Source organism: Spermophilus citellus, assembly GCF_964194105.1.
Source record: "Spermophilus citellus genome assembly, chromosome: 10".
NCBI lineage: Eukaryota > Metazoa > Chordata > Mammalia > Rodentia > Sciuridae > Spermophilus > Spermophilus citellus.
The window spans coordinates 57,913,366-58,057,544 of NC_138197.1; the positions used below are offsets into that span (position 1 = coordinate 57,913,366).

Consider the following 144,179-nt stretch of genomic DNA (forward strand, 5'->3'; position numbering starts at 1 on the left):
ACAGTCAAAAAATGTTTAAGTAACAAATATAAAGATTTAACATACACATTTTAATTGGAAATAAGAATTTATTTTCTATTACATTTTTTTTTTCCTGGCCAAAATGATATGAAGGAGTCTTCTCTTACTTTTTTATGACAAACATTGTTAGACTTTTCCAAAGCAACAAAATATAACAGAATTATAGCCTTGAGGACTAATTCTCTGAATGTTTTAATCACAGCCCATTTAAAACAACATTTTGTGCAGATGCACTTTACTAGACATGATTAGCCTTCTAAGCACTGATTAGTCAGTGCTTCTCAAGTCGCTTCTGGATGGCCTTGACACCTTCTCAGTTCTCCTCAACCTCTTCACTTTTTTCCTCTAGAGTTTTCTTGGCTTAAGATAATGGCTTGAGGAAGATCACAGAAGACTTAGTGGTTTTGTGCTAGTTTTTAAATGTTGGACAAAGTTGGGCTGCTTGATAGTGACTCATTAGAGCTGTTTCAGTGCCCAAAGCTGGCCCAGCAGTCTAAGGGATCCCTGTGGTTCCTCTTAGAACTCAGGAGTGGAGTCCATTCTTCCACTAGTCCAATGCAGTGGCTGAAAAAGCACAGGAAATAGATGGTACCGAATGCCACTAGTTAGAAGAAATTTGCATTTAATAGTGGTGTTGTAGACAAAGTATTTCCTTTAGCACAAATCTCATTTACTTAGCACTTAGGGAGAACACTGGATTTTATAACCTTAGTTACCTATCTTTATGGAAAAAAACCCTAAAATTTGGTATACTCACTTCCTCTCAATTTCTTTCTTTTATAGTCAGTCATATGTGCTTTGTATTCTAAACTTCTTAAATTCATTTAAAATCAGGGTGGGGGGAAAAACCCAAGAGGATAAAAATAAGCTCAAAGTAAACAAACAATTTTGTCATTACACTTTCTTCTGGATAACTCTGCAAATATTTCTTGCATTTCTGATCTGTTTCAATACTGCAGAAAAATACACTTGTGGCTCAATGGTGAAGCAATGTGAAGATGAGTGATAAAAACTGGAAACCGAAAAGGAATACAAGTGTAAATCAAACTTTTAAAATTCTAGTAATACAACAGCTTCTTTCCTTATGTATTCTGTTAACTGCCACATGAATTCACATTTTGGTTCTAGAAGGCCACGCACCATAAGCCTGGATAACAAAGATGGCTTTTGTAGAGGGTAACGCAGAACTGGTTGCCATTATCTCCTGGTGGAGCACTTGCAAAAATCTCCTGGAAGCCTACCAAAATTATGTCCTGATTATTTGTTTTCTGCATTCTGGGACCATGGAAATAGAAAAGGATAGAAACATGGCATGCTTTTTGAGGTTTCTTGGGCTGGGTTGTAGAAAAATAGGTGTTTTCCTTTGGGGCTTTTTGCAGTTGAGTATGGTGAGGCTGAAATATCTGAGGTTAAGTTTTCATCCTCCTCAGTCTTTAAGGGAGTGGTAGGCTTTGGCAGTCCGGCTGTTGACGAAATCTGTCTTCTTAAACTGAGCCTTTGGAAAAAACAGACAGAAACATGAAAGGCAACACAATTCTCACATAAGAAAATGCAGTTTTCTAGTGGTTTAGTGCCAGGCAGGTCACGGTCACCTGGCTCTGTAACTGCGACATGCTGGCTGTCAGCGTTCTTACCTTCTTGTAGGCGTTGTGGAGCTCCGTGTGTGCCCACAGAGAATACAGCAGCACAGAGGCAGCCTTGCTGGCTTTGCTGGGGGCATAGCTGGAAAGAAAAGGACAGGGTAAGATGTGTGAGGGGTTTGGATGCTGCCTTCCCATATTCTGTGTTTTCAATCACTGCTTTGGCAGCCAGAGGAGGTGGCTGAGAATGGGAGATGGTGCACCACTCTTGCTCTCTATTTGTGGTGCTGGGATGGAACTCAGGGCCCCACACACTCTAGTCTAGTGCTGTGTCACTGAGCGCCTCCCAGCCCTTACCTTTAGTTGTTATTTTAATCTTTTTAAACCACTAGGGCTGTGCTAATAATAAGTATTTTATAGAGAAAATTCCTAATACTTATAAGGAATACATCCTTAGACATGTTACAAATCCTTGAATTTACTAATAGAATACAATTTACATTTGTATATTTATGATATGTATTTATTAAACATCAATGTAGGAATGTACGACTGGATATACATACATACCTCATAGACTCAGTGGCTGTTAATTAATAAAAGAAATTCTTGTGGCAGCACTTGTTAAAATGGTTTCAGAATCACTTTATGTCTTAGAATAAATGGAGAACTCGTGACTGTTTTAAATCCAAGTCACCACTGAAGTTGACACTGATATTTGTTTTTGATGTTCCCTTTTAAATGTAACCTCAATTTCCTATATCTGACCAAAGATCAGTGCCTTCTTGGATCTCTTTCTCTCCCAACACCTCATTAGTACATGGTTGAATTTTCTTTTTTTAAACAAAGAAACAAAGGTTGTGTTTTTTCTGTCCCTCTTCCACATCACAGGAGTTGTAAACATGCAAGCAAGAATCCTGTGGGGGAGAGGAGCACGCTGAGGTCAATCATCAGCTGAAATCCTTGCTCCTTCCTGCCAGCCCTGATTTTTAGTACGTGATAACTGAATATAAATAAATCCATGAAAGCTATGAGTCTTTAATACCCCAAACCATAAAAAGTTCTTAAATTGCAGGGTGGTTTTATTTATAAAGTTTGTTTATAAGTTGGTTGTTTGGCACTTGGGAACTCGTTTATCCAAAGGTGTAATGTTGTAGATGATAATGAGTTCCCAGGCTAGCTCATTAATGATAGGTCAGATATTTAACACTCAATTGGGAAAGAACAGCAGGAAAAACAGAATGCCTGTTAATTTTTTTTTTTTTTTTTGAGAGGTCATGTGAGGACCCACTCATAAGCAGACTTTCAGGGCAACACACAAGTGACAGTAGTACATCCCCCTAACTTGCTAAGCTATTCGAAGTGTCCAAAAGTGATGTTGTATTCCTAAGGGCAACAACTATTATATCTGAATACTCAATTAATTAAAATCATACTACCTTAGTATGTATTTACTACCTGAGGGAGGTTTGCTTAGAGTTTAAGTGTCAACTTGGAAGAGTTGTTTCTGTTTTGTAGTAATAATTCATTTTTTTTCCACAAAGGTAATTGCTACCTGTCAGGCTCTGGGAAGAGGTGAATGCTCTCTGTTTTTTGGGAAATGATATTCAAGCCAGGGCTCCAGGCTTGTTTTTGATCACCTGGCTCTGTGGTACTCTTTCCTCGTGAGCTTTGCCAGAGGCAGGCTGCAGAGCCTTGGGCAGGGTGACACTGGAGGGGATGACTGCTCATTCCTGGATATCCCAGACCCCCGTTCTCACCTCCACATGGCTGAACACACATTGGTCCACTACAGGTAAAGTCTGTTTACTAATTAAAATTAGGCAATAATGACATTTTTTTCCCCTAGTTATTTACAAAGATAACTTATAAGGCTGGGGATGTAGCTCAGTGGTAGGGTATTTCCCTAACATGTACCAGGTCCTGGGTTTAAACTCTAGCATTAAAAAAGAAAAAAAAAATCTTGTATTTGTAGGAAGATAACAAGTCAAACAATTCTGAGAGAATTGTATGAAGAGAAAAAGACAATAATTTTTATATTCCTTCCCATCCATCACTCTAAATTAACGAATAGTAATAATTCAGTTATACCCAGAATTAGGAATGGGAGATGATTTACAGGACTGGGACTTCTATTTGCAAAAAGGGAATCAGATGTGGAAGGGATGTTACGGGGAAAACTGGGAAAGCAAAAATTTCTTGGCAGCTGCCATCCACTGCTCTCACTGCTCAGTCTAAGCTGCCACAGGATCCAACCTTGCCTCTGCTTCTCTTAGATCACAGTGGTGGTGCTGGGAAACGAATTCATGAGGTCGATACAATGCTGGAATACACTTCCAAGAGAAGGTATAGAGTTTGGCCCTCTCTTGATGGTTGGAGGAGAATGGACAACCATGTGGGTTGGCTGATTCAGTTCTTCACTTGCCTCATCACTGGACAGTCTGGGCCAGTTTTGTGATTGTGTTTGTAGCCATTCTGCCCGTGGTACTCATCAAAGGCACATTCACAACTAGAATACTTACACTGGGGAGGTGGTAGGGAAAGGGGAGACCGATGGGCAGATACTGAAGGACTTACGCGTCGCCTGTGCTGATGGTCATGATTTTCTGCAGGCCCCCCGTGTTCAGAAGGTCTCGTGCATTCTGGTAACTGTTTTGGATTATGTTGTTGAGGGTGTAACAGGCGGAGGCTGTAGTTTCAATGAGAAGGTCATTACTTGGGACTGTGTCGGGAATTATAGACACCAAATCGGGTAAGGTTTCTTTGGCTACAAGATGACAGAAAAGACACTTGATTAGGAAGATTTTTCTTAATCCCAAGATCCTAATACATTTTGAGTAAAAGACATTAAAAAAAAAAAAGGAAACACAGTTCCTCAACAAACAAGAAGTAACTTTTCTAATAATCAAATTTAAACATTTGAAGATGTTCCATGCTCAGCTTATTGAAAATTTTTTCACAAAGTAATTTGTCAAAAGTGACAAGAATCTAAAAATTTTCATATTCTTCAATTCAGTAATTCCACTTCTGGGAATACACCTGAGAGACTCACTTTAAAAATAGAAAAAGTTTTCTGCAGTGATCTTTCTGATTGTATTATATATGAGTGAAAAATTATAAAAGCCTAAATAGCCAAATAACAGGAATATGATTAGCTAAAATATACATGTAAAGAACCCTATACATTCCAAAACACATCTGTTAAGCATGTATAACAGGAAAATGTTTGTATTAATATTCTATGTGAAATATCAGGACTTATGGGTATACATGATTCTATAAAAGAAAACATATGAGAACTACACTAAAATGTTAATAAAAACTGTTTTTACAATAGTATTAATGAGAATCTAAATTTTTTTTCAAAAATTATCTGTACTTCCCAGAGGTTTTTCTTTTCTTTTCTTTTTCTTTTTTCTTTTTTCTTTTTTTCTTTTCTTTTTTTTTTTTTTGTGGGGATGGTACTAGGGATTGAACTCAAAACACTGAGCCACATCCCCAGCCCTATTTTGTATTTTATATAGAGGCAGGGTCTCACTGAGTTGCTTAGCACCACACTTTTTCTGAGACTGGCTTTGAACTTGGGATCCTCCTGCCTTAACCTCCCAATCCACTGGGATTATAGGCATGTATCAACACAGCTCCTTAATACAGTGTTGTGTTGATTATGGATGTGTAACAAATATCTTATTGTTCTTGTGTTCATGTGGCACCTTGAACCATGCTTTTCTATTACTGGATTATAATTAGTTATGAGCCTGTCTGAATTTCAAGCGGGACTATGGGTTTCTTAACTACAACTACCTTTTTTTCTGTGTTTCTAGCATCAGTCATTATTCCTGAAACAGAGAGGTACTCAATAAAATGAATGATATGTTGTCATTAGATCATGACCAGACCTGATTGGCAGGTAAGACATGCTTTCTGCTTAAAGGCCTGAACACTACCATGTCTAATCATCATGGCATAGTGTTAAGATCCCAGAGCTCAGCCTCTGGAGCCAGACTTCTTTAGTTTGAGTCCTGCTCTGGTACTTAATGACTCTAAGCCTTAACAAGCTACTTATCTTCTTAGTGTTGCATTTCCCTAATTTGTACATTAGGTATCATAACAGTATCTATTTCACAGTTTTTTTTTCTTTTCTTTTTTTAGGGAATTAGTGAGCTACTGTGTATTAACTGTGCCCTGCCCACAGTAAGCTCTAAATAGATGCTTGTTATTATCAGAAGCTTTCCTCTTTTTTTTTTTTCAGTTTTCAGTGGACACAACATCTTTATTTTATTTATTTTTTATGTGGTGCTGAGGATCGAGCCTAGCACCCTACGCATGCCAAGCGAGCGCATTACCACTTGAGCCCTATCCCCAGCCCCAGCTTTCCTCCTTTCAATAAGTTAAACCACAGTATCAAAGACCTTGAGAACATGAACTTTCCTTTCACTGAATTTAGTTGAATAATATGGAGATAAGCCCAAGACCACTGCACAACAAACACCGGATCAATCTCTTTGAGGCTACAGCAATGGCAGCAGAGACCCAGGCTGTCTACTTGAGAACTTTGCCCACCTTCTCTTCCTTACTGTGCCATGAGTGTCCACCTCTGTAGATCAAAGTTAAGGTCAGAATTCAGGGTCATGGCTAAGGAGAAGTGGCAAATAAAGGAATTAGAATCTAACATTTTCTATCATGTTTATTTTTCTTAGAAAATTCATACCACAAAAAAGTATGGGAAGGGCTGGGGATGTGGCTCAAGCGGTAGCACGCTCGCCTGGCATGTGTGCGGCCTGGGTTCGATCCTCAGCACCACATACAAACAAAGATGTTGTGTCCACCGAGAACTAAAAAATAAATATTAAAAAATTCTCTCTCTCTAAAAAAAAAAGTACGGGAGGGTGTATATCTATATCCATACCTACATTTTTCTTTCTCTCTCTATCTCCACACACACACAGTAGATATCTATATATCTATATTCCAGAGTGGATTGTGGGCCTGGTAGATCTTTAATATTTGGATATCTGGAAACACCCACGTGATGACTAATGTGAACTGGAATTGTTGAGATGTCTACCACTTACCAGGGCTTACACACACATTACTTAATTTGATCCTTGGAAAAACACCATGAGGCAGTAATTACTCATCTCCCTTGGTGTGCAGCAGTTAAGTGACTAGCTAAGGTGACATGGGTTGGCAAAGTAGTAGCTTTGTGGCATGCAATCCATCTCTTCTCTCTGACATGTTGCCTATCTTCAAGTTTTTGAGAAAAAAATGTTTCACGTTTTTTTCTGTAAACGCAAGTAAAATGTGATAACTTCATTCCAGGTTGGCACATGGAAAGTTCCCTGGCATAGAAATCTCTCATGAGAAACTCAAAGGATGTATTCTAACAGATTTTCATTCATTCTTGGCTATTAAAACTCAGAATCAAAATAATATGTTACATAAAACCAATATGGAATTTTAAAACAGTATTTATCTTGCTGAGATCTATTCTCTCTTGTTCTTAGAGTGAGGCTTAGCAGTGTTACAACACCTTTCCAACAGTTAGAGGACCTAAAACTCACAGCATTTCTGTCCCAAAGGTACGTGCATAATGTGCACAACAGTTATTTTCCTTGGCAATGTTCTAGAGATGGAGTCAATGTTTTATATGGGCAAAGGAAAAAAAAAAGCTAAAGGATAATATACCTTTATAGAAGCTAGCACAAAATCCCACAAAAGACAATAGGAAGAGCACTTTCATAATTTTGAGAATGCCCATGGCAAGGCTTCTTTTAGATTCAGTGGAAATTTCCAGGCTCTCCTTATATTTATAATGGGCTTGAAACTATTGTACAAAACCTCCTGTCAAGTGTGCTGCTGGCTGTCTTTAAAAATGATGTGTCTAAACCACACAGCAAACTTCAATATCCCTGGTTTATTCGTGTGTGCAGATTCCAAAACTTAACCATTAAGAGAAACAAATAAAAATTTGCTTATAATTTTAGTGGACTTTTGTGAAAAACTGAATTTAGGTTGTTAGAAATGATCAACTTATGGAGCATTAGAAAGCATGCATAATTTTAGTATTGTCTTCCTTTTATCTCATTTTACATATTTTTACCGGATTTAACAAGCATTTATCCAATATTTCCTGGTATAAGCAAATGAATGAAAAATTATGTTATGATAACTTACCATCGTAATCATCATCATCAGAAATGCAGTCTTTCAAACAACAACAAGAAAAGGCAACTAGGTTTCATTGTATCTATTCTAAAGACTTCTATGCCAAATCTGCCACATTCAGGTTCCTTTTGTCTTTTTCTTGTGATTACCTGTCTATTCTTTCCTTTTCCAGTCCAACACACTGCCAACCTTCTAAAGTAAACAACCACCGTGTATGTTTTCTTGATGTTCTAGAACAGTGGCGCGTAATTTAAAAAGACTTCACTGAGAAGCATGGCTGAAGGATGAAAAATGTCAAACATCTTGCTTATCTAGTGAAATATTAGTACGGTTTAAAATTTCTCCTCTGTAAGTAATTAAAGCAAACTAAAAGTCTGTGTATTAAGAGCAATCTAATTTGAGACCAGTAAGAAAGTCTGCCCTTGATGTTATATGGCACAAAAGCCAGACCTACTTACCACCTTCTGCCCTTTACTCACATTTCTAGTTCATCACTGCAAAAAGAATGTGATAGCAACAATGACTTACTGCACTTATATTTTCAACATGTACCTATGACACGAGGCACTTTACCAACTCACCAATTTCATTCTGCAGAGAAAGATTCCGAGACAGATTCCTCAGGAGGGAGACTGCAGTCTTTTTCACGCTTGGATCACCAATGTGCAGCATCTTTCGGGTGTGCTGGAGGCCATTTTCCTTCTGGACAACTGTCTGGGCTACTGATGTTGGCATCTGTTTTGTGAGATGTCCTATAAATGCTATTGCATTTGATTTCATAGTAATATTAAAAGTTTTTTTTGGTAGATTACTAGAAGATGTTTTAAAAACTAGAACTGTGGGGCTAAGAGCATAGCTCAGTGGTTATTTGCCCAGCAAATATGAGACCCTGGGTTTGCTCTTCTGCATGCAGAAAGTAAAAATAAGCAAATAAATAAGTAAACAAAAATATACATATATTGGAAAGTAAATAAATGAACTCCACTTAAGAGAGAAAGAGAGAGAGAGAGGCAGAGAGAGAGTGAGAGAGAGAGAGAGAGAGAGAGAGAGAGAGGGAGAGGGAGGGAGAGAGAGGGAGAGGGAGGGAGAGAGAGGGAGGGAGGGAGGGAGGGAGGGAGGGAGGGAGGGAGAGGGAGGAAGAGAAAGAGGGGGAGGGGGAGAGAGAGAGGGAGTGGAAGGGGGAGGGAGTGGAAGGGGGAGGGAGGGAGGGAGAGAGAGAGAGAGAGAGAGAGAGAGAGAGAGAGAGAGAGAGTGTGTGTGTGTGTGTGTGTGTGTGTGTGTGTGTGTGTGTGTGAGACAGCTGGGCATGGTGGCGCACACCTGTAATCCCAGTGGCTTGGGAGACTGAAGCAAAAGGACTGCAAATTCAAAGCCAGCCTCAGCAACTTATTGAGGCCCTAAACAACTCAGTGATATCCTGTCTCAAAACAAAATATTAAAAAGGATTGGGGATATACACTTTGGCACCAAAACAAAACCAAATAAAACAAAAAACTAGAACAGTGATAAAACCAGTCCGAAGATACTTTTAAAAAATTCTTATTAGGTTTTCAATCTAATTACCAGATAAAAACAGTTCATTCGATATTTTTAAATGAATGTTGGACTTGGTTGGCGATCATATTTTTCCCCATTTATATTTATAAATGCAATGGGTCTGTCCTTTCCTTTTCTTGTATTGCCCTTGTGGATTTGGTAGAATTCATCCACATAGCTGTTCATCAGCCACTCACTTTTGTGGTGACATGGAATCTGTGTTCTTCTAGATAGTCAACTGAGCAGAGAATACATTTTAAAGGGAGACGTCTTTGACTATCACTTCAACTTATTTACTGGTGAATGGCTTATTTATCTTTTCTGTTTCTTCTGGGCAGTTTACATATCTCAAAAGCTTATTCATTTCCAAATAAAATCCAGTTTATTCTGAAAGGGATGTTTGGCTTTTAAAGAAAGGAATGTATTGCTTATTAGGTTAATCTGTAATTCTTGGCTTTGAATCAACATGTACAAGTTGCTGGTTGAGATCCAGGTCCACTGGAGGCAACTCGGATTTGGAATTGGGTTGGCAATCACCTTTAAGAGGTTCTAAATATTGAATAGGCTCTTCCTATCATCAACAAACCTCTAATTCAGGCCTTGGTTTGTGTTTGTGACTTCATATTAGATTTCAAATCTATTTGAAGTTACTTTGGGGCTTCCACACCAAAAATTCGCATAACATTTTTCAGCATGCTGTTTGTCTCATCTAAACACTGTGTGCCCCCTGCCCTCAGCTGTATTCCTCTTTTTCTTATATTTCCCTACTCCATCTTATACAGGGGGTTCTTAATATAGAGTCCAGGATAAGCTACAGGGAGAGGATGGGATATCCCTAAAACTATTCTTGTGTTTATATTTGACATTCTCAGGGAAATAGTGCATAACTTTCTTTAGATTCTCAGAGTGTATACAACTCAAGCATATTTAATTACCACTGTTTCAAAATGTTTGTTCTACTGTTGGATGAATCACAATTTGTCTTTCACTAACTTGCAGAACTTTCTCTTAGACTATTTGATGTTCTCTGGGAGGAATCCACCTCCCCCCGCCATAGCCATCCAGGGAGGAAGCTATTCAGTCTGTACAACTTCTCTGTATCAGGTTGAGAGACAGGTTGGGCATTCCTCTCTCTTCCTAATGGCCTGTCTAGATGGCTGTTTCTTCCTTCATAGGCAGAAGCCCTGCTCTTCTCAGTTACTCCATCCAACCCGGACACTGTGAGGAATTCTCTCTGGAGGCTCTGGAGCCTGGTGCACAGCCCTTTCCACCTCTTATCCATGCACAGTTCCCAGACTTCCCCAAAGTCACTGACTTTCATCTTCTGTATTTATCAGCTGCTTGCTCTGGTGGTCACACAGATCCTGTGCTCACCCAGAGATACACTGCCTCTGGAAACAGAAACCTGGCAATGCTATGCTCTGAACACACCTTCCCATCCTCGCTCTCCCTCCCTCACTCCTAACATGTTTCTCTTCAGCCTCATCAAGAACCTGAGCCAAGGGCATCACTCAGTAGTAGGGCGCCTGCCTAGCACATGTGAGCCCCAGGGTTTGATCTCCAGCATGCCCCTCAAAACCCTCCAGTCCTTTTATCCCAACTTTCATTTCTCACACCTTAAATCATCAATCCTCCCCTGTCTTATCTTTCTTATTTACACTGGGTACATGGACCATCACATCAAATGTTACCTTTCCAATAACCTCAACAGGCTTCTCATTCTAGCTTCCATTTCACCCTTTTGCCAAAACTGCAATTTGGGGTTCCTTTAGCTTTTTGTCATTTCTGATTTTATATTACCAAACATTGCTAGAGCAAATAGTGCATTTTCACACTGGTACTTCTGCAAATGTATGGTCTCCAGTCTCCATTGGGAACTCAAATGTTGCTGGTCAACCTGCTGTTTTCTTAAACACCAGTGGGGATTTCAAAGTCTTATATTAGAGTGATCCTTCTACAGCTTAATCTGATTATAGTCCACCTCAGGCTTAACCTTTCCATGACCCTCCACTGCCTTCAGAAGTTTGTGCAGGTCTCTCGGTATGGCCCACACAGCCCATCGCCTGGCACCTTCCTCACCACTACTCCTAGTCCTCCAGGTTACAACTCTTCTAAGCTGTGTCTCCTCCTAGTAGACCACATACATCTTGAAAGCAGGGAGCCTCAGTTTCTCTCTGTGCATAAGTATGCTTTCCTGAAAGTCAAAGAGATCAAAGTTTGGTTGCATTCTTAACTACAATGCTGATAAGACAAATACTGGTTTATTGTTTCACAATTTTATTCAAAACAGAGAGCAGGCTTCTGTGTAACTCTACTAATATTAAAAGTGAATATGGGTTTTGAAGTAAAGACTGAATAACATTTTTGTTCCTTATAAGAATGTTTTTTTTTCCTACGGGGATAGGTAATTGAAGATTAGCCATACAATGAGCTATTCTGGAGAAGTTTAATCATTCGATGATCAGTGCAAAGAATATAAGCTTAAGGCAAAGAATATAAGCTCAGTTCAAATATTTTTTTATAGATTCCATAAATATGTAACATGGCATAAAAATACATGGAAAGGGGAATAAATTTTTACCATTTTATGCATTTTTTACTTTGCTAATATAAAGTAAGTGCATGTGGAAAGAAAATCAACTCTTTATTTTGTAGTTGAATTTGCAGAATAGAAAGCACAGATGTCCTTTTAATTTCCTTTCCTTTTTTTTGCAGTACTGGTGATTGAACCCAGGGCCTCATGCACACTAGCCAGTGATCTACCACTGAGCTACATCCCCAGCCCTACAGATGTCCTTTCTAATTCCTTGCTGCAGTAGACATATGTTGTTTTTGACTCCCCAGCATTTATTCCTCCTTCATTTGGTGATAACATTCTGGTTTTCCATTAGAGAACCACTTCTTTACCATTTTCATTCATATTGTACAAGTGGCCGTGATCCAGTTCTACCCAAATTCAAGACCTGGCACATTACCCAGACCTGGCCAACCAACCTCATAACCTCATGCCTACAGGTCCTGGATAAAGAGACTCAAATCAAGTCAGTTTTTTTTTTTTTTTTTTTTTTTTTGTGGTGCTGGTGATTGAACCCAGAGCCCTGTGGATGTGAGGCAAACACTCTACCAACTGAGCTATATCCCTTGCCCTCTCTCAGTTCTTAATAGAGTAACTGGGAAAATAGTTTCTTCTTATGGGACACCAGGCTGGTAAAATGTAAGCCTGAAATAATTCCTAGTTATCTTTGTTACCACATGGGTATGGCATTTGAGAACAAAACCAATAGAGGGAAATAGAACCCAGAGATGGAAAAAGCCATAATCGTCACTGGAGTACCAAAGTCTAGTCAAGACAGAAGAAGACCTGTCCTGAACTTTTTCACTTCCAAGAGCCAACAAATTCCATTTTTTTCCCCCTGAAGTCTGTTTAAGGCAGGATTCTGCGACCTATAACCGAAAAAGCACTGAGCAACACAAATATATTTATTAAGTCTTGCACTTACAGTCTGACCTCCTGTTACAGAAGCTGAGCGGGGCTGAAGGTCCTGGAGGGCTGAAACACTCTCTGGCAGTTCCTGAGAACTGTCTTGACTGAAGTGAGCAAACTTTGCTCTTACCTCATTTTTCATCTCTGAACCTAATGTAGGTATGTCAACAATGTCATTATCTTAAAAAAATAGGAAAATGGACATGGTACTCACCGGGCCACTCCCTGCCGTGAGATTCTGGAGAGCTCCTAAGGATGCTTCCTGTGTGTAATTTCGGATGCTCTTGGCAATCAAGGACAAATACATCCTTATCACAATGGAATGCCACAGCCACTCCACACCCTTGGGGTTGCTCTTTTCCTCTGGCATTGGCACATCCTGGTATTGCTAACCACACACACAAGGGAATCCAGAATTAATGCACTTCAAGAGATGTCTGCATTCTACACACAAGCCAACAGACCAGAAATACTGTGTAGAAATACTAACAATTTGCATAATAAGAAGACCCTAAAATAGAAATTTAAAAAGCAAATATGTATGATTTCTAATTACTTAACTCTTAGCTCACAGTAACTATTTCTTCCTACACCACCCCACACTCCCCAATCTCATATTTCACAGTGAGGGGACAATTAAGAGAATAGGCACAGGTCCTTCTAGAATGGTTTTCAGGCTGCTTTTAAGCTAAGAGCTAAACTGGTCAAAATCACTCTAAAGATAAGAAAAACATCCAGGATTGTGTCAGGGTTCTAAATGTACCAGTTGTTCTCCAAGTTCACAAATGTCAAAGAGGAGCAGGGCAGATCCCATTTTTTCAGTTTTCGTGTCAAAATGGAAATACATATGTATTTTTTTTCCTATGAGGTTTGATTTTAGTGTGTCAAGTTTTTTTTTTTTTTTTTTTTCAAAATTCCCAAAGCCAAATATCAGGGCTGCTTTTAATGTTTAATCAACATATGTACTTCTATTTGTATTGCACTAAGGTTACTTCCTAACCTACAAGGTGTACAGCAGTATGATTTAGAGGCTCACAGTGCACTTCTGAAGTCAGATTGTTGGGAATTCAATTTTATTCCCTCCACTTATTTGCTGAATTAATCTGGGAAAATTAATGAACTTTTCTGTTTCCTCCCTGGAAAACAAAGATACTAATAATACACACCTCATAGGATTGATATGAGGATTAAAAGACCTTAAAATAAAATAGTGCTTGACATATATTAATTGCTCAGAAACACACACACACACACACACACACACACACACACACACATACACACACATACATTCTCATTTTGGTCTCCCTGCTTCTCTCTGCCCAGGACCTCCCAATATACCTCTTTTACTTTCCTGCTTCGACTGCCAAAACACCCAATACTTTTGTTGTTGTCAGTCTGGATATTCCGGTTTTGAATATAGATACTCTGGGAATACTTCTCTGGGAGCTCTGCCTCCAGCTGGTAGGAGAGGTTATGAAGAATGCACACACAATTCTCTGTTGCCTGAGAAAAAAAGGATATGAATATTGTTCACATGCATATAGATATCCTTTGGGTGCAATTTCCCAGGGCTTCAGCTCTTACAAGGCTTATTTGATGCAACTGGGTATGCTTGGATGGGACAGGGCCAGGGGAGGGACATCTGGGTAAAGGGAATGACTGATTATGGCTGGAAAGGCTAAGGTTAGATCATAAATGATCATGAGTACAACAATGAAAATATGGAAGCTGGATTTCTTAAAACAATGGGAAAGCTTCCTAGTTTACTTTTTCTTTGTTCTCTAGAGGTGCTGGGGACACAGACCATGTCCTCCTGCAAGCGAGGTAGATGCTCTACCACTGAACTACTTCCCTAGCCCTCTAGTTTACTTGTTGGAGTGTATCTAGAACAATTTTATATTTTAAGTACATAACTTAGTAGCCACGCTGAGTTGGATAAAAGGAAGTGATATTATTTATAGGGACCAATTAAGAGACTATTGCAACAACCAGTAAGAAAGATGCATACTCGACAGCAATGTTAGCACAGAGAAGAGTGGATGAATTAAAAGACTTCAGAGGTAGAATGTGATATGTTGCCCAGTGGGTACGGGATGTGAAACAAGGGAGGCTGTCCAAGATTATTGAGATTACTGTCTTTTTGGAGGGTGAAAAGTGATAATTATTAAGGATTATACAGAGAAGGATCAAATCAGGGGCAAAGGGAAGAGATGAATTTAAGTTTAATGCTGAACATTTAGTATTTGGACACCTATGAAACATCCACATTTAGGTGTTAAACAGATAATTGGAAATTTGGGCCTGAAAAATAAATAATAAGACTAGATAGGTTTTAATATTTCTAAGCATGTATGGAAAAATCTAAGACTTAGCAAACAAGTCAGTGAATAAATCTAAACTCGTGCAGCTATTCTAAGAATATTCTGAAGCATCTTGGTAAGTCATAACAGGTAATTCAACACATGAGCTACATTACCTTGTCATCCGGCTGGTAATCTGCAATGGTTCCTCTGACATAATGGACCAGAGAGTCAATGAGTCCATCACACCTTCTCATCACTTTCCTCCCATCAGGGCCAGCTGAGCTCATGTTTCTATTAAGACAAATAAACAAGAAACCCTACGTCTTAGGCCATGCATCCCACAGGCATTTACTTTGAAGCTTTACTTGATGCTTCTTCCAGTGTTTTGAAATGCCAAGTTTGTATAAATTTGACAGTTGTCCTGAGACCAATAAATTATCAACTGCCTAATGGCTGTCATAACTGAACACAATTTCTCAATATATCCAGACAACACAGAATAACATCAATGTATTTTCTATCTACTTCACTTCAAGTACCAAGGTCAAAGCAATATTTACTTAATCTTCACCCCATTTTGAGAGGGTAGAAATGAGGCAAGTGTTTTGCAATTAAAAGAACAAATGGCAGATTGGGAGACTATCTTTATCACATGTACCTCTGATAAAGCATTAACTCTAGGATATATAAAGAACTCAAAAAACTTAACACCAATAAATAAATTAATAAATAAATAATAATTAAAAAAACACCCCTAAATAACCCAATCAATAAATGGGCTAAGGGACTTAACAGACATTTCACAGAAGAATAAATACAATTGATCAATAAATATATGGAAAAAGTGTCCAATATCTCGAGCAATTAGAGAAATTCAAATCAAAACTACTCTAAGATTTTATCTCACTCCTGTCAGAATGGCAATCTTCAAGAATACAGGCAACAATAAATGTTGGTGAGGATGTGGGGGAAAAGGAACACTTATACATTGCTAGTGGGACTGCAAATTTGTGAAAGCACTATGGAAAGCACTATGGAGATTCCTCAGAAATCTGGGAATGGACCCACCATTTGACCCAACTATCCCACTCCTTGATTTATATCCAAAGGACTTAAAATCAGCATACTATAGTCATGCAGTCACATCAATGTTTATAGCAGCTCAATTCACAATAGCTAGACCATGGAATCAACCTAGGTATCCCTCAATAGATGAATGGATAAAGAAAATTGAAATATATACTCAATGGAATATTACTCAGCTTTAAAGAAGAGTGAAACTATGGCATTTACCAGTAAATGGTTGCAATTGGAGAATATCATGCTAAGTGAAATAAGCCAATACCACAAAACCAAAGGCCAAATGTTTTCTCTAATATGAGAATGCTAATTCACAATAAGGTGGGGGGACACTAGGGAAAAATAGCGTTACCTTAGATTAGGTAGAGGGAAGTGATGGGAGGGGAGTGGAGGGGATATGGGGATAGGAAAGATAGTAGAATGAGACAGACATTATTACTGTAAGTATATATGTGACTGCATAACCAATATGATTCTGTAACATGTACACTCAGAAAAGTGGGAAACTATATCCATCTATGTATGAAATATCAAAGTGCATAAATACATTCTACTGTTATATATAACTAATTAAAACAAATTTATAAAAAAATAGAACAATATGGCGCATTAGAGATAGCAATACACAGGCTGCTTGAGTTCCAGTGTGTTCCACATCTCAATTTTAAAGCAACTGTATCAGTAGGTATGAGGATAAACAAATTTTGATAAATATTAAACAAACTGCTTTAAAATGTGATGATCACATAACTAAAAATGTAGAGAGATGTCAGAGAAAACAGTTTCCAATGTGTAGGACCCGAGTCAAAAGCATGACCTATAAATATCTTCACACTTAGCCTATTTCTAATTTTGCTAAGCATGACACCCTTCTATAAACAGTAACCAAGTCTACAAGTTGAGGTTGCTTCCTTATAGAGAAATGAAGCTTATCGAAAACAGCAAAGTAATGCATTTGGGGATTACATTACAGATGCAGACAGTGTGATTTCAAAAAGCCTTTCTGCCCTCAAATACTGCTTTTAAAGAAATAAATATGCCCAGCATTATATAAGAACTAAAGGAAATGGGGATGTAAGTTGAATTCTGTGAAACTAACAATTCTTGATGGCTGTTTTTAACCCACAAAAATGGCAATCTCATGACTCAATAGTTGAGGAGATAAGTCTAGAACACTGAAAACTTAGAATATACTAATCATTTAAAGTTGTTAAATTGATATAAGGAAAAAAATTTTTTTGGTACTGAGGATTGAACTCAGGGGCACTCAACCACTGAGCTATAGCCCTGACCCTAGTGTGTTATACTTCATTTAGAGACAAAGTTTCACTGAGTTGCTTAGTGCCTAGCCATTGCTAAGGCTGGCTTTGAACTCGAGATCCTCCTGCCTCAGCCTTCCAAGCCTCTGGAATTATAGGTGTACACCACCATACCTGGTGATATAACAAAATTTTTAATTTTAACAAAATCCTTTCTGTGATTTTGGTTCTCATGTGATTTTTCTAATTAAAGATTCACTTCCTTATTTATTTATTTTGTGTTGTACTAAGGACCAAAGCCAGGCACTTGCACATGCTCAGCAAAGTGAAATAAGCCAATCTCACAAAACCAAAATGCTCTGCCACTGAGCTACATCCCCAAACCCCTTAAATTCTGCTGTATTTGAAGAAGTCTGACACCTTGTCAATGAAACAAAACAAAACAAAACACAGAAAATGAGTTTGTTGACTGGAAATAAAATGAAATTTTATGGTAGCTTTTTGTTAAGAAATGATCATTTAAACCAATATGCTTTAAGTGCTCTCTTGGAGTCCTTTAAGAATGATGGAAACTTAAGAAACTTGACAGAAATTGAAAAAGCACATTTTCTGCCTCCCAGTTTTACACATAAAAGAAAATGTACTCCAAAGAGTTTAAGTTACTTTTCCTGGTGACAGCAAATTAGTGGTAAAATTGGGATAGGAGGGCTATTCTTCATTCTGTGCTCAGGGTGGTCCCAGAAGAGCAAACCTCATCTAATTTTCATTCAGCTCTGTCATTTGTTCAGAAAATACTGTATGCCCCCAACCATGAGAAAATGTTATTATATGCTCTCTTTGACCTTTTAACCTTTGGCTTAGGGAAATGGCAGTAGTTTGAAATTGCTTTGACAAATCAAAAAGTCTGTCTTGTTCATCAGCTAAGCCCAATACGTACCTTGCAGATGGGCGACTTAGCTTTGTTTAACTTTAGGGTGTTTATTTTGGGTCAGAATGGTAATTCAATTTGGCAGTACTAGCAGTTCACACGTACTAACTGTTGTCTTGTAGCTTGGTATTATCCAGACTCTACTTCTTGAAATGGGACTTATCAGGGCTTTCTGGCAGTTGATAACTTTGCTGACAGAAAGTTCACGGAACCCCGTTGCTTCAGTGTTCGCTGCTGCATATTAAAAATAGTTCCCACCTTACTCAACTACCAAATATGAAAGATAACTGCAGATTATTTCATACCTCTTAACCCATTAATAGAAGTCATTAGACAGAAAGTAATTTGTTATTGTACCAGTCTGAGAAAAACCAATAACTGTAGAAAATGATATCTCTTTCTAAAAGTATTTTTCAAGAACTAATCCTTAAACCTATGGGAATCAGAGAATTAATATGGCTAAATCTATGGGAATCAGAGAATTAATATGGCTAGTCAGAATTGATCCTTTAAAAATGTGTCCCCTGAGTCCTGAAAAATATTTATTACTGTTTCTTATATGTAATCCAATGGAGGCTAAATATAAAAAAGATCTCAGACTTATAAATGAAATATACCATATATCATCTTATTGAAAAAGAAAAGAGAATGAGTCTCTAAACATAGCAGTTACTTGATAATGATTACCAGTTACTAATATAACATATGGAAAATGATTAATTTAGTGTCCGTGGTTTAAATTTGGCTAAATTATGGGCTCATTTTTCCTGGTATACTATAGCTTAAGTTTGAGAAATATGTGGGTACCTTTAAGGAAGCATAAGCTATGTATTGTGGCTACTCAATTTTTAAAAACAGGTCTTTGTCTTGGGGGCTGCAAGGTTGGGGCCAGGGCCTTAAGGAGAGGGGGGAAGTGATAAAGGAGATGAACCCTTCACAGAAAGGCAGGGTTTTTGGATTTCTTTATCTCACCAGGCTCAGAGGGGGCATCAGCTTAACCTGTAGCCAGTGTGTGATACCAGAGAGAATTTTTCTGGTAATGTGATTTGTATGGGGGGTAGGGGAGACAAAATTTGAACCTTTGTATGTCTCCAAGAGGTCACAGACTTCAGGTATCTTATCTATAGCAACTCTGTGACTCTTGACCCTCTCTAAGACCACTTATCTCACACATTCCTGAGTGTCACAATGAAAAACAGAAAAGAAAACAACACATCAGGGACCTTGCTATTATTCAAAGGAAGAATGGTATGTGTCTGTTAAGGTTAATGAAACCTTAAGTTCATATGGTAAATTAAAGAACAGGCCATGTCAAATGGTAATACTAGCTGCTATTCACTGTGCATGTTAGATATTATAGTAGGCAACTTACGATAATCTATAATTTTCCAAAATCTTCAAAATTAGGGTACCCAAGGATTTCATTCAGAACTCAGACCTGTGACTAGCATTTAAAATCAGAACTGACTGCTTCTAACAGGATTTCAACTGGCCTTTCCAAAATAGGTGTCTGTGTGTGGCTGTGTACAGGTACATTATCAAATATGCCTCATTTTCCAGCTTTGGAAAGAAGTTTGTTATAACACAGAATATCCAAGCTCGTTGTCTAATGTGTAGTCAAGTGACCTGGGAAAATGATGAGCCAACAGGAAATGTTTATAGTACAAGATTACAGCTCTACGGTTAGCTACCAGGACATGAGAATGGCAGAAAATAAAAGGTCGATGTGCACTTTTTCAAGACACTTCACCAAGAAAATATAATTTGAAGAGGCAGAAATTTCTCTTTTAGTAGGGCTACTTCTATTTGACAGTGATTTCTTACTGATCCACAATGTATTTGTATATTATATACAAGACCTGGTGGCTATGGTACCAGTTCAGCCTACTGAGATAGTGGCCACCTCAGTGGTTTCAAAAAATTGTAGATGCAGATTTGTGTTCACCAATCACAGGCTTCCTAATACCACGTTATAAATGGTCCATTAAGTGCTTGACAGGCAGACTCGGAGTCCCTTCCAAGACCAGAGTTGGCATTTGATAAGACACTGGCTGATAAGGAAGCAACTTTCTCCCTCTTGTCATTTGAGATTTAGGTCTAGGCTTTTGTTTGTCTCTCAACTGATATGTCAAACAGTTGGGCCTTGTCTGTTACAAACCAAGAGAAATCAGGAGAGGCAGCTTGTGGTTGCATTCAACAAAAGGGGAGCCTCATTTGAACTGGCAGAGGAACTAAAACCCTATGCCAAGAGAAGAGCTTGTCTGTTATTCCGAAGTCAACATTAGTTCCTGAAGGCATCAGCAAACATCAGCCAAAGTCAACTATTAAGTCTGTAAACAGAAGCAGCATGTGGAGGTAGAACAAGGCCATACAACCTCCACAATGTGGTCCTTTCAAATCAATATTAATCATATAAAGATATGTCAGCATCTTCTACACATCAAAAATTAGGAGGGGGTGGGAAAAAAATCCTTGAGCTTTGCTTTCCTGCATTTCTGAATCTTCCAAAAGCATTCTGTAATCAATTCAGCCAGAAATCATGTGGTGGTGGGCAACATTCGTTTCCTCTTGATTAGCTGGAAGAGATTGTTTAGGGGTAGAATGCCAAATTCCATTTTAAATTGATTATAAACAGCAAATTGCAATTAAAAAAATATACAGAGGTGCCACTGCAACTTGAATAAGCATTCTTGATAGCTATAGGAGATGTCTGCAGTGTCAGAGTGGGATTAATGAGATGCTCAAGACCTACAGTAGAATAATATGATGTTCAGATATTTTGCATCTCCAAGATAGGCACTGACTTTAAACCATAGGACAGTGACAAAGCCATTAGTCATTTTGTATCAATCCACTCATTTTTCAAATAACATATTAAAAAATTTAGGGCCTGGGGTGAAGCTTAGTGGTAGAGTGTATACTTAATATGCTCACAGCCCTAAATTCAATCACCAGCAAAACCCTTATTTATTTATTTTTTAAGAACTTCAGTCTGTGATGATAGTTTTAGGCTTTTCTTTTTTAAAGACTTCTGGTGTCATAATGTATAGTTTATAGAATATCAGCTACAATTTAAGGTATACACAGGAATTTTTCTTTATACATTAGGATGTTTTTTAAAATCTCTGACAAAGACACTCTTGGGAATTTCCTTTTCTGTCCAAGACTCATCTCATCAACTAATCAATGCAGAAAAATAGCAAAAATAATTCTTTTGATATAATAAGTAAACATTATTGTTTCCTTCACTTCTTCCTCCCTGTTATCCCTATTCATGTGTTTTCTTTAACAATTATCTCAGAATTAGGCTCCAAGTAGGCAATCAGTATTTGTGGACTTATAAGAACATTTCTCTAGCAAAGAGAAATGTGTGCAATTTCTGGAAAGACAGTTTTATTTTTAAAAACTATCTTCTTTGTTCTTTTTAGTTATATATGACAGTGAAATGTATTTTGACCTATTATACATACATGGAGTCTAACTTCCCCTTCTTGTGATTATACATGAGTGGACTTGAAGGACAGTTTATAATGTGGATTGATCCTGCAAGGATGTGAGAACAACAGAAAACTTAGTCTCAAGAGAAGGGACCTTTGCAAGGGGCTTGGTTGGATGCAGATGCACTGCTCAATTCCAAGGAAACATGTATTTTTTTTTTTTTCCTATACTGGGGATAGAATCCAGGGCCTCATGCTTGCTTGCTAAGTGCTCTTCCAGTAAGCCACATCTCTAGCCCTCTTCCCCCCCCCCCCTTTTTTTTTTCTCCTGAGACACAGCTTCCCTAAGTTGCCTAGGCTGGCTTTTATCTTGTGATCCTTCTGCCTCAACCTCTTGAGCAGCTAGAATTACAGGTGTGCACCACCACACCCCAGCTGAGACACATACTCTTAACTGGATTCGGGGAAACTTGATGGGTGACCAAGTGATCACCGCCATATTGGTTTTTTATTTTGGTACCAGGGATTGAACTCAGGGACACTCACCACTGAGCTACACTCCCAGTCCTTTTTTGTATTTTTAATTTAGAGACAGGGTCTTGCTAAGTTGCTTAGGGCTGGCTTTGAGGCTGGCTTTGAACTCACAATCCTCTAGCCTCAGCTTTCAGAACCATTGGGATTACAGTCATGTGACACCATACCAAGCTATATTGGCCTTGACTAATTGATTTGTTTGCTTTAAAATAACCACCTAACCCCCTTGAAGTTTAGTTTATAAAATAACCATTTTGAAAAAATCAAGACCTTATTTACCCATGAAAATACAGCTTATACCTTTTAAATTTATGTTAAGAGAAGTTATAAAGTAATTTAATCCATTAAACCACATATTTGCTTGAATATCTGAAATAACCAAAATAAGACATGGTTATGACTGATAATGTAACATAATTAGAAATATTGCCAATTCCACTAGTAATAGACTTCATATTGCTGGTGTTTACATATCAGGGCTGAAGAGTTTGGATAATTAGTAACTGAGATTAGGATTCATAATCAATTGTCTTTCTATTTCTAGATAAGTCACTCTCTGGGTTGAACTCTCTGGACACTTCCACTGGGTTTCCATTATTTCCTGCTGCTTCATCTGCCATTCTTCTAGTTTCATAGTAAGTTATTTTCCAGAAGTAATTATATTTAGACTATGATTTTAAAAAAATATTTTTTGGCTTGCTTTTAAATCTATATTCCTATGGAAAACCAAAAGAGTTATCTGTATATCAAGGAAATTAGACCTCCATTTATTTTATAACCACGTTTATTAATGTTTTATTATACATATTGTATTCTCTTAGAATTGGGAGGGGAACTCCCACTTAAGTGAGGTAACAAACTTGCCGTTCTTTACAATATGTGATCCTGCAATCTGTACATGTGGAAAAATGAGAATTCATACCCCATGTGAATCAAATGTATGATATGTCAAGATCATTGTATTGTCTTGAGCAACTAATAAAAAATATTTAATTTGAACTGACAATGTTATGGTTAGTCCCTAATTCCTGAGAATTTGAGTATCATTATGTTTTTTTGTGGACTTACAACAAATGCTCACGTCAATTTTTAAATTACAGTATGTCTGAAAAAATAGTAACATTAATGTTAGTAAGAAAAACCGTCCAGATGTATATATTAACTCAGGTGTGAATACACTGAAGCTCCGTTGCCCTGCAGTTTGATACCATTTAAATACTTTTCAGATATTTTATTTTAAGTATATGTAATTATAACTTATCCAGAACTGCAGTGATGTTATAGACTCCCACTTAATTAAATATCTTTTTAATTATCTGGGATTATGTACAGGGATAGACCTGTTATGGATATTTAGAAAAAAGGATGGATGAGCAGAGTTAACTGGAATGAAAATGCATAATTAAGAAATATAGCTGCAATAAGGCTCCAAAGTTCGTTATCCAGATATGAATAAAAATTAAATTTCAGTACATTTTGTGTATGTATATGTTTCAGAAGACAGGTATAACTAAATCTATTAAAAATTTACAAAGGCCGGGCATAGTGGTGCATGCCTGTAATCGCAGTGGTACAGGAGGCTGAGACAGCAGGATATCAAGTTCAAAGCCAGCCTCAGCAAAAATCAAGGCACTAAGCAACTCAGTGAGACCCTGTCTCTAAACAAAAATACAAAATAGGGCTGGGGATATGGCTCAGTGGTCAAGTGCCCCTGAGTTCAATCCCTGGTATCCACAGAGACTTTTTTTTCCAGAAAGTAACTGATTTAGATATTCCACATAAAACTGCCTTTAACTCATGGCTAATTTGCTTTCTCTACTATTTCCTACTCCAGCTAGATTTATAGTAAAAAAGACAATGGAATTTTTTTTAAGACAGTCATAAATTTTAGTCAATTTATGTTATAATAATAAAAGGATATTGTACATTCATCAGAACACATTCACACACCGTGACATATGAGGGAAAGTGAAGTCCAAGTCATTTGGAGAAGCCATTAATTACCAATTGCTTTTCCTCTTCATACACAGGCATAAAATATATTTGAGGAAAAAGAATATGTTTTATTATATGCTATGGTAGTATGTTATCATTTTTTCCTATCATCTTAAACAAAATGACAAATTCTGGGGTGACTTTCATAATGCAGAACCAGATCGTGTTGATAAGATTAAGGCAACAATTTTATAAGCCTTTCTTATAAGTAAATGATTAATAAACTATACTAAGGTAAAATGAATTTTCAAGGCTTTATCAATCGATATTTTAATATGGTTATTTAAAAATAATAGAGAGGGATTAGTTAGCTGATAGAATATTGAGCTAAGGACTGAGAGGGACATTCAAAAACCTACTCATCCTTTCACAGATCCTTAAGTGTGACTTTCTCTAGAAAAAATTGTCAGTCCTCCAAGTAAAGTTAGTCAAGCAATCCCAGGTCCTCATATCAGACTATTTGTACTTCTTTTATACTTCTTGTCATTATTTCCTCAGGTACCTGTCTCCTCCACTAAACTCTGATTCTTCCTGGGCAAAGACAGATCCCACTCCCTTTTGAAATCAGGAAGCTAAACATGCTTGGGATATAGCAATCATTTAATAATTACTCAAAGAATAATGATAGGGTTGGAGAAAAGCAAGAATAAAGGCCAACCAGTGGTAAAGGGCCAAGAAGGATGCACTAGTTGCCACCCTCAGATTTCTGACGACTGGTTTTATAATTGTGGAAGCATCTCTGGTACTTAATTTCTTCAAATGAAGAATGAGAGTATTAACAGAGGCTGTCTAGACATGTTTGTGTTTGGCCTGAAATATTTTCCAAAACTTTGACTCTCCCTGCTCTTGGGGAAATCATTCTCTCCCCTCTAGCCCAAAAGAGCTGCCATTGTTCCTCACAGTCTTATATGCCTGCCCACTTAAGTGCCTGCCTGAAGACACTTTAATTTCTTACCTCTAAATTTCTTCTGTCTCTTGTCCTTTAAGGGAGGAAAGAAGAATGAGAGAGGAGAAGGAAAGAGGAAAAAAAGAAAAGAGATGAAAGAAACCATAATTATTATATAGAGGAATGGAGAAGTAATGATAAATCTCTGTTAGAAATTTCAGACTTATCCCTAATAATAATCATTGGTTTTAATTATGCTATCTTCACAGGTTTTATAATCAATGAGGTGGAAGATACAGATTTAATAGCCAAGTCACATCAACTCCCAAGGAACTGGTAGTATGAATTCATACTAAATAGAAAAAAAGGGGCTTATGATTGTGTGTGTGTGTGTACATATGTATGTATAGAGGAACCATGGCTTTTTTTTAATTAATGTACAATTTTATGGTTGTCACATAAATCTTGGAATTTGAGATATTTGGAAGAGTATCCCCCTAATTAAAATAAATTATCAAATATTTTAACTAAGTTACATTGATTACTCCAAGTAAATTTAGATTATTTTGGAAAAAAAGGGATATTTTTGTAGGTTTTCTCCAATCACAACAAGCAACACACTGAAATTTCATAGTATCTTGCAAGAAACCAAAGGAGTTGTATGGAAAAATATGCCTATACTGGTTATTCACATTTTGAAGTTAGAATAATCAATTAATGGAAATTCAATGCCAGTGATGTACATTTAACAATCAGCATTCTGGGAGCATGGGCTGGAGATTGCTGACTTGTAGTCTTTGCCAATTTCTTAGTGAAAACATTCCCATCGTGGCTGGTTTCAACCTACCGACATGATGTCACTGAACATGGAATTATGAAGAGATGCCAACAATCATTCACTCACTAGCTACAGCACACACTGGAGTGTACCAATTTTTCTCCTCTTCTAAGTTGAATTTTACTACTTATTATGCCAGTATAATATTATTTAAGACAAAGATTGAAACCTATATGAGCCTATGGCTACCATTAATACAAAATCTGTATCACCTTTCAGTGAGTGATTTCAGTCAGAAAAAGTATGTGATTCCAAAGGACTTGAAGAAAACATAAGGCCTGTGGAAATGCTACTGCAGGTAGACACTAATCCTGTGGATAAATGATCTGATGCCTGACAAATACATTGTACCTGACACTTGGTGCTGGTCTTTTCAAAGAAGCAGCTGTGCGTGTTCTAGATGAATGCTGTCTCACTGCAGCAGCTCCCAGCTGGCAGTACTGGAGTCACTGCTGCTGCAAGTTCATTATGAAAGCAAACATCTTACCTGCAGAGCAGATTCACTCAGTTCCACTGCTTTATGCAGACCAGAAATGATATCGATGGCAAGTCAGTGTGACTTCTCCAAAGTAGATTGAAGGGATTTACAGTAATCTGAGTCAAACACAATGCCAAAAACACTACTCATGTTGCTAATTAGGCTCATGGTTGGCTCTGAACCCACTGGGAGAGAGAATATTCAAATAAATTTGTAGCGATTAATGTATTTGCTAAATCTGTGTTATTTTTATGCAACTAAGACTCTTATTAACTGTCAATATCTGTCTTAAAATCTTTTTTGAGTAAACTGGGGACATAAAGAAAGAATTACTCAATAGATAACCTCCATTGTCATGGAAATTGACACTATTTAATGAGAGGTTCCTTAAAAGTCTTTTCTTATATTCTAACATCTTGAATATCCTAGCGGCCTTTATATCCTTTGTGACACCTATCCTGAAGTCATTTACATTGCTGTCTCCTCTCTTGGAAAAGATGTCCCACTTCCAGGTACCACATCTTTTGTATTTTCTCTGATTGTATGAAATGCAATGCAGAGATCCACTTGCACAGAAACTCTAAAACAAAAATACTGAGATGCAGATATAATACCATACTGAGAACCGAGTCTGACTGTAAACTGGTCGATGAGACCTTGTGATGTGAGAATGAAAAGAACAAAGATTCCTTTTTACTTATGTCAGCAGTCTGTGGACCTTTGACAAAGATTAATGTATCTAAATTAAGAACCCTGGCTTTGAAGACAGGCTTCCTGGATTTGAATCCAATCTATTACTAGTAGCTATATGACTTTGGGGGGAATAAAATCACTTAACCTCTCTGAGCCTCAATTTCCTTATCTATTAAATAGGGAAAACCTATTCTGTAATTATTGCTGCTGAGAATAAACTGAGAAAAATCTAGAAAGCATTTAGAACAATTTCTCAAATATACTACACAATAAATGTTATAATGGTTGTAAATTAAATATGCAGATGAAATAAGGTCAAGTATTAAAATAAGCATATATAATATGGCATTCAGTTTCCCAAATTTTTGCTACATTCTGATTTTGGAAGTCATCAAACCAACATTCAGCTTGCTTTACAAAACTTTAAAATGGTGTCATTCTAACTGGAGTGTATTCAGCTATTACATATTTTGGAAAATCTGTGCAAGTCTGGGCATCACTTCATCTACACTACATACATCTTCTGCTTCTTGTTCTCAAGGGGAACAATTACATCTCTAACATCTTTGCCTTTTAGATATTCACATTCTCAATACACCTTTCTTGTTAATACTATATTTTTTCTTCTTCTCATATAACTTATTCTATCTGTCCTCCATAGTAGATAATTTTGCTTACAGAAGAAAAAAAATTAAGTTCTTAACATGACCCCCAAGGCCCCCACAATGTTTCCTGCCTCTGTTTCACCTACTGTTGATAACTTTCCACCAAATTCCATACTTTTGCCAGACTTGATTACTCACCCAATTTACCACATATTTTCATTTGCTCAATTTATTACATTCAAATATTTGATGCTTACTTATTACATGCTAGATGCCATGCTAGGTGTTAGAGATTAAAGGTTTTTTTAAATGCTTAGGTTTCACTTTTAAGAAACTCACAATCTAGCTAGGCATGGTGGTGCACAGAAGGATCACAAGTTCAAGGCCAGCCTCAGCAACTTAGCAAGGCCCTAAGTAACTTAGTGAGACCCTGTCTCAAAATTAAAAAAAAATAAGAAGAAAAACAAAGGACTGGGGATGTGCTCAGTGGTTAAACAGCCTTGGGTTTAATCCCCAGTACAAAAAAAAAGAGAGAGACAAATTCAAAATGTAGCATAAAAGGTATATAAGCAACTCATCATAAAATAGTAATGTGATAAAATCTATAACAGTGGTGACTTGCTTATGAATTCATGTTTGAATCCTCAGAATAACCAATGGCTTTTGCTGGGGAAGCTGGAAAATGTTTCACAGAAAAGGGAAAAAACTTTATCTTTGGAATTAAATGATTAGGAGATGAAGTATTCCACAGGCAGACAATAGAAAATGTTTATCAGGCAAATAAGATTAAATAAAGCTTTGACTTCATGAAAGTACATACAACAGTTAAGGAAGAATAAGTACTTTGTGGGATATGAAGTGTGTCTGTGAGAAAAAGAGTAGTAAAGAAGGTTGGAGATAAACTGAAAATTGTTGCACATGCTGTAAGGGACGAAGGTGACTTCCATTTCTACTTCGTTTGTCCAGCCAGTGCATCCATCCCTCTTCTGGAAGCAGACCTTGCTATAAAGCAGACATCTGACCCAGACTTGCCCAATTCAGACAATGGTGGCTTGAATGATATGCACCTCTCTGAAACAGGGCTAGGGTTAAAACTTTGGTGTGATTGGCACAGTAGCTTGAAACAAGAAGTGAATTTTTTCTGCTTCATGGTTAAGCAAGGACTCCCTATGATTAGGGTATCTGCTTAGTGGAGAAGACTTGTTTGACTTTGTAGAGAATAAGACCAATATGCAGAGGAAGAGCAAGCACAGGTAAGTTACAGCTTAAATAAGAGTAAGTCCCAGGATGCCAAATTTCCATCTTGCTCTGTGGGGCCACAGTTCCTGGTCCTCTTCCTTTTCTTCTACAACTGACCTTCCATACTTCAGTCACATGAGTCAATGAACCCCTTCTTGGTTTCAGGAAGTTTGAGTTTGGTTTCTGCCATTTTCAATGGGAAGGGTCTGCAGGTTAAGAACTATTTTATATGGTAAGGCAATGGCAGTCACACAGAAATTTTAAGACATGAAATGGTTTGGAGCAGGTGAGTGATTGATCAAACATGCACTAGAAAAGGCCATTCTAGTGGGCAGTACAGATGATGGACTTGAGGAGGCCCATTTAGGCACCTTTATATGACTTTTGAGAATTTGGTTCTCTGTTATTAAAGGATCTCTGACTATGGAAATAGTCCAATAAGGTCAGCTCAGTTGGCACCTCTTCTCTGGTGCCTTTCTGATTTGCTCGGCTGGCAGAGTGGTCCTTTATTCTGTGTTCCTGCAGGGTTCACTTGTACCTCTGATACTCTGGGTCTCGGACTTCAGCATCCATCAGAATCATCTGGAAGGCTTTTTAAAACTAGCTTGCTTGGCTCCACCCTGGAAATTTTTGAGTCAGAAGGTCTAAGGCGGGACCTGAGAATTCTAGCACATTCTAGTAACCATGCTTTGAGAACTGGGCCTCTAAACATTTTATTTCAGCTAGATTCCAATTCATTTGCTCATATATATCTTTTGCTAAATTAAAAGTTCCTTAAGGATGTCTTATTCATCTTTGTACAAATTCCTTCAGTTACCATTCATAGTCTCTCTCTCAAAAAAATAAAGTATGTAACTAGAAAAGAATTGAAAGGTAGAATATATTTCTTTGGGGCTGTCTAATTTTGACTACATCATCTGTCTGAGAGGGGCTGTGGGGGGTAGCATTACCTTAGGCATCCGGTGACGTTGTAGAATATATCAAAATCCAGCAAACCATTTGCTTTTGGGTAGTCTCCTTCAGGCCACCCCGAGAAGGGGATGATGATATTCTCAGTCAAGGTGAGTAAGGCTTCTGTTATCATGAGATTCTTGAGTTTGTCATTTGAGGACAAATTCCACAACAAACCTAGAAAAAGCACAGAGTTACCATGGGAACGTGTAGTGCAGGGTCACAACAACTGCTGGAAAGTCCAGGTAATACTTTTGCCTCCAGGACAAAAAGGTGGGGGAGGTGGAGGGGGGCTCAAGAGCCCCATTCTTAACTGGAAGAACCTGTTCGTTAGATGGCAACAGAAGCTGATTAAGAACAATTACATATATATAACTTATGATATAAAATGCGCAGGTTTAAATTAATTAGGAAGTGTGAATAAGAGCCAGAAATGCTGCAACCTTGATTCCTGTTTCTCTTAAAAGACCCTACAAAGCTAACCTCATTGGGATAATAAACTCTGCACTCATCAACAGGGCGGCTTGAAATGGTCCAATTGTAACTAAGCATTCGACATTTCAAGAGTTCTATTTTTTCTCCCTTAGACACAGGGGGAGACTGTCTTTCCTGCCTCCTGCTCTGCACTGCCTGTAACTTTCAACTGACATTTGCCTCCCATTCATTCAGAGCAGGAAGAGCCTGTAGAAAGTCTATCTCTAGGCCTGCCAACAGTAGGCTGATCAACATCACCAATTAATGTCCACTGAGACCTACCCAATGAAAGACAGAATTTATGCTGGATATCTTATGTATTTCTCATTTTATAGTTTGATACTGAAGGAAAGAAAAGAATACTGTATCTTCTCTATCTGCCAATTTACATGGTCTAAGACTGGTCTAGGACTAGAACCACATTTTTACTCATACAACCTTCCCTTTCTTCTTAACCATCCCCTGCCCCCCATTAAAGAGAAAATTATATAAGCCAAGCAGAAAGATATTAATAGTCTATCCATACTTTCCAGTGCAATTGTAAGACAGATATTGAATTTGGTACTGAGAGAGTAGAGAGTAGCATATAAATTTAGAATTTGTTTTTCTTAAAAATTAGATGCCCAAATACTTTGGATTCAGTATAAGAACTATGTAGCCTTTGCTTGCTATTCCAGTGACTCCCAGCAGCTATAAACTTGCCTGGTCATTTTTCCTACCTCAAAAGTTCATCCCAACTCACTGTCATTCAAGAAAGGGGAAAGAGTGAGGGGACAGAAAGAGAAGGGATGATTCTTCCTTTTTACCATTTCCTCTCCCTGTTCCCACTGCATAATTCCTACTCCTTTTTTTTTGGAAGGGGGGTATCAGGAATTGAACTCAGGATGTGGCCACTGAGCCACATCCCTGGCCCTATTTTGTATTTTATTTAGAAACAGGGTCTCACTGAGTTGCTTAGCACCTTGTTGTTGCTGAGGCTAGCTTTGAACTTGAGATCCTCCTGCCTTGGCCTCCTGAGCTGCTGGGATTACAGTTGTGTGCCACCATGCCCAGTTAATTCTTATGTCTTAAATTTACTGTATTGTCTGTCCTAAGGAAGGGAGAGCAGTTATAGAGGGCAATCTACTTTATTAACTGAGCAAACATGGTGGTCTTGGCTGAATTAAGTGGCGATATCATATTCTAGTTTAATGAAATAGTCTGCATGGTTAAAGACTGGTAATTATTCACCCATACTTCTATTTGGCCCAATCAATTAGAATACTTTGGGCCTAATACAGTCATTTGGGCTTGAACAGTTGGCTTTGGCTATGCAAAAGAAATTTTTGAAACAGCAACCAAATTTCCACTGGAGCCTACACTAGCTTTCATTAGATGCAAATACAGTGGGTCTGCTGTCTGGTGAGGACTGATTTCTGTCTTACAGGGAGTCTTTTCCTGATCAAACTGGAGTTAGTCAGGGGCAGTCCCTCAGCCACAGGTTTTGCAACACAATGACTTCATTCCTCCCACTTCATCTTAAGGGGCCCTGGAAGGGGGACAGATAAAATAAAACTCAGAAGGTGGCTGAAGACAATTTAAAGGCGAGTCTGAAACTGAGTTTTGGTTACTAAGCTACAAAAGAAAGTTTGAAAGAAAAAAGAAAAGCTTCCTGAGTTCTAAATAAGCAAACAAATTAATAGTCTCTGCCTGCCAGAGGCTTAAAAATGTGAAGCATAATGACATTTCCTCTTTTTATAAAAGACCACACAGGGCACTCAAAGGAAAAGCACACCTTACAATAAAACCAACAAGGATTAATGTTAACAAAGGGAATGGAATTTTCCTTTAACAGTCAATATTCTTTATAGCTTGGCATGCTACATTATTTCTACAGAAGTATATGGTTTGAGAAGTTTGGGTATAATTTCTGAATTTTTAGTATAGGGTATTGTATAGAAATGTCATGGCCATCAAATTTCTGGATGGCATGAAGCTGGGAGAGAGCCAAAATGCTCAATAGAGATTTGAGGTTATATACTTAAATGCTCATACCCTCACACATATACATACAAAATCAGTAAGTAATCAGCAGTGAACTGGGACAATATGTACAATGTGAGGCAAAGGGTCAACACTTTGAACATATAAATTATTAAAAAGAGAGATACCAGTAGAAAAATAGGGAAAACACTTAACACATAACCAAATGATATTAAGGCAAATACAAACAGGAATGCATGTTGTCTAGTAACTGAAGAAAGGCAAATTTAAACAGCTAGCCATCATTTTGTCTAACTATGGGAGGGTGAAACCAGAAGCAGATTCCAGCTCCTTTTGAAGAAATCATAAAGACCTATTTGTAAGATCACTGAACTGGATAAAAGTGAGCTCATCCCTTACCAAAATATTGACAAGAATTTATAGTGAAATTAGTGTTAAGAGTAGCAGCTTCCAAATGAATACAGTGATAAATCAGAATCACACTCAAATCAGAATCATACTTGGGCTATACCCCAAATTTACTAAGTCAGAATCTCAGGATGGAGCCTAGGAATTTGTATTTAAAAAAATTCTAACTTTTGGCCTTAGAAAACCAGATGACTAGATGATTCTGAATATATGTCCATTTCAATGATCAGATTCACTAATGTAATGTTTAGTATTTAGGTTTCCATTTGTGTCACTTTTAACTTCTGGTCAGCTTATTCATAAGTTTCCATCACAGTTCTTGGTTGCAGCAGGTAAGCCTGAAATTTTAAGCTCTCATTCTAACCCAAAGAAAGGGATATGGATTTTGATAAGACACACTATTAGAATAATTATGAAAGAGACAATGACTCCATTATCCAGAAGTTTACTGCCAACTGTGAGATTTGAAAAAAATAGGTATTGAGTAAAGGGATTTTACAGATATTAAAACCCATTATTTTGTTAATATTGTCCTCTAGGACAGAAAATATAATTTTTAAAATAAATTCCTGAATCTGGATTAACTTTTGGGTAGCAAAACTTACATATTTTATATTAAATGAATCCCTATCTTCATTGAAGGAGGAGGAGGAGATAATAGTGACAGGACAATAGGAGAGAAAATTGGCTCTTTTTAACCTTGGTTTTCAAAGTGAGTACAAAGCAGGAGGATTTTTTTTTAAAAAAAAATTTTCCCTTAGATGTATTTACTGCTCCTTCCATCTAAATTTTGTTAATATTGCCTGGAATATCATATTATTGCTAAGGCTATTTATTCCAAGTCATACACAAAACCAGAATACTTTGTTGTGCATTTTGAGTGCAGACTAAAACAATATACAATATTTAATGATAAATAATGAATATTTCATAGTAAAACATTTTTGATGTTTTATTGAAATGCAGCAATAGAATCTTTCTAAAAATATGCAGAGGTAAATTTGAATTTTCAAAGTTTACTGACAATCATCCCCTGACTCTTCCTTGTAAGCATGCATAGGAGGGGCAAGAACCTCTGCTTTGTTCTTACCATAACCTGTTTTAACCCAAGGTGCAGGCCTGCTCACTCCAGCAATGTGCACTTACTACTCAGTGACCTTTAAGACAAACTTCTAAGACCAGAATGTGCTGTTCTCATTTCAGTTACAGAAAGAGTACCACAACTGCCTCGTAAGACCAAAAGAACTATCTTATGGGGCAAGGGGGGCTGGTTATCTTTGACCCTGAAGTATTTTCATTAGAAGAAATGAAAGTTTCTCTCCTAAACTGGTGCCAAAAGGTTGAGTTTATGTTCTTTCCTAGTGAATAAAGTTCTGATGCTGAATTTTCATGCATACATAGAAATAGATGGTTTATTTTTTAAAAAACATTTTGGCTAGAAAAATCAGGGTTTTATCTTAAAACTCACCTACTCTCTTGTTTGTGCGTCATCTGGATATTCCAAGACCACAAGACTCTGTTACACTCCGTCAGACATCCATAGTTAAAAGAGCTATAGTTGGTACCACAATTAAATATACAGGCATGACGTAAGTGGCAGCCCAGTATTAAAGGATGTAGTAATAGTTCAGAGAAGCCCCTTCCTTTAAAACGTGAGGGGGTTAGAATAGAAGGATGGCGCCTGACATGCTTCACAGAAGTGTGGATCTGTGTCAGGATAAGAGGTTCTCCAGGGAGTCAAGGTGTGGAGAAGGACTCTAGCCCACGCAACAGCAGAGACAAAGATACCAAGACAGAAAACACACTGGACAGACCAGCAGGCCTTTTATTATTTCAGAACCGTGGCTAGAAGGGTCATCAGGCCTACATAAAAAAATCTTTGTATAGTATGTCCTGGAGTTCAGATTTTTTCTTACTGGTACTAAGAAGAGTAATGGGACAGTGTTTTTATTTCAGAAAGAAATCCTTACAAGCAGAGAGAGGAGGATAGATTGGCAAGGAGCAATTCTGAATCACAGAGAAGAGAAAAGGCAAAAGCAAGAAGAGTGAGGAAGAGTCAGAGAGGAGCTGGACAGAACTCTCTGAGTCAAGAGTCTCAAACACAAGCTATTTCCCAAAGACATAAAAAGTGAGTCAGTATGTGTCTCAAAAGGAGTACATGGCATAATAGAGCAACACACGCAGATGAAACCAGGTTCAAACCTGGGCTTTGCTCTTTACTGGTTGTGTAACCTTGTACAACTTATTTCCTGCCTCTGAGGCTCACATTGATCATGTGTATATCATCAATTATACTCCCACCCGTTATGGAGTTGGCAGGAGAACCAGATGAAAGACAGCCCTAGCTGAGCCATTAACTCATAATAGGAACCCAACAAAAGGTCTATGAAGTAGGCCAACAGAAAAGATTCACATGTATGGTTACTTGCTTTATGTTTCTAAACAAAGATTCAAATGTGTCTCAATTAAGTCAACTATTTCTGAAGCCCAGAAAGCACTTATTTAGCTCTTCGATTTGTAAAGCTAAAAGGAATTATTTAGAAGGATTTGCATTAAATGTCCAAGTATCAATTCGGTTCAATTATAATGAACACCCTCCAGTAGGGACTTTTGGCTTGTACTGCAGACCCTGGGTATTGTACAATCAATTTCCATTTTTCAGCTCTATAGATTATTTGATGTTCTGGATGGTTTCTATGGCATCTATATCACAGAATGTTCTCTGACTTTAGTTTCCTTTAACTTGTACAAGAGAGGAAGAAGGGTGGCTTATGGGTTTACTTCTTTGAAACATACATACACACATACTCTCTTTTTCTCTCTTACCCCAGCTTTCCAATTTCTATGTACCCTAACTTCAACCAGTCTATAGTCCAGGTTTATTCTACATATCAAGCAGCTATTTTTTCCTTTTTGCTTTCCAGTGATGTTCATTTTGCTAGAAATAACTTTCATTCTTCCTCAGAACATCCATCTAAAGCCTGTCCCCTCTTCTAAGACCCACAATGAGACATACCTGCTTTATGGAATCTTTTCTGGCTCTAAAGTAGGAAACTCTGTTTGATTCTCTCTTGTGGTTCATTACTACACTTAATGGAGAAAATATTGGGTTCTAAATGTAAAGTTTATACTTCTATTTTTATGCCAACCATCACATAATTTTTCATGCTTTAGCAGATGAAAAAAAAAACCAACAACCTTCCTGGATTGTGCTTCTCAGTGCCCAAAGGCTGCTGGAAATGTTGCCCAAGTGAATTAGCTCACTCTTAATTTCTACATATATTTTAATATAAATCATGTATATGAAAAGAAATCTCTCATGGGACATACTGGCAGAAGGTAGCATAGAACAACTTCACATAGCTTTATACAATTAAAATATATCATCAGAATAAAGAAAAATATATTTTAACTAAGACATAATGACAAAAATTTTTTGTAGAAAAAATTAAGAGTTGTCTAATAAGGTATGAAAGACAGAAAGGCAAAAATGTATTCAATATACAACAATATTTATGTAGCTCCTCCTTTTAAAGCATCTATCAGAGCACTGTCAACTGTTAATACATTTTTGAAAACCAATTTTTTGTTTGATGTAGTAAAAGCCATTAACTTCTTTGAGCCTTAGTTTCCTTGACAATAAAACTAAGATTTAATCCTAATAATACCTCAAAACCTAAGGTTTCTTTGATAATTAAATTGCAAAGTGCTTGTGCACCTCTTTGAGACACTGATGATACTTAAACTCCTCAAGAAAATACTACTGATGATTGCACTCGGCAACACGTCCTGTGCTCTTTGGAATGTGTGCAGGGAGCCTTAGCAGACAGCTGAGGGTGACAGCAGGGAGGGTGGTTTATGTGGGAACCACAGACCCTTTCCTCCTCTTTCATTTACCCAATTCATTTAAATGAAACTAGCCTGGTCTTTATGCTTCAAGGATGTACTACTAAAGGTCTTGCTCTAGTTCTATCTGGATAGTTCATCTTCTCTATCCATTGGGTAGAAAGCAGACACATTCAAATCAGCATTCAAACAGAAATATGAAGTAGAGAACTAAAAACTGCATTCAGCCACTCTTTCTTCTCCTTTTGGGGATGGAGGTATTACTGAAGAGGGATTCAGGTGATGGAAAGTTAGGATTAACAGTTTCTTGTTTTTTTTTTCCTTTTTGGTACCAGGGATTGAACTCAGGGGCACTTGACCACTGAGCCACATCTCCAGCCCTATTTTGTATTTTATTTATAGACAGGGTCTCATTGAGTTACTTAGTGCTTCATCATTGCTGAGGCTGGCTTTGAATTTGTGATTCTCTTGCCTCAGCCTCCCAAGCCACTCAGATTACAGGTGTGTGTCAATGCGCCCATCTCAGTTTCTTGTATTTTGACTAATTTGATTAAATTGATACCCTCTACATTGGAAAACTATTTGTCCTTTTCACCTTCCTTGTACAGGTCCAGCAAGCTGGCTGACTGGCAAATAATAAAAAATAATTGTGTGGGGTTCTTGTTAGTTTCCTGAAGAATGTTTTGGAAACATGGACAACTTTGAAACCCCACACATTCTCAAACTACAAATCTGGCTGTTAGTGAATTTATGCAGAATTTTCATGTAGTGACTCTTGTCAAGAAGTTGTTTTCAAGACTTTTGTCAAAGGTGCAAAGGGTTTCTAATGAAAAATATTAAGCAAAGGCTTCAGAATATTTTCCTCTTTAGAAAAAAAGAGTTCAGATATGGTTTGAGTCTGGGCACTAAGCCAGCAGGTAACAATGTTCCTTTAAAGGCATCTCTTGGATAACAATGAGCTCATCAATCAACTGTTCCAGGAAACTTAAGAATAACACATGACATAACATATCTGGCTGGGCTGACTGCTATGCTATGTAATGTTCAGTAAGCACTACCTGTTATTTGCTTTTTAGTCTCCAAGTCTCTGGTTTGCTTCAGCACCTGGAGCAGCCGAGGTACCCCATTGAGTTCAGCAACCTCCAATTTGTTGTCATTGTCCTCAAATACCAAGTTTCTCAAGGCCCCGCACACGGCTCGCTGTACATCTTCATTCTGGACTTTGAGTAGCTGTAGAAGCTTGGGGATGCCACGAAGCTGATTAACCTGGGGAAGAAGTGGGTGCATATTCCTAACATTAATTTTGATGTGGTAGTAATGGATTTCATGCCTTATGAACAGATGAAGTTCACTATGTTAACTGCAATACTTATCAGTCAATAACTGTACATAGTGCAACTTGGGACTCACACTATATAATACACCCCTGCTGCAAAGCAGTATCTGTCATCAGGAGCTTGAAGGGGGAAGGTTAAATGATAGAGGGTGGACAGAGTTATTTAAGTAGGTAACAGAAGTTAAGTGATAAAAGCCTGGGCCATAATAAAAAAAAGAAGACAACTAGGGATCAGGGGAATAAGAGAAACTTTAGAGAAGAACACCAAATTACATGAGTACTTTTTACAGGACAAAACTTTACCATCAATAATGAAATGAATCACCTTCATCAATAGTAGAAGTAAAAATTCATTTATCATGGCAATATTAATAGTAATGCAACCTAACTCCAAATCCAAGTTATTTTTATGATCAATTATTTTGAGTATTTAAAATAGGTTTACATAAGTTTTGCAAGAATTTTAGTGTAAGTAAATAATTTTATGCTTTTTTTTCCAAAATTTTTTTAGTTGTAGATGGACACAATATCTTTATTTTATTTTATTTATTTATGTTTTTGTGTGGTGCTGAGGATTGAACCCAGTGCCTCATGCAGGCAAGGCAAGTGCTCAACCACTGAGCTATAACCCCAGCCCCTAATTTTATGCTTTTTGATGTACTATTTAAAAAATATTTCTTTTAGTCCAGCACAGTAGTGCATGCCTGTAATCCTAGTGACTTGGGAGGCTGAGTCAAAGTCAAGTTTGAGGTCAGACTTAGAAACTTAGTGAGACCCTAAACAATCTATTGACCATCTCTCAAAATAAAAAATAAAAAGGGTTGAGGATATAGCTGAGCAGAAAAAGTGTCCCTAAGTTCAATTCCCAGTGCAACGAAAAAAAAAATATATATATGTTATATATGTTACATATATATTATATTATATATATGCACACACACATATATTACATATATACATATACATATATACATATACTTACATACATACACACACATATCCAAATACATAGGAAAGAACACATTGTCTATTGGAGAAAATGCCACAACTAGCAATGAAAAAGAAAAAAACACATGGTTTAGATTCAGAAGCTACTATGGCTGCTTAGAAAAGGTCAAATAATATCAATTTGAGTAAATCAGTTTGGTGTTTTAGGCTGCAAATATCATCAAATGAAAAGGGAAATGTGGATTGGTACAAAGAAATGTTAAGTTGTAGTCTGATGGCTTTCCCTCTTAAAGGCTTCCATTTGCATCCAATTTGAAAACTTTTAAGTTGGTAAGAGACTTGGGTACAGATCTCAGTCATTATGACCATCTTAATGCAAAAATTTCAGGTAGCAAGTTTATGAATAGGGATGAATTTTTCTTTCAAATGAGGTTAGTTAGGTATGAAAGGTATCCTAACTGCCAGCAGTCTGCCCTGTGTGTGTGTATATGTGTGTGTGTGTGTGTGTAGGGGTGTGGGAGTGGCACACCTGGTTTAAAGGCACATTTGCATGTATTCTATATCAAATTCCAGCCACCCTCTCTTATTAATAGTAGAGATAGTATTTATGACACAATCTACCAATCTTACATTTTCCTTTGTTAGCACTGGGAAAAGACTACAAGGAAGGGATGAATGAAAGTCCAGGTTGTAAAACAATCTAAATAATAATAATAATAAAAGTAATAAGTACAATAACAATAAAGCAAAAATAACAACTCTTCCTCTTCTTGTATCTTTCAATAAGAGGTGTCACCATAGTCTTAAAAAGTTCTATAGACATTAACTAATTAAGAGCTTATAAGACCTTTAAGAGGGCCAGGCATGGTGGCACACACCTGTAATCCCAGTGGCTAAGGCAGGAGGATCACAGGTTTGAAGCCAGACTCAGCAATTTAGCAAGGCCCTAAGCAACTTAGTGAGACCCTGTCTCTAAATAAAAACACAAAAAAGGGCTGGTGATGTGGCTCAGGAGTTGGGCGCTCCTGGGTTCAATCCCTAGTACCAAAAACAAAACAAAATAAAATAAAACAAACCTTAAAAGGAAAGTGCTCTTTTTAAAATAGGACACATAAAAACATAACTGTTGTATATGTCACTAGGATATCATGGGATGTATCAATACAGAGCAAAGTACTTTTTGATACCCTTAAGGCTTCACTGGTATTAATGAGCAGTAACACTTTCACTTATTGGCTTTCTTATACTTGAACAATAAGAGACAGATGGGAAGTCAGCCAGAGCAATTCTGTTTGGCTATAACTAAAGCCATTCTAATATATTCATACATCAATGCCAATAATAAAGATTTCTTAGGTACCCATTCGAACTGGTGCAAAAGATCCACATCTACTTGTTTGCTTCCTCTATTTCCATTATTATACTTCCTTAAGAGCAAAAAAAAAAGAGCACAATTTATTTAAGACAACTTATAGTTCTCACGTTTCTCTAATGTTCTAAATTTTTATTTTATAGTTAAGTTTCAAGGTAGCAAAATTCATACTTCATGAACTTCACAAATGGCTAGCTAAGCCAAATCTTCACAGCAGCAGCAGATACATCAGAAGCAAAAAGAAAATGCTGTTTATCCTGAGGTACTTTGGCAGCTTTAGAAATATTTTATTAACTTAATTTATAATTTATAAGTTGCCTTCTTCAAAATATGATGTGAAATGGCTCACTGGCCATATTGCATTTCAAGCTGTTATGATAGGATTAGTGAGAAGTGGAATGAGGAAGCCTCTCTGGCTCTCACCGGTCACCTATATCCCCTTGGCTTTCAGCACTTGCTCCAGTCCGGAAAGAGGGTACTGCAGACATGACAGTGTGCAGATAAAGGCTGAAATCCGGCTACTGTTCTACCTACTGTAGAATTTGACTCCCTAGTGTCTGGAACTTAACCCAGGTTTAAAAATAGGCTTTGGTTTCTTTTATCCACTTTATCAAACAAATGGATATAAATCTGATGAAATGCAAGAAGTGAGAACTCTTCCCTTGGGCATTTAACTAGAGGATGGTAGATGATGAATCATGTATAGATTAGGATCAAAATCAAATGTGCTGCTTTTGTCCCTTAAAACTCAGGGAGGCAGTTGAGACCAGAAATGTTTGATGAGTTTCCTTGTCATATTGAATCCTCAGGGGACTTTTTCTTCTTTTGAGGAGAGAAAAAAAGAAATCACTAGCATAAAGTCTCAGAACTTCAAAAAAGCTTTCATTTGAAATGGTTTCTAAATTTATGAACGGGCAGAATCATATTAGAATTTTATCTTTCTCTTTGGCTTTCTGTTAACATTCTTCCCTGCTAACTATAAAATAAGTAAAGGAGCCAGGAGTGGTGGTGCACACCTGTAATCCTAGCTACTTTGGAGGCTGAAGCAGGAAGATCATAAAGCAAGGCCAGTCTGGGAAACTTAGTGAGAACTTATCTCAAAATAAAAAATAAACAGGGGTGAGGCTCAGTAATAGATAGAGCATCCCTAGATCCAATCTATGGTTAACCCTCACCCCCCACCTCCGGCACATACACTCAAATAAGTAAATGATGGGGATTTCAGGTGAAAAAAGAGCAGCATGGGAAACACCTGACTTTGGAGAAAAAGGCTGCGGTACCGCACAGTCTTTGCTCTCACGTCCTTCCCTGTCTGGAATGTTCTGCCCAATTTTCTATTCTGGCGAAGCCCTGCTCATCCTGCATGATCCAGCTCAAATGTCACCTTCTTTGTGAAATGTCACTCCCTTCTTCTTTCCTTCCCATTAGAATTAATCACTCCCTATAAATCGGTCTAACCTTTCAGGAAGGTAATTGGCAACATGTGTCAAAACTTTAAAAATATTTGCTTCTGGTAACCTTCATTAGGAAATAGTGTGAAATGCAGACACATACTAATATATAAAAATAGTAACTGCAGTATTTATAATAATGAAAAATAAGGAACCATAGAAAGCCAACAGTGGAGGAGAAGCAGTTGGTGACTGTCACATATCCACATGTTGAGATATTCATGGGAGAGGCAGAGCAGTGTTTGAACTGACAGACATTTTATTAGTCATACATTTTCCCCATCAGTCAAATGGAATTGTGTAAGGTTAATCATCATGTGCTAGGCACACAGTAGTTACTTCACACTTAGTAGTTACTACTATTACCATTAAAATGCCACCATTAAGCTAATGTTTAAAAAATATTATTAGTGTTACGAGAAAATGCTTATGATACACTTTTCAAAGGTATAAATATAAAATATATCTGCATTTCCACTCATAAACACAGGCATAGAGAAAAACAGGATTAGGGGATTTGGGAGAAGTGATCAAAGGCATAAATCATGAATGGAATCTGCTATTTTTTTAAGGGTATATCTGTGCATACTTAAAAAATTTTAAAATCCCGACAAAACAAGCTACATATCCAACTTGGTTGCAGATATGTAAGTTTACGTGTTTAATATCAGAGGAAAAACCCTAAAATAACAATGGTAGGATTAAGGGTATTTTTTTTTCTTTTTTAATTCTCAAATTTCTTATAATGAACTTAAATTAGTTTTGTAAGATTTTGCAAAACATTTATAGTGGTCACTACTTCAGTGATAAGATTTGAAATAAACATGGAAAAGGACCATTTAAAAAAGGGTTTTGCAGATTAAATTAAAGGATTTATCTTTAATCCAGCAGGCAAGATCGGCATTCATTGGAAAGATCTCCCTAAAAGGAGACTGGATTGGGAGTAGGTAAGAATGGAAGTAGGGATATTAGTTAGGAGGCCACTGGATTAACAGATGATGGTGACAGGGATCAGAATAGTAGAGCTGAGTAGGGAGTAAAAGGTGGGTATTGGATTAAAGATATTTTTACAAATAGTATTAGAGAACTTGAACAAAAGGGAAAAAAACAAAAGGGAAGAAAAAAAAAACCAACAACCTTTTTTTTTGAAAGTCTGTTCAAGTTTTGGTATCAAACTATCTAAGTAAACTACTGTTCATTATCAGAAAAAATACATCCCTAATCTGAAAATCTAAAATGATGCCACAAGTGGAAAATTCTACACCATAAAGCTCTGTTTCATGCACAAATTAAAAATATTGTATAAAATTATCTTCAAGCTTCATTTATAAGTTGTATTTTAAAAATAAATGAATTTTGTGCTTAGATTTTGATCCTGCCCCCAAGGAATCACATTATGTATGTGCAAAAATTCCGAGATCTGAAAAAAATCCCAAGTCCAAAACAATTCTGGTCCCAAGCATTTTGGATGAGAGATACTCAACTTGTAAGAGGCTCTGAATTATTTTAGGTAAGCAATATAGCACCATCTAATTGTGGTCTTATAACAACTCTCTGTAGTGAAACTATAATTTCCCACTTTATAAGGAGGAAAGTTGGAGCTTGGGTAGGTAGAATATCTCGCCCAAGGTCACCCATGTAATAAGAGTACTGGGATTCAAATCTAGCTCTGATTGATTCCTGAAAGTCTATGCTCAACCACTAGTGTCTAGAATCCCAATCCACTGGAAGCTAATATCAATCCATTGATAGCTGAATGAACTGCTGGGAGGTGGAACCTACGTGGAGCAAGTTAAGTAAGTCATTGGGGACAGACCTGGGAAGGGTCCATTCCTGGCCCCATCGCCTGCTATGAACTGAGAAGCTGTCCTCCTCCACATCCTTCCACCATGATGTTCTGTCTCACCTCAAGTCCAGAACAGTGGAGCTGGCTGACCATGATTTGAGACCTCTGAAACCTTGAGCTATAAATGTTTCCTCCTTTAAGGTATTCTTGTTCAGTATTTTGGTCACAACAATGAAAAGCTGACTAACACAAGTATCAACAGAAAAAGAGATGCAGAGAAAGAGAATTCCTGAAATCAGCAAAGGGTTCCCCTCCAGCATTCAGTAGAGTATTAATTATGCATGTGTGTAAAGAAAACTGGTTGAGGCCAGGGAAATAATCACATCAAATGATTTAAAGGAATAGCTACCATGTTCATACAGGACCAGGAACAGTGATTTTTCTTACCAGCCAGCCATGAGAGCCTCAAAATTCATGATATAATAGGAAGAGTTCTCAAAGTGTCTTGCTTTAGAGGTAGGATCAATTATCTACAGAGGAATGCTGATTTGGTCCCCCCTAAATCTTAAGAGCAAAATTTGAAAAATCCAAACTATTTCCAAGTAACTTGACTGCATCCCAGAAAAAAGTTCAAGATTATGTATTTATGAAAATATAAAATTAACCAGTACCCAACAAGATAAAATTCATGATGCCAGTCTAAAAATTGCCAGTGCTGATCATAGTGGTGCAGACTGTAATTCCAACTATTCAGGAGGCTGAAGCAGAAGGATCACAAGTTCAAAGGCAGCCTCAGCAACTTGGTGATATCATGTCTCAAAATAAAAAGCATAAAAAAAGGGGCTGGGAATGTGGCTCAGTAGTTAAGTGCCCCTGAACACAGAATTAGCAGACAAGAACATTAAAGTAGCAATTTTAACTTCTTCTATATGTCCAGAAAACTTGAGCAAAGGTGGGACATAAAAAGGATAAGTAGGGCCATAAAAGGTGTAAAAAATATTTAAGGAGATTTCGTTTCTCAGATAAAAAGTACAATTTATGAAATAAAAATACTCTGAATACTAATGGTATATTAAACACTGTAGAAGAAAAGGTTGGTAAATTTAAAGAATAATTTTTGAACTTATTCAAAAGGAAGCAAAGAAAAAATAAAAGACTAAAGAAGAAAAAGAATAGGCTGTTGATGTATGAGCTATGGGACAACTCTAAGCAGTTAACATATATGTAATTTATGTAATTATAGTTCCCAAAGGAGGAACAGAAGCAGATAAACAAATGTGAAAAGCTAATGGCTGAAAAGGTTCCAAAATTGATGAAAAGTAGAAATCCACAAATCTAAGAGCTCAGTGAACTCCCCCTACACAAGAAATATAAGGAAAACTACACCAAGGCACATTATAACCAATATGTTTAACAACAGTGTTAAGAGAAAATCTTAAAAGCAACAAGGGATGGGGGGGGTGGAGGGGTGTGGGAAGACATACTCTAGAGAGGAACAAAGATAAGGATGACAAGTGATTTCTGTCTGAAACAATGCAAGTGAGATGACAGTTAAAACAAATATCTTTTAAGCACTGACATTTAAAAGGGAAAGTAACAAATGGCATCTACACAAAGAACTAGAACAACTTACAGGAAATGGAAAAATCCCTGAAAAGACACAACAAAGCTCACTGAAGAAGAAATAGCCCAAATTACCCCATGTCAATTAAATAAACTGAATTTGTAGTTAAGAAACTATTGGAAAATTGAAAAAGATTGAATATTTTCTAATTCATTCAATTAGACAAAAAAAAAAAGGAAAATGACATCTTATCTTTTAAATACACATGTAAAAACTCTTAAAATTTTATCAAGTCTAACTAAAAATATAAAAAAATGACAGTATGCCATAGCCAAGTGTGATTTATCTCAGGAATGGAATACATTTTAAAATCAATCAAGGTAATTTATCATAATAGCAAAAGTAAAATGAAAAAAAACCCAGAAATATTTCAATAGATACATAAAATGCAAAATCCAATAATCATTATTGGTACCAAAAAAAGAAAAGAAAGAAAAACTTCATTAAGACAGAAATAGATAGGAAGTTCTTCAACTTTATGTGGTCACCCATGAAAAAACAACAGGTAGTCGTATACTTTATAAAGAAAGACTGATCAGGAACAGGATGAATACCTACTCTCAGACTTCCTTTCAAGATTGTAGGGGAGGTTTTAGCAAGCAAAAAAAACTGAACACAATGGTGCACACCTGTAATGCCAGCTATTTGAGAGGATGAGGCAGGAGGATTACAAGTTTAAGGCTAACCTGGACAATTTATTGAGACCCTATCTCACAATAAAATAAAAAGGGCTAGTAGAGCACTTCCTTGCCTAGCATATATGAGATCCTGGCTTCAGTTTCTAGTACTGAAACAAAGAAAACAAAAGGAAGAAGAAAAAAAAAAGAAAGAAATACAAAGCATCCAAATTGAAATGAAACTATACTTGTAAATGGCATTATCTTCTATGTAGAAAATCTGATGGAATCTTAAAAAATGCTACCAGAGCTAATAACTGAATGTAGAAATATCTTAAGCTACAAGATCAACATATACAAATATCAATTTTATATACTAGCAATGAACAATCAAAAATTTTAGTAAAAATATAATTTATGAAAGCATCTGGAAGTATGGTAAACTTAAGGATAAATCTTAAAAAAATATGAAAGACCTCTAGAGTAAAAACTATATAACATTGCTGAGAGAAATTTGGGAAGACTTCAATAAATGGTGAGATATATTGTGTTCTATATGAAAACTCAACATTGTTAAGATGTCAACTCTTCCCAGATCTGTCTCTGGATTCAATGCATTCTCAAAATCCCAGTAGGTTTTTTTTGTTTTTGTTTTTTTAAAGAAATTGACAAACTGATTAGAAAATTCAAATATAACTGCAAAGACTTAGAATAGCCAACACAACTCTGAAAGAGAGCAAAGTTGGAAAACTAATATTACTTAATTTTAAGACTTACTATAAAATTATAGTAATCAAGACCATGTAGTTCACAGTAAATCAGGAGGCTGAGGCAAAAGGAGCACAAGTTTGAGACTAGCCTGGACAACTTAACAAGGCCCTGACTTAAAATTAAATAAAAAGTGCTGGGGATATAGTTCAGTGATAGAGCACCCTGGGATTCAAAATTCAATATGGGGGATGTGTGAATAGTATGGCATTTGAATAAATATGAACAAATAGATCAGTGGAAGAGAACACACACCAAAAATACATTCACCTATGTGATCAATTTCTCCTCAAGAAAAGTAGAAAGACAATTTATTAGTGAGAGGAAAGCCTTTTTAATAAACAACACCTGAAAAATTGAATGTGCCAAAAAAGAAACTTCAGTTTAAATCTCATAATACACACAAAAACTAACTCCCAAAAACTATAGACCAATATCAAAACAAAATTATGTAAGCTCATGAAAAGATGTTCAATTTCACTAATGATTAGGGAAATGCATATTAAAACCACAGTGAAATACCATTATAAATTTAAATAAAATCATAAAAATTCATTTAAAATAATAAAATAATTGGGCAGTTTCTTAAAAAGTCAAACATACACTACTGTATCATCCAGGGATCCTACTCCTGGGTATTCAATGAAGAGAAATGAAAGCATATGTCTATATCAAGATCTATACATATGTTCAAAGCAGTTTTTTTTAATAGCCAAGACTTTTGATACACACCACATGAATGAATTTAAAACACTTGAGCTAAGTAAAATAATGCAGAAAAAGAGCATGCATGCTGTATAATTCCACTTACACCAAATTCTAGAAAATTCACTCTATAGTATGGGGGGTTGTCTTGAGAGAGGTGGAAATTGATTGGAGAGGGATGGAACATGCAGGTTACATACAAATATAAGAAAATATTGGAGGTAATGGATATGTTCATGATCTTGATTATGACAATCACTTCACAATGCAAAAACATGTCAAAATGTTGTTAAACTGCATCTCAATAAAGCTGTTAAAAACGAAACCAAAAAAGCTGGTACATTTAGACAACAGAAATCAATGTAGCAGTTTTAAAGAATGAGATAAGGCTAACATATATTGAAGACTTCTAAGATACAGTGTAATTTTGTTTTCAATCAAAAAAGGTATGACCCTCCTCCTCCAAAACAAATATATAATGACCTATTGATTCCAACTCTGGAGATCAGTCCTATGATAACATTTCTGGAAATGTTAAAGAATAAATGTACAAACTATTCATCAATTATTATAGTATGTTAATGAGACAACTTAATGAAAAAGTTGCAAAATACTACTTGTATTAATATGTTTTTTAAGTCTAGAAAACAATATCATAAAATGAATACATTCTTTCTCTGAAAAATCTGAAAGTACATACATTGGTCAATAACAATTGCCTCTGGGGTCAGTTCTAAATGGGGAGGTTGGGCACGCAGACCAAGGGAAGGGCTTGTGTAGGGGGACTTCCTTTCTAAGATTCTGAATTGCAAGAAGGATTGTGTGTAATAAGTCTATATTTCCTTTTAAATTAAAAAAAAAACCTCAGTGACAATTTTTAAAAATGTAAATAATGACCCATATTTGATATTCAGGGTCATCATAACAGATGTGGTGGTGGGCTGGTTTTGCAAAGAACTTGCGAAGATACGCACCCTTTTCCGTGCTTCAGCTTTCTGGAAGCACTCATGCTGTATGAAAGTAGCTGCAGCAGAAATCCTGGCTGGCGGCGTGTGGTCTGCATCAAGCATACTTACTGCTCGTTCCAGGGTCATCTCCACGTCTGCATTCCTAGACAAACAGTCACAGATTCAGCCAGGCTCTAAATGGCTCCCTCCTGCCTACCAATCTGATCCTCCAGAGAGCATTCAGGGAATATTGTGAAACACCTAAACTATCTGAGCCTTGACTTTCCTTCATACAAAGAAAAATCAGCACCTGAGATTGGATGCAAATGGCAGAAGTCTTACGCTCCACTAAGACTGGCCTCTAAAGATGTTGTTGAAGAGATTCATAACATGTACCAAAGAAATGGCACTTTTAAGTATATATAGTATGAAAATTATACCTGAAAAGTGACTTTAATGACCCAGTTAAGACTGTTTAGATGGAATCTAAAAGAAATTTGTTCAAAGAAATAAAAATTATTTCTATTCTGGTAATGGCACACCTACGGGTAGAAACATCTCCTTTCTCAAACTGCTCAGAATCTGTTATTTCACCCCAAAATAAATTAGAAATAGAAGCATTTCTAAAATGCATATAATAGTATGGAAACAGTGGAAGCCTGAAAAATGGAGTTCTGGCTGGGTATGATGGTACATGCCTGTAATCCCAGTAACTCGGGAGGCCAAGGCAGGAGGATCACAAGTTGGGGGTCAGACTGGGCAACTTAGCAAGACCCTGTCTCTAAATAAAAGGTAAAAAAGGTTGGCAATGCAGCACAGTTGTAGAGCATCCTGGGTTCAATCCCCAGTACAGCCAAAACACCCCCCCCCAAAACCAAAAACCAAAATAAACCAAAACCAAAACTCAAACCAAACCAAAACAAACACACTGGGTTTTATTTTGTTAAAATAAGTCGTGCTGGTGTGACAGAATACATCAAGAAAGGTAATCATTAAATGCAATGATAGATACCTTTTTTTCTTAAAAAAAATATTCATTCTGTTACCATTTGCCACTGAAATGACATTCAGTTTGTGCCTGTCCCAGTGGCTTACTTTTGTCCTTTACTAGTTGCCAATAATGATGAAGCCTAAAGTAGTTTGACACAGAGAAACTCACTGAGAGAGGACACCTAAAATTGCTACTTATAAAATCATAACTCCCAAAAGCCTCATAGCATTATGTTTTTTCTCCCTTTTTATTTCTGCCTGGAGGGTGACTAGCTTAGTCTATTATCAGCTTGGATGTTAGGTAATGAGGACACCAAAGAAACCTGGAGAGGGTGCTTTCCACTCTCTGCTGACAAGCAAACACCCTGAGTAAATTCTCTTTGCCATTAGGCTAACCCACTAATACCTACCCACATGCACAGAAGTGAGTGGGTACAGTGTTGTGAATGGTGTATTTTTGTGGGGTGGGTATGGTGTGCTTGAGGGGGAAAGAAGTAATGGGCTTCATGACTGAAAAGTAAACCTGCTGCTCCTGACACACATGTTCGAACACAGAAGTGTTACCTCATGAGCAGAAGGGTATTAAAAGTGGAACATTTCTGGCATCTATACTGAGAATTATATAATGATGTCATATTTGAGAATGTTGTGCCTCAGGAGTTAATTTTAATTGGTAAAAAGAATGCAGGCTATTATGCAAAACTAGAAGTTAAATCATTTTTATTTAAAATAAACACACGTTTTAAAAGAAATGGAAATACTTTGTGGACTTGAATGGCTTTTCAGAGAAATCATAACTCTAAAAGTCTCAATCTCAATGGTAACCGCAAGTATTTATCATCCAGGATTCCAGGTGTTTACCTAATGAAAGATCCTTCATACCGTGAGAATAGCCTTCTGTTTAATACAGCCTTTTTTTTTTTTTTTTTTTAAGATTCAGCCATTAATCAATCTTATAAAGCCATAAAGGATCCAAGGAAAGTTTGATTCTCCCATCTTCAACCCCCACAAATAATTCCATTACTCTAATCCTTTATATTCCTGAACATAATTCATGAAGAAGCTCCACATTCATTCCCAGTTGACCCCATGCCAGTTCACTTTGTCACTAAAAACAATTCCTAACTAAATGAAGGCTTACTCAGTAAGGTTTTTCTACAGCTACTGGTGTGTCAATTTTCTGTGTTATTATTGTCCATAAAGTCCAACTCTGTGAAAGGCACACATTCTGAGCCCAGTCTGGCTCCATTTCCTGCATCTCTTCCCTCTTTCTTACTCCTCCTTTGATCTCCTACCCCACCCTCAATCACACCAGACTTTTCATCTTTCTCTAAACAATGCAACCTTCTTCACAAGGTGCCTTCTTTAATTTTTCTAGGAAGCGCATGCTTCTATTTCATTGTTATCCATTACTCAAGACTGGAATGAGATATCATCACTTTGGTAAAATCTTTTCTGTGCCTCTACCCGCTGGAGCTGTTCCTTTCTTCTCCTGCAGCATTCCTCCACTACATTTCTTTCTCTCTTCCTCCTTTCTTCTTTCCTTCCTTTTCTACTTTCCTTTCTTTATTCCTTCCCATTCACTAAAGAATACTTCTTGAAGCCAGCAGAAATGTGGCTTAGAAGATGAGGTTGGGGTGGCAGGTGGGGATCAGGAACAGCAGTTATTCTCTGGCCCCATGTCCCCTGAACTACCAGACTGTAGATGAGTCTTTTCAACAGCTTTAGTTCAAATGTTAACACGATATCAGAATAAAGGGGCGGAGGTGTAGGTTAGAAGTAGGATACTTGTCTAGCACTGGGGTCAATCCTCAGCACCACAAAAACAAAAACAAAACAAAACAACAAAAGAAAATTTAAGATGAGGTCAGTATAAGTAAAAACATGTAAAAAGGTATGTGAAATACCACTGGCTCAAATGTGAGATGTCACAGGGGGGAAAAAAAGAGTAATTTTTTTTTGTGTGTGTGAGTACCATCTCCCAGTAACCAGGACTTCTGCTAATAACAAAGCCCTGTCCTAGACTGGATCTTCTGACATCAGAAGATGGCTATATTTTCTGAAGGTCGAGCAAATATCAGCTAAGGAATGGACAGCTAGTGCTGGGTGTGGTGGTGCATTACTTGTAATCCCAGTGGCTCAGGAGGCTGAAGCAGCAGGATTGCAAGTTTGAGGCAAGCCTTAACAATTAGCAAGGCTCTTAGCAACTTAGTGAGACCCTGTATCAAAATAAAAAAGAAAATGAGTTGGGGATGTGGTTCAGTGGTAAAGTGCCCCTGAGTTTAATCCCCAGTAACAAACAACAAAAAGAATGGATAGCTCACTGAAGTGTTGTTGCTTGATACTTTGTAAAATGTGAATTCTCCTACCTCCAAAAGAGTGATGAAGGTGCTGCTTTGGAAAGATAATTCTGGAGGAGACATGTGGACATGTGTTTATAGAAACAAAGAGACCCTTTTAAGGGCCCTGCAAGAGTCTTAGCTGGGATGATGAAGCCTTAAACTGGGTTATTAAAATGGAAATGTAAACAATGATGCAGTTGGAAGAGACCTGAAAAATCAAAGAACTAAAGCAACTAGTGATTCAGAGGATGCAGAGGAGAGTCCATGTGACCTGTTTTCTGCTTTAACTTGCTCTAGGTCACAAACTTGCTGGTGATCCTACTGGAGCTCCCTGCTCTCTCCTAGTCTCCTCAACAGAGCGCACTGCTCTGTTGTACTCTGAAGCCCTGCAGGCACCAGCATGTACCTCACGGCCTTGCACTTATGACATGCCCTACTTTCTTTTCCCTAGACCTTCATATAAACCACTCAATTTTTATATTTATGATGCTGAGGGAAATGCTGGGCAAACTGGAAGAACCTAACAGTTGTTATGAATCCAAGAGGTTCAGAAATCATATGCTTAGAAAAATTCATCTGGAACTTTCTACTTGGTGATTCTTTTAAACCTTTCTCATTGGTCTGATTTAGAACAAGTGATGACTATCTCAGTTTTACTCAGGTCTCAGTTTTCAGCCATATTAGTAACTGATCGGCCATTCTTTTGGAATGACGAATCCATGGTTTGCTACCTTATGTCATTAGGTAGGTTTATGATTGAATCTAGCTACTTCATAGGAATGTTCCACATGTATGAAAGAATGCTCCTTTACATATAAGAATTTGGGTAAGAATAAAAAAGAATTTTTTTTTTAATGGAACTGAATAGTTTGAAAGGTGAGACAGTGCAGGCAAGGACAGCCCAGAGTGCCTCAGGGTGCAGCCTGGGGAACTGATAGGAGAGGGAGCACACCAGAAGCACAAGAAAGGCAGGCCAGACTCTGCCTCAATCATCATTTTTCTTCATAATAGAAAATATCTCTGGCTCCCTCTCATCTCCATAGAAAGCAAAAATTTCCCTTCAGAAATCAGAGAAAAGGGTTAGTATCTATGGTTTGGTCTCTAGAACTTGGAGACTCTCAGGAAAACATTCCTTACTCTTTAAATTTGGGGGCAGGGGAGGGGTGCTGGGGCTTTTAACTCATGGCTTTACGCAAGATAGGCAAGTGCTCTACCACTGAGCCACATACCAGCCCACCCTTTTTTATTTATTTATTTTTTTTGTACCAGGGATGAACCCATGGGTGATTAACCATTGAGTCATATCCCCAGCCCTTGTATATATTTTATTAGAGACAGGGTCTCACTGAGTTGCTTGGGACTTGCTAAATTGCTAAGGCTCAATTTGAACTCATGATCCTCCTGCCTCAGCATTCCAAGTCACTAGGATTACAGGTGTGTACCACTGTGCCCAGCTCCCCACCCTTTATTTTAAATTTCTTGACCTCTAGTGTTCCTTCTATTCTTTGAAATATCATTAAATATTATAATGAATTACCCTGGACATTAAAACAAGAATTTGAGCAACAAAAGTGCTAGATGTCAAAAAGTAAAGAGTTTGTATTTTTTCCTTCCCTTTTTAATTTCTGTATAGAACCATCATGGAATGGCCTCTGTTTTAGGGGTGCTGAGAACATAAAGATGAATGAGCCATTGGTAAGAAGCTCAAAGTCTAGAGAGATAACAGATGAGTAAATGAATAACCACAAGAGTTACTCTGATAGAGACATCCACACAATGTTGCTATCTGGGGCACATAAGCTAGATTGGGAAGGGAATGGCCAGGAAAATGGTGATGTTGCAGTTAAATCCAGAATTATGAGCAGCCATACAAAAACAAAGCTGCATGTGAAGGGCTGAAGTGGGGAAGAAAGTGGGGGAGGGTGATGTGGGGGGAGGGGAGGAGGAAGAAGGGAGAGAGAGAGAGAGAGATCAAATGAGAGTGAATGCACAAATATCTTACATTAAGGAAAATAGCAGGAGGTTGCAAGTGGTTTAAGCATGGGTGTGTTTGAGGACGGTAGTCATGAAGAGTGGAAGAGAGTACAAAGAAGAGACTGGAGTGAGAAGCAGAGATGAAAACACCTTGGGTTTTGCATGCCATGCTAAAAAGCTTGACTACTCAGTGGAATTATGCAAAGGTGGTAAACCAGGGAAAGAAACAATCAGGTGTGAGAAGATCATTTTGACTGTCCTAGACAACCGTTCTGTGCAAGACCAGTGGCAGAGAGACCTGTGCAATGGAGATGGAGAAAATGATGAAAATGTAAGACCAATTAAAGAGGTTAAAATATGGCTTGGTGATAGATGACTATGGAGAAAGATGATAAGAATGACCTCCAGGTTTGTAGCTGAAAGAGCTCAGTAGGAAGAAATGCCTAGGAACAGAAGGCCTAGAGGAGCTAGCGAATTTAGTTTAGGATATGCTGAATTGGGGATGTCCAGGAATTTGTTAAATCTACATAAAGATCTACAGGGTAAAAGATTGAAGATAAAAACTTTTGGAATCGGGAGGATACCAGTGAGATACCAGGGCCTCCCGGGAAAAGCACCAAGACCCAGAGAGAAGGGTTACCGAAGATGACTTCTTTGGGCCTGAAAAAAAGAAGCACTTTTAGAAGATTAAGAAGGCTACAGAAGTGTGTCGCGGTGATATAAAAGACTGAATGCGTGTCTGTTTAGGATGTAGCTAAAAAGCAGTCACCGCAACGTTTGTCAGGAGAATGTTCCCGTGAGGTGGTGGGGACAGAAGCCATATTGCAGAGGGTTGATGAGTCTGAGAAGTGGCGGGCTGGTTTAGAAGGTCTGAGGGCACAGAGTTTGAGAAGTAGGATGATAGCTTTGCTATTGTTACAATGATTTTGCTAAAAATGGTGCTTATCACAAATCCTAGGCTGTAGTAGACATTTAATAAATTCTAAATTACCATTTAAAAGTCCTTATCAGTATTTTCCTCGATAAATAATTATCTGATGTATTTTTCCTTCTCTAGAAATTTGTTCATATTGACAAAGATCTGCTTCCTACCAGAAATGTTAGAAGTTTCATACAAACATTTGATTTATGAAAAGTGTTTCTTGCTTCAACACCTAACACCTCTTTTGAAAGTAATTTATCACCATAGCTTGCCTAATCAATAGGTACACTACACATTTTCATTTAAGAAATGACTACCAATAAGCAATTTTAAAATCAAACAATCAGATAATATTTTGCCTTAATGATTCCAAATCATTATTTTAGGAGTTACTGATTTCATCATTGATCCATTTACAAACATTCTTTTAGTAACTTCCTCAGTTTACCCAATTTGTACTTGAGCATTAAATTTAAATAAGGGTTAAGATCCAAATTAGTCAAACCATAACATAAATAGGAAAGGTAAAGGAATGACTTTGAAAATTCAATATTTTGATTATTTAGTTTTGCAAAAAAAAAACAAAAACAAAAAAACAAACCTCCAAATCCATAGTACTGAAATCAAAAGTAAAGGTATCAAGTACCAAAGGAAAGAAAGAGACATCTAGAAATCAACTGCCTCTCCTTAGCTCTCAGAGTCCTTTTACATTAATAATCATGCAAATAGCACTTGAGGCACACACTCAGCACCAGAAGTAAGCATTTGTGCCTTTTCTTTCCTTTATTTCCAGGACTGATTGGAAAAAAATGCATATAACATTATCCATTTTTTGGTCTATGCTGGAGTTTGCTCTTGATAAGAGCAGATTTTCACATAGCCAAGGAGCAGTGATCCCTTTAGCCAGCATCTAATCTGGAACAGATGGGCTAAATATCACATTTTTGCACAAAGCTGTCATGTGAGCAGGTAGCTTGGCCCCTGTTCCTGAGGTAAACAGGCTGATCTGTCAATTAGGCAGCTGCCCGAAAAGTCATTATTTTAATCACTTATCTCTGTACGCCTTTCTCTCCAGCCCTAGAAGTGCCAGCTCACACTGTCAGGGCTGTGGGAACAGAATGTGCTGGCACCGACTGAGTGGTAGATTCAGAAGACTCACCCAAGCTGGGAGTCGACGACAGTGCTTCTCTCCATGAGCACATTCCCACTTCCTGCTGCTGCCACCTGGCCCACGGTCATGTGCGTCCTTCTCCCACCAGAGTCCACAGTGACACTGGGCCCGGCTTCCCTCAGCGTGCGGGTGCTGTGGAAGGAGCTCTGGTGCCAGGAAGACCTGGCAGCTCTGTTCTGAGTGACGGGCTGCAGGGGCACCAGAGGCCTCATCTGCCCTGAATTCAGGTAGTTTTCCTTCTCCAAGAGGTTGCCCATACTGTGACTGGTCCCCGGCCTGGGGTAGGTGAGCACCGAAGGGTTGACAGGGACACTGTCAAAGACGGTGTCACTAACAGACCCATACTGGTGTTGTCTGTGGTAAGTGTCATAGTGGCGCTGTCTGCTCACAGCATGGTTGAACCCCACGATTTCCGAGCGGGCATATCTGGGTGGCATGAGGAGGGTGGAGCGCCTGCTGTCTTGGTGGCGCAGTGTGTGCCCAGGCTGGGTTCTGTGGCTGTAATGGTAATCGCTGTGAGCGTAATGAAACCTCTCAGGGCTGCTGTCTGGAGAGATCTCCAATCTCCTCAGAGGCTGCCTCAAGGATCTTTCTTCCACTGACTTCTGGGAGCTGTACTGTGCTGTTCCTCGCCCCCAACGACCCCCGTAAGTGGCGGTTGTGCCAGCCTGCATGAGAGAAAAATAAAACTTCAATGAAGCATAAATCTGTTTTTGTCTTTGCTGAAGACTAATTACTGTGGATTATTCCACAAAATGTCCGTTTTTCAGAATGGAGAAGTTGGCCCCTCTCTGGGTGAAGTCTTTTTTTAAAAAAAATAAGACTTGGTTGACTTGAGTCATATTTACTTGCGTTAGGATTTAATACTGTTTAAAATCCCGAGGTTCCCAGGGTGTCCCCTTAAGTCAATTTTCTCAAAATTGGTATTCAGGAAATAATACTTTGGAGAGGTAAACCTCAAAAGCAACAGTCTAAAAATGTTTGAAAATGTTTTCCCAGCAATTTGACAACTATCAACATTCTTTGATGCCCTACCTTTAATACATCATAGGTTTGAGTGACAGGGGAACGGCCTCCGACAAAATCATTTTCAACCAGGTGAAGGTTGTAGACATACTCAGGAACACTGCTGGTTCGGTGAAGATTTCCTGCAATCAAGCAAATATTAAAATATAGAATATCAATACTTACAGGCTGTATATTACATTTTAAAATTTAAGTCATTAAGGCCAATTACAAATATAAAATTTATATTAATATTTTAAATGCTGGTTTAACACCACCCGTGAAAGCGGCAGACGATCAAAGGTTATCAAAACATTCTATTTCAAAATGAAAGTCAAATTTAAAAAAAGAAAAAAAAGAGGGCTGGGGATGTAGCCTAGGGGTAGATCGCTTGCCTAGCATGCCTGGGGCCTTGGCTTCAATCCTGGTACCATATAAGGCAAACATTTAAAAGACAGGAAGAGGAGGAAGAGGAGATCATAGAAATCCAAAACTGGTCGTTACAATGCTGAAGAATTTGAGAATCACACATTGGTTCAGATGGTCTGTTCTTCAACATCTGATTTCTCAAGTTAGGGGAGAATTCTGTTAGCACTGCAGGAAGTCAGAAACTTTTTATAGTAAGTAGGTGTAGGCAATAAATATAATGGTGACTCAACACTACTAGATAAGACAGCTTGTATAAACAACAAGGTAGGTCTGTGTAGTCAAAGAAAACAGGATCAACTGAAGGCCAGGCTGGGGTGAAGGTGCTTGGCAATGTGAGAGTTAGGCAGTAGAGGAAAGCAACCTCTCTCCTGAGCGACTGCTTTTGTGGAATCACCTGGCTTCCCCCTTTGTTTGGTGGTCTAAGAGCCAGCCAACTCTCCTGCAATCACTGAGTGGGAGGAAACCCTTTGTGCTCAGCTCTGGAACCCACAGGGATTCTCAATTGATGCATGTCTCATACCTCTGAAAATAGTTCTCTTTGAGAGGGGGGTAGAAGACAGACAGTATTGTGTCCCTCTTCTACCGCTTTATCCTTCTCTCAGCCTTTTTTTTTTGTAATATCTTATGACTTGCTAAAAAACCAAAACTAACCAAATAGTCAAAGCTCTATAAAACCTAGATAATTTCTGGTTCTCTAAGTTTTTTAAAAAAATATTTTTTTAGGTGTAGATAGACACAATACCTTTATTTTATTTATTTATAAGGGGTGCTGAGGATCTAACGAACCCAGGGCCTCACTCACTGTTAGGTAAGTGCTCTACTGCTGAGCCACAATCCTAGCCTTTGGTTTTCTAATTTTAACCATTTTCCCCCCTGTTATGTAGTATTCTTTTAGAAATCTAAGGGGATAAAAAAAAATACTTAACTCTTCAATGATTTCAGAGACTCATGAAAGATGCTGAGAAGAAAAAAAAACACACAGTCCCTTTCCAACCCAATTGTTCCAACAAATTGTTAAAAAGTTAAAATTTCAAGGACAATATATTCAAAGTTATTCGGGGGGGGGGGGGGGAATGAAGATTGTTGTTGCCATAGAGCTTAAAAAATCTGAATCCATCCCAAATTTATTCTTGTGTCCTTATTTCCTGAAGCCAAACAATCTGGCCAGTAAACAATTTTCATGCCTCATGGGGTCCTGGTGGAGGCAGCTTCTGGCTTGTAACTGTCACCCTAAAGATGAGAGAGGTTGAGGTAAGCCAGGCATCTCATTTATAAGGGCCTGATTTCTCCACATGGCCTGACAAAAGATCAGGTGGCCTCTTAGTTTGTAAGCTATATGACCTGGACCTCAAATAAGGGAAAGGAATCTCTATAACTCAGGAGAGGCCTGCCTCCTGCCTAGGCTAACTAGCCCTCACTTACCTTCCCCCACCAGGCAGTGGGCCAGGGAAAGGAGGTTAGAAGGACTATTACAGGGAACACAGAGGTTCTAACCTGAAGAGGGTGCAGGACCCACAAGGAAAAGGGAGGGTGGGTCCTGGAGATGCTCAAACTCACCCTACCTCCAAGAAAACAGCCAATTTACTACAAGAGGCTGTGAGCAGGCAGCAAATTATTAGTAAGACAATCCTTAAGAAACAAAATTTACTGTCTTTTATAAAAGGTAATTAAGAAGCTGGGGGTGTAGCTCAGTGGTAGAGCACATGTGAAGGGCCCTGGGTTCAATCCCAACCAATACAATACAGTAATTAAGGATTATCCATGTTCAAAATTTTGACTGTATAACAGAATATATGAAAGGACAATTTAGAATGGAAAGATACTAATTGTCATACATGGATGGTAGCTAGAATCATTAATTGCTGTTCCACTATAATAAAATAGCAGATGATCAAAGCGTGCAATTTTAGCAATCCAAGAATATTTCTGCAAACAGGGCCTCCCTAGCCTGTCAGTACCTGCAGTATTACCCTTACCCTACTTTCAAAAGTAGGCAGCTATTCAGGAACAGCTAATGAGGGCTACTGAAAAGATCTGTGTGTAAGACAGGGTTTCCCAGTACTGTCCAATCTGATCTTCAACTCTGGGACTCAAGCGATCCTCTAGTCTCAGCCTCCCAAAAAGCTGTTTCATCTATGAGTTTTTTTTTTTTTTTATTGGTAGTTCACAACATTACAAAGCTCTTGACATATCATACTTCATACATTAGATTGAAGTGGGTTATGAACCCCCAATTTTACCCCAAATGCAGATTGCAGAATCACGTCAGTTACACATCCACAATTTTACATAATGCTCTATTAGTAATTGTTGTATTCTGCTACCTTTCCTATCCCCTACTATCCCCCCATCTATGAGTTTTAAAATCAGTTTGTTCAAGCAAAATGTTTAACTCATGTTAGACATTCACATTGTTGCTGCAGTTTTTTAGGCTTTCTAAAGCAACTTATGCAAATTTCTGCCTTTCAATATTACTTTTAAGGAGCTAAAATTACTTCATGTTTCTTTACAATATGCTGTGGATGCAGAGCCAACTATTACCATCTCCATTTGTAAACAGGGAAACTTAAAGGACTTGCGAATCAGTTATTGCAAATTGGTTCAAAGTCAGGGTTCCTCTTTTCCACTCTGCTGCTTGGCTGCAAGGTGCCCATTCTGAAACTGTCATTTGCCAAAACCCTGGGGGGATTATTATCAGAGTTTTGATATGAGAACTAAATCCAATCCTTCCCTCTTTCCTCCATCTGAACAGTTACAAATATTATGTAAACATTCATTCTTTATTTGCTGTAGTGCTTATAAGGAAGCTTCTCCTTCCATTGTCAGGTGAATAAACTGAGATCAGTTTAATGGTTCCCAAAATAACAAGGTAGTCAGTAACAGAGGAAAAATAATAAGATTGGATTTTTAAACCATGGACTTTCCTGTGGAATACACATACAAGAAAAGATGTGATTTCTGATATTCCACATTCATATTTGTACCATAGATGGTTTCTTTGTTAAAAGGCTAATCTCAAATGACAAATAATGCAGATTAATTTGCTTAGTCATGTATTTGAGATCAGTATGGTAGATAAAGGTGAATCAGCAAGTGTTCTAAGATTTTAAAGAAATTTTAGTGGGTAGAATTTTTTTTTCAAAAAGATTAATCAGGATAAAATCTAATCTCTGTAAGGGAAATCATTATTTTCTGTTCAGTTGGAGAATAAAATAAATGACTGTTGAACATATAATTCAGCCATGTCCTCCTCTAAAAATAGAAACAAGAAAGCAAACTAAAACATTTGATACCTGGAGGTGCATCCTATTTTAAATAAATCTAACATAAAAATTCAGATTTTCTTAAACACTTAAGATTAAAGTACAATTCTAATTCAAAGGATTTGTTTTCTTCAAACCAGGAGGCAAGTATTTTCTGTTAAGTCAATTCTGTAGTCCTGGTCTGGAGCCTCTGTTCTACTTTCTGTGTGTAGGACAAATGACTTGCATGCCACAGTTTCCCATCATTTTAGGAACAAACAGGATTACTGAGAGAGGTTTCCTGAGAAAGCACACATTTAAATGCTTCTGAAATGTGTACTATCTGGGTTTGGACATGCTACTCCAAAATATAACACCTTGGTGTATGAGAAAAGAGCAGATCTCGGCCTCCTCTGCCCTTCCTCTTCTAAAGCAGACTGATACACACACACACACACACACACACACACACACACACACATAAATCAAGCTGTTCTTCTCCCAAAGTAGGTCATAAACTCTCATTCCAGAGGGGTCCCAGAGGTCCTCTCACAACCAGATTAAAGAAATGTTCCATAGGAAAGAAACCAAACAGACTTTGCTAAGCCCCCTACCTCAGTTTATTGCTATTAGATCATATACCACTTTGTGCAATTGTATTTCTGCACAAATTATTCATTAAAAAAAACACACTTGGCTCTGTCTTTGGGTCTTCAATTCTGAAATCTCCCATGTCACTTAATTTTAAAGTATAGATGTATACTTTTCTCTTGTTAATCTGTTCTTTTGTTATATGAGTCTCAGTCATAAAATTAACAATAGATGAGGAAAGCAATCTTTTCTCTCTTACAAAGGCAATATGCAAAAATGAGATAAAGATTTTAGGATTTGGGTCACAAAAGTTTTTCCCACTTTTTCATGAATTAATCTGTTCTAGAAAAAGGGATAAACTAGCATGTATGCTTTAATGTACAATGTGTTGTAGTTCAGAGTTTTATTCTGCTAATTTCACCAGTAGTGCTGAATTTGACTTTTTCTGCTTGTTTCTGATTGACCCAGCTAATGAGGATCACGACAACAATATTGTGAGTTTTCCAGCCATTTGTTCCACTTGGACACTGCATAATGTGCTTTCAATATTTTCTAACAAAGTTGATGATATGTTAGGAAACATTTCAAATTAATAATGACTCAGGCACAGCATCTGAACTTTTTCTACTAAGAACACCATGGACATGTTATAGAGCCCACTTAAGGGGAGATGGAGGTAGGTACAAAGCAACTTTACCTCTCCCTTGCTAAAGGACAAGCAATTCAGGTCAAAGAAATTGTGAGAGTAAAGCTGGGGTAAAGTGGGGTTAGTTGAGAAGGTGGAAGAATTCCAGATTGCAGAGTTATAGGACTCACAAGATAACATAATTTTCTCTTTGCATGTCTGCATGTTCATCTGAATGATATGATTCCTAAGCCACGAGGGGGAAAAGTATCTTTGTTTCTGGTCAAATATGCAAGAAATACCCAAAATAATGAGATGTGTTTAGGATTAAAAAAAAAACTAGATTTATTTCTATAATAAATTTTGTGAGCAAGCTTTATTACATAGTTGATTAAATTTATTACATTTGTGAAATCAAATGGACAAGCTTCTACTATGGTTCCATTACCTGTACCTAATAATATTTTTTAAAAATGATCTATGGATTTTCTATGGTAATTAGGTAATTGAGAACTCCTAAAGAGACAAAATCTTTATATGGCCTGCTTCTATTAGAGAGAGGAGAGAAGCATTCACATTCAAAAGAGCATCTTTTCTTTCAACCTTCGAACATTAACAGTGGTTAAAAAATGATTTGGGTCACACTGAGCTCTATAGGCAGAATTTCTGTAGGTGAGAGTACAGAAGAGGTTCAGATGAAAACAGATATGATTAAATGTATGCACAGAAATCAGCTGTTGTTCATTACTGGTAGTGACTGATTTTTTTTCTTTTGTGGTGCTAGAGATCAAACACAGGACACTGAGCATACTAGGCAAGCCATCTACCACTGACTTATACCCCCAGTACACTAATATTGACTTAAATGCTACATTTAATTGTGATAACAATCACAGCCAGTTGTCTTCACAGTGTGAATCACAATGGTCCTCTTGGTGGAAGAAAAGCATGAAAGTCTAAAAGCTACCATCTTATATTTGGTCTAACTAAGCATCCTCTGGGTAGCAAAGGTTCTCATTCTCCAAATATCTCAGAAAAATTTAATTTCTTTTATTAAACTTGGGGCATATTATTACAGGTGAGAGACAGAGCATCTTGAAACTCATTTATATAGCTAGTCATATTTAAATGGCTCCTTAAAGTCATCTACTACCAAATGTAGGAGTTTAGGCCTGGGGTGTAGCAGAGCAGTATACATAGCATGCTTGAGGCCCTGGGTTCAATAACTAGCATCACCCTACCTAAAAAAGTAGGAGAAATTTAAAATAAAACAGGAAGTATGTTAACATTTATCAAGAACCACTAGTCAGTACTCCTGAGTTGGTGCCTGGATTTTTCTATTGGTATGTACTGACATGTATACCATCAAATTGATTTCCCTGTACTTATATATTTAAAAACAATACTTTTCTTCTGTCTTTAATCTTCAAGAAATTTCTCAACTAATCCCACTCCTACCATATATTTGTAGAAATCGCAATTCTAGAACTTGTATATAATCTAGCTCAGGCTGGAAAATTAGCAGGATTTGTCATAAAACTATGGTGGAAAACTGATTTAAAGCAGATCAAAATCAAATAACCTTTCATATTACTGAAAATTTAACAGAAGTTTGTGCAGTGCTGTTCTTTGTGACCAGTTAATGCAGCTCATGTAATAAGCCACAAGAAATAACTCAAGAGTATCAGTGTGTGCTGCAAAGTACTGGCTTTGAGTTCTTATTAAGCTGAATGTGCCAGGCACAGACCAATTCTCCCAGGAGAATGGGCTTCATCAACTGTGCCAATGTGTGATGAGTCAGTGGCTGCTGCCACTCACACAATATACCAGCCATCAGAAGCCCTTAGTTTTCAGAAGCCTCCTAAGTGGTTTGAGAACCATTCTCTGATGTACCAGTTTATGGAATTTTGGGGGCAATCATCAAATTACTGCTCTAGATAAACACAAATATTTATATTAGAAGGTCTTTTTGTATTACAGATGTCTGTCATATTTTGGTTGATGTATTTGGATATGTGATTATACAGAATTTGTGATTATAAAGTAGTAACTTAAGAGACTGGGGACATAACTCAGTGATACAGAACTTGCCTAGTGCTCTCTGCAAGGCCCTGGGTTCAATCCCCAGCACTAACATCATCAATCAATCTAGTAACTTAGCATACTTGTAAAGTATCAAATAGATACAACCTGTACGTGTCTAAATCTATTAATTCCTGTAACTTGTTTACTTCCTTTGTCACTCCTGCCGATTCATTTGCTGAGACCCTACAATGATTACTTACAAGATTTTAGAACTATGATGACAACCATCATATTATATTCATCATGGTTGAACTCATGATCAAAAAGATGAATTTATAGAATTCACTCATTAATTTTTTTTTAATTTAAAATACATACTACAGGGCTGAGGCTGGGGCTCAGTGTTAAAACGCTCGTTTAGCACATGTGAGGCCCTAGATTCGATCCCCAGCACCACATAAAAATAAAATAAACTACACTACAACTAAAAAATATATATTAAAAAAATACATATTACACAGGCACAGAGACTCGTGCCCAAGGTGCCAACTACTTGGGAAGTTGAGGAAGGAGGAACACTTAAGTATAGGTCTCAAAAAAACAAAAAACCTCATTACAAGTTTTCTTTGTAAGGAATTTCAAGTCATTATATTCCCATAGCTCTCACTTGCCTTGGTGAACCTCTTCTTTTCCTACTGATTCATAACCGCTGGTCTTTCTTTAAATCCATGTAATGTGCCAAATATATTTTCACAAAACCTTTGTATTTTTCAAGTTTCTCCCATGCTGAAACACCTTCTGTGACTCACAATTATAATTTTTAACTGACATTTGAAATCCAAATTTGAGAGGGGTGGGGTAAGGCTGCCTATAGGGAGTCACAGCTGAACTGAGTTTTGAGGGTCATGTAAGAGTTAACCAGACAGACAGGACAAGGGGTTGGGGAAGGGTAGGCAAGACCAAGATAACTGCATGTGTGTGTTTGGTGAGGAGTGGAGTCATGGTGATAGGGATGAAGTTTGAGAAGTTGCAGGCATCGCATTGTGAAGAGCTTGGAATGCCATGCTGAACATGGATTTTACTCCTATAGATAACAGCAAGGAACCAAAGACATTTAAATCAGGAAATGATACAATGAGATTTTATAAAGTTCACTCTAGTAGCTATGTGGAGAATCAAGTGAGGTCAGATTAAAGCAGGAGGTGGTTAAATCAAGTAGATTTTTACCTCCTCAGTATAAAAAAATCCTATCTTGTAGTACCACTTCCAGAACAGTTGTGCAGTGGCACCTGACAAGTTAATTGTGGATAAGTCATACTGCTTGTACATTCAAAATATCCTAAGTTCACTTATTTTGCATGTACTCTTTGGGGCTGACATCTATTCTGTAGATCACCACAGTAGAGCCCAAATGTGAGGATGGTAGTGCTTTTGTCTTGGGGTGAAGAGAAAGTGATCAAGTATTTTCTACTGCTCCTCCATCCTTCGAGAATATGTAGAGGAAGAAAAGTAGCTTCTTTCAAAATGTTGGCAGACTCCTTCTTCCTGAGTTATTAGGAAAGCTTAGGATGGCTGGGCATGGTGGCACACACCAATAATTCCAGAGATTCAGTAGGCTGAGGAAGGATGATCGTAAATTCAAAGCCAACCTCAGCAATTTAGCAAGGCCTTAAGCAACTTAGTGAGACCCTGTCTCAAAATAAAAACTAAAAAGGACTAGTACTGTTGCTCAGTGGTTAAGCACCCCTGGGTTCAATCCCCAGTACAAAAAAAAAAAAAAAAAAAAAAAAAGAAGAAAGGAAAGGCTTATGATGTTTATTTTAGCAAAGTTGATCCTATATTTGGATAATATACATTTAGTATATTTACTATCATTCTTTTGTCTGTATGACTTGTGTATTATGGCCAGTAATATTTTAGTGATCTACACCAAATTCTTATTATCTGTCAAGAAAGGTGCTAGGATATTTTCTAGCATGTGTAAAGCCCTGGATTTAATCCCCAGCACTCCCCCCCCCACCAAAAAGTAATCAAGATTCAATAACTGATGTGATCCTCCACATTCCTACCCCATGGCCACTGTTAGTGAGATTTAGGATTCAGAAATAATCTACTAACCTTTTAGTGTGTGATTTTTTTTCCCCTGAAAATTCTGGAAATAATGGAATTGCAGAACTTTAATTATTATTACTTTGGTCAACTAATATTGGTAGGATTAAGCTTATTATTTCAAGAATATAAATATGTGTATATTTTAAATGGTAATGGTGGGTTGTTTTCAAATGTTCAAGATTCTTTTTTTTCCAAAGATGCATTTTTATCTAGGTTTACATATTGAGCTCTCAAGCTGGTCTGTAGGTGGCTTAAGAGCATTGTATTGTTTTTATATTCAAAATTCAATCAACATTAATGGCATTATATAGAAGATAAACAATAGGTTTTTAACATTTTGAGTCTAAGAGAATCTTATATTCTATTTATTATTCTTAATCGAGTGAATCAGGGGAGTGAAGTGGTTCATTCTAACATAAAGATTAAAGTTTTCTTCTCATTTATGGTCTATTTCCACATGTACCATTACCTTTTACTGTTACTTTACAATATGTATACATATACAAAATAGCTGGAATCCAACATTCATCTCAGAATTGTATAATTCTTACCTGCCCTCCCTGCCCCCTAGTACTGGGGATGGAGCCCAGGGGTGTTCTACCACTGAGCTACATTCCCAGCCTGCCCTCCACAGGCTTTTATTATTATTATTATTATTATTTAATTTTTTTTTTATTTTGAGACAGGGTCTCACTAAATTTTCCAGACTGGATTTGAACTTGTGAACCTCCTGCTTCACTCTCTCACCTAGCTGGCATTATGGATGTGTGCCACCACACCCAGCTTAATTTTAAGTTCTTGAATATCATTGAGATGGAACCAAATGATCTTATAGGCTACGATAATCAAGTATAATTTCTAAACTCCAGAGTTTTTAGCAATATATTTGTTATTGCATTTTCTAACTATCATAGCTAGGTTGCCAATAATCTTGGTTCTCTCAGAGAAGAAAACAAATCAAAACTTTTAATAGTTTCCATTGCTAATTGCTCAGATCAGAAATTTGGTTTTGGTGTTAAATAAATGTAAGTACATATAGCCTTATGTTAATGCATGAGAAAAAATTTTAAAGCTGATATCATAAATGACAGTTTAGGAGAATGGGCCAATGTACACAATGAATGCCTAGAATATCTAATTCAAGCGAGCGGCCCTCTGTTCCCATGATGGTGGAATCACTAGCACAGGGCATAGATGCCATTAGTGGCATGTTTTAAAGGTGTAAGTGAACAGTCCTCTTCTTAACTTCCTGCATCTTATCCATGGCACACCGAACAATGTATTTTTATATTCAGTTTTGTTTCTCTGGATCTTTGTGGTTTATTAGTTTCATTGATTCTGAAGCATCCTTACTAGACCCTCATTCAACCATAAAATTTAAACCATAAAAGATACATTCTCATCATTTCTAGTAGCATGAAGCTTATTTTATTTTTAGCACCATTTTATTTACATTCTACTTCAGTGTAATATGTACATTGAGAATTTTTTAAAAATAAAACAACCAAAAAAGCCACTTTTTTTTTTTTTTGCCCTTTTAACTTACTGCACCCAATCTTCTAGACATGGAACAGTGCCCATGGGATATATTAGGCAGATGTGGAGGTACATTAAATCCAGAGGTGCTACCGACACAGCACTCTCAGAGCAGTTCGGCATGGCCCTGTCACCCCACCATATCTTGTTTTCCTTTCCTGATCCCTTCTAGGTTCTGAATGATTAGTCATCTCACTCCCAGAATTGCTTCATTCCTTGAATTCCTTTTTGGCAAAGAATTCATATAGAATTTGAACAATGTGTAACTTTTTGTTTGTTTCCAGCAGCACCTATTAACTACTTTTTTTTTTTTGTTACCCTGAATAAATTTCCATTCCTTTCTCCAGAAGTCACTCTGATCTTAGATAGTCAAAGCAGGAAATCATGTAAGTAAATAATATGCTCTCAGTTTTTATGGTGGAGTCCCAAAGAAGTTGTAAATTTCATTAGGATATTGTCCATTGTATGCTATAAGCATTACATATAATAATTTAAAACACTACTATATTCCTACTGACGCACCCGAGGTTAGGGAAAGAACTATATAATAAATAGGTGTAATAAACAGGATATGGACAGTTTTAATTTTCCCCTTTGCTAAAACTTGCAATTTTTAAACATTTTTATTGTGACTTTTTATAAAAGAATTTTTAAAATTCACTCCAATACACATGCATTTTACAACAAGGCTATGCACCTCTGAACCTTCCCTACACCCAAGAGGGTCAACTTAAAAATGTTCAGCACAGTTTAAAACACCAAAAATAATTGAGTAATTTACAGTGAAAACCACCCAGTATACTGAGGCATTAGAAAGAAGTGAAAGGTTAAAGACCCTTGCAAGATATTTACCAACCAATCAGCTTTGTTTCCAGCACATTATTTGCTGTCTCAACCTCATAGGTATGTCAACAATTCAGAAGTCTCCAGGGCTGAGGAGTGCATTTAACACCAGGTTTTTCTTCCCAGAATTTCTCCTGTTGATACAGGATTCTTTCCAGACCAGCACTATTTCAACAATTGCCTGTCTGTTTCAACTTGAGATAGGACAGTAATACGGAAATAATAACAACAATACTCACAAGCCATCATGAGTCCCCAAGACCTTGTCAAAGAACTTTAATTAAACAACATATGAACTACCCTTGGTAATTGTTCCATGGCATGTTAATGTTAAATTCCTTTGAAGCTAATTTCCTTTTTGAGTCTCAGAAAGCTGAGGCTTTAAAGTAAGTAGGTGTTGTTTGCTGTCTTATCTCTTTGGCTGAGTTACACTTCTGTGGAGGCTGTGGAGTGTATTTCAGCTTGCTGGGAAGCTGCTGTTGTAATCAAAATATTTCAAACGCTTTGTTCCTTAGTTGGAAGAGCCGCTCAAGTAGTTGCCCCAAGCATTTGAGCAGAAGCACCAAGATAGCACCCTTTGTTCTACCAGATCAACTCTGTGAACTATGAAATGTTCATGTTGTTTCCTCCTAGAATGTTCTTTCTCCAACCACATCCCTATGTCCAATCCTACTACATTTTTGAGATTTAAAATCCTAATTCCTCCTTGAAGCTTTTCAAGATTCCCTTCAGCTGGGAGTAACATACTTCTAGACTCCATAAGGTCTTAGCCGTTCTTTTGGTTCCCTACTTTTCATTTGTTAATACATTTTTCTAGTGGGAGACTCCCTACTTTCAGCTTTAAACTTCATTCTTTAAAGAAGGCAGAGTATGTACGTTTAATTGAGCACTTGCAGGGTCCTCTATATAAACATACTCATTTGATGGTTGCTGAGCTCACCAATGGCTGGTCTACCATGTGGTAAGAGAGCATAGGTCATTTGAGAGGTTGGGACTAAACTTCCAAAAAAATGTTGATGGACATATACTTCACATGTGAAAAGGATCTTCATATCTATCACATCTGTTTTAAAGGTATAATGAAATGCAAACACATGAAATTCTAAAACCCAGTGAAGCAAATAGTAGATACTCCATAAATCTCCCTTTCCTTCAGTTCAAGGCTCCATCTGTCTAATAGTTGATATCTGCCTGCTCTTCCTGACTGGTGACTTTCATAGGATAAGAAAGAATATCTAATATGCATCGTATGTGTCCCCTAAGCAGAGGAAGCTGATTTAGCTGTAGTTTAGCACTGGACCTGTGAATGTTCAGACTGCAGGGAGCGTCCTGAATGATTCTGCTGGTCAGACTGGCTTCATTCATTCTAGAGTCTTTAGCTAGACTCCTCCCCCCCTTAATGTATCTGTTCTGTATTGTCTAAATCTTCTCACCCTCTCAGAACTTCCTCAATTTATTTAAAGGAAAATGGGAAGGGACCACAGACAGGCGGGTCTAGTAAATCCCTCTTTGCATTAATAATAAGAAAACTTTATGACATAACTGATGAGTGGTTTAGAAACTTAGGTTTAGGAATTCAAATACCAGTTCAACCACTTATTATCTATGGGGATATGAGTACTATTTAACTGCTTAGAATTTCCTTATCTATAAATGGGAATTAAAATACCTAGCTCACAATTAAAATATATTACAATGAATGCAAAACACACAGTTCCAGTCTTGGGATAGAGTAGGCACTAAGTTACATAGCTTACAATCATTAAACATCTCCTTACTTTTTAAAGTATGTAAATATAAACTGCCTGTCTCTTTAAGATTTCTTCATTGCAAGTTGAAAACAGTACAGCCTCCAGACTCTGCTGCTGTTTTATATGTATGGACTGGTGTTTTAAATTTTTTTTAACCCCCTAATGGGTTCTACATTTGCCATTGCCTAAGTTATTTCCTACAGAGACAGTTGAACATTGTAGGAACAAATTGATATCCCAACTTCATCGTCCACTCTCTGTAATAAGCCAACAACAACAACAACAACAACAACAATACAGTTAAACAACTAAAACAAGTGTTATCGTGCCATTCTGATCATCCTACTTTAGCTGGTGAGAAAAGGATACACCATATTCTCTAATTTTCACAACTGGTTTGCCATCTTTCCCTTCCAACTATCCTGTCACTGATTGTGTGTGTGTGTGTGTGTGTGTGTGTGTGTGTGAGAGAGAGAGAGAGAGAGAGAGAGAGAGAGAGAGAGAGAGAGAACCCCTTTCACCTCAGGGTTTAATTTTTTGGAGAAACCAGCCTTGACATCCACATGTACTTTGGTGGTGGTGGTGGTGGGTGGGGACACACAGCCCGCGCTCCAGAGCGGGCTAGCTAGGCGGGCGGGGTTGTTGCCAGCAGGGCCAAAGTCCCCAACCTCCTCCTCCACCGCAGGGTGGTGTGGTTATAGCCCAAAGCCTCCTACCCAATTTGTTCATTTCCTAGATCAACCAGTCGCCGTGTACATTGGGTGGAGCGCCCCGAAGTACCTGGGCGAGGCAGCACTTTCCCAACTTACAGGTTGTAAGAGCGGCAGTGCCTTCAGGTTTTCTTTTTAAAGTTACTTATGTAGTTCTGGGACTCTAGAGCTAAGGGCGCTTTCTCCCAGAAAAATATTTGTGCACACCAAAATTCTGCATAGAATTTCAAAGTGTATATGGATCCTCTGAGTTTCCAGATTAAGTGCCCTCTAACAGAGAGGTGAAATCCAGAGGAATAAGCAAAAAAAAGGGCTGAAATATTCGGCTGAATTCTTTAACATAGATATATGCGTTTTAACATGCATAGATACATTTATGGCAAAACTGAATAAGAGGTGATGGGGAAAACAGCATTTTCCCCAAGTAAGCTGGTCAGAGTGGAGGTGCAGCGGGTCATACAAAGGGACGACGAGCAACAGGTAGGCAAAACACCACAGGGTTTCGCACCCCCAGAAAGCAGCGAGTCGGGCGACTAGGTTGAGGAAGACGAAGGAGAGTGGGTGAGGGACAGGGTGGGGGCAGATAGGGCGGCGGGGCTCTACTCACCGTTGACCGCAAAGCTCCGGCCCTTCCGGGCCAGGGTCTGCTGCACCTGCTCCTGGATCCGCAGGCTCTTGGCCGCCTGGCCACTGCGGCCGCTGCTGCCCGCCAGCTTCAGCTTGGCCTCCGAGGGCAGAGCCAGGCTGGAGCTGTCCAGTTGTCCCAGGATCTGCTGGCCCAGGACGGTTCTGATGTAGCCGCACTCAGCCGGGGAGCCGGGGGCTGCCATGGCGCTGGAGTAGGCGACCCAGCCGCTGGCTTGCCGCGGGACCTGCGGTGGAAGCCGCAGCCGAGCTGGGGGCGCGGGCGCAAGCCCCGCCTCACCGCCGGGCTCCGCCCCCGGACCCGCCCCCCCGCGCCGGTGAGAGGCCGGGTGGTGGGGAGCTGGGCCTCTGGGGCCGCGCGCTCGGCCTGCCCGGGGGAAGGGGGCGCGGCTCTGGACGGGCACGCGCACTCAGGCCCGGGAGCGGGGGCGGGGCCGGAGCGGGGCGCGCGCGCGGACACCTGGCGCGCCTGACCCGCCCGCGGGGAGATCGGGAGATGCGCGCGGGCGCGGTCTGTGCGGGGTCGCGCACATTGTGGAAGTCACCTGGGTACTGCCTGCCAGCGCTGCACCGGCTCTGCTGCCTGGCTCGGACTCCGCCCAGCCCTCGGGAAAGATATGATTTCCGTTTGATTGCGGGAAGGGCCGCCCTCCAGACAGGTGCGCCCTGGAGAATCACTTCTGTTCTTGAACTGAGTTTTGCTTCTGGGATTCCCGAGCGAGCAGTTGATCTTGTTCGTCAGGCTCTGACGGACTGTTGGAAATATTTCGTGTTTTACGTGGATCTGAGAGTGAGAAAGGGGTAATAGGTGAAGCGGAAAGGGCAATATAAAGAAAATGTGCCAAGAAGATGACGTGTGGGGAATAAAAGACTTTTTAAGAGTTCTCCCTTAGTACAACTTCAGGACTGTGTACTTTGCACAGATGCAGTCCCAGAAACATATGTTCTTCCTCATTGAGAGCTTCTGTTTCCCTTGCAGATACACAAATTGTACCCAGTACACTCTTGCTCACCCACTTCTCTCTTATGAACACACCCACAGAGAGAGAAACTCCAATAAGAAGCATTAGGGAAGGGCTAACTTTTAATAGGTAGTACTTTTTAATAGTCCAGTTAATGTTGATTAAGTTGTCTTTATGACAGGCTTTTTGTAGGGGTACTGATGGAAGGGGCCTCCGACTTTCACTTGCATCTTCTACAAGTTGTATTTATCATGCTATTAATTATGTTTCACACACAGTTGACTCCTAAGAACTTGAGAGCTAACCTCAACAGGAAGGGTCTTTGACTTTGAAATTTACAACCTAAGCCACTGGTCCTGATTTTCCTCTTTGGACATGAAAAGCAGAAAGAAAAACATCTATCCTTGGTATTAAGTAAGATAATCTTCCCTTTGATTGCTTGGATTTGCATGTTCACTTTCCCTCAAATCTCTCAATTTCTGTAAAACCCCACTTAAGGGGCTGGGGTTGTGGCTCAGTGGTGGAGCACTTGCCTAACATATGTGGGGCCCTGGGTTCGATCCTCAGCACCACATAAAAATAAATAAATAAATAAAATAAAGGTATTGTGTCCATCTACAACTAACAAAATATAAAAAACAACAACAAACAACAAAAAACCCCACTTAATTCAGGCTTGGAGTAACTGGAGAACACAGCTTCCCTCCTCTCCGTTTTCCTATCCATACCTTTCTACACTTGTAGGAGTATATGGCTTTGCATTTTACAAGAGCATGGGAGGAGGGGAGCAGAGGAAATCAAGGGACTAAACGCTTGAACTGAGTGGTAGTAGTTTTATCACCCCTTCCTAACAGGCCACAGGGCCAAAGGTCCTGTGAAATATAATGCTTAAGTGGGAGACTTGTGGATGGTTATCTTGGAGTAATTTCTCCTATCCCAGCAGGACCAGTCTTTAAGTAAATTACACCTTGTGTAAAGCTCAATTATGCAACTAGATGTAAACATCCAACTCTTATGCTGAGATTTAATTGAAAACAGGGATGAACTGAAGGTCGAGTGATAATAGAGACTTCAAAAAACAAGCTCCATTTTGGGTCCTTTCTTTGCCTTTTCCCTCTTTCCCTTCTCATGGCTTCTTCTGGCAGTCCCACATCTGCTGCTTTGAAAGATGTTTCAATACCTGTGCCTGCAGGGTCATCTGAGGCATGTCTTTTGGTTTTTGCCTGTGTTTTGTGACCTATGAAGGTCAGCTCTGCCTCCATATAGATCCCGCATCAGAGGAATAAAGACAGATTTTTCTTATTTATTTTAGTGAGCCTCATTTCACTTTTTAATTTTTTTAAAAGTTGTAGATGAACACAATACCTTTGTTTTATTTATTTATTTTTATGTGGTACTGAGGATTGAACCCAGTGCCTCACATGTGCGAGATAAAGTGCCCCACAACTGAGCTACAACCCCAGACCCTCATTTCACTTTTTTCCTTTCAGTTTTTTCAAAGTATGACATAATTGATTATCCTGTTAGGGAGATTCCAATAACTGAGCACATATGAATCTTGTTAGTAGATAGTTGTGTGATTTGATGGAAGAAAGGTGATAAAAAACAGCTTGTGGGGTGATGATGTAGTTCAGTGGGAGAGTGTTGCCTAGCATGCACAAGGCCCTGGGTTTAAGCCCCAGTCCTGAAAAACCAAAACAAAAGAAAACACCAACAAATGAAAAAACAGCTTTTGAGGCTAAGGCTGGAGGATCAAAGTTTGCAAACATCCTGAGCAACTTAGTGAGACCCTGTCTCAAAATAAAATTAAAAGGGCCAGTGATTAACTTCAGTGGTAGAGAACTTGCACATGTGAGGCCCTGGTGTGTGAGGCTCTGGGTTCAATCAGTACTGCAAAAAATAAAACAAAACAAAAACTTGTGAGTAAAAAAGATCTAGGTTCAAATGTTAGCTTGTCTTTTGTAAGTAGCATAGCCATAAACAAGTTTCTTTATATTTTTACATCTCAATTTTCTTATCGGTAAAATGGGAACAATAAAAGTATCTACATGTAGTGCTGTGGTGAGGATTAAACAATAGGTAGGGTATAAGGAATGTTCTGCCTTACTCAGAGATCCACTTCTAAACTCCCTCACTTCCTTCAGGTGTCTGGTGATACGTCACTACATCACCTAAATGATACCCTTTCACATGCACATACCTAGTCACTCACTATCTCACTTCTCTGCTTCATTTTCTACATGGCCCTTATATTCACCACACATAATTCATGGTTTCCTTACTTGTAAATTGTTTTGCTATTCAAATATGAGCACCCTGAAAGCAGGGATTTTGTCTTGTTCACTCCTGCTCTCCAGGGCTTAGGATAAGTAATCAATAGGTATATCGAATAAATGAATGAATGAAACATGTACTAAGGCATTTGATAACTTATATGGCATATAATGAATGCTCAATGACTGTTAGTAATTAGCATCTAGGCTTTCAAACTCTTTAGGTAACTTGATATCCTTTAAAAAGTCACATGGGTTGCCCAGGGTCTTTCAAGCCTGCAGTCAAAGTATAATCTGAGCAGCATTTTCATTCATAGACTTGACTGGGAACAATCAATCTGCTAGTTCATTCAGTGTATTAGTGCAAATTTGCAATGCTGGTTTCTCTTACTTTTTATTCTGGTTACCTTTTGAAATTTTTAATAAATGGAATAACCACCTGTTTTTTAAAAATAGTCACTTGGATATCATTATGGATTCTAGGTAACCCACTCATTTGCTGTGTAATATTCCTTATAAGTAGAAAACAAACTGAACCAAGGTAAATTTTTGAGCTCAATGGTTCAGCAGAACACTCCCTTTGAATATAAGAAACAGACACATGTCTGGAAATGATCCTTTGGGAAGTGAGAATTCTATTGCAATAGCAATAGTTTAATTACAGGATGAAGAAGTATTTGGTCTTTGGCATTGTGCCCCCAAACATAGTCTAGATATGCTTCCATTCCAAAAGAATGCAGGCCCTGTCCTGTCCTTGTTTCTTGGGAAAAGTGCCTGCTTGATTTCCTAAATTGTGAGCAAACTCTTTGTAACAATTACAGGTAGCTTCTGGCCAACAAATTGAAACATGGAAACAAAATGCTAGGAGTCCTTGTGTGATGTTTGCCTGTTCTGCATTTGCCAGCTTTTGGCATTTAGGTTCAATTTTGAAAATTTGTTTTCTACTTTTGTCTTTCATTTACTAACAGAATCTGATTGAAAAAAAAAAAAGAGCAAAACCACAAGAGAGTTGAAGTGGAATGTAAATAACAGATAACCACATTAGGAGGCTGCAATTCCTTTTGTTGTGAACCTACAATAAAGATTTGAAGATTCTGGAGTTTTAGCCTTTCATTTTTATCTGATTTGCACATTCTAGTCTTAAAGCACTAACCTTTAATTGTCTTCAGATCTACAGTTACTAGAAGACTAAGTATAGCATATGGTAAGAGCAAATCATATTTTAATGGAAAATATGAAAGAATAGTAATGGCGCCAACAGGCTTTGATTCATTTAAAAAAACAAAAATGCTTACATATTTCATAAATGGCAACTTGCATGAAATATTTCCTGCTACTATTTTCCAGGGTATTAATATCTATTGCTTTTAAAAACCATTGCCTAACTTAGTGTAAGGGATCTGGCAGGGAAAAATTAATTTAAACCTTAGAATTTGTTTCCTCTTTTAGCAAATGGATATGTTGCCAAGGCAATTGGTAGCAGTTTCATCATTAGCCACATAATGGAAATGGAGCAGGTCTAGAAAAGGAAGCAATGAACATGTAGGTGCTGAAAACCACTCTCTGATGGGTACTTTCAACGGCAGCGAGGGCAAGGTATTTATCTCTAATTAAAATATTTGTGATTTGGGGTATATTGCAAGTGTGTAGGTCTGAACTCTCCTTTTTATTATTAGGGCATAATAATCTACATAGTATTTGGATTCATTTTGACAAAATTACACATACTAGAAACCTCCTACTTCTTAGCAGACCTCAAACATGATGTGGGAGGTGGAAACCAAGTAGGCGACCTGGCAAGAAGCTGGCCATGAGCAATTTGCTCATGGTCACAGAGGCCTCCATCAGTTCCTTTAATCCTGACTCACAGGCATGTAAAAGGAAGGTACATCAGCTTCAACAATTATCTTTTGGATGGATGACCACAGCTGCTGTGTTGATGGTTGCCAGATCCTTCACCTGATGAACAGAGAAGCTGAAGGGAGGGGATTACATGGCCAACTCCTGGCACACATTCTTGGCTTCATTAGAGATAATGGCCCATACTTTGTCTCTGCCATACAACCTAGCACTGAGACAACTAACAGGTGCTCAAAAAATAGTAAATTAAGTGTAACATCTCATTGATTGATATTTAGGTCATTAGTGTGCCCAAGTGGACCCAAGTGTAACCAATCAAAAGGAATGGTCCTGAAGGAGGTTGCCAAGGTCTGAAACGAAATGCCAAAGTAACTCTAGTGCCTAGGGAAGCACGATATTTAGCGATGTCTAAGCTCATGAAGGTATCAGAGAAACTCAATAGGATTTTTCAAAACAAATTTTTGAGAATACAGCACCCCAGTGTCATGCATTCTTTAAAAATGTTGCACTAGTTAGGTGTGGAGGCACACGCCTGTAATTTTGAGTGACCTGGGAAACTGAGGCAATAGGATTGAACATTTGAGGCCAGGCTCAGAAATTTAACAAGACCTAAAAAAGTAAGTGGTAAAGCAACTCTGGGTTCCATCACTAGTAGCAAAACAAACAAACAAACAAACAAATCCCACTCTATGTATTTTTGAATCACTTGGAAATTGAATATAAAATATTGATTGATATAGGTCTGTATTCATTCATAAGTAAACTATTTGCGTTTTAAATTTGTCTCTTCTTATACATACTATTATTTACTTGAAATAAGTTGAAGTATTATATTTTATGTAGAAAATGAATACCAAAGCCAAAAGCTGGTTGTGGTGTTGCCTGCCTGAAATCCCTGCTACTCAGGAGGCTGCCCAGAGGGGTCAGAAGTTTGAGGCTAGCCTGCACAATTTAATGAGACCCTGCCTCAAAATAACAATTTAAAAAAGGACAGGGCATGTAACTCAGTGGTAAAGTCTACCTGGGTTTAATCCCTCGTCTCTCTCTCTCTCTCTCTCTCTCTCTTTCTCTCTCTCTCTCTCTCTCACACACACACACACACACACTTAACAATTATTATTAGTTTATCTGGCTTGAATTTTAAAAGCTCCACCCCACTTTTTCCTTTCACAAATTAAAAACATCATAGAAGGTTGAGGATGTGGCTCTATGGTAGAACAATTTTCTGTTATATGTGAGGGCCTGGGTTCAATACCCAGCACTGCTAAAAAAAAAAAAAAAAAAAAAAAAAAGAAAGAAAGAATTAAAACAGAATGATTACAGTAATTACCATTAGGGAGGTAATGATAGAGAGAAAGAGACTTTACCTCTTGAGGGAGAAGTTACATAGATGTATCACACGGGGTATAAAGGGATGGGTGGACATATTGTGGCCATGGTTGTAACAATCTGACAATTCGAGGGCTCAATAAATGGTTGTTCTAATTATTATTTAGAATTGGCACCTCGGAGGTTGACAGGATTATTATTACCTTTTGGCTGGAGCAAATAAGCCAAAGGAAGGTGATTTTGATTGACTTATGAATAATGCATTCCTGGCCCTGACTGTAGCTCTCTGTCTGTTGAATCAGTGGAGCTTAAGCTCTGTCCAGAGAAACCCTACATATCTTCAGAAATGAAAACCTGCTTTGCCAAGTAGGAAGCAGTACCTACTAGTCTAGTTCAAAAGTAGGTGGAGTTCCACTCTGTTCCCCAACTCTGTGATGTCACTGGTGCTTGGCTGGGCATTTTTAAAAAATATTTATTTATTTTTTTTAGTTTTTGGCGGACACAACATCTTCGTTGGTATGTGGTGCTGAGGATCGAACCTGGGCCGCACACTTGCCAGACGAGCGCGCTACCACTTGAGCCACATCCCCAGCCCTTGGTTGGGCATTATCTTAGATATTATTCATAGGAACTCATAAATAATTAAAAGTATTAATAAAATGCACAATTGAACCTTAAAGGGAATTAATAGTATGATTTTTTTGTGGAATTCCAACTTATAATAAGAAAAAAAATACATGGCATCTTTACAATAGTAAGAAGGAACCTGCACTGTTTACTTGAATATAATAATCACAAAAAGAATCACAGCAGTTTATTAGTCCAATTCCATTATTTTACATTGTCATACCATTATGTCTTTCCCTTTCGTCAGTTCTGCCAAAAATCCGTCCGAGGTGAGGTGGCCTGTGCCTTAATTCTTCCCTCTTCCTGGAATATACTTTCCCCCATTTCTGTAGGACTGACTTCTTCCTGTCATTCAGATGTATTTCAATATTTCTTCCAAAGAAAGAATTTCTCTGGCCAACCAGTCTGATGTACCCACCTGTGATTCCCTGTGAAGTACTTAGTGCAACCTGACAGCTTTCTTGTTTACAGAGGCACACATGTTTAGGTATGTTATCTCTCCTGTTGGGATATAAGATTCATGCAAGCAGAAACTGCCTGTTCATCAATTCATTTGCAGTGCTCAAAATCAAAAGTAAGTTTGTAAGTTTTATTAAATGATAAGCAACAGAAATAGATTGTAATTCTAGTTCTGTTTTTAAAAATAGAGTTCAGAAAATCTTTCTGTAATTTTCTGAAAGATGGTTTCTAATGAGAGACCAAATTTTGAGACATTTAAAATTTTCATTATTATTATTATTATTATTATTATTATTATTATTATTATTATTATTATTTTAACTTAATGCTGTGAGTAACAATGTGTTAAGTGAAGGTTAAGCAATGGCCTGCTTTCACAATTTCTTTTGATCCTGGAACCTGAAACCTGAGCTTTACTGCTGAGTTCTGGCAAAGCTCCCAGAAGCATCTCCTTTTAGTTAGGTCTTCTCTGGCATCCTCGGAAGGGCAAAGGCCTTTTGGGGAGCTTAGGGTTTTTGTGGTTTCAGGGGTAGGTCTAGACAGAGCATGTTCTCCTGAATCCCTGAGGTCACTTGTTTTATCCTCACAGCCACACTTACATGCAGCCACTGGAATTCCTCAACATTGTCACTGGGTTGAACTAAACTAGTTCAAATTTAGAATCTATTTTAAATTTATGATCTTCCTAAGCTAAAAGTGTTATATCTTAGATCGCAGGAAACTTTTTGAAGAAATGCTGGCCATAGAACCAAAGTCAAACAGGAATCCTAGGGTTGCTTTTTGATACAGAGGAGGATGCAAGAAAGAAAGGCTCTTCTGAGGCTGTGGCTATGGCAACAGCTTGTTTGATTTGTGTGTGTGTGTGTGTATTGCTGGGATCAAACCCAGGGCCTTGTGCATGCTGGGCAGGCCATTCTAGCACAGTGCTGTACCTCTGCTAATATTTTAACTTTGTGTATTTCAGAATTAAAACAAAAACAACAACAACTAAACTTTTGGGCCATGAATAACAAGGCACTTATTAACTTAATAAACCAAATTTCAATAATGGTATCAGGAAAGTATTTAAATGAGGAAATGGTCCCATTCAGTCTCTGTTGTTTAATGGATCAAGACAATATTAATTATTCAAGCATTCCAGGATCTTTCTCATCAGCCTCATTTGACCAAGCTACTTTATCTCACAAACTTCTCCATAAACACTGCAAAGCAGCCAGGCCAAAATTCTCATCAGACTCTATAAATTGTTAGCGCACATCTCCTGTTATTTTCAGTGGTTATCTAGTTTATTTCTACCCAGGTTTTAAGGTCCAATTCATGCTTGCCATCTTTGGAAAGACTGGCTTTATTTGTACTTATGAGTTCCTCTTTGTTCTAACCCCTAGACTCTGAGGATTAAATATTGTGTTTTTACCTCTTGAGAATCAAATGAGGTAACATTTTCAAAGAGTTCAGCCCAGTGTCCTGAATAAAAATGTCTGCTCTATATTTGGTTATGTATAAAAGGTGCTGAAAATAAAAACTGGGGAATTAAAAATGAATAAATGCATAATGTAAAAGAAATATCTAGCATAATGGTGGAAAGCATAGCCTCTGGGGTTAGATAAATCTGGATTATTTTTCTGACCTTCCACCACTTACTACTCGTTTAACCTTGATTTCATGTACTTCTCTAAGCTTTAGTTTCCTGGCTTGAAGATAGGTCTAATAGATAGTATAATTTAATAAGGCTAACGTGACAAAGAGAAAAACACACGTGAAAGCTTTTTATAAACCATAAAGTGCTATATGAATTTGAAATACATCTTCCATAGTTGATCATTTGTATATATATGCCTTCAAAATAACATCATCTTAAAGGCAGCAACTTGCAAGGTAGTAACTAGGAACTTGGCACTGGCCAAGAATAAGGCCTATTCTATTGGTACCCTGAAAGAGTTTTCATAGTAGGTAGAGATAAAACATACCTCCTTATCAAATAAATATGTCAAAAGTTAAATAACAATGGCATGTCAAAAATATTCAAGGCAACAAAAAAGGACACATACAGGATGATATGCCAAATTGGAAAGATGAACAGTATTTCTGAGGCCCCAGGACTAAGAAACAGCTTCTAGGTTGGGGTTAGCAGGGAGGATATTTGTAGACTGTGGCTGGGTGTTAAATGAGCTGGGACTTGGGGTCGGGTAGTATTTGATTTGGTGGGAAATGGGTTGGGGGCATGAGATTGGACTGCTATAGTATGGAGCTGGAGGAACATCACAGTTGCAAGGCCAATGAGGAACCAGTTTGATTAGAGTAATTCAGGTGGTCCGAACATTAGGATCAAAGAGGAAACAGCCTGGCTCAGTGGTGCGCGCCACTAGAGACTCAGTGGTGCGCGTCACTAGAGACTCAGTGCTGAGGCAAGAGGATTGAAAGTTCAAAACCTTCCTGGGCAACTTAGCAAGGCCCTAAGCAACTTAAAATAAGAAATAAAAAAATAAAGGACTGGGGATGTGGCTCAGTGGTTAATCATCCCTGAGAGTCCAATCCTGGTACAAAAAAAAAAAAAAAAAAAAGGAAACAAAAATTACAGATTCCTGCAGTCCACTGCAGAGTAATTTAACAAGAATCTCAGAAGGCTGGGTCAGGCCTCTGTAGCCTGAAAAATCTGTGAAGGTGAGGCTAATGCCACTTTGGGGATGCCCAAGTGACAACAACTAGTGGATCATGAGTAAGAAAGTACAGGTTCAAGCTCCAAAAGCCTTGAATGTTAAGATTTTCAATTTTATAAAACAGCATTTATCAAACTTTAGGAATGTGTGATTGTTATTTTAAAGTGGAAAATGTCTTTGATGACTCTATCAGAAAATTGCAGAAGCCAGGGGAGAGGCATAGAAAGTGTTGGGACAGTGTTCAGAGGCAAGATTCTTAGATATCGATTTTTTAAAGAATATTTTTTAGTTATAGATGGATGCAATATCTTTATTTTGTTTATTTATTTTTATGTGGTGCTGAGGATCGAACCCAGTGCCTCACATGTGCGAAGTGGCACTCTGCTACTAAGCCCCAGTCCCAGCTCTAGATATTGATCTTTTTTTTTTTTTTTTTTTTTTTTAAATCTGTGAATAGTCTACAAGGGTAAAGAGAATGGAAGCAGATTGATAAATTAAGAGGCCACAGCTGCAGTGCGGGAATTAATAGGATCACAGAATTCATGCTTCCAAAGTATGTTTTTCCCCCCAGCCAGACACAGAAGAAGGAAGGTTGCAGGAGCATTTTTGCTGTGGCCTGGAAGGGAGGTGCTCAGCACCATTTGAAATATCCCTGAAAAGTTTGTTCTTTAGGAGGTCAAGAATCCTTCTTTTCTCTTGTCTCCTTTGGCTTTGACTCTTAACCACAAGCAACTCTTGCAATACTATAAGAACTGTGGATCTATTTAATATATGTAAATTATCTAAAGGAGGACATTTTTCAACTGATTTACCTGGGATTTAAAAATATCTCTTCTCATCCTTAAAAAGCCTTTCCTCTATCACTTGTCTCTGGCAATTAAATTAATGGTTTTTAAAGTATGGTCCACAGACTCTCAGAGGTTCCTGAGACCCTTTCATGGAGTTCTGCAAAGTAAAACCATTTTTATGATAATCCTGAGACTTCACATGCTCTTTTTACTATGTTGACATTTTCACTGATGGGGCACAGCAATGGTGATGAAATTGCTGGCAAGCCAGTGATCCTGGAATGGACTAGCAGTCATTGTATTGTTCATTGTCACATACTTGCAATAAAAAATAAAATATTAGTTTCTCTTAGAAATGTTCTTGATAGAGCCTGGTACTGTGGTGCACATCTGTAACCCAAGCCACTCTGCAGGCTAAGGTAGAAGGATGGCAAATTCGGGGCCAGCCTCAGCAAGCCTGGGGTTCAATTCCCAGTACCAAAACCAAACCAAAACAAACAAAAAAACAACAAAAACAGGGAAAAGAACCCTCTATGATGGAGCAGTACAAATCATTAATTTTATTAAATCCTGGCCCTCAAGTATGTGCTTTTTTAAAAATTCTGCACGATGAATTTGGACATACACGAAAGAACTGCCACTGTATATTGTCTTCAGGAAAAGCATTTTTGTCCCTGTTGTTGAATTGCAATTTTGACATCAAGTTGATGTCAATTTTTCTTTGTAGGAATGACTGACAAAATATAATTATTCAGACTTGGGTAATTCATTTATTGAAAATAAATGAACTAAGCATGTTGATTCAAGTACACTAATTACAAGTATTTGTTGCAAATGCCAAGATTCAAGCTTTTAAGTAAAAAATTAGAGTCTTGGAAGGCATGTATCTGTCACCATGGTGACCTTGAAAGCTTGTCATATTTTTCTAATGAGATTGATGGTGATGTTAATAAGCCTATTTGGTTATTGTATAATAGGATATACCAACATGTGGAGAAGACATATATCTTACAGAATCAATATTTTTATTTTTTAATTGGTGTATTATAATTTTACATAATACTGGAATTTATTGTTACATGTTTACATATGCACACAATAATAAAATTTGATTAATTTTGAGGGAACCAATATTTGTAAAGTTACAGTCATGCAGGGTTGAAAGACAGTTCAAAGTGCAAAGTAGACAAATGGATTTTAAGGTAACTGAATAAGAAAAATTAATTTAATTTTAGATTTCCCATCACAATGAACCTTTAAGATTCTGCCATTTGTCGAGCTTTCATATGATATCAAAGAAAATATCCACAATTACCTGAAAAGACTATAAATCTGCTACTTCCTTTTCCAACTGCTTTTTGTCTATTACCCGGGGATTAGGCTTCAACATATAAAGTTTGGGGAGATGCAAATGCTCAGACCATAGCAGGTATATTCTGAAAGGAATTGAAAACTGGTATTTAAGCAAATACATGTACACACATGCACATACCAGAACTATTCACAATAGTCAAAAGGTGGAAATAATTCAGATGTCCATTAGCAGATGAATGGATAAACAAATTGTGATACACACACACACACACACACACACACACACACACGCACGAGAATATTATTCAGCCATAAAAGGAATGATACTGATATATGCTATAACATATATGGACCTTACCTTGAAAATATGCTAAGTGAAATAAGCCATAGAAGGTCACTATATTGTTTGATTTCATTTATATGAAATATCCAGAATATGTAAATCCATAGAGACAGAAAGTAGGTTGGTATTTGTAAAGGACTGGAAGAAAAGAGGAAGGGGGAAATAACTATTCAATGAGCATAGGGTTTCCTTTTGGGGTAATGCAAATATTTTGAAAGTAGTACAATATTATGAATATAATTAATGCTTTGAATTGTTTACTTAAAATTGTTAATTTTATGTTATGTGACTTTAAAAAAAATCACTTCTGGATGATCACCAGATACAGGGCCTGACACTCAGCAGGGATTCAGAATTTCTTTTTCAGTTTTAGTCAAGTAAGCAGAATGAACGATATCTGTTTTCTTTCTGTTGGCAGTGTTTCGAGTATCTGGTGCTAATATAATCATTATTTTGGCTATTATCAGACTTAGCAATGCAATTTTTGCTTTGATATTTTTCCCAGTTGTTGTGTCAGGCAGAATTAGGCAGTATGCTAAAATAAAATCAGTCTTTCTTACATAAATGATTGGTTGGGTGAGTCTGTTTTTAGTCACAAATCTCCTTTGAAGTCTAAAAGCAAGCAAGAAACTTGAGATGGTTGACGTTTTCCTACAGAAGAGTGGAAACATACCGAGTATTGTTGGAGGAACGCAAGATTTATCAACCTAAAATATGTCCACATCCTCAGTTCATCTACCAAAGGTGGGGGTCACCAACTGGGTTCTTTGTGCAAGGTTGTTCTGTCCCTCATTCAACAAACTTTTAAGAAATGCCCTAAATTTATTGGATTATGGAAGAACAGTTTGCTCACAGTTCTGTGATTTGCCATTGTGCTCTCTTCCTTGGAAACCAGGAATGATGAGACTCATCAAGCTATAATTGACCAGAAATGGGAGTTTGTTTTTATTATTAGGAATAATGCTGGAACTAACACAGTGCCTGTTAGAGAAAGGTGGGTCAAACAGGAAAGAAGAGTAGGACAGGCTCAGTTTTCCTACTGTTAGAAGGGACACATATAAATAAGGCAAAATATATAAATACTGTTATTGAGAAAACCTATGTACTGTAAAATATTTAACAAAAAGTGAAGAGGTGATGTGAAGGAAAGAAGAAGAGAGAAAGTTGATAGAGCACATCCAAAAATTCACTTGTCAATGACATGTGGGGAAAGTACAAATTGTTGAATTCTATAGAACATCAGATCAGTTTATATTCCCTGATATTATAAATTATGAGAGTCGTGAGGCAAATAGAACAGATTTCTAAATCTTAGTAACATTCGGAATCACTCTGATAACCTTATAAAAACGTAATTGCACGAACCCCACCTCAGATATTCTGATTGTGCGGTTCTAAGGTGGAGTCCAGTGATCAGTGGTTTTAGAAAGATCCCCAAATGACTTTGATGCATAGTTCCATTTAAGAACTGCAGAAATGGGAATGCAATATTTGCTTTTGTCCCAGTGTCTGCTCGGTGGTGCAATGCCTTCTCTCTGTAGAACAAGCAAAGGAAACACGGTGAAATAACCCCCCAGAACAGAAATGTCATTACCTTTTAAAAGATGTTCATGAAAAAAATGTGACTTTCTCTCTCTCTTTTTTTTTCTTTTCTTTTCTGGTGACTGACTTAGGAAGGAGCCAGCTTCTTTTCTCCTCTGAATCAGAAGAGAAGCTACAGCAGTGACATCAAGTGGTGGTTTTAGGGCATTTTACCTTTCCAGGTGGGACATTGTCTTTGAAAACTTAAGTAAACTTAAGTAAAGGTTTTTTTTTTTTTTTTTCTCTTTTTCCTGTTTTTCTTCCCTCCCGTCAGCTAGGGAACATATTCTTTAGTTCTTGCTCACTGGAAATGCTGAAAGAATGAAGAAAAAAAAAAAAAAACAAGAAACAAAATTCGAGCCTGCCTTTTGATCCTTTGAGTGCTATCCAATATAAACACCTTTGTTTGAGTTGTTTCTAGCACCAGGTGGTTTCAGTGGAAAAAAAAGGAAAGCCTAGACTTTACATGCAAGAACGATGGTAATGCCAAGGAAACTCTCAGTATATTTAAAACAATGTGACTCATAAAAGAGACAGCACTGTAAACTTGACTGGGGTGAGAATACTGCAAGCTGATGCCAAGAAAACTCAATGAGACTAAGATGAAGGTCGGCAGTCCTTCCCTAACCATCCACGGTTAGGAAAACTCAGGAATACAAAGAATAAGGACACTCAAAATGTCTTAAGAAACAACAACAACAACAAATAAAAGTAGATTTGGAAGGTTTGTGTCCTAGTTCTGTTTTAACAAATCACTGTAGACTGGGTAGCTTATAAAAACAGAAATCTATTTCTCACAGTTCTAGGGGCCAGGGAGTGGATTTGGTGTCTGAGGGTCTGTGTCCTCTTAGACAGTCATCTCCTCACTGTAACCGCATGTGACAGAAGCTCTGCCCCTCATAACCTAATCACCACCACAGTCTGCACCTCCTACTACCAACACCCCGCGGTTAGGATTTTTTAGTATATGAATTTTAGGGGAACATAAACATTCAATCCATTGCAGTTTGTTTACTCCAAAGTTAAACATTGTTTATAGATACATCCCACTTTATGTAACTCAATAAATAGAAATCCAATTTTATAGGAGATAAATTGAGGAGGGTCTCAGGATTTTTACCATTTGATATCATTTTTACTGGTACATTTATACTATGACTAAGTTTATAAAAATTTGATAGACACACTTTTAAGAAATACATTAGCAAATTAGAATAAGACACACTCAAATCACAAACAAAAGAAAGAAGAGGAAGTTGGGCAATTAATTGGCACCTAGACAAGTGAAGTCTGTTAGTTCCTCTGGAAAGTGGCACTTTAAAACATTCGCAGAGGAAGAACACTCAATTCTACAAAAAAGAACACAGAGGAAGTGGGATTGATTTGGAACCAGGGACCATGCGTTTGTAGGTGGAACCAACAGATTTGGTTAGACATCTACATGCAGCTGGATTAGCCACTTCATGGGCACCTACGCGAGTCCAACAACTGCAGAGCAGGCTCACCAGTCCCCAGGATGTGTTCTTTGCCTTTCCTCCTGTGTTTCTGCAATGTTATTTTACTTATATTTTATTCATGGTGTCTGTCCTATGCTTCTAAAATCTGGAAATAAAAGGAAATGTGCAAAATTTAAAAATCATAGCTTTTATCATCTTCTAAGTGGAGGAGAAAACTGGTCCTCAGTTTAGCTTCTTCATGCTTACTAATTTTATGTCACCAGTAGTGGGTAGACACATTTAGAAAACTGTCAAGAGAGAAATTCATATAAAAACTAAAAGTAGTTGTCAGCCGATCTGGTGGGTTATGGACTCACTTTTGCAGACAACTTAATGATCAGAAATAATAAACAGGAGAGAACTGGTATGAGTTGTCATCTATTTTTTGAGCTAAATGTTCTAACATTTATGAATGACTAAGTGATGAGACATCAATCTAGAATGCTTTTGCATTTCACATTCATATGTGAATAATTGAGAGGGCTTAATGAGCTTTCTTTAGCTTCTGAGTAATACACAGTTTCAAGATGAGGAAAGAAAACTTTGCTTTTCCTTTTAGGGAGAGTGCCCCTGGATGGAAATACTGGGAACTTCAAAAATTCCTATGAAATTACTTAAAGGCCCTAAATAAGAGAAGAGTTTTTACTTTTATTTCACCCAGTCAGATGCTAAAAATGAGCAAAATTGTGTCTTTTTTATTATAGACTAGAGCATGAAAATTTATATTGTTAACAATAATAGTTGCTGTTTTTGCAGGTTATTTTATTTTAATACATACCAGTGAGTGTGTATTAAGCACCTGCTAAGTAAGAGATAAAAGAGGAGAGATGAGGAGAGGGTAGAACATGGACAGCTGGGCATTTTCTTCAGCAATAAATGGAAGTTGTCAAGAAAACAGAAAACATGATGAAATCTGTGCTTTGGGAAAATATAACTGGTAGTGGGGTGTAAGACACTGGTGGATTCCATTCCCAGTAGCAGGGGAAAAAGACCTTGGTGGAGAATGAAGCTGGGGAGAGAGATGTCATGGCTGAAGACATGGAGAGGAAGTTAGGTTTAATGGAGTTGGCTTTTGTGAGCTATTACTATGACTTTTTAAAAAAAATTGTAATTTAGAGTGAATGCTCAGTACTATAGAGATACAGACATACTCTTGTTTATAGCAGCACAATTTTTAATTGCCAGGTTATGGATCCAGTCTAGGTATTTTGTCAACAGATAAATTGATAAAGAAATGTGGGAAATATTCACAACGGATTTTGATTCAGTTATAAAGAATGGAATTATGTCATTTACAAAAAAATGAATGGAACTGGAAAACATCATGTTAATCAAAAAAATTCAGACTCAGAAAGTCAAGGGTTGTATAATTTCTCTCATAGGTGGAAGCTAGAGAGAATAAAGGAAAAAAGGAATTTCATGGGGAAGAGGGGGAAAGTCCTGGGGGATGAAATTGATCAAATTATGTTATATGAGGTACAAATATGCCACAATGAGACCCTTATTCTATATAATTATTATGTACCAGTTAAAAAAAACAAAAAAGTGAATGCTCAAAAATAATTTTTTTAAAAGGTAGTAGAATATGTACTGTCATTTGTTGAGGAGAAGAAACTGTCAAAGATGGTGAAGTTTTAAGTCCTAAGAGCTGGGTTGAGACTGAGTTCAATCTGTTCCCATTAGTCCCTAAATTTGCTAAAATTGTCCCTGGCTCATACTTTCCTCAGTTTCCTAGAGAAACTTGGGCTCAAATCTTAGGGTAAGGCTTCATTTCTTTTTTCCCTGTCTTGCTTTTGCAACCAGTACCCAAGTTTTGTTCTTTTGCTTGGGTGAAATGGCCTCCTAATGGATGGCATTAACACAAGGTTTTGTTTTGTCTCATCTTCAATCTTTCTCACATTCTATTGACAGTTTTACCTTAATCTTAAAATTGCTGCTTTGGTCAAAATTATTGTTGCTATAAACAAGCATATGTCTGTTTCAATAGTTTTATTGATTCCAATTTGCTTAATAGATTGAATATAAACTCATTGACTTGGAATATAAAACTTCCTTGCTTCTAGCCTCATTTCTAATTCTTCTTTTTTTTGGTGGGGGGTACCAGGGATTGAACTCAGGGGTGCTCAACCACTGAGCCCCATTCCCAGCCCTGTTTTGTATTTTACTTAGAGACAGGGTTTCACTGAGTTGCTTAGCACCTTGCTATTGCTGAGGCTGGATTTGATCCTCCTGCCTCAGCCTCCTGCCTCAGCTTTGATACTCTTGCCTCAGTTGGGATTACAGGTGTGCACCACTGTGCTTGGCTTGTTCTTTGTTTTTAAAGAAAAGTTTTACTAATGTTTTAATATTTCAGCAAAGTGTGTCTGCAACAGGTTTAAAAGACAGACAGAGACACTATTCTCATCTGTAGAGAAACAAAGAAGAAATTAAATCTGAGAGATTAAATCCAGTATTAGTAACAGTATCTCAGATACAACAATTTGTGTGTGTGTGTGTGTGTGTGTGTGTGTGTGTGTGCGCGCGCGCGCGCCAGGTATTGAACTCAGGGGCACTCAACCACTGAACCACATCTCCAGCCCTATTTTGTGTTTTATTTAGAGACAGGGTCTCACTGAATTGTTTAGTGCCTTTCTTTTGAACTTGTGATCTTGCCATCCTCCTGTCTCAGCCTCCCCCACTGCTGGGATTACAGGCAAGAGTGGCACCTGGCTACAATAACTTTTAACTGTTTCACTTTCTCTTAGTATATTTCTTTCTTTTTTTTTTTGGTATTGAAATTTTTAATAGGGATTGGCATTAAATCTGTATAACAGTTTTAGTAGTATGGCCATTTTGACTATGCTAATTCTGCCTATCCAAAGAGCATGGAAGATCTTTCCATCTTTTGAGGTCTTCTTCAATTTCTTCCTTTAGGGTTCTATAGTTTTCATTGTAGAGGTCTTCTACCTCTTTTGTTAGATTGATTCCCAAGTATTTTATTGTTTTTTGAGGCCATTGTGAATGGGGTGATTTTTCTAATTTCTCTTGCAGTGAATTCACCACTTATATATAGAAATGCATTTTATTTCTGGGTATTGATTTTATATCATAGATATATATCATCTATGAATTCTAGAATTTTTTGGTGGAATTTTTGAATCTTCTAAATATAGAATCATGTCATCAGCAAATAGTGATAGTTGGAGTTCTTCTTTTCCTTATGCATATTCCTTTAAGTTCTTTTGTCTGATTGCTCTAGCTAGAGTTTCAAGGACTGTTTGAATAGAAGTGGTGAAAGAGGACATCTTTGTCTTGTTCCAGTTTTTAGAGGGAATGCTTTCAATTTTTCTCCATTTAGAAGCCTTGGGCTTAGCATAGATAACTTTTACAATGTTGAGTTCTGTTCCTGCTATCTCTAGTCTTTCTAGTGTTTTGAACATGAAGAGGTGCTGTATTTTGTCAAATTCTTTCTCAGCATCTATTAGATAATCATATGATTCTTATCTTTAAGTCTACTGATGTGATGAGTTACATTTATTGATTTCTGTATGTTGAACCAACCTTGCATCCCTGGGATCTACCCCCCTAGATCATGGTGCAATATCTTTTTAATATGTTTTTGTATGTGATTTGCCAGAATTTAATTGAGAATTTTTGCATTTATCAGGGATATTGGTCTGACGTTTTCTTTCTTTGATGTGTCTTTGTCTGGTTTTGGAATCAGGGTGATACTAGCCTCATAGAATGAGTTTGGTTGGGTTCCCTCCTCTTCTATTTCATGGAATAATTTGAAGAGTATTGGTATTAACTCTTCCTTGAAGGTCTTGTAGAACTCGGCTCAGAATCCTTCTGGTCTTGGAATTTTCTTGGTTGGTAGGCTTTTGATGGCATCTTTTATTTCTTTACTTGAGATTGATCTGTTTAAATTGTGTATGTCCTCCTGATTTAGTTTGGGCACGTCATTTGTCTCTAGAAATTTGTTGTTGTCTTTGGGATTTTCTATTTTACTGGAGTATAAATTTTCAAAATAGTTTCTAATTATCTTCTGTATTTCAGTAGTGTCTGTAGTGATATTTCCTTTTTCATCATGGATTTTAGTAATTTGAGTTTTCTCTCTCCTTCTCGTTAGGGTGGCTAAGGGTTTATCAATTTTATTTATTTATTTTTTAAAAACAGTTTTTTGTTTTGTCATTTTTTTTGCAATTGTTTCTTTTGTTTCAATTTCATTGATTTCAGTCCTGATTTTAATTATTTCCTGTCTTCTACTTTTGGTGTTGATCTTTTCTTCTTTTTCTATAGCTTTGAAATATAATGTTAGATGGTTTATTTGTTGACTTTTTATTATTTTAATGAATGAGCTCAATGCAATGAACTTTTCTCTTAATACAGCCTTTATAGTGTCCCAGAGATTTTGATATGTTGGAGTTCTCATTTTTCTCTAAGAATTTTTTTAACCTCCTCCCTGATATCTTCTATTATCCACGTATCATTCAATAGCATATTGTTTAGTCTCCAGGTGTTGGAGTAGCTTCTATTTTTATTTTATCATTGATTTCTAATTTCATTCCATTATGGTCAGACAGAATGCAGGATAGTATCTCTATTTTTTTTGTATTTGCTAAGACTTGCTTTGTGGCATAACATATGGTCTATTTTAGAGAAGGATTCATGTGCTGCTGAGAAAAAAATGTATTCACTTGTTGATGGATGAAATTCTCCTAGAATATTTCTTAACTTTCTTCCTAATGCAGTCTCTCAATTTCCCAAAAGAATAAAGGGCATAAGAAACCTCAACATTAAGAATTTATAGATGAAAAAAGAGCTAGAGATATTGACTCAGGCTTGAGAGTTTAATTGGAGAGTCATTTAACTTACTTTATTTCAACTTCAATAATAAGATTTATGTGCATTGAATACTGTATATAAAAAATACATAAATCATAAGGTTTCCAATAATGGCAAAATTAGCAATATACACCTTCATGTATAACTAAAAGGATCCCCACCGCCAAAATCAGCAATATACAGTGTTATTTGTATCAACTTTTTTTCTCATAAGTTATGTTTATAACAAAATTATAGTTAAAGTGTTTATTACATTTACTTATTACACATTCAGGGACAGAGTGGAACATATGTGTGTGTTGGTTTCACATCCACTTTATTGTGCTTACTTATTTGTGTGATGAATAAGCAATATATTTCACAACTTTCCAACATTCAAGATAATGCAATAGTAACATAAAAGTCCCCAAAGAAAGTAACTGGAGATTACATTAAATACTTCTTTAATTAGGTTTGATTGCTATAATAAAACAAATAACATAATACATTATTTTTTCCAATAATCTTGGGCTTGAGAAACTGAACAGCAGAAATCAATTTTAAGATTTGAAACATGGCAAAACTGGGCTGGGGATGTGGCTCAAGTGGTAGCGCGCTCGTCTGGCATGCGTGCGGCCCGGGTTCGATCCTCAGCACCACATACCAACAAAGATGTTGTGTCCGCCGAGAACTAAAAAATAAATATCAAAAATTCTCTCTCTCTCTCTCTCTCTCTCTCTCTCTCTCTCTCTCTCTCTCTCCTCTCTCACTCTCTCTTAAAAAAAAAAAAGAAACATGGCAAAACTGTTAGTTCTTAGAAAGTTGGGAGAAACATTAGCAAGACCACTGGTATAATCTACCCCTCACCTGGAAAAAAGGCTTTTATTAAGTTTGGGGGTTAAGACTGAACATTGGCTAAGATTTGACTTGTTTAAGTCTCAAGACACCTGGGAAACTGGGCCAAGGAGTGAGAGAATCAATGGCCCTGACGGTAGGTGAGAAATAAACTGCATTGGACTGCATATTTTATTAAAACATTTAAGATTAAAAAATACAGTGAAATACTTCATTGTGTTTTCTCAGAAATGAACCAAAAGATTATAGATTTGAAGACATGATTTGGAGGCACAAAGTGGATGCTGAGTGGCTAGAGGTCACTCCAGGTGTAGAATTGTAGAAAGCTGGTCCTTGGAGTAAATGACATTGTGGCTCTGGCAGCAGATACAAAGGAATGATGCTTTGGAGATAAGGTAGGGACAGTCTGTGGTTGGCCAGTGGGCAGATGAGGTTCCTGCGGGAGGTGGGATCTTTAATCCTATGGTTTATCTTCTGTTGCTTATGCCTCTTTCTTCATAAATGGTTTATTTTTATTTTTATATTTTTTTATTGGTTGTTCAAAACATTACAAAGCTCATGATATATCATCTTTCATACATTTGACTCAATTGGGTTATGAACTCCCATTTTTACCCCAAATACAAATTGCATAAATGGTTTTAAATAGCTCTAAGTCTTCTCTCAATGAAGTCTGTCAGGAGGAGGACTTGGGGAGCATATATCTTCTCATTCTACTCTTGCATGTGTTTGGAGACGCTCATCAGAACCTTCTCATAGTTCATAAGCATAAGATGGTATATGCTGTCAAAAAAGCCAAACAGTCTTCAAGATCTGACTGTCCCCTAGCTTCTTTGCTTCTACATGGAGATTATTTATAGTTCAAACTTTTTCTTTAAACCGTTGCCTATCAATCTGATTCTCCAGCTCCATGGGGAGCTTGATCTGGAATGGGGAGTGGGTGTCACTGCTATAGTCCTGTAGAATGATTACCTTTCGGACACCAGGGGCTGCTGTAGCCTCTTGCGGGGTACAGGACCAGCCGTACTGCACGCTACCTCAGCTGCTGTCTTGTGTCTTCCTGATGATTCTTCAACGCTGTTGCATCTCATTTACTCAAAATACATCAATGGTGACTAACTAAGTACCAGACCAGTTGCTGATGCAGAGCACAAGAAAGAATGAGCCTTGCTTCCAGTGCTACTGCCAGCCTGCGGGAACCTTGTGTGAATTAGAAAAAGTAATTTTTTTTCTTCAAAAGGAGAACATCATTTACTGTCATTGCCGGAAAAATTTATAGTAAATGCGTAATTATGGTAGCTCTGATTGCAATAGTGCCCTGTGGATGTGGTGGGTTAGGCAGGCCATCCTACGGAACAGTGTGTAGTCTTCACAGGTGCTGCTTCACTTTTAAGTAAAACGACCCCTGCCCTTAAGTCAAGGAAGGAAGAAGTGAAGGCAAGAGAGCCAAATGAGGACCAGGCAGAGGAAAGAGAAAAGACTAAAGGATACTATATATAACTGAAAAGTTCATTTGGTGACTTCTTGAGACAGAAATTTCATAAAATTGCAAAACTTTGGGACTAAAAAGTTTTACAGAGAACTTCAGACTCTCTTTCTTTTTCCAATTTTGAATGTGGACTAACTGAGACCCATGAATCTGAAGTATTTGCCTCAGATTTGGAGATGCTACCTGATACTGTACTTTTATGTTGGTCTCAAGCAATACATTCTTATGTTTCTATTACTGTGTTCTGAATCTCCTGAGCTACTCTGCTTTCCCAATCATTTCAGTTTAGGGAGTGTAAACAACTGTTGGGCTAGTTTTGATAAGCAGAACTGTTACTAGGGGATTAAGGAGAAAGATATTACTCACCACATGGTTTAGGACATATCAAGGGTCATTTGCATTTTGTAGAGGGAAGCGCAGATCTTCCCTTCATTCAAAGGAGTATGTGTCTTATCACTGGGATAAGGTTCCACATGTTGGGACAGATGGCTAGGAGGAGAAGGGATGCTTGTGGATAAGGTCATTTCACAGTTGATTCCTTTTCTATACTGTAGAATGATGAGGGTAAAAACTAAATTGTCATATGATCTTTACTAGAGTTTTCTGATTCTAGTTCAGTCACCTCCAGGGGTCTTCCTCTAACTCATTCTCTTATTTGTTGTCTCCTTCATGCTCCCTTTGACTGTGCACTATCCCTATGAAGTTTTCCCTAAAAAGAACAGTCACAATCACATTACGTACAACTGTGTGCCCTATACACATTCTTTAAGAGTTATAGGTAGCAATTATTATTATTTTTAACAAATTACCTTTGTAAGTTATATGCCTTTGTTTGGTTTTTTAAAATTGAATTCTTCAGAGATCAGATTTGACACTCGGTATATCCAGCCCTAATACCTCCTACCACACATTGATACCCACACGCCAACCTCCCACAAGCACTTGAAATAGTCTGTTTTTGCCATCCCCTTCAAGTCATATTTAAGCGTTTCATTCTCTTGAAGTATGCCTGAGCACCCTGTGTGACAAAGCGATGGTGATGGTTACAAAGTGAGGCAGATACGATTCAGATATGGGGTGGTTCCTGCTCCTGGCCAGATGGCTTTGTGACAGGTACAGCTACTCATCTACCCAACAACAGTTCCCTTTCTTTCTTCTTGCTAACTGAACCTTGCTTTCCTTGAGATATTGGATGGGCAGCAATGGACCCAGGGAAGCTAGCCCTGCCCCCTTTATAGTTAGCCAGTCACATTAAATATGGTTCTTCTTGGCCAGCAGGAACTGGTGGGCTTGGTTCCAGTTGACAATGGAACATAAAAGCTACATTTGTAGGGGAGAATTTCTAATTCTTCCTTTCCTCTTTGTTAAGTGTACTAGCTGGAGAAAGTAGTCAAAGCAAAGAGAACTGCAGACAACACTGGAATACTGACAGCTTGGAGCCTCCGCCCAGCGTGGGGCCACTTATCTCTAGACATTTTGTTATCTGTAAGTTACATCTCTGTGGTTTAAACCCATGTTAACCAAGTGTTTGTTTTGTAACTTGTCCCTAAAATTATCCTAATAGAAGATCTGTCTATAGACAGGGTAGTTATGTGGGGAAACAGGGAGTCCCAAAGCTGAGTCAATTCAGACAGGTTGCTTGAAAAGAAAAGTGTGAAATCAGTGCAGGCTCTAGAGGAAGAATATGGGGGGGTTAGGGGTAAAGCAACACAGGGAATGTCCCCAGAATCTAGCGAATGCCTGGCATGCATATTCTAGATTGATTAATAATGAACACTTATTAAATGTTGGATATGAGACAGGGTAGGACACCAGATTTGGCATATGTGAAAAGGATAAGAAAACCAGAGGCTAGGACTAGAAAGGGCAAAATGAAATACATTTTAAAAAATAGGTCAGGGTAAGTTGTTCAGAATTAAGATTCTGGTGGATTCTGGTGTGAGGCATTGGGGAAGGAATAGGATGTTAAAGTGACCAGATGGGGCTGGGGACTATGGCTTAGTTATGGAGCACTTGCCCAGCATGTGTGAAGCTTTGGATTTAATCCTGATACCACCAAAGAAAAAAGAAATACTGGCCACACAGGATTAGACAATCAAAGATCTCTCATCTGGGGAAATAAAGCTCACATCTAAGCATAATATGCCATAGAGGATAAATGAGAGGTACGTTATAGGACTGTAGCAATTCAGAGGTGGGGAAGATTTTTATTTGGATGAATCAGATGAAAAGGGGTGATGATACTTGAAATGAATTTTGAAAGACATGATTTGACATGCAGATGTTGGAGAGAGTCACAGCATATGACAAGGAGCAGAGACATGATGACAGGGGTGGGAATAAGGAACCAGGTGGTGAGTGCCTTTTCTCTTTTGTCTGTTTACTCAACAACCTCTCTTTCTTTGTCTCTGTCCCTCTCTCTCTTGCTCTCTCTTTTAAAAATTCTTTGGTGGTGGGGATGGGCTTCATGAATGGCAAGTATTCTACCACTGAGTCACAGTGCCAACCCCTTTTTCTTTCTTTTTTTTTAATGTTCAGTTTCTTTATTCTAATCTTACTTATATGTATATTTTTTCACTGTAGTAAAATCATCTAACAAGAATTGTGCTCTCTCAGACATTTTTAACTATGCAGTTTAGCGGCATTAAGTACATTCACATCACCACCAACCATCACCAGATCCATTTTCATCTTGTAAAACCAAAACTCATTACCCATGAAACAACTCTCCATTTCCCCGTCTCCTCAGCCCCTGGCAACCACCATTCTACTCTCTCTCTCTGTAATTTGGACTATTGTAGGCACCTCATACAAGTGGAATCAAATAGTACTTATCTTTTTGTGATTGACTTATTTTTTTCACTTAGCATAATATCCTCAAGATTCATCCATGCTATAAATGTGTCAGAATATCCTTCCTTATGGATGCTGAACAAAACTCCATTGCATGTGTACACCACGTTTCATTTGTCCATTCATCTACAGATGGACACTTGGGTAGCTTCTACATCTGGCTGTTATGAATAATGGTTTTTTGAGCAGCATATCTCTTTGAGACTCTATTTTCAATTCTTCTGGGTTTATAGCCACAAGTGAAATTGATGGATCATATAGTAATTCTATTTTTAAGTTTTTACCACACTGTTTTCCACAGTATTTGTACCATTTTACATTCTCCTGAACACAGAATCAGGTTTCCAGTTTCTCCATATCCTTGTCAACACTTATCATTTTATAATTTTTTAACATAGTAGCCATTCCATTGAGTATGAGATCATGTCTCATTGTGGTTTTGATTTGCATTTCCCTAATGATTAGTGACATTGAGCATCTTTCATGTGCTTTTTGTGTGTCTTTGTTGAAAAAATGTCTATTCAAGTTCTTTTTTTAAATTGGTTTGTTTGTATGTGGACTTGTTTCTTTCACTTTTTAAAATGCCTGGTGTTGGATGTTTTAAGCGTGTTGAAGCTTGTGGGTGGCTGGGGGAATATTGGCACAGACCAACTATAAATCTAACCCCCTAGCCAGCCAGTTGTTATTCAACAGGCGGCAGAGCTCCTGAGGAACAGAAACACGGAGCACGGCAGATGAAGCAGTTCTGGGTTTCTGACTCATTAGTGGAGACACTTTAAAGCTGTGGCCAGGAGCATGAACTGCAGAGTCAGAGAGGCTATCCCTTAGCAGTGTGATCTTGGCTGTGTTTTAATTTCTCATCTACAGAAAGGGGAAGCTAATAATAGTTCTCTCATAAGATTATTCTAAGGATGAATAAAGGGCTGGGGATGTGGCTCAAGCGGTAGCGCGCTTGCCTGGCATGTGTGCTACCTGGGTTCGATCCTCAGCACCACATACCAACAAAGATGTTGTGTCCACCGAGAACTAAAAAACAAATATTAAAAATTCTCTCTCTCTCTCTCTCTCACTCTCCTCTCTCACTCTCTCTTTAAAAAAAAATTCTAAGGATGAATGAAGTAGTATGAATGAAGGAAGGGCTCAGTTCAATAGTAAGCAGTCAATAAGTGATAGCTGTTATTTATTACAGTATATTATTATTATTTTTGGCATTGCCTTTTCAGTACCTGGACTTTTTTTTTTAATGCTCTTTAACTTTCCTTGGCCAGGGCTGGTGGACCTCAGTCAAGAGTGGGCTAGGCAGGACAGATCAGGGAGCTAGGACTTTGGGACCTGGTTCAAATGTGGACACTAGTGTTCCGAATGGTCACTTACTCTGGCCATCTTAGTCAACGTTATCCTCTTGGCCATAGCCCTATACACATTGTGACACCATGGAGTAGACTGCATCAATGAAGCATTCCTACAGGCTGATGACTATAGGACAAGTACACATCAGGTGAAGTTTGTACTATATAAAAGATTCAAAATTTATGGACATTATGAGTGACTGAGAAATGAGAACCAAAGACAAAATGAGTAGATTTCAATTCACTTCAATTTAAACTAATCAACAACAAAGTTATCAAATAGTTATTTGATTAAACTACTGAAAAGCATGAGAAATATAAAGATGTAAAATTCAGGATTTACCCTCAAGGAAGTAACAGTCACTAACTAGTAAAAGAGAAACATGAAAATAATTATATTGAAAGTTAGTAGGAATAAAAATAGAAAAACATTATAAGGTAGAGCAACACCATGGAGCAGGGCCAATGAGAATAGGCAGAGAGGGCTTTGTTGGGAGGGTAACATCTGGTCTTGGAACCAAACAGTGGGGCTTCACATGAACTGAATTTTAGAGTATTGTATGTACCAGGGTTAATAGGTTAATAATAGTGAGAAACTAGCCAAGAAATTGAAAATGAGAGTAGGTTGCCCACTGAAATTCTAGTGATAGATCAGCACATAAGGATTGTAGCATGATTCAATTTAATGTATCTGAGGTTGATTCTAAAATTCTGAATTTTGAAAAATATTAACAACTGATATGGATATTCTCTGGGCTAAATCAACCTGATATTCTCCATAGGGTGATCTTGTTCAGTATTTCCCAAGCCAGTGTCTTGCAGGTGACTATTCTTTGGGCTGCGGCTGCTAATAGGAGTGTGAAGAAGTTTCATGTGCAAATAATTTTGGAAAATGCTTGCGAAGCAAATTTAACCCGACTTCTTTAGGTAAGACCCCTTAATGCAGGTTATGAATCTCTAAGAGGGGTTAAAGTATGTAGCAATTTTGTATAAATTAAAAATCTATAAGTCCATGAGGATGTCATTGTGTGTCTTTGTCTTTGTGTGAGCATGTTTGTGTCTGCCTTCTGTTCGCGTCTGCCTGTGTGTGTGTGTCTTTGTGTGTGTACACGCACATGAATATGTCCCAGTGTGTTTCTGTTTGTCCCAGGATAGTGTTCATGAGAATAATTAGAGGGATCCAGACTTGGAATAAAAATGAAGAAAAAGGAATGCAAATGAAACCAGATCTGGTAAGTTTCAAAGTACATTGTAAAGAGAAAGATCATACTGAGGAAAATTGGGTTACATTTAATGTACTTTGTTTTAAAATCAATAATGAATTAAAGGTAATTTAGTCATTGCATCAAGTACTGGTTAGAATAATGTTTTTATTTCTAAAACTAAATTCTTTCTCCTTCAGCATGATAATTGCATAAAATAATTAACTCCTCTGAATAAACATTCAACATATTTTTTCTTAAATATCTACTGTATGCTAGGCATGGTTCTAGATGTTAGGTATATTATAATAGACAAGATGAATTTCTTGCTGTTACTTCATAAGACTTAAATTTCTAGGGAGTGAAGGAGACAGTAATCCAATAACTATATTAATGAAATATGGTGATAATAGTTGTGAAGAAAATACAGCAGGATGTGGAATCACTTGTGCCAAAGTTTATGCTAAACATTTTGTGGTGCTTTGGTGTAATTTTTTTTTTTTTTGTCTTGGGGATTGAACTCAGAGGTGCTTTATCACTAAGCTACATCCCTAGTGCTTTATGTATTTTTATTCTGAGACAGGGTCTCACCAAATTGTTGAGGGCCTTGCTATGTTGCCAAGGCTGACCTTCAACTTGGTAATCCTCTTTTTTCAGTCTCCTGAGTTGCTGGAATTACAGGTGTGTGCCAGAGCACTGGCTTTTGGTGTAATTTTCTTCATGTTTCTTGTGTTCAGAGTTTGTTAAGCTTCTTCGATGTATGGGATTATAGGATTCACCAGATTTGGAAAAATCTTAGTCTTCTTTAAAAAATTTTTGTGTTTGCTTCCCTCCTTTAGAAACTCTAATTTCATATATGTTAGGTTGTTTGAAGTTGTTTTGCAGCTCATTGATGCAAACATGGATCATCCAGTATTTTTTTCAGTTGTTTCTCAGTATTTCATTTTAGATAGTTTCTATTATGCCTTCAGATTTATTAATGTTTCCTTTGGTGGTATCTAACCTGCTGTTAATCTCAACTGGTATAGTTTTTATTTAAGACATTGTATATTCCCTTTCTTCACTCCCCACTCCCATATTTCATTTCTTAAAGTTTGGTTATGTATGTGTATGTATACATATATGAATATACAAATATATATCCTTTATTTTTCTACTTATACTCAATCTTTTCTCTGCTTCCTCAAACAAAATAAATATATAATATTTATAATACATGTTTTGTTGTCCTTGCCTACTAATTATTTCACTTGTATCTTTCTGAGTCTTTCTATTGATCGATCTTCCTAATGGTGTTTTTTTTTTTCCTGCTTCTTTGCATGCCTGATGATTTTTATTGAATTCTAGATGTTATAAATTTTTCCTGATGATCACTGGATAGTTTTTATTCCTATTAACATCCTTGAGCTTTGTTCTGATATGCAGTTAAATAACTTGGAAAAATTTAATTATTTTGAAGCTTGATTTTAGCCTTGTTGGGCAGGACCAGAGCACCCCTCAGTCTAGAATTCCCTGGGCTTCATTACTAAGGCCTTCTGAGACCTCTTTTGGGTGGGGAAGGAACATTTGTCAGGCTGTGTGAACTCTGAGGATTGTTCGCCCTGCTCTTGTCTGCTGGGCTTTCCTTGGCCTCAGGTTGTTTTCTCCCTCAGAAGTGCTGGTCATTATGCAGCTGGGCTCTGAGGGGGCGCTCTGCAGATTTCTAGGCTTCTCTGTACAGCTTCTCCTCTCTGGTCTTCTGCTCTGGAATTCCAGCTGCCTTAGCCTCCCTGGACTCCCCATCTGAAATCTGGACTGCTACTTCATAGAGGCTAAGTCACTTTACATTCCTGTCTGTGTGAGGCAGTAATTGTTCACCCTTGTTTTAAGATTGCTAAGTTTTGGAATAATTTGTTTGGCAGTATTAGAAGACTGTTACAGACTTTGGTACCTAGAAGTAGAGACAAAAATGCAAAACAGGGATCTGGCTGTGGGAACTGGCTATGAGCAGAAGCTGGAAGGACTTTGAGGTGTGTGTAAGTGAAATCCACAGTGTCTTGAAAGAAGACCTTTCAGAAGGCTGCCAGTGACGGCTTACTGGAAATCGAGGAAGATGTTTTTGGAAACTAGATAAAAGGGAACCCTTGTTGTGTAGTGGTAGAAAGTGTAGCAACCCTGCCACCTGAGGCAATGCAGGAAGTAGAAAATAAACCCAACGAACTGGGGGATCTTATTGAGGAGACTTCCAGTCAGTGTCGAAGGTGCTTCTTCATGTGAAGACAGAGAGGTGGAGCAAGAGCAGGAGAGACCTGGTGGGCCATGGGTCTTGATGGAGGCTGGGCTAAATGGCACATGCCCAGTCCTCCTGGATTAGAGGGAGAGAGGAGCAGGACTTCAGTTACCTGACGGTAGCAAGTCTGTCACTTGGAAAGCAGAGCCTGAGATTCAGCTCTGCCTTAGAACTTTTAGGAATATTAAGGCAAAGAGTTATAAATGGGAAGTGTGTGTGTGTCTGTGTGTGTGTGTGTGTGTGTGTGTGTGTGTGTTTTGAAGAAAAGCCATTTCCCAGTGTTCTGATTACCTTGAGTTTGTGGTTTTTCAGGTTTTACTGCAAGTTTTAAGGTCTTTGTAATTTTGAAGAGAGATGCCTGTATCTGTCCTGTGCCTCCTCCTTCCCACCTGTGTTGACAGAATGCATTTTCTTGGACATGAGAAACGCTTTGCTTACGAATAAACGAATTCTTGGAGTAATTTATGACGTTGCATTCCATTGTGTTCTTTGCATGTGGAAAATATCCACAGCTGCAGAGTAGGGTGTGTCTTTGAGAGCTTTTATTGTGTGTGTGTACTGGTGATCATGGTCTTCAGCTCCAATACATGACTTTTTGGAGGATGGAGAACATTTGAAATATTCTCTTTCCCACCTGCAAACATGCTGAGGTACTGAAAACACTTGTGGCAGTTTATAGTAGTCCCCCTCTGTTAAAGAGGTCCCCATTTAATGTGATCTTGAAATCACTGAACATCACAGGAGATGTTAGAATACATATCACCACTTCTTTGTGTGACCCACTGATTATGGTACTAAAATACTCTTTCAAGACTTTTTCAAACCCACCATATTGCATACTCGAAGTCTAAGTGATGTTTATCATATACACAGGAAATTAAAAAACAACCTTCATATATTATATTGTTTTATACACCCTGATAAGGCGGATCCTTTATTTTTAAGCTGGAATAAGTTGAATACTTTCACAGAGTGCTTTTTCCTTTTGCTCGGATGAAAAGACAGAAACCAGTGAATCATTGACCCATTGTGACAATAAGTTAGTGAGGTTCCTGCCAGTTCAAACCTGCCTCTGAGCTCTGTCCCTGTAATTACCTTTTGCAGGATAGGTGCTTAACATTGTTCACACCAAGGTTAATACATGAAAATAATTCCTAAGTTAAAGAATTCAGGTGAGTAGGGGATTGATATGCACCTTGATTGTTATTCAGGCAGTCAGTGCCTTGGAAATCAATACGGAAATTATGCACAGGAAATTACTCCCCAGTAGGTACTTTGTGAAAAGGTTGTGCCATATCAAATGGCATGGGTAATAGATATTGCATAAATTTAAGATGCAACTGAGGCTTGAATCTCACTGGGAGATGGAAATGTCTGGATGACAGAATGATAAGTGGCTGCATTAAGCATTTTAAATACTTCATTTTTACCAAGTGCAGGAAGCTAGATGATTATGTCTCAGTTGCTATTGGCTTCTGTTGATGCCATTACTTTTTGACAATGATTTAACATGGAAGGTAAGTATGTTTTCCAGGAAGCATCTGTTCTGATAAGCAGAAGTGTAGATGAACAACAAATCCAAATGGAAAAGCATAAATAAATTAAACCATGTCTATCCTGCCCATAATGGACCCTCTATCAAAGTTGTAGTTTCCTCACATGTATGACTTATTTCAGAATTTTGGTAAAATACTGTAGTCTCATAATTCCTATTGCTAAAATTAATGTTTGAAATATATATGATATAGAAACTCGAATGTACTCTTAGACATAGGTCTATTTTTTTATTTAGTTTTTTTTAGTTGTAGGTAGACGTAGTACCTTTATTTTATGTATTTATTTTTATGTGGTGCTGAGAATTGAACCCACTGCCTCACACATGCTAGGGCTAAATCAAGAGCATCCCAGAATTCACATTTATATTCTAACCCATGCTACTTCAGAATGTGAATATATTTGAAAATAGGGTCATTAAAGGGGCACAGGGAGGTCATTAGGGTAGGTCCTAATCCGATATGACCTTGAAGGAGATTAGGACATGGATGCGCACAGAGGGGAAAGACACAGAAAGAAGCTGGCCATCTTCCAGTCAAGGAGAGAGGACTCAGAAGAAATTATCCTATTGATGCCTTGATCTTTGACTCCTCCCCTCCAGATTGTGTAGAGGTCAATCTCTGTTGTTTAAGAGACTCAGTCTGTGGTGCTTATTATGGCAACCCTCGAGAACTAATATAAGGTTTCAAAAGGCTGCTTTGAGGAAGAATGGGACAGTGTAGGGAAAGTGATATTTATTATCTCTGGAGAGGTATACTTTTTCCCTTTTGTGGTAGAGGACGTGGAGACTGGTAATGAGAGATGGTAGTTGAGGGCAGAGTTCTCAAGTTTCAGCAACAATGTCAAACTGTGTCTATGATCTCTTATTTTCCTCATTCAGGAGATGCTTGGCCATGAAAAAGATTTAAAAAGAGCAATATATTTTTTCACTGAGATATGCCTCTCATAAATCGTATTTTAAGCATAAAGAAAATATTACAGTGTGATAATATAGGATGGTTTCATTCACATGTAAATCCAGGTTGCTGTCAGTGCCTGTCTAGACACTGGAAGAATACCCCCAATTAAGCATGGATGGGAGGTGTTAGGGAAGGAGATCTTTATCAAATAAAGTCAAACATGTACTTCTGAAGTTAGAATTGTCTTGAAAATGTTTAGATTTTTCTTTTTTAAAGTTGTCTTTAGGGAATTTAAAGCTCTACTTTTTAACATGGCTTATTAAAATGAAAAATTCTAGTAAAATCTGGCAGACGCTTTCACTGTAGTGGAGGTGTAATAAAAGTTTAATGTCTTACCTCTGGCTGATATTGCTCTTTTAAATGTATTTCAGCATCAGAAAAATTGTGATGTTAAACCAAACTTATGTTGATTAATTCTTTGAGTACTTATTATGGATCAGGCAGTATTATAGGCACTCTAACACAGTAAAGAATAATATGGACATGGCCCTACCTTACAGATTATATTTTAGTGGTGATGGTGCAGTGAGACATGTAATCACCAACGAATTCATAGAATAATCTGTCATGATATCTGTGCACAGAATCCCTGTGTAGGAATCACTATAAGAAATGTTTTCTAAACATAGGCACTATCAGAATGCTGTACTTAATAATATTTTCCAGTGCAAAATTTGGAAGATTACTTCGACTCTGTTGCAGAGTCTCTTTCTGGGAACAATTCATTTTTCATTCATTTTAGTGTTAGAATAGGCTATTGTCAGGGCTTTTAATTCTTTCATTTGTAGCCTGGCAGTGGAGATGCCATATTACTTGATAATATATAGACCACAGGGTACTTAATTTTCTATTGTTAGATTTTATTTTCTCTTTAAAAAAATTTTAAAAAATTTTAATTTGTTATATATGACAAAAGAATGCGTTACAATTCATATTACACATATAGAGTGCAATTTTTCATATCTCTGGTTGTATACTAGTTCTAGAAGTTTTCTGGTGGAATTTTTTGGGTCTTCTAGGTGTGGAATCATATTGTTGGCAAATAGTGCTAATTTGAGTTCTTCTTTACCTATCCATATCCCTTTAATTTCTTTCATCTGTTTAATTGCTATGGCCAGTGTTTCAAGAACTATGTTAAATAGAAGTGGTAAAAAAGGACATTCCTGTCTTGTTCCAGTTTTTAGAGGGAATGCTTTCAATTTTTCTCCATTTAGAATGATGTTGGCTTGGAGATTAGCATGGAGAGCTTTTACAATGTTGAGATATGTTCCTGTTATTCCTAGTTTTTCTAGTGTTTTGAACATGAAGTGGTGCTGTATTTTATTGAATGCTTTTTCTGCATCTATTGAGATGATCATATGATTCTTACCTTTAAGTCTATTGATGTGATGAATTACATTTATTGATTTCCGTATGTTGAACCAACCTTGCATCCCTGGAATGAATCCCACTTGATGGTGATGCCCAATCTTTTTGATATGTTTTTGTATTTGATTTGCCAGAATTTTATTGAGAATTTTTGCATCTATGTTTATTAGAGATATTAGTCTGAAATTTTCTTTCTTTGATGTGTCTTTGGCTGGTTTTAGAATCAGGGTGATATTGGCCTCAGTTTGGAAGTGCTACCTGCCTCTTTTTCTGTTTCCTGAAATGAATTTAAGAGTATTAGTTCTTCTTTAAAGGACTTGTAGAACTGGGCAATGTATCCATCTGGTCCTGGGCTTTTCTTGGTTGGTAGGCTTCTGATGGTGTCTTCTATTTCATTGCTTGAAATTGATATGTTTAAATTTTGTGTCTCATTGTGATTGAATTTGGGCAAATTATATGACTCTATAAATTTGTTGATGCCTTTGGTATTTTTTATTTTATTGGAGTACAAGTTTTCAAAATAATTTCTAATTATCTTCTGTATTTCTGTAGTGTGTGTTGTGATATTTCCTTTTTTATCATGTATATTAGTAATTTGAGTTTACTCTCTCTTCTCTTTGTTAGCATGGCTAAGGGTTTGTCAATTTTATTTATTTTTTCAAAGAACTAACTTTTTGTTTTGTCAATTTTTTCAATTGTTTATTTTGTTTTAATTTCATTAATTTCAGCTCTGATTTTAATTATTTCCTGTCTTCTATTGCTTTTGGTGTTGATTTGTTCTTTTTCTAGAGCTTTGAGATGTAATATTAAGTCACTTATTTGTTGACTTTTTCTTCTTTTAAGGAATAAACTCCATGAAGTAAAGTTTCCTCTTAGAACTGCCTTCATAGTGTTCCAGAGATTTCGATATATTGTATCTTTGTTCTCATTCAGTCTAATTTTTAAAAATCTCCTCCTTGATGTCTTCTGCAACCCATTGTTCTTTCAGTAGCATATTATTTAGTCTCTAGGTGTTGGAGTAGCTTTTATTTCTTATTTTATCACTGATTTATAATTTCATTCCATTATGATCTGATAGAATGCAGGGTAGTATCTCAACTTTTTTATATTTGCTAAGAGTTGCTTTGTGGCATGGTATATGGTCTATTTTAGAGAAGGATCAATGTGCTGCTGAGAAGAAAGTATATTCTCTAGTTGAAGGATGAAATATTCTATATATGTCAGTTAAGTCTAAGTTATTGATTGTATTATCAAGTTCTATAGTTTCTTTGTTCAGCTTTTGTTTGGAAGATCTATCCAGTGGTGAAAGAGGTGTGTTAAAGTCACCCAAAATTATTGTGTTGTGGTCTACTTGACTCTTGAACTTGAGAAGATGATGATGAATGTAGATGCTCCATTGTTTGGGGCATATGTATTTATAATTGTTAAGTCTTATTGACATATGGTTCCCTTGAGCAATATGTAGTGGCCTTCCTTATTCCTTTTGATTAACTTTGGCTTGGAGTCTACTTTATTTGATATGAGGATGGAAACCCCTGCTTGCTTCTGCAGTCCATCTCAATGGTATGATTTTTCTCAACCTTTCACCTTCAGTCTGTGTATGTCTTTTCCTATGAAATGAGTCTCTTGGAGGCAGCATATTATTGGGTCTTTTTTTAAAATCCAATTTGCCAGTCTATGTCTTTTGATTGGTGAGTTTAGGCCATTAACATTCAGGTTTATTATTGAGACATGATTTGTATTCCCAGCCATTTTTGTTTATTTTTGGTATTTAACTTGACTTGGTTTCTCCTCTGATTAGTTTTTCCTTTAATGTAATACCTCCCTCTGCTGATTTTCATTATTGTTGTTTTATTCCCTCTTCATGAAATATTTTGCTGAGGATGTTCTGTAGTGCAGGCTTTCTAGATGCAAATCATTTTAACTTTTGTTTATCATGGAAGGTTTTTATTTCATCATCAAATCTAAAGCTTAATTTTGATGGATATAAGATTCTTTGTTGTCACCCATTGTCTTTCAGAGCTTGGTATATGTTGTTCCACAATCTCCTGGCTTTGAGGATATGGGTTGAACAATCTGCTGAGATACAAATTGGTGTCCCCCTATATGTGATCTGATTCCTCTTTTTTGCGGCTTTTAAGATTCTATCCTTATTCTGTGTGCTAGGCATTTTCAGTATAATGTGTATTGGTGTAGATCTGTTGTAATTTTGTACATTTTGTGTCCTATAAGCCTCTTTTATTTGGTTTTCCAACTCGTTCTTCATGCTTGGGAAATTTTCTGATATTATCTCATTGAAGAAATTCTTCATTCCTTTGGTATGAAACTCTGTGCCTTCCTCTATCCCAATAACTCTTAGATTTGGTCTTTTGATTCTGTCCCATAATTCTTGGATGTTCTGTTCATGGTTTCTAACTTTCTTCACTGTGTAATCAACTTTATTTTCCAGATTGTAAACTTTGTCTTCATTTTCTGACATTCTTTCTTCCAAGTGATCTAGTCTGTTGGTTATGCTTTCTACTGAGTTTTTTTTAAATTTGATTTATTGTTTCCTTCATTTTAAGGATTTCTGACTTTTTATTTTTCAGAGTCTCTATCTCTTTCTTGAAGTAATCTTTTGCTACCTGTATTTGCTCTTTTATCTTTGTGTTGGAGTGATCAAATTTTGCCTGTATTTGCTCATTTAGGTCATTCTTTAATTTACAGATCATTTCAATTATGAGCCCTCTGAACCCTTTCTCTGACATTTCACCAACTTTGCTCTCCATGGGTTCTATTATTGTAGTATCCTGGTTTGTCTGGGGGCACTTTCCTCCCTTGTTTTTTCATGTTGTCTATGTGTCTTCCTTTCTTGCAGTGTGAATCTGAGATATTACAGTTTCTACCCTATATTCTTGTAGTACCCGTGCAGATTGTCTTTGTGGGAACATGTGCATAGAGTACTGCATACATGGTATACGTTAAGGGCGTCTGAGTGGCAAACCACTCCCCTGTGCTGGACATGTGAGTGGCAAACTGCTTACCCTGTAGGCACAGTCCTGGGTGTGAAGCCATGTGTTGCAGTCCCTGTGCTTCCTTCATGGCCCACTCCTCGATTGGTCACTACTAGGACAGTTAGCAGAAATTGCATTGGTGGCCGCCTGTAATCAGCTTAGCCTGAGTATATACACTTGGTAACTGCGCAATAAAATCAGACCTGCTTCCTGCTTGGTCTTCGGAGGTCTTGATTAGCAACTTCACAGCCACACTCTCCCTGTTCCAAGGACCTCCTCGCTGGATGAGAGAGAGCCCTCACATTTCTGTATCTCACCTTGATGTTGGGCTTCCATACCCTTCCATACCCGTCCCTCAATGTATGCTACTGTAATTAAAGGTGGTGGTGGCAATAGCTAAGATAACTCAAGATGATAGTTGAGGTGCCCCAAGATGAAAGAAGTGTCTTACAGAGATAGGGCTGAAAGGGTGGGTGTTACACTATCTTTGGGATGCCTGCTCTGAGATGCAGTGTCTTCTAGGTCCTGTCTGTTGTCAAAAGGTAGGGGGTATTGCATGGGGGAGGCTATAGCGATGTCTGCAGTGTCCCAAGACGGAAATGGGTTAGGTTTGGGTCCCAGGTGTAGGGGAGGTGGGGAACTCAGACATACCCTGGGCCTGGGTCCCCATATGTTGGTGTGGGCGGATCTGGGCTAGGCCTGAGCTCCCACTGTGGTCTGCTGGTTGGAAGAGGCGGTTCTGTGCCAGTGCCTGAGCTCTGGCGGGTGTCTGCTGGTGGCAGGATGGATCTGGGCCTACTGTGAGCCTGGGTCCTGCGAAAGTGATATGGGCCTTATTTTCTCTTTAATAAAGACAATTAGGAGATTTTCTTAAAAGAATGTCCACATCCAGTGGGAAGCTATGGGCAACTAAGTCTCAAATAGTTGAAACCATGGTGCATTCATATATTTCAAACAAATATAATAGAATTAGTTGTTGTCTCATTACACTAGCATGAAGCAGACATTCATGAGTGTCTCATAAAATGATAGGAAAAGCAATGAAGTTTATTGAGAAATTTACCATGTTCTAAGCACTCCTTGTATGTTCCTTAAATCTTCATAACCAACATAGTACGCGGGCACCATTATCAGCCCTATTTATAGTCAAAGTAAATGAGGCCTAGAGAGATTAAGTAACTTTCTCAAACAGAAAAGCTTACTTATTTATGTTCTTAGCTAGCTCCTCAAGCTGGCCTTTGGATTTACTTTATATGACCTACCATCTTGGTTTGCCCTGGACCATTCTGGATTTAACACTGACATTTCCATGTTCTGGAAAAAATCTTCAGACTCTGGCAAAATAAGATGGTTGGTCGCACAAATATTTCTAATAGTTGTTTAAATCTGTGTCAATGAGACCAATGTCACAGGTGGGTGCTTCATTAAACTTGTCCTCACAAATTGCTGCTCATTCACCTTTTGAGAGAGAAGTTCCACTGGACTTCATTAATCCAAGGGCTACCTTCTCTCTGTGAGGTAATGTTCTAGCATATTCTTAAAATATTTTCTTTATTTTCATAGTTATTTCATTATTATGTCTAACCTCACTCTACCTATTTCCCAACTTATTTACAATGACTCTTTATCACTAATACTTAAAAGTTGGCCAAAAATATTTAATCTGGGTTCTCCTGATGACACTTCTCTGTGGCATGGGGATGTGTAGAGGAGTCCAGCAAGCTGAACCAGTGTTCAATGGTGGACATGAAGTCAATGTCCCAAGGGCCAGAGTGGAGAGTGAGAATATGCTGTTGTTGGTCTCACCCAAGTCTTCTGACAATCAAGCATTCATTCTGTTGTCTGAATTAAGTCTGATGAGTAATGTTTTTGAAACTTTCACCTGGAAATAGCTCTAGTCAGAGTCCTCAAAGAAGATGGGATTGTATTGAAACTACAAAATTAAACCTGAACTATAGACTGCATTAAGATTAGGTTTGGTGCTGGGCTTCTAGATTCTGTGTTGCTTTCTTTCTTTCTTTCTTTTTTTTTTTGCAAGTCAAACTTTTTTATTAGACAAGTTTCTTTCACTCTGACCAAAGTATACACAGAGTTAATCTCTCAAAGGTTAGGACTACGTGTTGCTTTCTTATGATCCTACTCTTGATCACATCTCTACATCTCTGTTTATTTATTCAATTGTTAAATAAGCAAAATTATTTTCCTATATCCACTGCCCAGGATTGATACAATGAGCCAAATTGTAATAATTGGATTGGGTGTAAATTTTACTTTTTTGGGTTATTTGTGGAATCATCCTCACTCTCATTCATCTGTTAATTAATCCATTCATTGACTTATTCTAAGCACAAATTTACTAAATGTATAAACTTGCCTTCAGTCCACAAAAGATTAAGGTGATTTCATGTTATTTTTCTTGGGCATAGTCTCACTGTAATAGAATAGAATTCTCCTTCCTTCCTTCCTCCATCTCTCTCTCTCTCTCTCTCTCTCTCTCTCTCTCTCTCTCTCTCTCTCTTATTTTTGAGATATGTAGATAAACTCAGGGCCTCACACAGGCTTGGCAAATGCTCTACTACATCCGCAGCCCTGTAATAGAGGTCTTAAGCCAAAAAAAAAAAAAAAAAAAAAAAAGAAGTCTTGAATAGCATTAAGCAAATGAGTAAGTTAGGCTTAGTCCTTAAAACATGCATGCAGATGGGATTTCTTTAGTGAGACAGGAAATTGAGGTAGTTATGCCTATAGTGGTATAATGCTATTGCCTACTAGTTTTCAATTCTTCGGTAATTATGTATTGAGTGATTTCCACAAAGAACTATGTTGGTTCTATAAAAAATATAAAGTTTAGTGAGGTTCTGTGCCTTCTCTCAAGTAGGTTTTATCCTAGTAAGGCAGATGAAACTCTCACAGGGCCACTTGTAATGTTATATGTAGTAACCTCTTTATCAAGGGATGTCTTGGGAAGAAATGATAACTGCTAAATTATTTGGCACATTGTGGAGGGACTTTGAAGCCAGACTAAGGATTCAAACTCCAATGGGTGGTGGGAAACCAATGGTTTTTAAATGGGTTAATGGAATTGAAGGAGTTGGCCAGTGCTAAATTGTTCTTCATATCACTCTGACATGTATATTCATTTCTTTTTCTTTTTTTTCATCTTTTTTTTTATTGGTTGTTCACAACATTACAAAGCTCTTGACATATCATATTTCATACATTAGATTGAAGTGGGTTATGAACTCCCAATTTTACCCCAAATGCAGATTGCAGAATCACGTTGGTTACACATCCACAATTTTACATAGTGCTCTATTAGTAATTGTTGTATTCTGCTACCTTTCCTATCCCCTACTATCCCCCCTCCCCTCCCCTCCATCTTCTCTCTCTACCCCATCTACTGTAATTCATTTCTCTCCTTGTTTATTTCCCCTCACAATCTCTTACATGTAATTTTGTATAGCAATGAGGGTCTCCCTTCATTTCCATGCAATTTCCCTTTTCTCTCCCTTTCCCTCCCATCTCATGTCTCTGTTTAATGTTAATCTTTTCTTCCTGCTCTTCCTCTCTGCTCTGTTCATAGTTGCTCTCATTATATCAAAGAAGACATTTGGTATTTGTTTTTTAGGGATTGGCTAGCTTCACTTAGCATAATCTGCTCTAGTGCCATCCATTTCCCTGCAAATTCTATGATTTTGTCATTTTTTATTGCTGCATAGTACTCCATTGTGTATAGATGCCACATTTTTTTTATCCATTCATCTATTGAAGGGCATCTAGGTTGGTTCCACAGTCTAGATATTGTGAATTGTGCTGCTATGAACATCAATGTGGCAGTATCCCTGTAGCATGCTCTTTTAAGATCTTCAGGGAATAGTCCGAGAAGGGCAATAGCAGGGTCAAATGGTGGTTCCATTCCTAGCTTTCCCAGGAATCTCCAAACTGCTTTCCAAATTGGCCGCACCGATTTGCAGTCCCACCAGCAATGTACAAGAGTACCCTTTTCCCCACATCCTCGCCAGCACTTGTTGTTGTTTGACTTCATAATGGCTGCCAATCTTACTGGAGTGAGATGGTATCTTAGGGTGGTTTTGATTTGCATTTCTCTGACTGCTAGAGATGGTGAGCATTTTTTCATGTACTTATTGATTGATTGTACATCCTCCTCTGAGAAGTGTCTGCTCAGGTCCTTGGCCCATTTGTTGATTGGGTTATTTGTTATCTTATTGTCTGATTTTTTGAGTTCTTTGTATACTCTGGATATTAGGGCTCTATCTGAAGTGTGAGGAGTAAAAATTTGTTCCCAGGATGTAGGCTCCCTATTTACCTCTCTTATTGTTTCTCTTGCTGAGAAAAAACTTTTTAGTTTAAGTAAGTCCCATTTGTTGATTCTTGTTATTAACTCTTGTGCTATGGGTGTCCTATTAAGGAATTTGGAGCCCGACCCCACAGTATGTAGATCATAGCCAACTTTTTCTTCTATCAGACGCAGAGTCTCTGATTTGATATCAAGCTCCTTGATCCATTTTGAGTTAACTTTTGTGCATGGCAAGAGAAAGGGATTCAGTTTCATTTTGTTGCATATGGATTTCCAGTTTTCCCAACACCATTTGTTGAAGATGCTATCCTTCCTCCATTGCATGCTTTTAGCCCCTTTATCAAATATAAGATAGTTGTAACTTTGTGGATTAGTCTCTGTGTCCTCTATTCTATACCATTGGTCCACCCACCTGTTTTGGTACCGTGTACCATGCTGTTTTTGTCACTATTGCTCTGTAATATAGTTTGAAATCTGGTATTGCTATACCGCCTGATTCACACTTCCTGCTTAGAATTGCTTTTGCTATTCTGGGTCTTTTATTTTTCCATATGAATTTCATGATTGCTTTATCTATTTCTACAAGAAATGCCGTTGGGATTTTGATTGGCATTGCATTAAACCTATAGAGAACTTTTGGTAATATTGCCATTTTGATAATGTTAGTTCTGCCTATCCATGAACAGGGTATATTTTTCCATCTTCTAAGATCTTCTTCTACATCTCTCTTTAGGGTTCTGTAGTTTTCATTGTATAAATCTTTCACCTCTTTTGTTAGGTTAATTCCCAAGTATTTTATTTTTTTTGAGGATATTGTGAATGGAGTGTTTTTCCTCATTTCCATTTCAGAAGTTTTGTCGCTGATATACAGAAATGCCTTTGATTTGTTCATGTTGATTTTATATCCTGCCACTTTGCTGAATTCATTTATTAGTTCTAGTAGTTTCTTTGTAGACCCTTTTGGGTCTTCTAGGTATAGAATCATGTCATCCACAAATAGTGATAATTTAAGTTCTTCTATTCCTATTTTTATGCCTTTAATTTCTTTTGTCTGTCTAATTGCTCTGGCTAGTATTTCAAGGACTAAATTAAATAGAAGTGGTGAGAGAGGGCATCCCTGTCTTGTTCCAGATTTTAGAGGGAATGCCTTCAACTTTTGTCCATTCAGAATGATGCTAGCCTGAGGCTTAGCATAGATAGCTTTTACAATGTCAAGGTAAGTTCCGTATATTCATTTCTTATTGTCTATCTAGTCTTCCAAAAATGTAAACCCATAAGAGGGCAGACTTCGTTTTGTTGTATTGCTATTATTGCCAGTACCTAGACAATGCTAAACACCTAGTAAATTCTAATGTTTGTTGATCTTTGAGTGCATTCATCTAGAAGTTTTCAGGCTTTCTTGGTTCCTGGTATTCTTTGTGCCTTAGAAAGTTTTGATGGTCCTCCAGTAAAAACAAAACAAAACAAAACAAAATTAACCATTCTGCTAATTTTTAAACAGTATTTGCTTTTTTTCTTAAAAAATAGTAATCATAGAAAACACAGCTTAATAAAGATGTTCATGAAAGGATTCATGTGATTTAATGGTAAAACAGAACTACTTCAGGTTAGTAGATCATGCAGTGTCTAACAGATGTCAAGATATGGCTAACCGGAAAATTAAAAATATCTTGTAGTAACTCTGTAAGTTTCCTACAGCTCCCTTTGGCATTTTGGTGACAAATTAAAAAAAAAAAAAAGCAAACAAAAAACTTTAGTCCCGGGCTGCGGTTGTGGCTCAGTGGTAGAGCGCTTGCTTAGCATGTGTGAGGCACTGGGTTCAATCCCTGGTACCACATAAAAAATAAACAAATAAAATAATGGTATTGTGTCCATCTACAACTAAATAATAATAATAATAATAATAATAATAATAATAATAATAATAAAACTTTAGTTCCTATTCTTATTCTTATTCCATAGGACATATTTCCATGGTTGCACAAAATTTAGAAGTTTTAGCCAGATTTTTTTTTCCTGTTCATCTTTTTTTAAATTTATTTATTTATTTTAATTTATTGTTGGTCGTTCAGAACATTACAAAGTTCTTAATATATCATATTTCACAATTTGATTCAAGTGGGTTATGAACTCCCATTTTTTACCCCGTATACCGATTGTTGTATCACATCAGTTACACTTCCATTGATTTACATATTGCCATTCTAGTGACTGATGTATTCTGCTGTTTATCCTATTCTCTACTATCCCCCTTCCCCTCCCCTCCCCTCCCCTCCCCTTTTCTCTCTCTACCCCCTCTACTTTAAATCATTTCTTCACTTGTATTATTTTTCTCTTACCCCTCCTTTCCTCTTATATGTAATTGTGTATGACCCTGAGGCTCACCTTCCAATTCCATGCGATTTCCCTTCTCTCTCCCTTTCCCTCCCACCTATCATCCCTGTTTAATGTTAATCTTCTTCTCAAGCTCTTTGTCCCTACCCTGTCCTTGGTTACTCCCCTTATATCAAAGAAGTCATTTGGCATTTGTTTTTTAAGGATTGGCTAGCTTCGCTTAGCATAATCTGCTCTAATGCCATCCATTTCCCTCCAAATTCTATGATTTTGTCATTTCTTATTGCAGAGTAATACTCCATTGTGTATAAATGCCACATTTTTTTTTTATCCATTCATCTATTGAAGGGCACCTAGGTTGGTTCCACAGTCTTGCTATCGTGAATTGTGCTGCTATGAACATCGATGTAGCAGTGTCCCTGTAGCATGCTCTTACTAGGTCTTTAGGGAATAGACCGAGAAGGGGAATAGCTGGGTCAAATGGTGGTTCCATTCCCAGCTTTCCAAGAAATCTCCATAATGCTTTCCAAATTGGCTGCACCAATTTGCAGTCCCACCAACAATGAACAAGTGTACCCTTTTCCCCGCATCCTCGCCAGCACTTGTTGTTGTTGGACTTCCTAATGGCTGCCAATCTTACTGGAGTGAGATGGTATCTTAGGGTGGTTTTGATTTGCATTTCTCTGACTGCTAGCGATGTTGAGCATTTTTTCATGTACTTGTTGATTGATTGTATGTCCTCCTCTGAGAAGTGTCTGTTCAGGTCCTTGGCCCATTTGTTGATTGGGTTGTTTGTTATCTTATTATCTAATTTTTTGAGTTCCTTGTATACTCTGGATATTAGGGCTCTATCTGAAGTGTGTGGAGTAAAGATTTGTTCCCAGGATGTAGGCTCCCTGTTTATCTCTCTTATTGTTTCTTTTGCTGAGAAAAAACTTTTTTAGTTTGAATAAGTCCCATTTGTTGATTCTAGTAGTTAACTCTTGCGCTATGGGTGTCCTATTGAGGAATTTGGAGCCTGACCCCACAGTATGTAGATCATAGCCAACTTTTTCTTCTATCAGACACTGTGGCTCTGATTTAATATCAAGCTCCTTAATCCATTTTGAGTTAACTTTTGTGCATGGCGAGAGAAAGGGATTCAGTTTCATTTTGATGCAAATGGATTTCCAGTTTTCCCAGCACCATTTGTTGAAGATGCTATCCTTCCTCCATTGCATGCTTTTAGCCCCTTTATCAAATATAAGATAGTTGTAGTTTTGTGGATTGGTTACTGTGTCCTCTATTCTGTACCATTGGTCCACCCGCCTGTTTTGGTACCAGTATCATGCTGTTTTTGTTACTATTGCTCTGTAGTATAGTTTGAAGTCTGATATCGCTATACCGCCTGATTCACACTTCCTGCTTAGCATTGTTTTTGCTATTCTGGGTCTTTTATTATTCCATATGAATTTCATGATTGTTTTATCTATTTCTACAAGAAATGCTGTTGGGATTTTGATTGGGATAGCATTGAACTTATAGAGAACTTTTGGTAATATCGCCATTTTGATGATGTTAGTTCTGCCTATCCATGAACATTCACAATATCCCCCCAAAAAATAAAATACTTGGGAATTAACCTAACAAAAGAGGTGAAAGACCTATACAATGAAAACTACAGAACCCTAAAGAGAGATATAGAAGAAGACCTCAGAAGATGGAAAAATGTTTTAGCCAGATTTTACTTTTTCCAGCTGCTTTAATTGTTGGGTGAAAGCCATTCAATAGACCACAAAGGAAAAATTCATTTGCTTATGAAGAATATTAAAATAACTGCCTGAGGTGGATTAATTTATTTTGACAACATACCAATTATTTTAGCCAGCTTTTTCATTGCTATGTCCAAAATATCTGACAAGAACAGCTTAGAGGAAGCAAAGTTTATTTTGGCTCATATTTTCAGAGGTTCAGTACATGTTTGGCCAACTCCATAGCTCTGGGCCCAAGTTGAGGCAGAACATCATGGCAGAAGGGCCTGGCAGCAGGGCCTGGCAGCTCAGAACATGGCAACCAGGAAGTAGAGAGAGCTCAGGGACAAAATATAAATCTCAGAGTCATTCCCCAGTGATATAACTCCTCTAGCCATACCCTATCTGCCTACAGTTACCCCCTAGTTAATCTATCAGTGAATTAATTCATGAATTAGTTTATAGCTCTCATAATCTAATAATTTCACCTCTGAACATTCTTGCATGTCTCACAAATGAGATTTTGAGGACCACCTCATATTTAAACCATAAAACCAATGTAATTAGGTAAACATTTTTATCTGATTACAGCAAGGTGTTATGTAGAACATTATTCCTATGAGATGAGCCAAGAAAAAAGCGACCAATATTCAAATAAACATGTGAAATATGCATATTATTTTATTTATCCACCATAAAAGTGATATTAAGTCTTGCCATTGATTTAACAACTTTTGGAGAAAAAGCCTATTGCTATATTAAACACACACATCATTTGTAAGATTAATCCCAATTATAAAAGCATTACAAGGTGAATTACATACAAGTGAGTCACAGCATTGAGAATATGTTGTATATCTTTTTTCCTGAAGAGTAAAAATGCAAATTAGCATATTAAATACTTTGAGAAGCCCCACATTAAAAAAAGACTTGTTTATTTTTGTTTGACTTTGGATTATCCAAAGTTACTTGACCTCGAGTATTTTATTTTATATACTACCTATTCATATATTGTGACTCCAACAATCACCCTACAAAAAATGCTGGCATATAATTTGGTGTTGTTTAAGAATGGTCCCACAACATTTGATTCAAAGGTATTTAAAGGAACATGTTTTAAGGGACACCTTGAATTTTTTTCTGATGATTTCCCACTAGGTGGTAGTGTTGCAATATCAGAATACTTCATGATGATGGTTCCAACTCAATTCCACAGTTCTTCACTGAGTGTTTTCTATGTGTAAGATACTGTCTAATTCTATGTGGATTAGTGACTTTGCTGAAGCAAGGACCCAGGCCTCTTCCTTTCCAGGGCAATGTTCTTTCCATTATACACAGCATATGCATGTAGGAAAGGAACAACCCAGTTTTCTTAGCCAACAATCTTTGTAAAATTATATATTTATACACTTTAAAAAAAAGTTTTCTAAGGAATTTATGCAAGAGGGCAAATCTCTTTAGGATTGAAGAAATGAATGTACAAAAAAAATCCATGAGACCTTAAGAAAATCTCTAGGAAACTGGAAGAAATAGTCTATTCTAGAAATAATTTAACTCCAGGAAAAACTAACAGAACAGACCTGAAGAAGTTATAATACACGATGACTACATTATACTCTAGGTCATAAGATTATGATTCTGAAGCTACCTGACAGACTGGGGTGAATAAGAAATGACCTTATGAACGAGACAACTGAAGTTAAAGGAAAACAAGTGATTTGACAGAATTGCAGGATGATCTCTAGAACACACATGAACAGCATAAAATATAAGCAGATGTGTCCTTAGATTGTTATTCCGGCTGTCACCACTTTAGAGATTTAGCTCTATATCTTCCTCCCTCAAGTAAAACCCAGTTTCAGGGCTGGTATGCTGTGAATTTTTGTAGACTGCACACAACTTGTTGCTAGCATTCTTCCTGTATCATGAAGAGAATGGTTTGATTCACAAGATTCTATGTCCTGATAAGGCATATAAAATTGATAAACAATGAAAAAAAATCAATAAATACTTTTAGAACTCAAAAAAAAAAAAAAAAAGGATTCTACATCCTTCCACTGTAGCATGGATGCATCTCTGCATCTCCAGAGTGTGGCATAGTGCTTGGCAATGATCTGTAATCTCATACATATGGATGAATCTATTCTGTCCCACCTCCTCATCACCATACAGACCAGACAAATAGCTTGCCAATGTCCTGGGGGAAGGGGGAATAATTTGATAAGAGCTTCAGAGCCCTCATCCATTTATGGTAACATCTGTTTTTACCAGTAAATTTTTGAAAACATCATTTGCTGCTTTCACTCCCTCCATCTCGTATGGCTTCTGTGTTATAATTTTGTATTTATAAACTTCCCTTCCCTACTCTAGTAAATGCAGATATTTTTACTCACTACTATTTAAAAAATATTGACATATGACTCTTCATTCTATATTTTATGTTTGTAATTTTTAAACACCATTTATTGACTTATCTATCCTTTCCACACTGATTTCAGGTATTCCAGTGTTCATTATTTCTATGTTATTGGATCTGTATCTAAAATTTTATTATATTTTATAGATTTTTTTTCTGTTTATCTGATTTCTTATTATAGGAACAATGATGTGGGTTAAAATGTTTTGAACAAATGGATAAACATTTAATAAATATTGTCAATATTCAATATGGAGATGGTTGGCTAAGTTAACAATGTGCTTGATCTCAATATTATAGGAATCATAAAGAGCTAGTATTTCAGCATACTACAGGGACACAGCCCCATCAATGTTTATAGCAGCACAATTCACCATAGCTAAACTGTGGAACCAACTGTGATGCCCTTCACTAGATGAATGGATGAAGAAAATGTGGTATATAAACACAATGAAATATTATTCAGCATTAAAAGAGAATAAAATCATGGCATTTGCAGGTAAATGGTGAAGCTGGAGAATATAATGCTAAGTGAAATGAGCCAATTTCAAAAAAACAAATGCCAAATGATTTCTTTAATTTAAGGATGCTAATATATAATATGCTGGGGCAGGGGATGGTAGGATTAATGAACTTTAGATAGGGCAAAGGGGAAAAGGGGAGGGAGGGAATGGAAGGGTCATAGCGGTAGCAAAGATGGTGGAATGCTCTGGTCATCATTACCCTAAGTACATGTAAGAAGACACTGTGACTCTATTTTGTGTACAACCAAAGATATGAAAAATTGCGCTCTATATGTGTAATATGAATTGTAATACATTCTGTTGTCATATATAACAAATCAAAATAAAAAAGATAAAAAAAATAAAGAACTAGTTTTTATTGCTATAAAAACTTGAGATTATGGGAGGTGACTGGACCAGGTAGTGACAAATCCCTTAGCTGAGTATGGTTTGAAGATTTTGTACACCTGCTCTTATAGATACCTCAGATTGGTCTTTTTCTGTTTGAGAAACAGTCATTAAGAATTATCTAGGGCTGAGATTGTGGCTCAGTGGTAGAGCACTTGCCTTGCATGTGTGAGGAACTGGGTTCGATTCTCAGCACCACATAAATATAAATAAAGGCCCACCAACAGCTAATAAAATATTTAAAAAAAACAATTATTCTAGAGAATACATTGTCTCCTTTCCTGGAAACACAACCATTAAATATTTAAGGATCAATAAAGGCAGAACCAGAATAATCCTCAAGAGCAATATTACATTTTTTTAATTCTTAATTTTCTGAAATAGAACAAGAAAAAAATTAAGCATGAATAATAGTAAATTGTGTGAGATTATAATGAGAATTAAATGAATGTAAAAGTGGAAACATGAAAGGTCCATGAAACCAAAAAGTTCTCCAGTCCAAATTAAATAACAATTGACATTAACTAACCTAAAATAAATTCTAGGAGATTTTTGTTGACAATGGAGATTCAAGTAAGAATATAAAAAAGAAGTGGTTCAAAATATGGAAGTTCTTATATTGCTGGTGGTATATAAACACAATAAAATATTATTCATTTGGGACTGTAAATTGGTGCAACCAATCTGGAAAGCAGTATGGAGATTCCTTAGAAAAGTTGGAATGGAACCACCATTTTACCAGCTATCCCACTCCCCAGTCTAAACCCAAAGGACTTAAAATCAGCATACTATAGTACTGTAGCCACATCAATGTTTATAGCAGCTCAGTTCACAATGGCTAAACTGTGGAAGCAAGCTAGATGCCCTTCAATAGATGAATGGATATAGAAACAGTAATACACACACACACACACACACACACACACACACACACAATGGAACATTACTCAACATTAAAAGAGAATAAACTTATGGTACTTGCAGGTGAATGGATGGAATTGGAGAACATCATGCTAAGTGAAATAAGCCAATCCTCAAAAACCAAAGGCCTAATGTTCTCTCTGATAAGTGGATGCTGATCCATAATGGGGTGTGGGGAGGACATGGGAAAAATGGAGGAACACTTGAGATCAATGTCTAAAGGTGCTTTAGTATCTTCAGGAGTATTTTCTGAGAGATAGTGAAGGATTTTCTTCATTCCAGATCACTGCTACCACTACCCCCTCCCCCATGGAGGACTCTGGCCAGGTCTCCTCTGGCCTCAGCAAAAAGGTTTGGTGTTGCCAAACTGAGGAAGGTTAAACCAATTTGCATACATAAGAGTAACTGTAACTTTTTCATTAACATGTACATTAAAGCATGTTTATTTTCTTTGATCCAGTTTTTCTTCAAGAATTATATCTGACAGAAATAATCTGACAATATTTCTACATCACTGTTTTTAACATCAAACAGTTGAAAATGCTATAATTGCCCAGCAACAGATTAAAAATTTGATAAATTATGGAATATACATATAAAGAAATATTAATGATTTTTAATGTTCTTTGATTTGGAAAAGAGTCTTAATATCATGACCATCCAAAAAAGAAGATTTCATAATAGTGAGCAAAGTATAATTTTTATTTAAAAAATCTTGAAGGATATGTATCAAGGTTTTACATTAAGCATTTCTAAGACTATGTATTTTCTGTGTTGATTTTTTGGGCAAGGGCTTTATTGGAATATAATTCACACACTTGCATTACTTTTACATTTCTTTTGTTAAGCTTAGCCAGGGGTATGTTTATTATTGTTTTATATTATGAATGGGACCTTCTTTAACAATACATTTTCTAAATCTAATACAGTAAATGCCATTATAGTACTTTTATAATAAAAAATCCATTTTTATTTGAAACATTTTAGTACTGGTAAGATAAAGGATTCATTAAATCTAAAGAAAGACCTCAAAACAATTGCTTCTCAGTGTTTTTACCATTTTTTAGCACTGTGGTGAACATAAAACACATCACCATGCAAATGTAATGAATAAAAATAAATGAATTAAATTATATTACTCCTCTGTTCAAAAGCCTCTGGTGCCTTCCCATACCTTTGAGACACCTTCAGCTTTTCAACCCATCCACAATCTGATTCTAACACATTAACTTATTGATTGATTATTTGGCCGATGCTTTGCAAACATATTTGCTGTTAGTTTGCTATTTTATCTTCTACTCTCCTGCAATTTAAGCATGCTGTATACATTGCTGCTTCCACCAGCAGAGCTTCTCATTATGTGAAGTCTAAATGTTTGACACCTACCATCCATTAAGTCACAGTCATGAACAAATATTTTCTCCCTGATATTCCAACTCACAATTATTTTGTTTGAAACAACTCAGTTTCCTACTGTTTACCCTGACTGAATTATAAACTGAGATTTCTGCTTGGGGATTAAGGTTGGCTGAGGGAGAGCTCTGATGGTGATGCCTGTCCTCAACTGTGGATGGGGTTGTTCATCTGATCTTGCTGTCTGCATGGTAACCTCTTCTTATCTTCTTGATGTAGAGGCAGGGGTCCCCTGATAACTAAAGTGAGGAAAACAACAGAATATAAGATGTCCTATAATGTTGAATTACAACATTATAGTCCAAATTTAAACATTATAGTCCTGTGGGAATTCACATTCATTCAGAACACATTTCTCAATGTATTCCTCTAGTGCTGATTGGAATTTTGTGATTTATCCTTATATCTCATAATTACTTCCATAGGAAAAAGCCTGTAAAAAGCCCATCCATGGCCCATTTATTACTCTTTTCACTCTTTTCCCTAGAGTCTTCTGCTAGGAAAATGAATGGCTCTGGAGGTTATGTTAACTGATGTTAGCCAGACAGAGAAAGATAAGCATTTTCTCTCCTATGTGGAAAAGCAAACAAACAAATGAAAACAAACAGAACAAAGATGACTGGAAAATAGAAGACAGCTTATTATGGAAGAGGAAGGGGATGGGAAGGGAAGAGAGGGTGGTAGGGAGGGTGGATACAATCAAAGCACAATATAAGCATGTATGGAAATGTCAAGGTGAAACCCATTAATTTGTGCAATTAATAGTATTGAATAATTATAATAATAAAAAGAATCTTTTGCTACAACCATATCTGTCCTTTTTTAAAAAATTATTATTTTGGTGCTAGGGATTGAACTAGGATTTCATGCATGTTAAGTGCATGTTCTATCACTGAGCTACAGCCCAACCTCCTTCATTTTCTTCTAATAGCTTCTTTCCTGTTCATGTGTGCTTGTGCAGTGCCTTCAGCTTCTATTGCTTTCCATTCTTTCTACTCATTGAACCCTACCAAATTGTATAGATTTGACTCAAGACCCATTAGCACCAATATTTGGTCTAGGTTGATTTTTTTCTATTTATATTTCTGCAAAGTTTTTTTTAACCTAGTCTGTTATACACATTACAAATTTGCTTTGTCTCAGAATTATTATATTTCATCTTTTAAAAATATACTCTGAGTAGAATCTAACTTTCAAGAGCAGCTGCATGGGTGGATTTAGAAAGAAGTTTGATTTTGTGGCTCAGTCATTTTCCATCTGTTTACTTTTGCGCAAGTTACTTAATTCCTTGGGTACACAATTTTCTTCTTTAAAATGAAAGCGAAGGTACTTTTGTGGTCAAGACAAGAGGGGATAATATATAATAATCTATGTACATAGGCTTTTTTGGTGTTGGGCATGGTGGTGCACACCTGTAATCCCAGTGGTTCAGGAGGCTGAGACAGGAGGACAGCAAGATCAAAGCCAACCTCAGCAAAGGGAGGTACTAAACAACTCAGTGAGACCCTGTCTATAAATAAAATATAAAAAAGGGCTGGGGATGTAGCTCAGTGATTCAGTGTCCCTGAATTCAATCCCTGGTAAACCCCTCACTCCCACCCCCAATTAAAAAAACTATTATCTTTTAGCTGGTGCTATGGCCCATGCCTGTCATCCTAGTGACTGGGGAGGTTTAGACTGGAGGATCATAAACTGGAGAGTGGCCTGGGCAACTTAGTAAGACCCTTTTTCAAATAAAAAATAAAAAGGGCTGGGGATGTATTTCAGTGGTAAAAGCCCCTCAATTCAATCCTCAGTACCCCATCCCCTCCACAAAAAACAAGCTATTATCTGTTTCTTACAAGGCAGGAGAGGTTAAACGATAATGTGGTAAACAACAGTTCAACTCTCAGTCACTTAAGACAGCTTCTTTCTCTCTTGGATTTTGTGCCTAACAGGTTGAAGGATTGGCAAGTTATATGTGGGAGTACCTGCTGGATGAAGTGCTCCAAGGACCCAAGATGCTAGAGCCTTTATTTCAACATGTGCTTCCAGGATCACAGAAGAAGAGGAGAGAGAACATGGCAAATGATGCATTGGGAGTGATGCACTTTCCATTGTGCTCACATTTCATGGGCTCAACAGGCCACATGTCATGTTTAATTTCAAAATGTGGCAGGAAGTATAATCAGCAGGGAGCCAGAAATATTGGGTGCTTAATATTGACATATATCTTTCATAGCAGTTGTGGTGCTCCACATGGAACAAATTCCCAGTGAATACATGCTTGCTGAATTAATACTGATATGTCTGGAAATGAATTTGAGCACACAGTAAGATAAAAACCTCTCTATTTGAATAGGTTTAGAAAACCATGAAGGGGTTTCTTTTTGATCAGAAGGTAGAAAAGTATTGTTACCTTTCTATAGGTTGCTTCATCCTAACTTTCAGAAACATGTTGACACTGTCACAAAGCATTGCATTTTTTAAGGGGTTCATTTTTTTCTTTGTTGTTTTTAGATATATATAATAGTAGGATGTATTTTGACATATTATACATACACATATATTACAATTTTGATCCCATTCTTGTGGTTGAACATGATGTGGAGTTACACTGGTTGTGTATTCATATATGTGTATAGGAAAGTTATGTCAGAATCATTCCGCTGTCTTTCCTATTCCCACCTCCACTCCCTTCCCTTCATTCCCCTTTGTCTAATCCAATGAACTTCTATACTCCCCCTTCCTACCCTCCCTCATTATGGGTTAGCATCCACATTTGGAATGGGAGAATATCATGCTAAGTGAAATAAACCAGTCCCCCCAAAATCAAAGAAGCATTGCATTTGGACATGGGGGAGCAACAAGAGAGCATCTCATCCAAGGTCTTGTCCAGCTTTCCTCAGTATTTTCCCAGTGCACTTCTTCAGCTTCTGCTTCAGCACCTCTGTGATTAAATAGGTAAAAGTTTGGCAAGACTTTCTTACTGAAGTGAATAGATTCCAGTAAAGTCTTCTATGTAGGTTTGTGATATGCGAATTTATAGTTCTCTGTTTTACTTTTAGAGCATTTTGAATTTTGGCTCTGCTCATAAATCTTGTTATGGTGCTAACACCTGGTAGCACAAAAGACATTATTAGGAAAATAAAAAAAGATTGATGCATCCTACTCCAACCTGTAGGTGAATTGTTGCTTTAATGTGATTGTTCTGTTTTATGCCTGGGCTTTGTCCCACCTTGGTGAATACTGAGACATAATACTGCAATTTAGTCAGGAGAGCACCAGGTGGTACATAATGTCATCCCTGAAGATGCTGTTACTATGGCATCCAGAACCCTATTCCAGCTCTATGCTTTTACCATCTTTCTCTGTTTTCACAGAGGGACAGAAGCTGCTGCAAACCAGATTTTAATATTTTAAGTGTAGCCAGAAGGTTTTGTTCTCTACCAGGATAGATGTTCTTTTCCACTGTTCTTTTTTTCAAGCAGTTTCAGTGTGTCAGCCACAGCTTTCTTTGGTGTCAATAGATTCATTCTCAGATAGAATATTTGGAAGTATTAACCACTGTAATCTAACAGTCGAACCAGAGAAAAGGAATGAATACGTGAGAAATGTGTTAGCAAATGGGAGGTTGACAGCCTTCTGTGCACCACGGAGTCTAACCGGCAAATGAAACGATCATCGTTGTTTCTAACCATCTTAAAATGTATGGATTGTTGTCTTGGTTTTTCAGATGAAGGATGATCTTCTGCATGACACATCTTTGAAGAAAAGTCTGGACACAACAAAGACTTCTGATGCTAAGATTTCTTTAATTAGCCCTAACAAACCATATGGTGATAATTCAGTAATAAAGTGTGATATTTTGGTATGACCTTTAAGAAAGAGGAAATGGAATTCAGAATCTTATAATCAGCATTTCCTGAAGTATGTTCTGCAGGATGTTAGTGAATGTTACACAACAAATGATTTCATTGAAAAATTCTGTATTAAGTGAAATTAAACAGGTTGACTCACTGCAAGGATTCACTGGGGCCAGAGTATATTAATACAAGGTATGAATTTATAAGAATTGACTAAAGTATGCAGCATTTTTCATACTTATTTCACTATAAAACTCTTTTTTTCTTCATTTAGAGTATTTTAATGGTCTCACATTTCCCCAAAGAAAGTCCTTCCCTAAATTCATCATTTGAATAAAAATTTGACTGTCATATATACTATGGAAATACAGCATTTCTTGCATAATTAAGAAATGTGCACATGATCAGATGAAGTAATTTATAACAATGAATTACACAAATTAGAATCATTGTCACACATGGCATAATCTTCTGGACAAGGTTATTGAAAGTATCACTGGTTAAGTTGTTAGTGCAAGGGAAATTATCAGAAACTTGACCACTCATGGTTTGAGCACAGTTGACAAAGCTCCCTTGTGAAGGTTCCATCCCTTCAGGACTGTAAATATGCACTGGCCAGATGTGTGCATGACACTGTGTTGGGCTCATGCCATAAGGTAGCCTTGTCCTTATTTTGCTTATGTTCTTATTGTAAGGGCAGTTTTACACACATGAAAAGTGAAATACCAACATAATTCAATATTGGATTGAGTTCTAAATGTGTCGTTTAGACAAAAATCTAAGAATTCAGAGGATGGAGAGATCAAAGGCTTACCCAGAAGGCTTAGGAAGTAGGTAAAATTTGGATTTGTTTTGACAAAGAGACAGATTTGAGAGACTGGACTAGATTATGAAATCGGCATTTCTCTTTTCCTCACAATTCCTCACTCGAATTATCTTAGTGATGATTGGAGATATGATACAGGTTGAGTCTAAAATCTGAAACTGTTTAACTATTAGCATATTGCTACTTTTGGACAATTCCATACCATGAAACCTTGTTTTATGCACAAAATTATTAACAATATTGTATAAAATTACTGTCAGGCTATGAGTATAAGGTGTGTAAAACAAATGAATAAATTTCATGTTTAGACTTGGGTTGCCTTCCCAAGATAACTCATGATGGATATGAAAATATTTTAAAAAATCTGAAATCTGGAACACTTCTGGTCCCATGAATGTCAGGTAAGGGATGCTTAACCTGTATGCAAAATTAGATTATTCCTAAGTATGATCCACAAACAAACCATGTGGATTTATAAAATCCTTTAGTATTTCTTTACTATATAATTAACTTATTGGCTCTAACACAAAAAAGGAAAACAAAAATAAATAAAAAACAAAGCAAAAATTTAAAAATTACCAGTAATTAAAATTTCATCGATAAAAATCAAACAGATGGAAATTTCATATACATATTATATATATAGCATATATGTTCATAAATACATTCCATCTACATATTCATATGTATAGCTCATGCTTATCTCTCTCTCTTTTTTTTTTAAAGAGAGAGTGAGAGAGGAGAGAGAGTGAGAAAGAGAATTTTTAATATTTATTTTTTAGTTCTCGGCGGACACAACATCTTTGTTGGTATGTGGTGCTGAGGATCGAACCCGGGCCGCACGCATGCCAGGCGAGTGCGCTACCACTTGAGCCACATCCCCAGTCCTATCTCTCTCTTTTTTAATTTTTTAAATTATTAGTTGTTCAAAACATTACAAAGCTCTTGACATACCATATTTCATACATTTGATTCAAGCAGATTATGAACTCCCATTTTTACCCCGTATACATATTGCAGAATCACATCGGTTACACATCTACTTTTTTACATACTGCCATACTAGTGTCTGTTGTATTCTGCTGCCTTTCCTATCATGTTTATCTCTATATGGAAGACTATATAATGTATCTTATGTTTATATTTGGTATATAACTATATATTTATAAAAATGAGATTATAGCATTTATGCTATATTGAAACCTGAACTTTTTGTACGATAGAATGAGTTTGATATACCTGTATTTTTTATTTGTGTTCTTTTTAACCAATCTGATATTTATGAACTTTTATTTTTTATTTTATTTTTAATAAAAAATTTTAATATTTATTTTTTCAGTTTTTGGCAGACACAACATCCTTGTTTGTATGGGGTGCTGAGGATCGATCCCAGGCCGCACGCACGCCAGACAAGCACGCTACCGCTTGAGCCACATCCCCAACCCTATTTATGAACTTTTAAATTGCTTCTTCTAGGACTGGAGAGGCACCTCAGTGGTAGAGTGCTTGCTTGCCTAGCATGCACAGGCCATGGGCTTGATCCCTAGCACCACACACACACACAAGTTCTATATACACAATGGAATTTTATTTGGCCAAGAAAAAGAATGAAATCAAGTCATTTTCAGGAAAAATGGGCGGAATTGGCGATTTTCATGTTAAGTGCAGTTAGACACAGGAAGGTAAGTGTGAGAAACAGGCTGACCTGTCAAAGCCAAAAGAGTGGACTAAGAGACACAAGGTAGGGCTGTGGCTGTGGCTCAGGGGTAGAGTGCTTGCCTCACATGTGAGAGGCACTGGGTGAGATACTCAGCACTACAAAAAAATAAATCAATAAACAAAGATATTATATCCATCTACAACTAAGGAAATAAAAACACACAAGGTAGAGCAAAAATGAGGCTTTACTTTAATGACAGTGTTACAAGATCAGATGCCTGGTGATCAGGGACCCACAGATTGGGTAAAATCTGCATTTTATCTTGGATAGCGCAAGTTCCTTCCCCCAGTTCCCCACTGGCTGAGTACTATGGATCGCACAGTCTTCCAGAGTGTTGTTTAGGTTTTACTGTCTCCTGTTGGGTTATTTGAAAATATATGCCTTTAGTTTTTCCTACCTCCTCTTGTTCTCTTGTAGCGGAAAAGTTCCCTTGGACTGAGTGTTGGTACTTATGCAGTTTATCTCTGTTGCTCAGGTTGGGCCCCTTCCTTCTCATCTCCTGTTTGTAAAGGGGCTGCAAATTTTCATGCAATTTTTCATTGATTGATTTATTTTTATTTCTTTATTGTAACTTTTGAGTCTGCTGTCTCCTCCAGCTGCTTTTCTTATATCCCCAGTCACTTTGCCTTTAAAGCTAAATACTGTGTTCTCAAAATGGACTGCCACACTTTTTATTTCTCACAGTGAGTATCACATGATTTTACTCATATGTGGAAACTTAAACAAAAACAAAGCCCTTAAAATAGTAGATGGACTGTTAGAGAAGTGAAGGAGGACTGAGGGAAGGTAGAGGGGAAGGCAAGAGAGGGTCATGGGGAGGGTGGATGCAATCAAAGCATGATGTATGCTTGTCATACAATTAATATGATTGTATTAATATGATCAGTTATGGTACAATTGTTTCTTCTATAGATTTGACAAATGCTCATTTAAAAAAATCATTTCAATTGTTGGACCATAACTGAGTTCTTAAAATGAAAATAATACAATATGTAAAAAAGCATTTCTGTATTATTTTTTAAATCACTGACCCGCTACTGGTGCTCTTGTATGACCTGCTTGCAATCAAAGGGTACTATGACAGCAGGAGTTTCCCAATTATGTTCTACTTACTTCTCAACTGTCTTTTATAGCAAAAACAGAACAGAATAATCCTCAAAGTGTGAATTAGAATGATTTATTTTCAGCTCAGTTTAGGAAAAGTAATATTTTTTGACCTTTCATTTCTCCATATGGAGGGACAAAAACTTTTTTTGGAAGTCAGTGATTGCCACTCTGTCCTCTGTAGGCCTTGAAAATATTCTGATAGCATCTGTGTCTCAGTTACTGATGTGGAATTGGTCACATGCAGGGAACCTCTGGCTGTTTTCGTTATTGTTTTAAGTTCCACCTGTGCCAGAGAACTTAAAACAACTCAGAAACTTTAATAGTCTTCCCCAGGCTTCTTTGCCTGGAGGAGATACTCTGCTTTAACTGGCTGAGGAGGAGTCCTGGTATTAGGACTTCAAGGACTTCCCAGATGATTCCAAAGAACAGCCAGGTTGAGGACAACTAACTCAGAGAAGCCAAATATGTATATTTCACCTCTAATGGTACAAAAACTTCATTCTCTTTTGGGCCTGTAAACATATTTCTGTAGATTATATCAATATTTTATTAGTATTCCTAAATTCAATTTGTTCAAAAAATATGGAAACAACAAAAATGACTTTTAATTTTTCCTCTGCGACAAGGAAGGGGCAATTTTAGAACAAACAGAATTACATGATGTTCTACTTCACAGTGTGAGTAGTAAATCCATAGACTTTCTTGTTTGGAAAGGTATTATAGGCAGAAAATAGAACAGATTCCAGAGAGCAGACGAAACGATGTTTGGTTGTTTAGAAGGATGTTGGGGCTACCTGGAATGTGCATTTAACCTTTGGGTTTGAAATCATGAAAATAATTACATTTTTCTTTTCTAAATGTCTTTTTGATTCATAGTTACATGTGAAACCAAGTTGAAAGAACCACTAGTTTTACTTTTATGGAAACACTGAATACTGCTTATTTTATGGACTCTTGTTGGTGTGTTCTTGAATTGAAAAGTTCCTCTGGGGTAATAGAATTCAAGGTCCTCTTATACTCCCCCCCCCCAATTCTTTATTGTGTTAAAATACATGTAACATGAAATCAACTTAGCCATTTTTAACTCCTCTTAGTCCTTAGAATCTTTTCTGCTAGGACATCCACAAGCAATTGGTGGACAACTTTTGCCTAAATAGTTTTAATGATAGGGACATTACTATCTCACATTTAAGTCTGAACATGTCTAGTTGTTGGAAAATTCTTTCTTGAATTTCATAAAAGCATGATGTTCTATAACTTCTGCCTCATTATTCTGTGTGGTTATCTGAAGTAAAAACCATTTGTTGAGATAACTGCTGGAAGTAAAAAGAATTAATTCATTTCTGAATAGAGACAATGCAAATTTCAAAACACTACAATCTTTCTGATATCGCCCATGTGTATGAAATGAGGTAGTCCAATTAATCACATTTTTAAGTTAATAAGACTATAATTCAAATTAGTGAATAAAGAGTGACTCTAAGGTACAGAAATGTAAAGATGGAGCAATCTAATGACAACAGGTAAGTGAATTTCTAGAGTGAACAATTTCAAACTGGAACAGTTTCTTTCAATCAGAACTAGAGTTTATAGTTGAATTTCTTGGATCAATTGTATTTATTAATGCCGCAAAGATGCAAAATTCATGTTTATCAAATTTACAAGCAATGTAAATTTGAGCATGGAGGCGAATAGTTATTGCAATGCTATGGGGCACCTTATTGGAACCTGAGAATGAAAGGAAAAATGTACAATATACAATGTACCAATATATACTTAGAAAAATATTCTCCGGTATTATGAAGCAAATGGAAAAGGCAATAAAAAATCAATAATAAAAAAAATGACTGTATCTGGCACAGTGGCACATGCCTGTAATCCTAGTGGCTAGGGAGACTGAGGCAGGAGGATCGCAAGTTCAAAGCCAGTGTCAGCAACTTAGCAAGGTCCTAAGCAACTTGGTGAGAACTAGCTCAAAATAATAATAAAAGAAAAAGAAAGGGCTGGGTATGTGGTTCGGTGGTTAAGTACTCCTGGGTTAAATCCTCAATACCCCCAAACAAATACAAAAAAAAAAAAAAAAACCCCAAATGATCCTATTGAACAACCATATTATAAGTCTCAGCCTTGCCCATAGGTTTGATGTCATTACGCTATTCATAATCCCTCTGCGATAAGGATGTGAGGTCTTGCTGGTCCTGGTCCAGGCTTCTTAGAAATGGCGATTCCCATTGCATAATAGTGCCGGGAAAGCAAACAAACAAACACACAGTGTATCTTATTTAAAGTTTTGATCATTTTGTTTACCATGGATTTTGGGGCATTGATTTTAAAAACGTTTCCCTGAAATGTTATTTGTCTTGATTTTTGAGTGTTTTGGTGCCCCTTAAATTCTGTGCTTAAGGTAAGTACTTTACTGGCTTCATCCTTATCTATTAAGTATACTGAATAATTGGATAATGCATCATTTAAAACTTATTAAACTAGAATGAATGAAACTGAACCAGTAAGGTGGAAGTTATTTGGTACAAAAATAAGTCAGAAAATTTAAAAAATCAACTCTGTACATTCAGATTTTGCACAAATTCATCTAAAAAGGAGTTAGAAGCTTAGTTGACTATTGGCATATTGTGTGCCACACTGTCACGTAATTATTCAAACACTAGTGCAATTTAGACTGCAAAGAATAAGAAATTGGCAATAAGAAAATGGCAACTTTATTCTGCACTACTCAGAACATTGGGGAACTTCTAAACTATACATCTGCAGATAGACTTCAATTACATGGAGCATATTGGGGGACCAAGATAAGTGAATCTGGAAATTATGTCATATATAGAATAATTGAAGAAAAAGGGAACCACTTATTTTGGGAAGAGAAGATCGAAAGTGTTGGAGGCAAGATGATTATTTTTAAATATAATTATTCTTAATTCTGTCTGTCATATAAAGCACTCAACCACATGGAAATACTTAAAATCTTTCAATACCCCAAGATATATCTCAGATAATAGGAATCAGAATTTTGCTGGTGGTTCTAGGCATCAGTACTTAAGCATCTTTTTTTTTTTTGTGTGTGTGTGTGTGTGTGTGTGATCACTGGGGATTGAGCTTAGGCCCTTGTGTGTGCCAGGCAAGGGCTCTACCCGTAAGCTACATCCCCAGTCCCATTAATTAAGTGTCCTTGATGACTCCAATGTGCACCATATATTGTGGATTCACTGATTTAAAGCACTGTCAAGTGGTAGAAAGATTAATCTTATTTCATGGTTAATACTGAACCTGGAAGTTTTCATATTTTGACTCAATATAAAAACATTTGAACCAGATTTTCTAAATATACCTTGAGAAGAGTTTGCCTTCATCATAGTTACAGTTCAAGTAGAGGCTGGGCACTGTGGAGAAAGCTTCTGTTTGGACTGAAAGGATGAACTAGATAATTTCCAATATTCTTTTTATTGAATGATTCTATTATTCTGTGCCAAACCATTCTCTGCTCTCTACTTTAGAATGTACATCTTTTGATTCACTTTGATCTTAGAGGTTCATTTAGTGACCAACCTTTGGCTTACTTTGAACTTAGAGGTTCATTTACTGCCCAACCTATCCATTTCTGCTCTCCTACTCAAATAAGATGGATAAAAGCTAGAATAATTACATTTGCTATGAAAGCTATTAGTCTGAACAGATCAGCTAATTGCAGAGGTGCAAATGTATAAATGAGCATTTGACAGACCATTTCTAATCATTCTTTGTGCAGTGCATAGATTGTAGCATTTTTGATGAAACTTTCAGTATTAAGCTTTAGCTTTGACTACATTCTTCTTAACAGGGAAGGGGAAAGTTGCATTCTTACCTCCTAGAGAGGTGTGAGTTAATAAAGCAGTGTCAATACACAGAACTATCATTTATTTTTAAAAATAAACATACTCTCTTCTTTAATTCAGTGATAAAATGGTAGGTTACATATATGCACATTTTATCTACTGGGATAATAAAAACTAGAAGTTTTAAATATTTTAAAAGCTGGAAGTATAAAATACTTGAGTGGTATTTAATGAGATTAAGCTCTTTTCAAAATTAGTACATCTATTCATCTACATTTATTTATTTATTTCCAAATATTCTTCCCTCATAGGTTACTGTCTGTGTTGTGTATTGAACACAAAGACTTAGGCCTGCTAGGCACGTGCTTAACCACTAAGCTACATTCCTGACCTTTTAATTTTTACTTTGAGACAGAGTCTTGCTAAATTACCCAGGCTGGCCTCCAACTTGTGATCCTTCTTCCTCAGTCTCCCAAGTAACTGAGATTATGGGATGTGCCTCTATGCCCGGTTTACTGTTTCTTATTATACTTTAAATATTTAAAATTGCTTACTTTTTATCATAACACATATGTAATTAAAATATCTTTCAAATCCTGGAAATTTTCCTTAGAAAGGCAAAAGTCATTCATACTGGATAATGAAAACCTTTATGAGTAACAAACACTATGATTTGCTTAAAAGTAATATGGTTAACGGAGTTTGAATCTCATGTTTATTGCTAATATTTATCTGCATAGAGTTACAAACTGTGAAAGAGCATGAAGAGCCCAGTGTGAATTCATTACCACTGCTTCAAAAGCCATTCATTTATTCAGAAACTGCTTACCTGTGTGCTTACCTTGTGTTGGGCACTGTGATCAGTGATTGGTCTGTACTGTGAACAAGGCAGACAGAGTTTCTCCCATCATGACCTTAGGGGATAGACAATTAAAACGTTAAACAGATTAGTGAATAAATGATATAATTTTAAGCATTGATAAGCACTTATAAAAGTAATGTAGTGTAAGGGGAGATAATGTGATTAGACAAGGCATACAGGTAGAAAGATATTTTTAAGGTCCTATTCCAGTAAATGTGACCCTGAATTGTGTGAGCTAAGGAAAAGTACAGAGATCTGAAAGAAGAGGGTAACCCATTGATTCATACCCCTGGTATTTATATGCCTCCTGGTATTTATGCCTTCAGAGAGTTTCTTTACACACTGTATCAGGATCTGTCCAGGTCACTGGTAGAAGATAGTGCAAGTGACGGTGTGAAAATCACCTGGACCATTCTCAGGGGAAGTCAGCTGCCAGATCATGAGGACACAAAAGCAATTCTATGGAGATGGCTGTGTCACAAGAAACTGAGGCCTCTTGCCAACAGCCAGTTTGCCAACCACATGAGTGAGCTATCTTGGAAGTGGGTCCTCCAGCCCCTTATTCCAACCTTCAGATGATGGCATCCCTGAGTGACCCCTTACTGCAGGCTTGCACGAGATTCTGGGCCATAGCACACAGCTCAGGCCCTCCTGAAATTATGACCCTAAGGAACTGTGGGATAATACATGTTTATTATTCTAAATCCAATCAGTTTGGGGGTCTTTCATTATACAGATATATGTAGACTACAAAGGAAAAGAACAAGTGCAAGATCCTTCAGGCAGCAGGAAATGGTGCGTTTGAGGAGTGACCAAAAAGCCAGTGTGTATGGAGATTTGTGGGGAGGGCATGAGTGGCAGGGGGTTTCTATTAATGATCTTTTAAAATTAAATAGTAGAAAATAAAAATAAGGTGGTATGTACTCTACAGAATTTATCCTCATAGTTCTTATGTGTCTTCCTGGGTTTTAAAACTCATAGTAAATTATGCATTTAACAAAATATTCCTTTGAAGTCTTCACACAGTGTAGAATACTAGATTTCAGCTGTGGCTGGGTTACTGACCTTCTCAGAAATTTCTTTTTAAAGAATTTTAATACTTATTTTTTATTTTTCGGTGGACACAACATCTTTGTTTGTATGTGGTGCTGAGGATCGAACCCGGGCCGCACGCATGCCAGGTGAGCACGCTACCGCTTGAGCCACATCCCCAGCCCCTCTCAGAAATTTTTTAAAAGACAGAGTATAAAGATTTAGAAGAGCAAGCAAGCAAACAAACAATTATGACTTTATTTCTCACAGATCAGTTCCATAAAGAGAGGGAAGGATTTCATCCCACTGGTAAGCAAGCAATTAATTCTGCAGCAGACACCAGTTAGATGTCGTTTACTTTAAGTTAATTCTGATGCTACCTAGAGATAGCATCATAGGTCACAGGTTGAGGGCTCAGTCCCCAAGATTGCCCCCTCTCTCCATCATATGCTAATCACAAGCTCTAGATTGTTTTACTTGGGCTTCTGATGGACTATCTATGAAGTAGGGTTCCCAGGATCCCCTTCTTGGTTCTATTAATTTGTTCAAGGAGCTCCTCGAACTTAGGAGAACATTTGCTAATGTTTGCTGGTTTATTATAAAGGCTGTTACAAAGGCTACATATAGAGACACATAGGGGAAGGCACGTAGGAAAGGACACAGAGCTTCCATGCCCTCTCCATACATCTTCCATACCATCCTCCAGAAGCATCCACTTGTTCAGTTCTCCTGAAGCTCTTAGAACTCTGTCTTTTTAGTTTTTATGGACACTTCCTTTCCTAGGCGTGATTAAAGTATGGGTTACCATGTGGAAATGTGATTGGACAAAAAGGCATGATTTAGTAATAGACCAAGTGGGGAAATCCAGCGAGGGCTGTCTCATTAGCTTCTTCTTTTTTTTTTAGACTTAAAAGCATAATTTTTTTAATCATCTAGAAGAAAGGTTGAGATTTGAATTCATATCTTAGAAATGTAAACATGAAATATTTCCTTGTTAGTTTGTGAGATCTGATTGACAATAGGAAAAATGGAAATTTACTACCAGAAGTCCAACAAAATCCTTTTAAAATTTGTGGATTAGAGTGGAACAGAAATTTTTTTTCCATTTGTATCCTTTGCTTTTGGGACATTTATTATTCAAACAAAAACAAAATATTATGATAACCTGCAGTTGAAATTAGTCCTTCATATTGGGAGACTTTAACACACCTCTCACTACTGGACATGTCTTCCAAACAAAAACAAAATGAGGAAGCTATAGAACTAAATAATACAATTAATAATTTAGACTTAACATATATAGAATATTTCATCCATAAATGACCAAATATACTTTCTTCTCAGCAGCACATGGCTTTTCTAAAATGGACCGTATCTTATGTCACAAAGCAACTATTAGTAAATACAACAAACAAACAAACAAACAAAAAACAGATAATACCTTGCATTCTATCAGACCAAAATGGAATGAAATTAGAAATCAATGATAAATTTAAAAATACAAACTATGGTAACAAATGGAGACTAAATAATACACTATTTGAATGATGAATGGATAGTAGAAGAAATCAAGGATGAAATAAAAATATTCTTACAGTTAAATGAGAACACTGATACAACATAAATTTTTATTTTACTCAGTGGATTTTACTCTATTTCTATTCTTATTTTGTTGCTCATAACATACTACATTTGGCCATTGGGAATTCATTTACCTTGATTCCCGTGTCATTTTTCTTATACATATTATATTTCAGGATATTTTCTTTCTTTCTTTTTTTACCATAAGATATTCTGGATTAATCTTGTATTTCAATTGCTTTTGCCCTTGTATCAATCATTTTTCTGAGAATTCTGGTTCTTTTTATGGAGATAGTTAGTTTAGATATTAAAATGCAGGCACTAAATGTGCTTAAGTCTCTGATGTAACTTTGTGTATTTCTCTCTTTTTTTCCACTATAATTTTTTTTTATTAGCTATTCATGATATTTCAATGATCTTGGCAATTCATACATTTGAATCACTGGGGTATAATTTCTCATTTTTCTTTTTCTTTTTTTTAAAGAGAAAGAGAGAGAGAGAGAGAGAGAGAGAGAGAGAGAGAGAGAGAGAGAGAGAGAGAGAATTTTTTAATATTTATTTTTAGTTATTGGCGGACACAACATCTTTGTTTGTATGTGGTGCTGAGGATCGAACCCAGGCCACATGCATGCCAGGCAAGCGCGCTACTGCTTGAGCCACATCCCCAGCCCAAATTTCTCATTTTTCTAATTGTACAGATTGCAGAATCACACTGGTCATAGAGTCACCTATATACATACAGCAATCATAATGTCTATTCTATTCTGCTGCCCTTCCTATCCCCCCTACTTCTCCCCTCCTCTCCCATCATTTCTCTCTATCCAATCTAATGTGACACACTTTTTTTTTCTTTTTCTCATCACAACATCATACATGTATTCTGTATAATGATGAGGTTCTCCTTCCATCTTCTGTGCAACTCCCCTTCTCTCTCTTTTTCCCTCCCACGTCTCTTCCCTATTTAGTGGTAGTCTTCTTCTCATTCTCTTCCTCCCTATCCCATTTTAAGTCACCCCCCTTGTATCAGAGAAGACATTCGGCATTTGTTTTTTAGGGATTGGCTAAATTCACTTAGCATAATCTGCTCTAATGCCATCCATTTCCCTGCAAATGCCATATCTTGTTATTTTTTAGTGCTGAGTAATATTTCATTGTGTATAAATGCCACATTTTTAAAATCCATTCATCTATTGAAGGGCATCTAGGTTGGTTTCACATTCTAGCTATTGTGAATTGTGCTGCTATAAACATTGATGTGGCTGTGTCCCTGTAGTATGCTATTTTTAGGTATTTTGGGTATAGTCTGAGAAGAGGAATAGCTGGGTCAAATGGTGGTTCCATTCCCAGCTTTCCAAGGAATCTCCATACTGCTTTCCAAATTGGCTGCACTAATTTGCAGTCCCACCAGCAATGTATGAGTGTACCTCCTCCCCATCCTCACCAGCACTTATTGTTGTTTGACTTCATAATGGCTGCCATTATTATTGGAGTGAGATGGTATCTTAGAGTAGTTTTAATTTGCATTTCTCTGATTGCTAGAGACGGTGAGCATTTTTTCATGTATTTTTTGATTGATTGTATATCCTCTTCTGAAAAATGTCTGTTCAAGTACTTGGCCCATTTGTTGATTGGGTTATTTGTTTTTTTTTTGTTGTTGTTGTTGTTTAACTTATTGAGTATTGAGTTCTTTGTATACTCTAGAGATTAGAGCTCTATCTGATGTTTGAGGGGTAAAAATTTGTTCCCAGGATGTAGGCTCCCTATTCACCTCGCATATTATTTCTCTTGCTGAGAAAAAAACTTTTTAGTTTGAATTCGTCCCATTTGTTGATTCTTGGTTTTAACTCTTGTGCTATAGGTGTCTTATTAAGAGATTTGGGGCCTGCCCCCACGTGATGAAGATTAGGGCCAACTTTATCTTCTGTTAGATGCAGAGTCTCTGGTCTGATTTCTAGCTCCTTGATCCATTTTGAGTTGACTTTTGTGCATGGTGAAAGAAAGGGATTCAATTTCATTTTGTTTCATATGGATTTCCAGTTCTCCCAGCACCATTTGTTGAAGATGCTATACTTTCTCCATTGCATGTTTTTAGCACCTTTGTCTAATATAAGGTAGTTGTAATTTTTTGGATTTGTCTCTGTGTCCTCTATTCTGTACCATTGGTCTACCAGCCTGTTTTGGTGCCAGTACCATGCTGTTTTTGTTACTATTGCTCTATAGTATAGTTTAAGATCTGGTATAGCAATACCATCTGTTTCACTCTTCCTGCTTAGAATTGCTTTAGCTATTCTGGGTCTCCTATTTTTCCAGATGAATTTCATGATATCTTTTTCTGTTTCTGCAAGGAATGTCATTGGGATTTTGATGGGAATTGCATTGAATCTGTAAAGTGCTTTTGGTAATATGGCCATCTTAATAATATTAATTCTACCAATCCATGAGCAAGGTAAATCCTTCCATCTCTGAAGGTCTTCTTCTATTTCTTTCTTCAGGGTTCTGTAGTTTTCATTGTATAGATCTTTCACTTCTTTTGTTAGGTTGATTCCCAGGTATTTTTTTTTTTTGAGGATATTGTGAATGGAGTAGTTGTCCTCATTTCCATTTCAGAGAATTTGTCACTGATATACAGGAATGCCTTTGATTTATTGGTATTGATTTTATATCCTGCCACTTTGTTGAATTCATTTACTAGTTCTAGAAGTTTCTTGGTTGAACTTTTTGGGTCTGCTAGGCATAGGATCATGTCATCGGCAAATAGTGCTAATTTAAGTTCTTCTTTTCCTATATTTATGCCTTTTTTTTGTCACTATCAGCTTTAATATCTTTTTTTTCTGCCCAGAAATTTCGAAGGAGCATTCCTGCAGGAAGGACACTTTCTATTTACCATTCATGCATTCACTCAATAGGATTCATCCAGTATTATATTCCAGTACAAATAAGATATATCCCAAGGAGCTTACAGGCAAAAGTTCCCCCAACTTGGGTTTGGATAGGGCAGGAAATAAGGAGAAAGTTAAAAATGGTGTAGTAAGGGGATTGATTGGTAGTAAAGGATCTGGTAAGGGCTGGTCTGTTGATTGAACTAGCAGCAGTATTTGGGGGCAGAAAACAAAGGAAGATAGTAGGGAGGGGATTAACAATGCTGAGCTAAAAGTAGCACAGAGTAAACAGCAGTTTTCAACAAAATATTTTTCTTATATTTTCCTATATTTATGCCTTTAAATCCTTTCATCTGTCTAATTGCTCTGGCTAGTGTTTCAAGAACTATGTTGAATAGAAGTGGTGAGAGAGGGCATCCCTGTCTTGTTCCAGATTTTAGAGGGAATGCCTTCAATTTTTCTCCATTTAGAATGATGCTGGCCTGAGGCTTAGCGTATATAGCTTTTACCATGTTGAGGTAATTTCCTGTTATTCCTAATTTTTCTAGTGTTTTGAACATAAAGGGATGCTGTATTTTGTCGAATGCTTTTTCAGCATCTATTGAGATGATCTTATGGTTCTTATCTTTAAGTCTATTGATGTGGTGAGTTACATTTATTGATTTCCATATATTGAACCATCCTTGCATCCCATGGATGAATCCCACTTGGTCATGGTGCACAATCTTTTTGATATGTTTTTACATTTGATTTGCCAGAATTTTATTGAGGATTTTTGCATCTATATTCATTAGGGATATTGGTCTGAAGTTTTCTTTCTTTGAAGTGTCTTTATCTGGTTTTGGAAGCAGAATGATTTTGGCCTCATAGAATGAATTTGGAAGTACTCCCTCTTTTTCTATCTCCTGAAATAGACAGAGTATTGGTATTAGTTCTTCTTTAAAGTTCATGTAAAACTTTGCTGTATATCCGTCCGGTCCTGGGCTTTTCTTGGTTAGTAGTCTTTTGATGGCTTCTTCTATTTCCTCACTTGATATTGGTCTGATTAGGTTGTTTATATCATCCTGACTCAATCTAGGTAGCTCATATGCCTTAAGGAATTTATCGATGCCTTCACTATCCTCAATTTTATTAGAGTATAGGGCTTCAAAATAATTTCTAATTATCTTCTGTATTTCTGAAGTGTCTGTTGTGATGTTGCCTTTTTTATCCAGAAGCTAGTAATTTGGGTTCTCTCTATTCTTCTCTTTGTTAGCATGGCTAGTGGTCTATCAATCTTATTTATTTTTTCAAAGAATCAACTTTTAGTTTTGCCAATTTTTTCGATTGTTTCTTTTGTTTTGATTTCATTGATTTCAGTTCTGATTTTAATTATTTCTTGCCTTCTACTGTATTTGCTATTGATTTGTTCTTCTTTTTCTAGGGCTTCGAGGTGTAGTGTGAGGTCATTTATTTGTTGGCTTTTCCTTCTTTTAAGGAATGAACTCCATGAAATGAATTTTCCTCTTAGTACTGCTTTCATAGGGTCCCAGAGATTTCTATATGTTGTGTCTGAGTTTTTGTTACCTCTAAGAATTTTTTAATTTCCTCTTTGATGTCTTCTGTAACCCTTTATTCATTCAGTAGCATATTGTTTATTCTCCATGTGATGTAGGAATTTTTCTTTCTTATTTTATTATTGATTTCCAATTTCATTCCATTATGATCAGATAAAATGCACGGTAGTATCTCTATTCCTTTGTATTTGCTAAGATTTGCCCTGTGACATAATATATGGTCCATTTTTGAGAAGGATCCATGTGCTGCTGAGAAGAAAGTGTATCTGCTTGATGTTGGGTGGTATATTCTGTATATGTCAATTAAGTCTAAGTTATTAATTGTGTTATTGAGCTCTATGGTTTCTTTATTCAACTTTAGTTTGGAAGATCTGTCCAGTAGTGAGAGAGGTGTGTTAAAATCTCCCATGATTATTGTGTTGTGGTCTATTTGATTCTTGAATTTGAGAAGAGTTTATTTGATGAACGTAAGTGCACTATTGTTAGGGGCATATATATTAATGATCATTAAGTCTTGTTGGTGTATGGTTCCCTTGAGCAATATGTAGTGTCTTTGTTTATCCTTTTTGATTAACTTTGGCTTGAAGTCTATTTTATTTGATACATGTATGGACACCCCTGCTTGCTTCCGAGGTCCATATGAGTGGTATGATTTTTCCCAACCTTTCACCTTCCATCTTTGTATGTCTTTTCCTATCAGATGAGTCTCCTATAGGCATCATATTATTGGATCTTTTTTTAAAAAATCCAGTCTACTAGCTTATGTCTTTAGATTGGTGCATTTAAGCCATTAACATTTAGGGTTACTATTGAGATATGGTTTGTACTTCCAGCCATATTTGTTTATTTATGATACTTAACATGATTTGTTTTTCCTCTTTGATTAGTTTTTCCTTTACTGTACCTGCTGTTGGTTTCATTGTTATTTTTCATTTCTTCTTCCTGTAATGTTTTGCCAAGGATGTTTTGAAGAGCTGGTTTTCTAGCTGCAAATTCTTTAACTTTTGTTTATCGTGGAAGGTTTTAATTTCATCTTCAATCCTGAAGCTTAATTTCGCTGGATACATGATTCTTGGTTGGAACCCATTTTCTTTCAGCGTTTGAAATATGTTGTTCCAGGATCTTCTAGCTTTCAGAGTCTGTGTTGAAAGATCAGCCGTTATCCTGATTGGTTTACCCCTAAATGTAATCTGCTTCCTCTCTCTTGGGCATCTTCATTATTATGTGTCTTGGTGTGGATTTCTTATGATTTTGTACATTTGGCGTCCTGTAGGCTTCTAGGGTTTGGATTTCTGTTTCATTCTTTAAGTCTGGGAAGTTTTCTAGTATTATTTCATTGAACAGATTGCTCATTCCTTTGGTTTGGACCTCTATACCCTCTTGTAACCCAATAATTCTTAAGTTTGGTCTTTTTTATGTTATCCCATATTTCTTGGATGTTCTGCTCATGATTTCTTAACATTCTCACTGAGGTGTCTATGTTCTTTTCAAGTTGAAATACTTTGTCTTCGTTGTCTGATGTTCTATCTTCTAAGTGTTCTACTCTGCTGGTAATACTCTCATTTGAGTTTTTAATTTGGTTTATTGTTTCCTTCATTTCCAGGATTTCTGTTTGTTTGTTTTTTATATCCTCTATCTCCCTGTAGAGTTGATCTTTTGCTTCTTGGATTTGTTTATGTAATTCGTTGTCAAAGTGATCTTTCTTTGTCTGATTTTGCTGTCTAATGTCTTCCTTGAGACTCCAGATCATCTGAAGCATGTATATCCTAAACTATTTATCTGACATTCCATCTGCTGCAGATATTACGTCTTCTAATGTTGAATTGACCTGCATTGTTTGTGGCCCTTTCTTTCCTTGTCTTTTCATACTGTTCATGTTTCTTTCTAGCTTTGTGAAACTGTTGTGTTAATGGTTTTCCCCTTATATATTTATATTGTTCTTGTATAGCTCCAAAATCCCTCTTTTGTCATTAGCTTTTTCTTGACCTCTCTGTGCTGCTTTCCTTCCCCTGGTGTAAGAGGCAGGACCCCTTCTGAAATGGGGGTCTCAGGATCCACCATCAGACAAGCTCAGTTGGAGAATTTCTTATGACCAGGCATAAAGCAGAAAAGCATGGGATGATTTAGAGTATAAGATTTGCCTTGGGGAAGAGAAAGTCTAGTTCATATGGCCTGTGTTGGAGAGGGATTTATGATCCAGGAACCAAGGCTATAAACCAAAAAATATATAACATAATACCACATAGATGAATGCTTTGGATAAGTGAACCATCAGAGAACATTAAAAAAATCCTCCAAAGACAATTTTTTTTAGAGAACAAGGTA

The 144,179-nt window shown here is 37.2% G+C and overlaps 1 protein-coding gene across 2 annotated transcripts; it reads right to left on the minus strand.

Moving 5' to 3' along the window:
• Window positions 1-531: 531 nt before the first annotated feature.
• Window positions 532-71,549, minus strand: PKP2 (plakophilin 2). 2 transcript variants are annotated; one of them, XM_081310704.1, is made up of 13 exons: window positions 71,159-71,549; window positions 56,718-56,830; window positions 55,671-56,350; window positions 48,311-48,446; window positions 37,788-37,995; window positions 30,018-30,195; window positions 15,269-15,386; window positions 14,131-14,295; window positions 13,004-13,177; window positions 8,351-8,504; window positions 4,179-4,368; window positions 1,656-1,743; window positions 532-1,516 (listed from the first exon to the last, which is right to left on the minus strand). In XM_081310704.1, the coding sequence occupies exons 1-13, from the start codon at window positions 71,379-71,381 to the stop codon at window positions 1,448-1,450; spliced, it is 2,496 nt and encodes an 831-aa protein (XP_081166830.1). In that variant the 5' UTR covers window positions 71,382-71,549; the 3' UTR covers window positions 532-1,447. The 2 variants fall into 2 exon arrangements, with proteins under 2 accessions (XP_081166830.1, XP_081166831.1); XM_081310705.1 differs by lacking the exon at window positions 71,159-71,549 and adding an exon at window positions 57,083-57,277.
• Window positions 71,550-144,179: the final 72,630 nt, after the last annotated feature.

What these genes read in the sequence shown, in the direction of transcription:
- PKP2 (XM_081310704.1), bottom strand. Translation starts at nt 71,381, where the DNA reads ATGGCAGCCCCCGGCTCCCCGGCTGAGTGCGGCTACATCAGAACCGTC. An exon ending in AAGCTGAAGCACGGAAAAGG is followed by an intron (nt 37,996 to 48,310) that starts GTGCGTATCTTC and finishes CTTCTTCCCCAG; the next exon opens with GTTAATCAGCTTCGTGGCAT. An exon ending in TCCACAACGCCTACAAGAAG is followed by an intron (nt 1,517 to 1,655) that starts GTAAGAACGCTG and finishes TTTTTTCCAAAG; the next exon opens with GCTCAGTTTAAGAAGACAGA.